Consider the following 140,166-nt stretch of genomic DNA (forward strand, 5'->3'; position numbering starts at 1 on the left):
CTCAGGTCTCCGTCTCTGGACCCTCAGGCCTCCGTCTCTGGACCCTCAGACCTCCGTCTCTGGACCCTCAGGCCCCCGTCTCTGGACCTCAGGCCTCAGTCTCTGGACCCTCAGGCCCCCGTCTCTGGACCTCAGGCCTCCGTCTCTGGACCCTCAGGCCTCAGTCTCTGGACCCTCAGGTCTCCGTCTCTGGACCCTCAGGCCTCCGTCTCTGGACCCTCAGACCTCCGTCTCTGGACCCTCAGGCCCCCGTCTCTGGACCTCAGGCCTCAGTCTCTGGACCCTCAGGCCCCCGTCTCTGGACCTCAGGCCTCAGTCTCTGGACCCTCAGGCCTCCGTCTCTGGACCCTCAGGTCTCCGTCTCTGGACCCTCAGGTTTCCGTCTCTGGACCCTCAGGCCTCAGTCTCTGGACCCTCAGGCCCCCGTCTCTGGACCCTCAGGCCCCCGTCTCTGGACCCTCAGGCCCCCGTCTCTGGACCTCAGGCCTCAGTCTCTGGACCCTCAGGCCCCCGTCTCTGGACCTCAGGCCTCAGTCTCTGGACCTTCAGGCCTCCGTCTCTGGACCCTCAGGCCTCAGTCTCTGGACCCTCAGGCCCCCGTCTCTGGACCCTCAGGCCCCGTCTCTGGACCCTCAGGCCCCCGTCTCTGGACCCTCAGGCCCCCGTCTCTGGACCTCAGGCCTCAGTCTCTGGACCCTCAGGCCTCCGTCTCTGGACCCTCAGGCCTCCGTCTCTGGACCCTCAGGTTTCCGTCTCTGGACCCTCAGGCCTCAGTCTCTGGACCCTCAGGCCCCCGTCTCTGGACCCTCAGGCCCCCGTCTCTGGACCTCAGGCCTCAGTCTCTGGACCCTCAGGCCTCAGTCTCTGGACCCTCAGGTCTCCGTCTCTAGACCCTCAGGCCTCAGTCTCTGGACCCTCAGGCCTCCGTCTCTGGACCGTCAGGCCTCCGTCTCTGGACCCTCAGGCCTCAGTCTCTGGACCCTCAGGCCTCAGTCTCTGGACCTCCAGGTCTCCGTCTCTGGACCCTCAGGCCTCCGTCTCTGGACCCTCAGGCCTCAGTCTCTGGACCCTCAGGTCTCCGTCTCTGGACCCTCAGGTTTCCGTCTCTGGACCCTCAGGCCTCCGTCTCTGGACCCTCAGGCCTCCGTCTCTGGACCCTCAGGCCTCAGTCTCTGGACCTCCAGGTCTCCGTCTCTGGACCCTCAGGCCTCAGTCTCTGGACCCTCAGGCCTCCGTCTCTGGACCCTCAGGCCCCCGTCTCTGGACCCTCAGGCCTCCGTCTCTGGACCCTCAGGCCTCCGTCTCTGGACCTCCAGGTCTCCGTCTCTGGACCTCCAGGTCTCCGTCTCTGGACCTCCAGGCCCCCGTCTCTGGACCCTCAGGCCTCAGTCTCTGGACCTCCAGGCATTATATTGTTGCATTTCCAGAAGTTTACGAGAGTTTTTTATTGTGTTGCACTAGTTATAAACTATATTAGATATGAAGTTATTTCCATCAATATATGTAAATATATTTGTGAGTCATTTTGGTAAGACTACATCTGCCAGCAGCATAAATGCAATGTAATTAGGCAGTCAGTTGTCTATTCATCACTACACTCATTATCATTTGGGTATGAGAGTCTTAATGTGAAGTTTTAATCTGCTAAATAACAGGGATCTCTTACAAACAGCTGTACACTCACTATCGTTTAACACTGTAATGAATAATTAAACTATTATGCAATCAAATTTTTGCAACTTTGATGTATTTTCACATCTGTCCACTGTAATAATAAATAGCTTCATTAACCATCATTAACAAATTAATCTTTGATTCATTGACATGATAGTGCATTAGGTATCATGAACTAACAATGAACATTTATTTTTTAAAGCATTTATTAATCTACCTCCGAGTCCGTGAACTGCTGTTTGTTTGTGAGTCGAAGAACTGTAATTTAATGAAGAACTGTTAACATGCAAAGAAGAAATTATCTAAATGATTTTATTAAATTTATTTAACAAATAAAACTTAAAATTTCACAGCATGCTTCAACTAAATAATTTTGTTTGGAAATCGCAGACAAAAACCCCCAAAAAGATCCAGGTTAATGTTAATTTCTACATATACAGGTTACACATTAATTAATTAATTTAAAAAATAAGCAAACTAATGAATTATTATTTTTTTTTATTTAATATTAAAGTGCAATTTAGCCATTTTCTATGAATGAACATTAACATTGAACAACAGGATATTAATAAATTATAATTAAGGTGGATTAATAAAGGCTATAGAAACTGCTAATGCATTTACTAATGTTAACAAATTGAATCATGATGTAATGGGGTATCTTCACCCATTTCACTGCCTTTGTATAACATTTCACTGCAATGCACATCAAGTACTATGCCAGACTTTATCACTGTAAAATAAAAAATGTAGTAAATAAAGTTGAAACACTGGCACATTCTCTCAGTTATTGTGGGAAGGAGACTTACAAAGTGCTGCAGATCAGTCTGTGTGATGCAAGTGGCTGTCGGGCTGCTAATGTGTGGTTCTCAGGGAGTGGCAGTGAATCATCAGACGTGTGTGTGTGTGTGTTTGTTGCATATGTTAGCTCTGGCTTCTCTGCCTACTCCAGCCAGTTATGACAGAGTAAAGAGAAAGAAGTGACACGGCCCACACCACACCACACCCGCCCCGTCTGGAGCCGAACACACTTCTGTCATTTTGTTTTGGAGGACCATTTTAACCCTCCATCTTACTCTTAAAACAACAGGTTGTTTTTGATACTATACTTCTGTATGTAAATTAGCATTTCTGCTCTTATTAACACTCCTTTACTGGCTAATGATTAATGTTCACCAATGGTCAAATACAAAATACAGACTGTTTAATTAAAAGCAACAGTTACAAAAAATAACTATAGCACTAAAATTACTTAAAATTAAATCTGAATAAAATCTAAATAGAGATATTTTTAAAACTAGTAAATATATATATTTTTACATTTTGTTACTTTGTATTTTACTATTTATTTTAAAAATAAAAGCTAATTTAACATGTTATAAATGCTGCAACAATTAAAAACTTGAAGATAAGAATCTGAAATAACTTCCAAAAGTTCCAAAATTAATTAAAATTAAAATAACAAATTAAAGCTAAATATAAACTTTAAAAATGAAAACTATCTGAAAATATTAATCTAAGCTGTTACTAGTATATGTATGTGTGTGTATATATATATATATATATATATATATATATATATATATATATATATATAAAGCTAGCTCAAAGTATGAATGAATATTATAACAATTAAAATAAGTTTATTTGGAAAATTACTAAAAGAAAAAAAAGCTACATAGAATAGTAAAAAAAAAAAATCACTAAAACCAAACTAAAATAAATACATTAAATTAAAATTTAAATTAAATTTATGCATTTAGCAGACGCTTTTATCCAAAGTGACTTACAGTGCATTCAGGCTAACAATTTTTACCTATCATGTGTTCCCGGGGAATCGAACCCCCAACATTGCACTTGATATAGCAATGATCTACCAACTGAGCTACAGGAACACTATATTCACTAATACATATGAATAAATACATGATATTCAATGACACTGCTACATTTTGATATGTAGCATACTTTACACTATAAAATGTTGCAATCAGTTTAATGCACTGAAATAAACTGAATCACATTCAGCTTAAAACAGAAATATTCTTACATATATAAACATGGTCTCTCATTGTGAGATTAGATTGTTTTAGAATTATGATATTTTAACAAAGCACCCTAGAAAATCCCGACAGATGCCTACTCACCTGAGCATCAAGAGCCGGGGAAGATCAGTGACGTCTCATATTGATCACACTGGCTCCTGTACTCTGAATACTGAAGAAACAGATCTGTGGTTCAAACATTTCAGCTGTTTCTCATGAACACCGGTGAAATCATGACACATGCCTTCTGTGTCAACTGCTGTCACAATAAATCTAATGCCATACACGAAAAACACCAGTTTCGGCTAAACTAAAGAGGGACTGTGTGTGTGTGTGTGTGTATATATATAATAAAAAATACAAAACATTATACAAAAATGTTAAAATGAAAAATAAAAATACATGCAGATATAAATATAAAAAATAAAAACACATAAAAACATGTAAAAAATTATGAAAATAAAATAAAATAGATAAAATATGAAACTGTTAAAATTGGTAATAATTCAGGTTAAAATGAGGACAACTTCTGTCCTTTTTTTTTGTCTCAATGTATATGTTTCAGTGTGAAATAAACCACATTACCGAAGTTAAACCGTTTGTGTAAGACATCAAACATATGGACTATACCAGTAAACAGAAATCATATTGTCATTTCTGCCACTGGAACAACCCTAAAATGTGTTAAAACAGTCTCTGTTGGCTTATTGCTTTAATCAGTAGGCATTTGTGAAATGTTTCTACTTTCAGCCTGTGTCGCCTGCAGACAAGATGCATCATTAACTCTGGAGTGTACACACACACACACACACACACACACACGGCATGCTGTTCAGCGGTTATGTGATCGGCATCACTCCAGAGACTCTTCTCTATGCCCTGAGATAATTAACAAATTGTTGCACAGAAAACTCAAGAGCTACAATAGAGAAACCGAGAGACCATGACATTTCTGTAATATAAATCCTCATTAGTGGTTCTCTGGAAAAGTGTGAGGATTCTGGTGAAATACATTTTTAGTAGCCTACTTGCACATGTGTGACAGTCCATTAAAACGCTCATTAAACTGACTGAAAGGCTCTGTTCAAACACCTAGTGGACAGCCTTGGCATCCTGATGTAACCTAATAAGTGATTACACTCTACATAGGGCATGTGCATTTATGTAGATGCATTGCCATTCACCTTATCACTAGCAACACCAAGGGCATGGGATCGATCTCCAGGGAATGCATGTACTGATAAAATGTATAGGCTGAATGCAATGTAAGCACTTTGGTTTTGATTTATAAATGACAGTCTATGGTAAATGACTGAATACTACAGATGCGGTCCATAGACATCAAGTTAAAATAACCCAGATATAACTTTAACACCCTCCTGGACTAAGGGCCAAGATGATAATGTGGTCCGTAAGACAGAGAAGGACATGGAAAGAGACTTTTGTGGTATAAATAATAGTTACTACTTACTGAAATGACAGCAGTTGGCACCAGTGACTGCCTTCATCAGCACTGTACCCTGAAACACCATTCTGCGAATGATTAAATCGAGTAGAAAACAAACTGCACTGGAAACTGCACTGGAGAGCTGTTCATGGCTGATAAACAAATAAATAGAAACTAATTAAAAATGCAATAAAACATCAAATCAGAGAAATCATCACACATCCTCTGGCTCAAGCAAACTTTACAAGGTTACTCAAGCCTTCTGGTTACTGGATGGTTTAATCAAAACTGCTCCCTCCAGTGGCAAAAAGCGTCAACAAAAAAAACATTCAAGTCCTCCTCGTGAGCTGCTGGACTGCACAAATAATCTACATTTCCGAAACAAAAATAGCAGATTCATCAAGGCAACATAAAATTATCCAGAAAAAGAGCTAGAGATTTGAGAGACAGAGAAAAAGAGCTGGAAAAGAGAAAAACAAATAAATTAAATACAAGAAACAGCACTGAAATCCAAGTTCTGGTGTTAATAATACACTTAAAATGTAAAGGTAATATTTAACGTTAAAGTAAAAAATATTCAATTAATTGCATCCAATAAAAAAGTTTGTTTACATAATGTGCGATTGTAGCTTTGTTTTTAGTTTTTTAATAATTACTTCTTGTGGTTTAAACTGCAAAAATATAACTTAATTATCATTATATTTCTGATATTATCTATCAAACTAATTTGATATCGTTCGCTTTTTAATATAAACTGCTAGCGTAGCACGTTATCCATTAGCTTGTAATTCCCGCCTACTGTCTCTTTTCTTTCTCTCGCTCCATTTTTCAGTTCATCAGACACCTGTGGTAAGTGGGATTCAACAATCGGTGAGTATTGGCTTCCTCTCCTGTTATTGTCACGTGCACTGCTGGCTACATGTTTGGTTTAGCTTTTTCTGTCATTGGTGAGGGATTCACATGTGATGAAAGCAGGGAAACAGTTAGTTAGGCTGACAGAAGATTTCAAATCTATAGACACGCATCCAAACTTTAATTGAGAATGTGAGGGCCTTAGAAATACACACATATGTTTAACAGACAATTGGAGTTTTTGGGGTAGACCTGACCTGTTGAAAAGAGACAGTCTTCATCATTCCTGTGGTGGTGCCGCACTTCTCTTTAGAAATATGGCACATTAGTCTAGAGTTAGTACTTGAAGCTAAACAATGCATTAGTGTGAAAAAAGAAAATTTTAGAAAATTTAACTAATCTCCAGCTTCCATAGCTCAAGCAGGCATGTTCATGAAAAGACGTTCAAGCGTACAAAAGCACTTTTTGTAAATGATATGATCAGAGATCATAACTTAGTTGTGCTGTTTGACAGAAACCTGGCTATAATCAGATTATTACATTATTATAAATGAGTCTACCCCCCAAGATTACTATTATACACATGAGCCGAGTCCAAAAGGGGGAGGTTTTGCTTCAATTTAAAGCAATATTTTAAGTATTTCTCAGAGCTCTGGTTTCAATTGTAATTTGTTTGAAGTAATGGTGCTTTAGATAACATTATCCAGAGAAACAAGCGTTACTGATAACGGAAACCGTACAGACTTTATCAAAGAATATGCTGATTTTCTTTCTTAGTGCTGGTTGCAGATAAAATCTTAATTGCTGGTGATTTTAATATCCATGTTGATAATGAAAAAGATGTATTGGAATCAGCATTTATAGACATTCTAAACTCCATTAGGGTTAGACAACACGTGTCAGGGCCTCTAAATTGTAGTAATCATACTTTAGATTTAATACTATCACATGGAATTGATGTTGAAGGCATTGAAATTCTGCAGCAGAGCGATGATATCTCATATCTAGTCTTGTGAATACTCCATAGTTAAAGATGCAAATTCAACTCCTTGCTACAAATATGGTAGAATCATCACTCCTACAACAAAAATACTGCTTTGTAAATAATCTCCCTTACTCGTCTTGTTTGTATAGTGCTACTGGATCTTGGTGCTGCATTCAACATTCTTTTGAATAGACTAGAAAATTATCTTCGCATTAGTGGAATTGCATTGTCATGGTTTAAATCATACTTATCTGACCATCATCAATTTGTAGCAGTGAATTATAAGGTAATCATATCTATCACAAGAGCAGTATGGAGAACCACAAGGCTCAGTACTAGGACCGTTGCTTTTCACACTTGAATTGCTACTCTTGGGAGATATCATCAGGAAACAGCTTTCACTGTTATGCTTATGATACTCGGCTCATGTGACACTGAAGACTGGAGTAATGATGCTTTGGATCACAGGAATAAATTAGATTTGAATGTATATTAAAATGTATATTTTTTTATTTTACAATCATAATAATATTTCACAATATTACTTTACCCCTGTATTTTTTATCAAATAAATGCAGCCTTGATGAGCAGAAGAAACTCCTGTACAAAACATTACAAATCGTTCTGATTCCAAATTTTTCAATGGTAGTGTAATTAAGAAAAATTTACATGCATATGTTTATTCATATTCATGTATGATTTAAATATATATATATATAAATATATATTTTATACTTTTATTTTGGATGCAATTGATCCCGTTTAATCGATTTGACCCCCCTCCCCCTCCAAAAAAAAAAAAAAAAAAACTTTGTGTGTGTATATAATGCATCATTTATATATATATATATATATATATATATATATATATATATATATATATATATATATATTCTTTTTTCATCGTTACAACAAATTAATCTTTAACTTAAGTAGCTTAACTCCATACAAAACGGGTCAAAAATTTATTGTATTTATTAAACAATTGAAACACAAATGAAACATGAATACATTGGGTAATAAAACCGGGTATAGCAAAAACAATAAATAGGCAAACACAGCCATTCCAAACAAAGGCTTTGGAATGCATATATGCTTTATGAATAAAATAAAACCAATATACGGTATAAAACTAGTGTTCTCAAACATTTTTGGTCCATGAAAGCAGTAGTTGTGAAACATTACACAGGAAATATGCTAATAATTGCATGCAGTCCAAAAGCCAGCAAGAGCTAATTTCCCATCTCCTTTTCTCATGTGGTTCGGAAAAAATATGCATGCCAAACAAATAGATAAATAAATCAAGGACCCTTCAGGCTCAATCACACTAGAGGGCAGAGTAAAAAGGAAGTTGATATGTGTTCGAGGTGCGCACTTCTGCCCTTAGGCTGGTTTGGGGTTAGAGTATTAACAGTATGCTCGTAAATCCAGGACAGTGGGACTGTTTATCACAGTGAGCATGTAGAGACAGTTTTCCCAGGCGTGTGCTTCCATGGTGACAGTGTGATGCATCACATGCTCTCAGGCGCGTGTGGAGCCAATTTGCACATAAGATATGCAGATGATTGCTGCACGAGACAGACAGGAATCTGCACGTCTTTAAACGTACCTTTAGTTACCGGCTATTCACCCCAAGGATGACCTTGAACTCCTTGTGGGATTCTGAGAAAACATCTTTACCGGCAGAAATCAAAATCCAGTTTCAACAGGTTGAGGGCGTATCGTGAGGGTAAGCCATAGTGGGATAGTTTACAAAAGGGATGGACAATTTTTGGACCAAAAAAGCTGGAAGTTCAAAGGTTGATGCCAAGGTGAATGTTCATAGTACTGTCAAATGGAAAACAAAAGAAAGTACATTGTCATTTTGTCTGAGGTGCACAACTATATGGGTGATGTCATTCTTCCACTTAAGATGAAACCAATCAGATTCCACAACATTCTGGCTCATTAGAATAATAGATTCCCGCCTGAAATTATTTGGTTGTTTATCAATATATGATGATAAGAGAAAAAAATGGGCATTGCAAGTAAACAATGGAATTCATTCATGAAACACAATTGAAATGAATCACTGGTAAATCTGTTCTCACATTCAATGTGATCCAGCAATTGAAATACAAACACCTGCAATTATTTAGTAGGCCTAATCATTTATCAATACACGATAAATGCTAATTAAAAAAGCATAAAGGGGCAGTGCAAGTAAACTCTGGGATTCATTCATGAAATGGAAGCAAAATGAATCACTGGTAAAACTGTACAGAAATAGTTATTACACATTCCATATGATGGAACAACTGAAGTAAGATTGCATGGAATTATTTGGTAATCATTTATCAATATTTGATTAATTAAAAGCATAAAAAGGGGGCATTGAAGTAAACACTGGGATTGATTCATGAAACACGATGAGAATGAATCGTTTGTGTAGAGTAAATGGTCATTTCACTTTAATTTGATTTAACCACTGATTAAAACGATTCTGATCTGGATTCATGAATGATGCCCATTAGGAATGACGAGTAAACAATCATTTTTCTAAACTTCAAAATATTAATGGATCATTTATATTATCCAATTTATGATGATATTACAAAGTATAAATGTGTGCATTCAAACTATGATTTTACTTCCACTTTGTGTGCTCAATATTTTACAAATTTACATAGTTTTTTCTTTTTCTTTTAGATCTTTCACTAAAACACTTTTTCCCCCCTTGGGTCACCAAATCACGCAGAACTCATTATTTTGATCACTTTTAGCTCAGCTCTGTTTAGTTGCATTTAGTAATTTACACAGGGCTGTCACTCAAAATTATGAAATTCACACATTTTTATGCACGAGCCACCTCTAAATGAGTTTGCCATAACATAAAGGACATTCAAAGTGCCTCATCATCACAGGACCAGAGACGATGTTCCTGGTTGTCCATCACTGAAATGATCTGGAGTGCATCTAAAACACTAGATCTACAAGTACACAAGCCATGACAAAAATAACAGACGTAACATTTAACAGACAGGACACGGCAAACAGACAATGAGAGAAGAATTTGGAACAAGAAATAACTACTATGATTACGAAACACATTTTTAGATCCTAATTATACTAACTGCAGAAGTTGTCAAAAAAACAAAACAAAAAAAAACAATCTGACTTTGTCCTAATTAATCTTATATCTAATTGCAAACGTGATTGCAGTTGCTGCAGTGGTGTGTCTCCAGCTCACAGTAATTCTGTTAATGTAAGCAATCTATCAGAGCCTCGGTCACTAATTTATGTTTTAGGATTGCTCTATAAAGGCATTCATTTTATTAGTGTTAAGTGTTAAACAATACAAGGCATTAATGGAAAGAAACTGATGGCGAAAGAGGCTTATGGTATTAAATTAGTTACGACTGCTTATTTTTAAAGGTTTGAAAAAGGTCTCATTCATGAAGCACATGCAGAATTAAATTGTGTGCAAACCATTCATGAAAACCATTCATTGTTGAATATAATTGCACAGGACAATTTATGCAAGAATGGTTTACAGACGTGAGTGGAAATATTCAATTAAATGCAAACAGTTCTTTGAATGCATGACACAGAAATTAGTTCTTGCCAAAAACTTCCAGGGACACATAGATACACTGACAAAGACGAACAAAACCAATAAAGCTAAAATGACCTGCTCATGGAACGGCAAAGTGAGTTTGTATCAGTTAATATCAGAATTTTTCTGAGAAAACGCATCTAAAAATTACAGGTCTGAAAATTCTGATACACTTTAGAAAGCGTCATGATGTGACAAATGGTGCCAACATACCAATTTATAAAGCTGCAATGCTGGAAGAACAAAAACACTGTGAAAATCTGAAAGGTTAGGCACTGAAAAACAAGCAGAATGGACTTGAAAATGAGCTGGCGATGTCAAACCCTGATTGGTTAGAGTTCTTCATAGTTTCCGCCCTCACTGTTTCCTGGTCCGTCTCCACCCGTCAGGAAGGCCTCAAGAGCATCCACGGTTCCTGCTTTCTTGGTCCTTGATGATTTCTTCTTCTTCTTTTCTTTCTCGTCTCCTGTTCCCACCTCATCTTTTTCCTTTTTCTTGTGTTTGTTTCGTTTCTTGCTGCTTCTCTCATCCTCCTAGAACAAAAAATTTAATTACATGTAAAGACAGTTTGTGCACAAGCAACAAAATCTGATGGCATAAAAAAAGGGAAGAATATTACAACTCTGACATTTTTTTCTTTTTCTGTTTATTATCTGTAAATTGCTTTGAAACAAGTTGTATATAAGCACTACACAAGTAAACAAGATCCGACTAAATGTGCCACAAATGTCAATAAACAAACTGGACACTATCAGATGACAAGATTGCTGGTAGATTTTGGAAGTGACACACATTACTGATGCTGCAAACATTACAATATGTGCAGGTTTAATTGCCTTGGATGATATATCAGTCACAATCAATCACTAATATGGTTAGGTTTTAGGTTAGTTTTAATATGGTTAGTTTTTTTCTGTATCTTACCTCTTTGCTTTTCTTTTTCTTCTTTTTCTTGTCCTTTGTGGAGTGTCTGCTTTCATTATCTGCAAGATAAAACACACATGGAAATGCGTCACATTCAGAAAGCAATGAAGTTGCAGTGCTCTGTGACAGCATAACCTGTGTTAGTCTCACCCAGACCAAAAAATGCACCAATGTTTTCAAAGATCCACTAAAAGTTATCTTTTTTTCATTTGAACAGTTCATTAAATTGACACTTAAATTAACCATCAAAAAGTAGGACAGATTTAAATGACTGATTAAATAATGTAATCTTGACTTATCTTGTAATAATGTATATATATCTCCATTCCCCTTTGGCTAAAGAAAGATAAGGGCGTGAATCCTCTTCAGTATTGCTTTGATCAGCAAGTCATTTACTGAATGTTACCTTCCTGGTCTTCACTGCTGTCTTTACTATTATGTGTCATCTCTTCAAATCCTAGGCCGAACAGGTCAATGTTGCTGTTGAGGGTCTTAAATGAGGGGGCAACAGGTTTGGGGGGCTCTGGGAGTCCAGCTAGCACAAACCCATCATCTGACCGGTCAGATAAGTCATCTCGTGCAGAAAAAGTGCCCTGCGGAAAACAGACAAAGCAGAGAAGATGAGAGACTGAATGGCATTTATCTGGTGGCAAAGTAACCATTTATTATCTAGGCGCATTAGATGATTTTTATTTCTCTGAGAACAACATTTGTGATAGATTTAAGTGTATTTCAGTCAAGGATATTATCATTAAGTAAATTAAAAGCTAAAACTAAAACTTTTTTTTTTTTTATTTAAACTAAAACTTTCACTAAGATTAAAATGAAATCTAATTCGACATATTAAAAAAAATAGCGTGGAAGTCGCTGATTGGTTAAACTTAAGCTACTTATTATCAAAAGCCTAAAACTGTTTTTCTACCTTCTTGATATTAGGTACGTCAAGCTCTTCGCTCTCAAATTCAGGGTCGTCCATGACAAGTGAAATGATCTGATGAGCAACTGGAGACTCTTGGTCTGAATCGGAGTTGGCCTCGACAGCGCCTCCTGTCTTCAGGCCTTGTTGCTGCACTGCAGGTCCTGCGGGGGTCTTCAGGCTTTGGGGTCTCTCTGCTGGCTTTGGCTTGGTTTGCAGCTGTTTGACAGAGTTCACTGTAGATCTAGAGTTGAAAGTCAGATTCCACAGAAAATATGAGGTGCTTTCTAAGCAAATAACATCCTGACTCCAAATAATTATTCATCAGAGAGCTAGCCCTCTGTCCATCTATACATACATCTATCCATCTGTCTGTCTCTCCATCAGTCCTTCTATCCATCCAGCCATGTATCCATCTATCAATCACTTTCCGTGATTTATCTGTAGATTTATCCATCTTTCTATCTATCTATCTATCTATCTATCTATCTATCTATCTATCTATCCTTCAATCCGCCTCTACATTTTTCAGTCTGTCTATCCATCCATCCTTCCCTCCATCCCTCATTCCCTCCATCCATCCATCATTCAATCTATCTCTCATTTGTCAGTCTATCCATCCATACACTCATCCCTCCCTCTATCTATCCTTCAATCAATCTCTCCATTTGTCAGTTTATCCATCCATCCATCCATCCATCCATCCCTGCCTCTATCTATCCTTCAATCCATCCCTCCATTTGTCAGTCTATCCATCCATCCATCTGTCAGTCTATCCATCCATCCATTCATCCCTCCATCCCTCCATGCTTCAATCCATCTCTCCATTTGTCAGTCTATCCATCCATCCATCCATCCATCCCTCTATCCTTCAATCCATCTCTCCATTTGTCAGTCTATCCATCCATCCATCCCTCTATCTATCCTTCAATCCATCTCTCCATTTGTCAGTCTATCCATCCATCCCTCTATCTATCCTTCAATCCATCTCTCCATTTGTCAGTCTATCCATCCATCCCTCTATCCTTCAATCCATCTCTCCATTTGTCAGTCTATCCATCCATCCATCCCTCTATCTATCCTTCAATCCATCTCTCCATTTGTCAGTCTATCCATCCATCCCTCTATCTATCCTTCAATCCAGCTCTCCATTTGTCAGTCTATCCATCCATCCCTCTATCTATCCTTCAATCCATCTCTCCATTTGTCAGTCTATCCATCCATCCATCCATCCCTCCATCCCTCCATGCTTCAATCCATCCATCCATTTGTCAGTCTATCCATCCATCCATCCATCCCTTTATCCTTCAATCCATCTCTCCATTTGTCAGTCTATCCATCCATCCCTCTATCTATCCTTCAATCCATCTCTCCATTTGTCAGTCTATCCATCCATCCATCCATCCCTCCATCCCTCCATGCTTCAATCCATCCATCCATTTGTCAGTCTATCCATCCATCCATCCATCCCTTTATCCTTCAATCCATCTCTCCATTTGTCAGTCTATCCATCCATCCCTCTATCTATCCTTCAATCCATCTCTCCATTTGTCAGTCTATCCATCCATCCATCCATCCCTCCATCCCTCCATGCTTCAATCCATCCATCCATTTGTCAGTCTATCCATCCATCCATCCATCCCTTTATCCTTCAATCCATCTCTCCATTTGTCAGTCTATCCATCCATCCATCCCTCTATCCTTCAATCCATCCATCCATCCGTCCCTCTATCCATCCATCCATCCCTCTATCCCTCAATCCATGGAAATCACTTCTGCCAAGTAGCATTAATTGAAAACAATAATATCATTAAGAAATGAAAACAGGTTTTGCCTTCATTAAGAGTGATTTAATTAAAGTAAATCAGACAAGTCTCTCTGCTGATGGAATCATTTCTATTTCGAAAGCTCATCAACAGTGAGGGAAATTAATTAAAAACACACAACAGATCTTCAGGAAGTTCTGGTCAGGTCTCAGCACGTCTGCATCTCACTGAAGTCTATCTGTTAAATGTATGACGCATTTGACACATCTGCAGGCGGTTCTTACCCCTTTGAGTTTGACCCCGAGCCGATGCCTTTGTGCTGGGCAGCTGAGGGCAGAGATGAATCTTCCTCCTCATCATCACTCGTGAGTGTGACGCCTATGCTCGGCACCGCCGCTTTAACAGCAGGATGGGACGGCACTCTGTCATCCGGATCTAAATCATCCTGGAAGCCGGAGACCAGAGGATTTCCCCGTCCCTCTCCATCACTGAGGAAAACACAGGAGAGCTCTCAGGAGTTAAACCTGTGACCAAAATTAAACTCACTTTCTTAATAAATCCCCCTGCTCTTTTTGTGATCAATGCATCAGTCCTTATTTTAAATAAAGATGTTTGTTGCCATAAATGTTTGCCTCTTTTTCACTGTTCATCAAAATTCACTACTTTCTTCATCTCTTATACAGTATTGTTCAAAATAATAGCAGTACAATGTGACTAACCAGAATAATCAAGGTTTTTAGTATATTTTTTATTGCTACGTGGCAAACAAGTTACCAGTAGGTTCAGTAGATTCTCAGAAAACAAACAAGACCCAGCATTCATGATATGCACGCTCTTAAGGCTGTGCAATTGGGCAATTAGTTGAAAGGGGTGTGTTCAAAAAAATAGCAGTGTCTACCTTTGACTGTACAAACTCAAAACTATTTTGTACAAACATTTTTTTTTTTCTGGGATTTAGCAATCCTGTGAATCACTAAACTAATATTTAGTTGTATGACCACAGTTTTTTAAAACTGCTTGACATCTGTGTGGCATGGAGTCAACCAACTTGTGGCACCTCTCAGCTGTTATTCCACTCCATGATTCTTTAACAACATTCCACAATTCATTCACATTTCTTGGTTTTGCTTCAGAAACAGCATTTTTGATATCACCCCACAAGTTCTCAATTGGATTAAGGTCTGGAGATTGGGCTGGCCACTCCATAACATTAATTTTGTTGGTTTGGAACCAAGACTTTGCCCGTTTACTAGTGTGTTTTGGGTCATTGTCTTGTTGAAACAACCATTTCAAGGGCATGTCCTCTTCAGCATAGGGCAACATGACCTCTTCAAGTATTTTAACATATGCAAACTGATCCATGATCCCTGGTATGCGATAAATAGGCCCAACACCATAGTAGGAGAAACATGCCCATATCATGATGCTTGCACCTCCATGCTTCACTGTCTTCACTGTGTACTGTGGCTCGAATTCTGAGTTTGGGGGTCGTCTCACAAACTGCCTGTGGCCCTTGGACCCAAAAAGAACAATTTTACTCTCATCAGTCCACAAAATGTTCCTCCATTTCTCTTTAGGCCAGTTGATGTGTTCTTTGGCAAATTGTAACCTCTTCTGCACATGCCTTTTTTTTAACAGAGGGACTTTGCGGGGGATTCTTGAAAATAGATTAGCTTCACACAGACGTCTTCTAACTGTCACAGTACTTACAGGTAACTCCAGACTGTCTTTGATCATCCTGGAGGTGATCATTGGCTGAAGCCTTTGCCATTCTGGTTATTCTTCTATCCATTTTGATGGTTGTCTTCCGTTTTCTTCCATGTCTCTCTGGTTTTGCTCTCCATTTTAAGGCATTGGAGATCATTTTAGCTGAACAGCCTATCATTTTTTGCACCTCTTTATAGGTTTTCCCCTCTCTAATCAACTTTTTAATCAAAGTACGCTGTTCTTCTGAACAATGTCTTGAACGACCCATTTTCCTCAGCTTTCAAATGCATGTTCAACAAGTGTTGGCTTCATCCTTAAATAGGGGCCACCTGATTCACACCTGTTTCTTCACAAAATTGATGACCTCAGTGATTGAATGCCACACAGCTATTTTTTTGAACACACCCCTTTCAACTAATTCAACTAATTGCCCAATTGCACAGCCTTAAGAGCGTGCATATCATGAATGCTGGGTCTCGTTTGTTTTCTGAGAATCTACTGAACCTACTGGTAACTTGTTTGCCACGTAGCAATAAAAAAATATACGAAAAACCTTGATTATTCTGGTTAGTCACATTGTACTGCTATTATTTTGAACAATACTGTAAACAACAGAACCATAATCAACTCATTCTGAGACAGAAAAATCCTATTGATCTGAGCAAATGAAAAAATCCTATTTGTAATCCTGTCCAGTATGTTTATGAGCTGCTGAGATGACTACAGTAATACTCTATGCTATGTTTTTTGCTTTTAGAAACAAACTATCCGTTATCACAGCTTACCTATCACTGTCCAGGATGGGAGCTGATGCTGGAGGTTTTTTCTTTGATTTAACGGCTGCTGTTCCACCATCTTCCAGAAAGGTCCGGTCCAGGCCCACCTCCGGCACAAAGTCATCCACACACTGCACATTTCCAGAGGACTTTGGGTCTTCAGAACCTGCAGTTTCTAAAGAAGATAAAAGACCTTAAAGGTTTTAAAAACTAATGCATGTAATAAGCTAAATGATTTTCTAGCTACATGGCAACAGGTCAGGTGTGCATTTTAACCAAACACAAGTTGAGTGAAATCCTATTAATGTATTGTGTAGTAATGGTAAGAGGCACAAATCTGTGCAAATATTTGACCATTATAGTATTTTCCTGTTATTATATTAAACTTTTATTATTAATTATTAAAATATGGTTACTATATATATATATATATATATATATATATATATATATATATATATATATATATATATATATATATATATATATATATATATATATATATATATATATATATATATATATTAACATTCAGCAATACAACATTCAGAAGAAGTAATTTCAATAATACTACAAACTCAAAAGTTAAATATCCAGTATTTGTGCTAAAATTTCACCAAAACACATAAAATGCAGTATGGAAATTAATATATGAATATACTCCTCATGCTAAAATCCAAATAAAACGAAAAAGAAACTGATAAAACATACCATCTGTGATGCTGATTAAATTATTAATGGAAACTGGATCCAGCATTCCCCAGAACAAGGGAGCTTTTGTGAAACCACACAAAATTAAGCAAGCAAAATATATGCATATAATATATATATATATATATATATATATATATATGTGTGTGTTGACAGGAAGTGCATTAGTGTCCTTCTGCTTGGCCCCATCCCCCAGGATCTGCAATGCAGCAGTAAATGCACTGGTGCAGAGCTGTGCATGTGTTTGTCAGTCCACCGGTCTCTGTAATGACTGTGCAGTGGCAGCTCCAGTGTTGCCTGATAATGTCTCAGTGGTATTCAGTATATAAGGCAATGAATGTAGTCTGGAAGACAGCCCCTCTTTACTACAGTTCATATAGTCACATTAGCAAACCCACACACACACGTCAGGTTTACTATCCCTTTTGGGACTCTCCACAGATGTAATGGCTCTTCTACTGTACAAACTGTATATTATATCCCTTTACACTAAACCTTCCCCTCACAGAAAACATTCAGCATTTTCACGGTCTCAAAAAAAGCCTCCTTCTGTATGATTTATAAGCTTGTTTCCTCATGGGGATTTAAGTCCCAACGGGGACACGAGTCCCCATGAGTCAGTGTGTGTTCAGATTTAAGTCGCAACCGGGATAGAAAAACATGTACAAACGCACAACACACACACACAGATCTAAAAACACACTAGAGCAAGTGTCTAAGTTAAATGTTTTATAGCATAATTTTTATTTAGCTAAAAAGCTCCAGAATTAAGCAAACTCTACTGACGTTGTTTTGACTTCTGTTCCAGGGTTGTCATTGTTAATTAAAACTAAAACCATAAAGTATATTTATTTATTGAAATAAAATTAATAAAAAACATAAGCTTATTTTTTTTTTAATCAAGCATTATTTCTCATTTTCATGTACTAATTAAAAAGTAATAAAAACTTTTTATACCATAATAAAAAAAGCCAGACACAATTACTTATTACTTTAAATAAAATTAAAATGAAAAAAAGAAAATATAAAAATAAAAACCTGTCAAAAAAAATTTATACGAATAAATTCTTAAATTTAAAAAAAGTTTATGATTAAAACGAACAAATATTTGCCAGTGGATTCAGGAAAGAAAAAAAAAAAAACACCTTAATTCAAAGGGAAAACAAGTTTTCATATCCCACTGGCTGATATTTGTTCTTGTTTAAAGCATAAACTAGAGTAAACTAGAAAACAAGACTATATATCTTAAATTTGCTTTTCAAGTAAATGCATCTTGATTTAAAGACCTGAATATGTGGAGGGAATATTGAATTAAGGCTTTTAAGATCTGCAGAAAACCTGTATATAAAAAAAGAAAAACTCCAATAATATATCAATGATCTCTATAATAACACTGTTCTATACTGACCAGGTTTGTCCGGTGATGGCTCTGCAGTGGATGATCTGAACAGGCGTGAGATGAAGCCTCGTTTCTGGGCAGGAGGAGGTGCGGGTTGGGCAGGTGTGGGCACCGGTGCTGTGGGCGAAGGCTCCAGTGTTTGTGATGGCGTCTGGGGTACATGGGTGGCTGTGGTCTGGGCGGGAGGGTGTGGTATAGATGGAGGTGGTGGAGGGGCAGATTGGGTCTGGAGCGGGACAGGGACCTGTGGGGTACTGGGGCTGGAGTTACTGGGAGAGGCAGCACCGGGCAGCACCACAGGGGACTGGGAGCCCGAGGATGGGCTCTGGCCATTAGAGGGAGCCGGAGAGCCATAAGCTTTGCGTGACTCCATCATCTCAAGAAATCTGGAAAGACAGTCAACTTGTGAAATTCTGAAAATGATGGTCAGATGAAATTCCTGTTTAAGTGGGCAGCTCTTGGCCAGAGTAGAAAATTAAATCTACTTGACTGTAATGTCAGAGTCCCAGTGGCAATATAGTGCAACTTAATCCTGAGCCTGTATGATGTTCTATAGCAAGGCTTAGCAAAACATTTTCAGCCAAAACGCTTACATGTAAAATATTTACTTGAGGTACCCCCTTAATATTTCAATAATTTACCAACACATTAATATGAATCACTAGTATTATATATTAAATACACAATATTAAATATGTTTATTATATATATTAGGTTATATATTTGATTCGATTTTCATGCCATATATCTCGATATCGATACAATACGATATGACTACGCGTTCTTTCTGAATCTAAAATAGTTTGGGAGTTTGGGAAAACACTGCTTTACTGCATCTGAAATATATTGTGTGCATACTGGTATGTGTACATGAGGTTCACACTCACATGTCATAGTTCTGGTCCTCAGTCTCCTGCTGGACACTGAGCTCTTCTAACGTGGCATCGATGTCAAGCTGATTTGTCTCCAGTTGCCGTAACAGAGTCTCCCTCTGCACACACAAACACACGGTCAACTCAAGGGACATCAACACTGACCTCATTTTTACTCAAGTAGATACCTGCTTTATTATTTCTAAATTAGGATGAGGGCTAGAAACAAATGGGTAGAGAAATATGCAAAACTTCAAGCCTGCAGCTCAACTTTTTCTGAAATACACAGACTTACCAATAACCCGGTATGCACATAAGTGATGTGCATGTACGACCTAAATAAAAAAAATGCGCTGGGTAAATAAGTTCAGAACACTAATTTGTGCACGGACATGTTGGCAGCTGTTAATGCACTAATTACGATTAAAAATATCATGGTATTTGCAAATGTTATTTATTCCTATTATTATTTATTATTAGTAGTATTATTTTATAACGGGCTGAAGGTCCAAACTTCAGTTTCAGTGTAGCTTCAAAGGGCTCAACACGATCCATGCCGAGGAATAAGGATCTTATCTAGCAAAACCAATCTTTAATTAAAAAATTGTAAAACAACAAATCGCAGAAAGTTTTGAAGTTGGAGGAGAAAATTAGATGATTACATAATGCGTGAATTTGCAGAAGAGCATCACAGAGCTAGTGCAAGACAAGCATTTGTGGTTAAAAAGTATTTAAATGTTTATTTATTTTTTTTAGAAAATTAATGATTGGATTTGCTAGATAAGATCCTTCTTCCTCGGGTGGGATCAGGTCCTTTTGAAGCTGCACTGAACCTGCAATTTGGACCTTCAACCCATTGAGCACCACTGAAGTCCATTATATGGAGAAAAATCCTGGATGTTTTCCTCAAAAACCGCCATCTCTTTTGTGACTGAAGACAGAAAGACATGGACAACTTGGATGACATGGTGGGAGATTAAATGATCAGGACACTTTTATTCTGGGAGTGAACTACACCTTTAACCAACAGAACTGATACTCGGGGTTAGAAGTTTGTTTAAAGTCATGCAAGTTAGAAGTGGCCTTTAAACTTTGACTGAAAAAGATAGCAAAGAGAGGAAAACAGATCTGGGCACAGCACTGAAATTTTCATGAGTTTGACATGCTGTGCTCGACGGACTGATTCTGAGCAGAGGGATTTGCGGGGTTGTTCTACTTACAACACTATTCAAAGATAATAAAGACTTGTTACTAACAGAAGATCTAAACAGTGTCCAACAGACAAAAGATTCATAAATGGACTTGTTAAATAACCCAAACAGAACCCCTTGCATAACATGCTGATATGGTATTGGATACTTTTAAGATCTATAGAGGTTGCATCTGTATTTATGATCTTGTGTGGGTGGTTAATTGAACTAGACTAGGTAAGTTAATTTCTCTAATAGGATCAATAAAATACATTAAACTGAAACCAGTCCTCTAACCTACTGACTGTGGAGTAACCTCAAGAAGAGCCTGAGACGCTGACACATAAGACTCAGCCGTCGCCATTGATGCCTAGGTTAATTTCAACCTACCTTATTAATTAATGCCATCCAGCCAGTCGCAAGAGACGCATGACGAGAATACATCTAAAGTAAAGACTTTAACTCTACTGCTAAAATAGGGGTGCTCAAATCTGCTCCACAGTTGCCTACTGAGTGCTCTCAAGAAGGTCTTACTGTAGGTTTCCCTCAACTTCTGACCCATTCATTTCCATTTTTCTAACATTTGTGATTAACATCAGTGTTGTTATTGGTAACAAAATCTAAATGTAATACTAAACCTATTTAAATAATTTAAATATTATTAAAATATCAAATAATTAAAATAATTTTGAAATATTAGATGTAAAACTTAATATTATTTTTAAATTCTAATTTAAAAATAAAAACCAAATAGAAATATACAAAAACCTAAAAAACAAATGACAAAATTACTAAAACATTATATTAAAATTGTTAAATTAAAATGAAAACCGAGAATATGAATATAAAAGCTTATTTAAAATATTAATAAATACTATAATAATATACAAACAATGCTAAAAAACACTTGTTTAATTTCCTTTAAATTAATAATCTCATTGATATCAATTACAAGCTACTGGAATATTTTAGAGCAATGCATATCTTAAAAAAAAAAAAAAAATAGTATTTTTGATGGAGTTTTCCATGATAGACTTTAAAGATTTCATTAATTTCTGTGATTTTTCCAGGTCAGGAAAATCACAATTTGATCTGATTTGATCGTCTGGTATTTCTAGGTTTTCAATGACCGTGGGAACTACTGTGAGTTCAGAAATCCTAATTATGACATGTGAATTCAAGAGATTTTGCTCAGAATAAAAAATAAATAAAAATGCATGCATTAGGAAATTTCGTATTTCTCTCTTTTTTACTTCCTAACAAAGAGAGAAGCATTTCAGTACTAGTGCAAAAAAATTAAATAAATAAAGTGATAAAACAAATTACACAATAAAAAAAAATGCCGCTTTTAGCCCCAAACCGTGCATGCATACAAATATATAAGTTTACAAAGGCAATCTTAAGAATACTTGGGTGACACTCGTACTATTCTTTCATAATGCTTTGAAAAAAAAAGTGAATTTCAATGCACTGTAAACTACAGTAGATGTTTTACAGCAAGACGACGGATGAAAATCAAATCCCCATGTAAGATATGTGAAGATTCCACTTGAAATTATGCTAAAACTAGATAAACATCCATCTCTGACTTTGAGAGTTTCCTCTGACCTGCAGCTGCAGGAACGGGATGTTGAAGAAGCGATGGAGGTATTTGAGACCAAAGCCGTTTTTCATGGAGGACTCAGCATAGTGGATGTAGGAGGAGCCTGGAGGTCTACAATGAAAAAGGATTATGGGATTAGGGAAAAGTTGACTGATAAATGACATATACACTTATTTTATATTTTAAAATTTTTTTGTGTAGGTAATTCATAGAAGACAGATCTTTCCAGTTTTTATTGAAAAGCTTGTTACTTCCGTTGCTTGACTCATTAGCATAAACTGCTGAATATTTTTCACATTGGCAAAAATAATTCATTTTTCAAGGTCAGATAATCTAGAAGTGTGCAATTTTAGTTTGTTCAAATGCTTTCTCGTTTGTAGACTGGCTTACTGAACACACACACAAAAAAACCTGATAATTTTTTAACCATCTGACACAAAAACTACCTGTTTGAAACTCAAAGGTCTTCACAACTACTCATCAAAATGAGTTTAACTTGAAGAAACTGTGACAGAAATATTGTTACCGTTTTATCCTTTACTTGATTACTGCTGGCTATGATAATTAAACAGCCAACATTAAATTAATATATTGTTAAGGTTTTATGATTTAAATTTTTTAGACAGGCTTTTGATTTGTAAAATTTAATTAAACCAATAAAAGAAAAAACTAATCTAAATTCTAAAACAAAATTTGGAGAGAGATAATTTTTTTGTATTCCATCTGGCCCTAAAAATTCATAAAAAATAAAATGCTATTCATTTGTATGCATTTCATGATTTCAGTTAATTAGACATGATTTTTGATTACTAGCATTTTATTTAACAATTAACACAGAACCCAGAATTTATATATATATATATGTGTGTGTGTGTGTGTGTGTGTGTGTGTGTGTGTATGTGTGTGTGTGTGTGTATGACTGGGAAAGAAAATCCCGGAATTTGGGAAAAATATTACAAATATTTCACATGGCCCTACTACAAACATTGAGCTGGACTAAAAGGGGCCCGTAAGCCCCTGGTTTTGAGGGATAATCTTGAACTGTCCACCTGTTAAGACTGTTGATGAAGTCTCTGATGTCGTCGGGTAAGATGACCCGGTGCTCGCCCATGTCCCGCTGGTTACCCAGGACACACACTGGGATGTGTGTCGGCACTTTCGGCAATTCCCTAAGGATGTAGTTGAACGTCCTGTAGCAAAGACAGAGTCTGTGATTCATATGAAACCTACTTTGACATGATTTCCTTGTGTAATGCACAATGGCATACATTTTCTTTTACATATGATGATATGTTTATATATTATAAACATATCTATATCTAAAAATATGAGTTTTAATAGCAGTTTGGGATATTTTTGAACGGTTTTATCGAATCATTTTAATTTTTGGCCAGCACTTCTAGACTTGTGTGACCATCCACATATACATTGGCAAGACACATAATAGAAATGCCAGTATCATAAGAGCAAGCAGCATTCAAAAGCAAAGCACTAAATACGTCGTCTTGTTTGTTCATCTATACTTTATCTCGTAAAAGATTTTGACCAGAAAAAAAGAAGACTGAGTAAGCCAAGATCACAGCCAGACAACATTCATTTAGTGAGCTGAGCACCATTTTTCATGCATGTATCTTTGAGGTAGCTGAATTTTATTGAAAAATTGATCCTATATTGTTCCATTCTTAATTCAGTTTCCACATATCTACGCTCAAATCTGCCCAGAAGCAGGTTAAATGTAACAAACAGAATTCAAATGTGGCTTTATAAGTGGAAATGCCCAATTTTCTTATCAGAGCAACTTTCAGCATTGGCCAACATTTTAATAAAAGACCAAGTTTGCCACTTTAGTCATGAGGCAATACCTCACCTCAAACCTACACTTTGATTTGAAAGAAAACAGCACATCCTTGTGGCACGGCTGACATACAAGAGCGTAAGCTGCCTACGTTCAGCTCATATTCTGGCTCTACGGTGATGTGGAGATACAACAGAGGAGGCAAATTGTTGAATAAAATCGTTATTTTTGTACAAACAGTATTCTCGTCGCTTCATAACATTGCTGTTGAACCACTGATGGCACATGGACTACTCTGACGACGTCTCTCATACTTTTCTGGGTTGCAGGTTTTGGTTTCATTACTTTCTTTGTTCCTCGACTCTACTGAGAAAGAGACGTTCAAAGACCTGCTGCAACCCAACGCCTATTTCTGGCACCTGATCCTGACCACTGATCAGAAAGAGCGATGATGGGGTGCAAATGGAGTGATGGAGGGACAGGAGAAGGAGAGGGAGAATGAATGAGGGGTTTAAAGAGAGTGAATGTGGGGAAAAATGGAAGGCAGATTCCTTACCACTGTTTGGTGATGTCGAACATCATGATCACGCCGTTACAGTTCTTATAAACATCCAGGAACTCTGCGTCGAGAGCCACCTCGGCTTCAGACTGCTCAGACAGCAAAACAACGCCAAGATTGAAAAAATTATATCTGGTTTCCAGCAGAATGAGCAACATTAAAGTCAGCTTGCAAGTAGTTGACAGATAACATAGTGAGACATCTGAAAATGCCAAATGATTTTAATTCAGCCAAAATAAAACTTTGAAGTACTAATTGCATGGTAACTGTCAAGTAGACTTACACTTCAGATCAAAAGTTTGTGGTTTGTAAGTTTTCCTTTTTCAAAGAACACTTTTATTCAGAAAAAAAGAATTAAACTGATCAAAAGTTTTCAAATGAATGCTGTTCTTTTGAACTTTCTATTCATCAAAGACTGCAGATTTTTTTTTTTTTTTGCATGCTTTCAACAAAAATATGAAACTGTTTTCAACATTAATGATTTTTAAGTGGCAAATTAGCATATTCAAATGATTTCTATAGAATCATGTGACACTGAAGACTGGAGTAATGATGCTGAAAATTAAAAAAAAAGCTATCACAGGAATAAACCACATTTTAAAATACATATTTACATAGAAAACAGATACTTTAATTTGTAACAACATTTCACAGTATTACTGTCTTTATTACATTTCTTGATTAAATAAATGTAGCTTTGGTGAGCAGAAGAGCCTTTCAAAAACACTTGGCAAACCCAAACTTTTCAACAGTAGTGTAACTACCTACAAATATTCCTTGTTTATCAAATACCTCCTGAGGTTCATTTTCCAATTTCAGATTCTCTCCGCGTCTTTTCCCTTTCCCTGCAGTAGTTGGAGAAACACGGATATTACAATTAGTGTGGCAGTACTTCAGTAACTGTGAGTCTGAGATACGAGTAGAGTAATAATCATAAGCTTACCCATTCAGTACCCAAACTAATATTTCACTGTCATCATAAATAAGCTGCACTGGATTTGTTTACACTTTAGCGAGACCAACTGGAACCCTGAGTATCTTAAACAACTAGTTCGTCAAAGCAATCCAAAAATAAAATAATAATCCTATTAGTACCATTACCATTATAAAAAAATTGCATTTAAGGTACAGATTTTATCAGTTCACTACTGTTATGTCCTACTGGTTTGACACATAACTTAAACAGCACAAACATTATATTTTAAAGAAAACAAATTAAGCTATACTGTACATAAACTTGAGGTCTGATGCACATGAATTCACATGGGATCATCATTTTTATTTTTTGATGATAATGGTGGAAAAAAAAACTTTAATAATGCATGTCATAAAAAAATATTGCTACCATGGTAAATTTTTGCCGGTAATAACTACTTATTCACAAAGAGTGTAAAAAGAAAACTGTTTAAGAGCAGTATTGTCATTCAAACAAGCTGAAAAATCAACAGAATTTCCAATTCATGCATCATTTATGAACTTTTAAAAGGGGGCTGTTTGAAATGTTTACATTGTAGAAGATCATTCTGACGACAATTTCAGAAGGGAATAAAAAATGCATTATAAATTAAACATATCACCCACCCCCTATTAAAATAAATGCACTGTGGGAAAGATGTTGCCATCAGATTCACACTAGGGTCTAATAATAGCACAGGCTACTGAATATAGACGTCTATTCTGAGCACGGTTTTATAGTAAAAGAAGAGAAGTGACACACACACACACACACACAGAGAGAGAGGCTGTTTAATGTTTTTTACTACTAGATTACTAGTTCTCACCTACACCTTCTGGAAGAGGAAGCTTTTGCCCTTTGAGTATATGCAGACCACAAAAAAGAAGTCAATTATGACATTGCACTGTTACCTTTAAACATAGCTGAAAACATACTTTCGGACAAAACATAATTCAGATCTTTCAACTGATTCTTTGCAAATGCTAAATTTGTTTAGGATCACATATTGCATAGCTGCACTAACTATAGCACTAGTATGTGTTGTGTTAAGACTCACCTTTATCTACCACATCCCAGACTTCAACTTTCACTACATCGTCTGTTGCTGCGGTGCACAAATAAAAGCAAGAACAAAATACAGTTAGAAAAAGAGTCAACAGGTTTTGATACTTTACAAAAGATTACCTAGTTAGTACAGTATATTTCTCATTTCTGATAAGGTGGTCTATTTATATAATTGAATTTATGTTACCGGAAAGTTCTTTGAATATAAACCACTTCCCTTCATAAAAGACAACTTAACCAGTGGAGAAGCGAAAGTGAGTCGCAGGTCTGTTCTGAAAGGGTTGCAGACAGCAGAGTGATTTATTAGACAGAAAACGAATACCAAATTTGGCCCAGATGTGTTTGGCTGGTAAATCACATGTCAGTTATTATCTATGCTTTTACAAAATTATACATTTTCTAATTCTGATTTTAAATTCTGAGCCAAAACCGAAAGATTCAGGATGCACTTGGCAAAAAAACTATAAAATAACCCTACTTTAAAATTGTGTTTATATATATATATAAACTGGTATACATATTATTGCATCATTTGTTTTCTTACTGATTTTTTTTTTTTCATTTAGATGACTGAATTAAAATATATATATATTTTTTAATAATCAATTATATTTACTGAATGATCAACAAGTTGTACAAATATATATAAACTGCCATGAGTGCATTTTAAGTCAAAATTATTTTTGAATGTTAATGACAGATTTATCAAAACATAAAGACAACTGGTTAAGTAAAAATATAATGTGAAATAATGCATATAATTAGCAAAATGCTTCTCTCTAGAGTTAAGTAGTACTACAGAGGAAAAGAGCAGTTAATATGCTGCTTGAACTGATGAGGATTCATCAATCTGTTGCATCAAATTAAAGAATGTCAAAACACTGCATTTCATGATAATTCAACGATTTTGATATCTGAGACTTTGTTGCATATTAAAAGTAACAAAGCAAAAAGTTGTGCTACAACGTTTAGTGAAGTTCATGCATCAAGAGAAAATAGAATTTACACTGACTAAAAGACTGATCTTGAGATTTAAGAACTCATTAGTATTGACAAAAATCAATATTGTTAATCAGCACTAGTTTCTACACAGCTGACATATTTACTTGTTGGAGTTTATCCAGGTAGTGAGCATGAAATAGCCACTGACAAAGTCCATACCTGAGTTACACATCACTGTTTTTCAGCCATTGATTTCGACCTCCAAAATATTTTGTGCCAAAACTGGAAACTGCTATTTCAACCGCTGAATTTTCAGTGCATGACTAGCCTAAACCATGAAGGATGACGTTATATAGTGCACGAGGCACTCATTAGCTAAGTTTCCATCGTGCCGTTTTTAATCCCTTAATTCACAAAAAAGTTTTTATGCTTGTTTGAGGTGGTTTTAGACACATTTGCGGAGTAAATTTCTCCATGTGCATCAAAAAAGTAATTTACTTCGCGCTATGGGACGGCAAAACCTTATTTACCAGTGGACCCATCTTGTTGCACACGTCTGAAATGTTACGGTCATTCTTAATTGCCTAAGTAATTTCTGGCATCAAAGTATTTCTACAGCAGGCATCCATCACTGAAAGTAATGACCACATTTATTTCGTTTCGTCTGCTCGCTCTGAGTCGCAAGTAATTTATTATATTTGAAAATAATTATATTCAGTGGCTTCTGCTTCTGATATTTAGCAACAGTTTATCAGGAAGCGATGATTTTGTTCTCATTGACGGTGCTTATTTGCATGTCTTCTGCGATATTCCAAAATTATTTAATTCAAATTTGCAACTCACTTTTGTAGTTCCAGTGAATGCTGGTGACCTGGATCTCCTGTGTAGGGATGTACTCTTCCAGAAACTTCTTCCCTTGAAGTCGGTGCCAAAGTGCACTTTTACCCGTGTTTCTGTCCCCACGGATGACTATTTTCACTGAGAGAATCAAGCAGACACAAGAACATTAATATGACCCAAGCAACACATAAACAATCTCAAGTTTCAAAGCATAAAAAAAGCACACTGATTGGAAATGGAAAGATCTAAACCAAGACAAAAAGTTTCAACCAAGTTTGTATTTATAAAGTTGCACTGATACAGCACAGTGTATACCACAATGCACTTTTCACGGTTGAAATGCTTGGCATCTTGGGATATCTGCATGTCAAAAAAAAGACACCTCTACCAAGGAGAAGCAACCGGAAAAATAGGCCAGTAGGTGGGTGATCATGTATCATTCATGCATTCTTTAACAACACAGTGCCGCAAAAACAGTAAGTATTCAAAGCCAGGTCCATGAAGAAACACAGAGTGGCTCACTGCTGCAGCGTCGCATGTCAAACACAACTTCTACACAACTCCATCACACCAGTGACAGGCAAAGAAAGAAGGATTCAGTTACTGTACTGTTATATGTTTAAGACACAGAGTGAGATCTTGGTCTTATGACACTTGTTATGATGTCTCACATTTCCAAGGGACAAATCTTTAACTTTGTGTTTCCTAACAGTTTTATGAGGGAAAAATAAAGAGAAGTTTTTGCATTAAGAAAACAAAGCTAATAAAGTTTTTGAACTGACAATATTTGTATGTTTCAAATACACATTACTGTAATGCAAAATAGGCACATAAATAATAAATAAATAAAATAAAAGTCCCCATTACTAAAATGCATTGCATGGCATTTGAACTTTTCTTTTTTTAAAGGTGATTCTCATTGGATTTTCACATTTTGTAATGCTTTTTTTTTTTTTAAGCATTAATTGCAAGCAGTATAAAAGTACTAATCTACGACGATATTTATACATACTTTTTAAATGGTGTACTTTGATTATTTATATATAGTATATAATGCATTAGATGTTAATGAGTTTTTAACGTGTTACATTATGTGGGTAAATAAACAGAAAATAACATTGTTGTTTTTTTGCGTTGACATTATTTTCATGACATTTAATTTTGCATTTTCAAATCAAATTCACATTACTGTAATGTAAAAAAAGAAAGTAAAAACATAAATCCAATTACTAAAATGCACAGAATGAGATTTGACCTTTGATTCTCAACAGTTATTGTCATTTAGATTTGCACTTTTATTTATTTAAGTCAGCATAAATTGAAACACACACAAACTAGTCTACAACTAGTATACATACTTTTTAAATTATATATATTTTATTATATTTAATTGTGCATTATATGCATTATACTTTTTGGCATGCATTAGATGTGTTTCACTATGAAAATATCAACAATTAAAAATAATAATCCCTGAAAAATCCCTTTTTTTATATATATATATATAAAATGGGCTTTTAAGATTTTTATATATATATATGTATTTTTTATATATATATATATATATATATATATATATATATATATATATATATATATAAATTCACTTTTTTATATTAAATATTTTTGAATTTATTGAATTTTTTTTTTTTATGATTTGTGAATGAAACATGACCAAGACAAGTTCTTAACAGAGTTCAGGAGGAGTTTTGTTTCTAACACAAGCGGAATAAATGAAACAAAGCGTTTCACAAATTTGAATTTGATTTTAAATAGTCAACACAGTTTAACGTTGCAAAACAAGTACAGCCGAGTTCTATTCAACACAGTATAATACAGCAGACAAACCACAAAGAAAAACTCACTCGGCAAGCCCAACACAAAACAATGGACGTCTTCAACACAATCGAAAACTATTTGTGAGAGGCTCTACTCAAAGAAAATCAGATTAAGCACAAAGCTCTTACTGTTATATTGTACGCCCTTGGCGAAACGCCTCTGTAGACTCTGGTTCATGGACTGCAGGCCTGCTGGGATATTTCTATCCCTGAGCTGCCCTGCTTCAGAGCCCACCAGCTTCTTCAGAGCGGTGAACATCTCGATGAAAGCCTCTTCAGCAGTCCAACAACACTAAAACCTGGTCTTCCAGAGAAACTCTCAAAGATTGAAGACTTCTGAGATTATTAACCCAACATTGCTGACAGGTGTGATGTGGTCTGAAGGTCAGGAGTGGAGTCCGTCTTCAATATATATTGATGCAGATAACAGATGTTTACTTTCTAGTTCAACAGATTACAATCCTAAAATGTGCCATTTTAGCTACTGTAACCGTTGCGATGATATCTGTCCATCTACTGGCATCACCTGTGAGGAAAAACAACATGGGCACACAGAAACAGCCATCAGTTTTACAAAAATAAGATCAATTCAGTCTTCATTTACTCCCTCTCGTGTCATTTCCAGTTTCTTTCTTTCATGGAGCACAAGTTAGTTCACACTGTCCTTTTCCACATAAAACACCATAAAAGTGTCCGGATTCATATTCGCCAAGTTTTCCAAAGCAATACAAGAAGTCCGTGTGAGAAATGGACCGAAATTGTCATATGAAAAGTTACTTGCATGGAAAAGAGCAGCATGAACATTTAAAATATCAATTTTTTAGTTCCAAGATAGAAAGATTGTGAAATTTTAAAGTAAAATAATTTTCATTAGGGATGCACGATAATATCGGCACAATAGATATGAATATTTCTGCCGATGAGCCAAACCGATATTCTCCAAGTGAAATAATTGACCTGTTTTTTCAGATGTGAATGTCTGTCTACATTTGTAAAATAATAAATTTATGGTAGAATCAGTACAGAAGAGATACATGGATTTCTCTTCAGTAAAATTAAAGTTTAAATATATCAGTATATATTTGTATATATATCGATATCGGTATCGACATCGGCCAAAATTATTTTGAAAATATCGGCATATCGAATATCGGCCAAAATCCAATATCGTGCATCCCTAATTTTCATATTTGAAAACTACTTCGAACCTAATTAACCGACTTTCTGAATTAGAGACAGCATTCGTCAGAAGACACTACACTATATAATAATATTTTAGGTAAATATTTTTGATAATGGATAACATTTTGGTTTAATTTTTACTTTTTAAAGTGTTTTTAGTAACTTGTCCATGTAAACCTTCTACAAATACAAATTCTCTCATTAATTACTCTCATGTCGTTCCAAATCCATGAGATCTTACATCTTGGGAACACAAATTACGATATTTTTGATGAAATCCGAGAGCTTTCTGACCCTCGGCTCTCGGATTTAATCAAAAATATCGTAATTTGTGTTACGAAGAAGAGTGAAGGAATTTTGTACAGCATGAGGGTAAATAAATGATGACAGAATTTAAAATTTTGGCTTTTTTATCAATTCAAGGTTTACATGTGTGTGTTTATATGACAATTTACTTATTAAAAACACTGTAAAAGGTAAAATTAAACCATAAATAAATTTTTATCAGTTATCAGAAACCTAAAATATTATAATATACTGTATTTATTTCTGGTGAATGCTGTTTTTAAGTCAGTTAGTCAGGTTTCGGGTTTGTTCTCTCAAATATAAAAAAAATAATTTACATTCTTTCAAATCTCCGTACTCAAAAAGATATATTTTAAATGTTTAATTTTTGGCTGAACAACACCTTTAATTTTACCACATTACACAAGTATAGAATAAGTATAAAACACATTAATGTTTTATTATGGTTACCATATTTATTCTAACATTACAATAATTTCCAAAATAATAATGATTGTTATTTATGTTTATTAAGATGGTCTGTTATTACTGGTCTAAATCTCCTTCGCAAATTTGGCAGCAGAACTAACTCTGAATTGTGTGTTTTTTTTAAGTGTCATATTTTAATCTTGCGTTAAGGTTAATTTTAAAATTAACCCAAGCAACAAAGTACTACAAGTAAAAATAGATTTAAAATGCAGAAACTATGTAGTATGGCATCACATTTGACAATTACATCATATAACCTCGAAAACATCATCACAACCTCAGATCAAGACCGATATAGCAGCAGACTCGTAGATTTGATTAGTTAACGTTACTTAAACATCATAAAAACATTAAATCGCAGTGTATTCTAACCATAATCACAAGACGAACCAGCTGTTAAATGTTGTTTAGCAGCTCCAGATACATTCACTGAGACATTACACCTAAAAGCTGCTGAACCTCTGACGGGGAAGTGTGAAAACTGTCCCAGAGAAGGCGCTCATTGATAGCCGTGTTTATTTTAGTGAGGTGAATTATTTGCGCTCGTCTGTTTGAGGGCCATCAGCTGCGCGGCTAAAGCGACGTGTCAATTAACGGTAACCAAAACATCGATGTTTCATTGAAACTCAGCTCTGTTTTATTCTAACTACCGCATTACCTGGTTGACAGTCTTCGCCCGCGATATTTCAGTCGCATTCTGCTGACTGCTGAGTTTCACTGTATCCCGTTTTCCGCGCTGAAGGGAAACATTTCCTTAGCATCCCTCTCTCGTCTCATCCCTCGTAGTCCGTCAGCTGTGGAATGCCGTGAGGAGCACTGTGAGGTGGACGAGCGTCGCTTGTGTTGCAGCGCCTCTAGCGGTAGGATGATGAATAGCGGCGCTGTTGCGCTCAACGCCTTTTGGCGGTGTTATGATGAAACAGCAGGCCTCTCAGAAAAGATATAATCAGATATAATAATTGCTTTTAATAGTGTTCATCGTCTGTTTGATTACGTCTTTAATTGATTTTTCTGTACATTTATGTCATGTGCACATACAAAAACACTACTACTTAATATTTAAGATTTTAGTTGCTTTGCAATGATGTGTATCGTAAGAAGCGCAATACAAATAAACTTGAATTTATTGTAATATAATATAAAATCAATCATATCATATAATAACATAATATAATAAAATGTAATATAATTATATATACAGTAATAATAAAATATATATGTATATATTTAAACAAAATAATTGAAAACATGCTTTTCCATATGCATATAAGAATATAATAATATTCTATGATATATTATACAGTAATATGTGTGTGTGTGTGTGTCACACACACATCCATCCATACATACAGTATATAGCACATATAGCACTGTTTGGTTATTTATATATATCTTACAATATTATTCTATAACATTTAGAAAATATTGTATTATTATTCTAAATTCCTCGCTATTATTGAGATTAGTACACTACAATAGATCCGTATAATAATAGACAATATGTATATTATACATTTGTATGAATATTATGTACTATATTTACAATATGCACTAAACTAAATAACAATAATAAAAAAATATATATATTAATAGTTTATATTTAAATGAACATTATGACATTATGCACCAAATAATCATTCATCCTGCATTTTAAGAGGTTATCATGAATACAACCTCAGAGATCCCAAACCCCAGTGCACGCTCACATTATGACGTAATCCCGTGAAAGAGCACGCGCTCTTCTCAACAATGTCGACCACCAAAACAGAGCAGACGCTCCGCGCGCCTCCGTCCATCAGAGCTCGAGCGGAACCGAGCAAATGAAAGCGAAATCTCATCGCGGTGCGGTAAGTCTGACGCGCACATTAGTGCGTCTGTCTCATAATGCACTCTTTGATTCTTATTTTATTGCATGTATGTTTATTGTCAGGCTCACCATATGCCTTTAATGCATGTAAAAGAGGCGTGGCGGTACAGAAAGGACGCAACAACCATCTGACAGATGTTGTATTTGCTTAGCAACAGAGGAAAAGATGAGATGTGCAATTGTCAGCTGATTGCATTATGTATATCGACGGCTTCATGGTCGATATCTGACAAAAGTGCTTTGAGATACGCATGAAAGGTTCCAGTGTGTGTGTTTCATGTTAATGTTTACACCGCTGTACACTAGACTATTATACATCATTTGTGTGGATGTCTGTATGCAAACACGCACATACAAGCAAAACTGAAAGAGAAACAAAGAGATGAGGTTTCGTATTATGTGGCCTGCTGTTTAGGAGTCTGTCAATCATTAAAGCTTTTAAATGTTTGTCTAATTACTTTAGAGCCTTTTTATTTCACCCTGTCAGAGTATAACAATCTTATCAAATGCAATAAATGTTATTAATGTACAAATAATAATGCTATTTATTGTTAATAATGTGCTTACAAACAGCAAGACAGCTCTAAATATGTTTCTAAAATCATAACAGACACATGTGTTAGTTGTAATGATACATTTCGCATTTCAGTGCTTATTTAAATAGTTAGGTAAATGATTATGTTCAACATTGAACAAAATAAATAAAATAATCAGATCATCAGGACCCTTATGTGAAACTGAGGGGTTTGTATCACCCTGAAAGGGTGTATTTCATGATAATGTAATTGCAATTTTAAAAATTTCACAATTCTGAGTTTATATCTCGCAAAAAATAAAATAAAATAAATAATTAAAAATATCTACAAATTTAAAAAAGAAGAAATATATACCCAGAATAAACCCGCAATTTTGAGAAAAAATAAAATCTGAATTTTGAAATATGAATTCGCAATTTTGTGAAAAAATAAAAAATTTTAATCTTGTGGGATATAAACTAAGAATACGAGAAATAAACTTGTAATTCTAAGAAAAAGTTAGAACTATAAGAGTAAACTCTGATAAAGTTAGAATTTTTAGCTATAAAAACTCTGATTTTAGAGTTATAAACTCATTACTGAAAAATAAATTTAGATAAAAAGTAGAATTTTTTTTTTAAATTTTTTTTTTTACTTTTTAATATATATATATATATATATATATATATATATATATTCCATAGCTGAAATAGAAAAAAAGCTGAGATGTAAACTCACAAATGTGAGGGAAAAGTCAGATCATGAGATAAAATGTCACAATTGCTTTTTTTGTTATATAAAAAAAAAGAAATGAGGAAAAAAAGATTTGAATTTATATCACACAATTTTTACTTTTTATTTGATTGCAAGAAACATTGTAACATTGTAAGATAAAAAGTTACAATTACCTTTATTATAATTATGGCAGAAACAGGCTTCCATAGCAGTTTAGCATGATTATAGAAATATGTTTGCCCAGAGAATACCTTGATTGATCAATCATATTAAAGAATTCCAGAGAGCTGTGTAACAATCTTTATTTTTAATGGAAAGTCCCTGTTGTTGTCTATATTTAATAATAGTCTTCTCCCACTGTGGTTTCTCTTCTGTTTAGATCAGGAAAGTTTAGAGGAGGACATGGCTGCTCAAGAACCCTCCCCCCCGTCCTCCATAGAGAACAACAAGCCCGGGTTCCCAAAGAAGATTCTGGCCATCAAACTTGAAGACAAACATTTATGCAACTGCTGTCAGAACATTTTGAGGAGACCGTTCCAAGCGCAGTGCGGCCATCGCTTTTGTTCTTACTGCTTCAACCGGACTGTTGGGTAACTCAGTCTGATGATCGCAAACAGATGCAGTTATTTGGCCGCTAAAATTCAGTTCTGATGCAGTGACTTAAAAACATTTACTGGGACGATGGACACATATGGCTATAGCAGAATGATGACAATTTTATTGTTCAAATGATTTCCTGTTCTTTTATTCGTATATTCACTAAGGCTGCATTTATTTGATCAGAAATACAGTAAAAACTTTGATACTGTGAAATATTATTTCAATTCAAAATAACTTTTTTATTTGGATTAGTGCTGTCAAACGATTAATCATGTTAAATGGCATCCAAAATAAATGTTTTTGTTTGCATAATATATGTGTGTTCTCTGTGAATGTTTATTATGTATATATAAATACACACACATACGGTATATATTACGGTGAAAATATTTGTCTATGTCTATATTTATATTCATATTATTTATATGATAAATAAATATATTTAATATAAACAAGATATTTTTCTGAAATAAATACATGCATGTGAGTATATTTATATATACATAATAAATATACACAGACACACACACACATATATTGTGCAAACAAAAACTTTATTTACGATTAATCATTTGACTGCCACTTTTGATCAATTTAATCCATAATTTCTGAAAATGATCCATCATTTTTTATTTATTTTGTATTTAATGTTTTTTCTTTAGTTTTACTTTGGAATTATAAGTGATTATGCATTTTAAAAAATACAGTTCCACATCACAACAGATATTTAAGCATTGATTAGCTTGTATTGATGCCAAAAATGCTGATGTCAAAATAGCAAATGTGTGTTTCATTGCCATTTTAGATCAGGACCACAGAAATGTAATGCCTGTATCAAGGAGGACATCTTCGAAGAGCCCACGTCCATCCTCAAACCAGGCTGCGTACGTGCAAATGCTTTGCTAGATGTCAATCCAGATTTGTGAGCATTTTTAAAATGATTTAAAGCCAAACTTTTATCGCAGAGCATGCACATTCTCTGTGTTTTCTTGCAGGCGTTTCCCGACAATGCTGCCAGAAGAGAAGTTGAAAATCTTCCAGCTGTTTGCTTCAACGAAGGCTGCTCCTGGAAAGGCAGTATTAAAGATTATGAGGTTGTGTTCATTAACATTAGCTTTATTGATATACAGGAGCAGATGTATTTAGACACTACATATGCAATAACATCCAGTATAAATGGACAGTTTCTCATTTGGTAACTTGTGTCACATCTCTGTTTTTCTAGTTGAGCCATGAAGGGAAGTGTGAGTTCATGATTCTGCCGTGTCCCTTGTGCAAAGAGCTCATTAGACTGAACGAACAGGAGCGTCATAATGAACGCGAGTGTCCTGAGAGAACGCTCAACTGCAAGTACTGTAAAGAACCATTTCATTTCAAAAACATCAAGGTAAGCGAGCGGTCTGACAAAAGATGCATTCATTTGAAGGAGGAAAAAGGCAATTCATGTTACAAAATAATGTTTTCACAGGCCCATGATGAGATCTGTCCCAAATATCCTATGATTTGTGAAGGATGTGCGAAGAAGAAAATCCCCAGGGAAAAGGTGTGGTAATCAAAAACATGTCACACCCAGTATGAAAATGACTGTGTTATTCAGTAACACTCAGTTAAAGAAAACAGAACAAGTGATATACTGTATGTACGGATGGTAGATAGTTATATAGTATTATATTAGTTATTTCTTTGCTCTCCTCTTTTTAGTATGTTGACCACATCAAGTTCTGCAGCAAGTTCAGGACTCCATGCAGATATCATGTGGTTGGCTGCGACATTTCAGTAAGTTTTCATTTCTAGAATCCTATTATTTAACACATTGTTGTACAAAAAAAGAAGGAAAAAACATCCCTAGGTTACGTATGTAACCCTAGTCCCTCGAGGGAACGAGACGCTGTGTCAGGCGCTTTTGGGGAACGCCTTTGGCAAGAACAACTCTGAATATCGTGTGCAATCAGTCCAATGGAAGAGCGTGACGTCACGGACGGGGTGATGCAGCGACCAGGAAGCTATAAAGGCACCTGCCACACAGCTGACTTCAGCTTCGAGTAGGGAAGCAAGCGCAGGCAGGGGTGCCGGGAGTATAGCTCTGCGACGCAGCGTCTCGTTCCCTCGAGGAACTAGGGTTACATACCTAACCTAGGGACGTTCCTCTTCGGGAACTCGAGCTGCGTCGAGCGCTTTTGGGGAACGATGTGCCAATGCTGCCAGACTACCAAACCCCTGCCTAGTGTGTATCCGAAGAGCACAGCTAAGGCGAGAGGACAGAAAAGCCAGGAGCGGCTTGCATATCAAGATTGTAAAATATGGCGAATGTAAAGGGCGTGGACCACACCGCAGCGTAGCAGATGTCCAAGAGGGACACACCTGCTAGAATAGCCTTAGAGGCAGCCATACTCCGTGTAGAGTGAGCCTTGGCTCCCAAAGAAAGGGTAAGACCAGAGGACTCATAGGACTCGTTGATAGCCTCGACTATCCAACGAACCCTTTTTAGGAGGACCGTAGCAAACAAGCAATTGGTCAGGTTTTCTCCACAGCAGCTCTGTGGACGTATGCGTCCAGTCCTCGAACTGGACACATACCATTCAGCTTCACCTGGTCTGGCTGAGGACAGAAGGCCTGCAGTACTATGGGTTGTGGCTCAACAGAGGGAACTTTAGGAATGTAACCCGCTGAAGGGTATAAAAATGCTTGGCCATACCAGGGGCAAAGTCTAAGTAGGTGGGGGCCACCGAGGGGGCCTGCCAGTAATATTCATGAATCGGCTCAAATTGAGCTTTACAAAGAGCCTCTAATACCACAACCAAGTCCCGGGGGGGGGGGGGGACACGGGACCGTACTGGAGGCCTCAGCCTCAGCGCGCCGTGGAGGAAACGTGTAACTAGGGGGTGTCTACCCACTGACTGACCGTTGAAAGGGACGTGGTAAGCAGCCATGGCCACCACGTACAGCTTTAAGGTGGAGTGAGTTAACCCCGCAGAGAGCCTAGCTTGGAGAAACTCCAGAACGGTACCAACTGTGCAGTTAACAGGGTCAAGCTGGCGGTCTCTGCACCATGAGGAGAAGGGTTTCAACCTCAGGGCGTACAGTTTCCTCGTAGAGGGAGCTCTGGATTGGAGTTTGGGGGTCTCAACAACCTCGGTTGGGAGACCGGAAGCTATGAGCTGTGCCCCCTCAGGGGCTACACAGACAACTTCTACAACTCCGGGCGAGGGTGAATATTTTGCCTGAGAGAGCAGATCTGTCCTGATCGGAATCACCCATGGAGAGCCGTCGAGGAGAGAGATCAGATCTGCGAGCCATACTGGGCCCGGCCAGGACGGGGCTACTAATAGAAGATGGACCTCGTCCCGGCGTACTCTCGCCAGAACTCCCGGGAGCAGAGCGATGGGGGAAAAGCGTACAGACGAAGCCTCGGCCAGGTCTGTACCATAGCGTCCAGTCCCAGAGGAGCTGGATGAACTAGAGAGAAACAGAGGGGACATTGCGATATCTCTTGAGTCGCAAAGATGTCCAAAAAACTCTCCATATCTACTTCACCACCTTGGGTCTCGGCCCCTGTCTCGACAGTATGTCTGCTCCCACAGTCAATCTCCCAGGAATATACACTGCTCCGAACAAGAGGAGTTTGTCCTGGGACCACAGAAGGATCTGGTGTGCCAGCTTGTACAAGGGGCACGAATGCCGATCTCTCTGGTGACTGATATAAGAGATCGCCAATGTGTTGTCGGTGCGCACCAACACATGGTGACCTCTCAGGTCTGGGAGGAAATATTTAAATGCTCGATGCACAGCTAGCATCTTTAGACAACTGGTATGCCATGTCAGATGGCGACCGCTCCACAGACCGCAGGCAGGGTGGCCACTCATGACCGCACCCCAACCGGTGAGGGACGCGTCTGTCGCTAGCGTTACTAAGCGACCAAGAGCCTCCAACACCGGGCCCTGTTTCAAGAACCAAGGTTTCTTCCATATGTCTAAGGCACGAAGGCATCGCCGCGTGACCTGAATAGTTCGGAAAAGATTTCCCCTCGGGGAAAACCCCTTGGTCTTGAGCCACCACTGTAGGGGCCTCATGTGCAGGAGGCCAAAAGGTATCACGTTGGACGCAGCTGCCATGAGCCCTAACAGTCTCTGAAACTGCTTGACAGTGAGTGACTGGCCTTCTTTGACTCTCTTGACTGATGTGAGGATCGACTCGATCCGAGCAGGAGACATACGTGCCTGCATCGTGGTTGAATCCCATAATGCGCCTAGATAGGTGGTTCTCTGAACTGGAGAAAGTACACTCTTCTTGGCATTCAGTCTCAAACCCAGCTCCCCCATATTGGGCGAGAATGACACCTTGATGTCGAACCGCCATCTGCTCTGATTGAGCTAGAATCAACCAATCGTCGATATAATTTAGAATGCGGATGCCCTGCATACAGAGGGATACCAGAGCCGCATCTACACATTTTGTGAACGTGCGGGGTGAGAGTGCAAGGCCGAAGGGAAGTACTCGATATTGGTAGACTTTGCCCCCAAAAGCGAACCTCAGAGACGTCCTGTGTTGTGGAAGGATGGATATTTGGAAGTATGCGTCTTTGAGATCTATTGCGACAAACCAGTCCTCGGATCTGATTTGAGCTACATCCTGTTTGACAGTGAGCATTTTGAACTTCAGTGACATAACTGAGAGGTTTAGATGACGTAAGTCTAAGATCGGACGCAACCCCCCCCCCCCCCATCCTTCTTTGGAACTATGAAATACCGGCTGTAAAACCCGGATTCCCTGTCCAGAGGAGGGACCACCTCGATGGCCGCCTTCCTTAATAGAGTATTCACTTCTTGTTCCATCACCAGAGCCTGCTGGGGGCTGACTACTGTCGGTGTAACCCCATTGAATGTCGGCGGTGGATGGCTGAACTGAATGCGATAGCCTCTTTCTACCGTGTGCAGGACCCATTGAGATACATTTGGCAGTATGTTTCACGCTGCTAACTGATGTACTAAGGGATCAGTCCCTCGAGACTGACCTCTGGTGTAAGAGGCCTCTGAAGGGGTGGCGAGCGTCTCAGCTCTGCTACGCTCACGGGCGGAAATAACTGAGAGCAGTGCTCGCTGGAAGCGGCTGCACCCTGAAACTCTGGCAGGGTTGGCAGACCCACCTCCCGAGGGCACTGAGGTGAGTAGGGCACCGTATAATGAGGTGGACACCGCTCTACCCCAGTAGGGGCCGCCCTCTGTAGTCGTGACTGAAATGCGTCATGACTTCTTGGCCGTGGACCTCCCAGCCTGACCTCAGATGGGGATTAGGCTGAGAAGTCGCCGGCCCAGAGCGTTGCTCTGTTTGTACATGGAGGGGCTGCTCCCGCCCAGCAGTCCCTCCAGTACATCTAACTTCACTAACTTCTACACTAACTAACATCTAACTTCATGTTCAATAACTGTCATTATATTCCTCAGAATTTAATGCAATCAAACAATCAGACAAGTAAACGCGGTCTGGATTGTGATACAATTCACATTGAAGTGATATATTGAACTTCTTGAAGTTAGATAACGGTCATTAGATTCCTCAGAATCTAATGAAATTCAGCAATCAGACAAGTAAACACGGTCTAGATTGAGATAAAGTACACATTGAAGAGCTGACTTCTCAAAGTCATTATATTTCTTAGAATTTTTAAACAATCAAACAATCAGACTAGTAAACACGGTCTGGATTGTGATACAATAAACATTGAAGTGATATATTAACTTCTCAGTTATTAAATTTCTTAGAATTTAATGAAATCAAAACAATCAGACAAGTAAACACGGTCTAGATTGTGACAAAGTACACATTGAAGTGATAGAACTAACTCCTCCTTTTTTAAATGGAGTTTAAACAACCAGACAAGCGGTCGGGTAAGGAAAATTCACATCAAAACTGAAAATGATGTAATACACGCGTTGCCTCGACAGCGCGCAAATAATTAGTCACACAAACAATATTAATCCCCTCGGAGACTTAAATAGCTGCTCGTATAATGTTAGGCATAACACTGTTTATTGTATATGCTTATGCAACTTTATGTTTGTGCAACTAAAAGCTCGCCGACGCCCTCCGTATCAATCTCCTCGGAGAAAGAAAGGCGGAGCGTCAAGCCCGATGCTCGGGGGGAAGAACCAGGCGGCAAGGAACTCGACCAGAAGTTGAAGTCGGGTGGGGGCTGCCATCTTTTAGCAGAACTTCACTTGCATTAGCATTCCCATTGACTCCCATTCATTTTGGCGTCACTTTGACAGCGAATAACTTTATATCTGAGGCGTTTAAAGACTCCGTTTGTCCATTATTTATTTCTAAAGATACACAACAACGTATAAAGGGCCCCATTACCTTCTATGTTACATTATGGCCCCGTTTAAACAGTTTTTGTAAAAATAGGCTAACGATTGCGTCATAACCACAAGACTCTCCGTCGCATTACCGTACAGACAGGAGGAGAAGCTCGCAGGCAATTAACTTAATATGGCGTACTGGCGTTACATTTTAAAATACTATACAAAATAATTAATCAGAATCACTCCTACTCACTCACGGAAAAAAACTCCTCGCTCAAGCTCGCCGTCTCTGCAAGATTAACGATGGCAGTTTGCACGCACAGCCACTTAGAAGATTTACATCTGTCAGACAGGTTGCTGACGTCGCCAAGCTTCGTTTGAGTCTGCGCGTCAGAAACAGAAGTGCTAAAAAACGCTAAAAATGGGCTTCACTTGTCTCAATTGAGTTCCAATGGGGTCGCTGTGTCCATTTCTTTTACTGTCTATGGGAAGAACCGAAGCTCGGGCTTCCGAACCCCGGAAACCGGGCAGATCTGATGGGTAAGGTAGGAGAAAAGGACGTGCCCGTCTCCATTCACTCCAACAGATCGATCTGCGAACCCAACGAATGCTGGCGCCGTTCCGCCTCGGCAAAAACGGGACCGGTATCGCGAGGAACGCTGGCGAAGGATCCCTCCTCGAAGAGAGCCCTCCGGGATCGAAAAATAATAATAAAAAACAACAACAAAATTACAGAAATGTTCAGAAAACAGACTAGTATTTCTTAAAAGAAATAAAACTATTAAGATTCTTAATTGAAAAAAAAAGTAAAAAATTATCCAATAACAAATTAAACTTTTAAAAAATAACTTAAATGACCACAAACTGAAATAAAATTTTTCAAGTACTAAAATAGTTAAAACTGAATTAAATCGAATTTAAAACTTACTAAAAATGTTTAAAAATATTAATACAATATTATAGAAATTACAAAAGCACATCACAAAATTACAAAAAACGTAAAAATATGTTTTATTTAATCAAAATTTATCAAATATAACTTTCATACAGATACAAATGTTTGAAAAGTTGAAACAAAATCAATTAGAAATTAATTGAAATATATAAAAAAAATGACAAGCACATTTATCAAAAATTAAACTACAATTAAATCGAAAACTTTAAAACTTAGTTAATTTAAAATATTAATAATTGTAACACTAAAGGAGATCTCAAATGTATCAAATATCACTATTAGAAAAAAAAAAACAAAGTGAACTGATTTCCTAACTAATAATGCAGTGTCATGATGCAAACCACATGACTGACAAATCATTCACGTTGAAGTTTAATCAAATTGTTTTCCCTTTGAGGTGGAGAAGGAGAAGATCCACGATCACGAGCGTGTCTGTGCTCACGAACATCTCAACCTGCTGTTGCACTACATCATGAGCATGAAGGTCTGTCTGGAGGGTCTGCAGCCCCAAAGCCTGGAGCTGGCCGGTCACAAAGCACAAGAGCTTCACCAGGCGCTCCGAGACCTAGAGACCAGAGTCAGTCAGCTGAACGGACCGCCCGTGCAGGGGGTCCCCTCCTCTTCATCCTCATCCTCGTCCTCCTCTGCGCCTCCGACCACGCTGCCCACCTCCTTCACCCCTCTGCCCAGCTCGGTGGGCGCAGCGCTGGAGCTCCAGCTGCACAGCGAGAAGACCAAGGTGGCAGATCTGGGCCGTCGCTGCCAGGAGCTGGAGGTGAAGGCGGGGACGTTTGAAGACGTGGTCTGCGTGCTAAACCGAGAAGTGGAGCGCTTCGCAACCACCATGGAGGCCAGCAACCGCCAACACAGACTCGATCAGGACAAAATCGAGGCTCTTAGTAACAAGGTGTGCTGTCTGTTTTAACCCTGTTAAGCCTGACGTATAAAATAACAGTCAGAGATGGAACAGTTTATTATAGATTTAGGTTGAATATGTGATTTTTTTGTTGAGACAAAAGGCTTTTATGGCTCTTATAGTATGATATACTGAGAATATGGAGAAATAAACACCTCAGTTTTATTCCAATGCAATTTGGTGCAGATGCTGATATTTATATGGCCAAAAAGAATCATTTAATTCTGATAGCTTGTAATGTAAATAAATGAGATCTATAGCAGATTCTTACAAAAAAATACATGTAAATATCAGTTGTGCCTATGTAACTTCCGCAATTTGTTTTAGATGATATTTAAATGCTTAGTTTTATGATCAAAGCTCTATAGTTTCAAAACATATAATGCAATGTATATATATATATATATATATATATATATATATATATATATATATATATATATATATATTTATACACACACACACACACACACACTGTATACATAGTGTTATTACTGTGAATAAATTAGGACTGAATATATTAATATTAATATACATTTTTTATAATAATAATACATAACATAGAAGCCTTTTTAAATCATATATTCAAATAGAAATGTATTTTTAAATAAATTGGAATTTAAATATATTCCAACGTTACTTTTCTTTTTGCAGCATATATAAAAATACAATGTATGAATGCACATATATATAAATGAAACTAGGATAATGCATAATAATAAAAACAATAATTATCATAAAATAGAAGCTTTTAAAATTTTAAAATATATTTTTTTTATATATATATATATATATTTGTGTTTAATAGGACTTATTAAGGTGAGGCACAGGGGTGGATGTTTGTACAATTAAACTAAAAACTTGCTAAAATATATAAACTATCAATGAGACGACAGAATAGATTTTGTACAAGTATTTCAGAAAATGTATGATGCAGATAATTTAGAGGCCTTAGAAATGTATGTATCGAATATGACACAGTAAGCATTACAGGGTTAATATCGTCAGTATAAACCTTTAGTTATGTGATTGCATCTTTTTTTTTGCCATGTGAGAATGATTTATGCTCCATATCGAATATTTCTCCATCATGTCTCCTGTAGGTGCGTCAGCTGGAGCGGCAGGTGGGTGTTAAAGACCTGACTGTGGCTGAAATGGAGGGCAGATTGCGGGAGATGTCTGCCACCACGTTTGACGGCGTCTTCATCTGGCGGATAGCAGATTTCTCTAAGAAGAGACAAGATGCCATTGCTGGACGGGCACCTGCCATGTTTTCACCCGGTAAAAAACCCACAATAATCAGAACAGACACAATGATCATTGTGTTGATTTGCAAATTATAAGTTTTGACTAACACGCTCCTCATTTTGTTCAGCATTTTACACAAGCAAGTACGGCTACAGGATGTGCCTGCGGATTTACCTGAACGGCGACGGGACGGGACGGGGAACGCATCTCTCGCTGTTTTTTGTGGTCATGAGAGGGTTGAGTGATGCGCTGCTCAAATGGCCCTTCAACCAGAAGGTGCATCACCATTTTTAATGTTTGTTTTCATGTGTTAAAGCAGCAGTGAGGAGTCTTGATGTTTTAAATGAACACATTACACTATTACACTACTCCTGATACAAAATAAATTATATTGTTACTTTTCATCAAAAGTCATTTAAATTCAAATAGGGCAACTTTAAGTGATAATTTATAATTGTGAATAAATTATGATTGAATATTTTAATGTTGCATAATTTTTTTATATTTCTTACAGGATGCATATATAATAATAATAATAATAATAATAATAATAATACATAACTTAGAAACCTCTTTTTTTAATTTAGGATATAATTTATAATATGTTAATAATGCATTTTTTTATTTTAGTTATAACACACACACACAAAAAGTTTATATATATATATATATATATATATATATATATATATATATATATATATATATATATATATATATATATATAATAAATGTGTGTGTGTGTGTGTGTGTGTGTGTGTGTATATATATATATATATATATATATATATATATATATATATCTCAACACACACGTTCTTTTTTTTTAAATTAAAATAAAATAAAATAATTTATATTTTATATATATATATATATATATATATATATAACTGTAGTATATGTATCTATATATGCAAATATATAAAACAAACACTTCTAAAATTACAAATAGGGAAATTGTAAGTTTTTAAGTGAATATAGAATTAATTGAATAATAATTGAACCACAGCAGGAGATTTATTCCATACAGTATGTTTCAATAATAATAAATAATAAATGAACTAATACATTTCATGTATTAAAATTATATATTTGATATCTATTTTAATATTAAGAACAGTATTAACGTTCTGTGGTGTAACCAAGGCCATGCAGGTGGGGAAACGAAATGATCCAGCCTAACCTAGGCCATCCCAAAATGCATGGATTGTTATGTGTTTGTGAGCTGAAGTTAGTTACCTTCCTCCAGGTCACACTGATGCTGCTGGACCAGAGTAACAGAGAGCACATCATCGATGCTTTCCGTCCTGATGTCACTTCCTCCTCGTTCCAGAGGCCTGTAAGTGAGATGAACATCGCCAGCGGCTGCCCGCTCTTCTGTCCACTGTCCAAGCTGGAGGGCAAGAACTCATACATACGTGACGACACCATCTTCATCAAAGTCATCGTGGACCTCACTGGCCTTTAAAGTTTTTTACTTTCTTATACGCTGCCTCTGATGGAGAATCTTCTTCACCACAGCAGGAGATTTATTCCATGACGTCTGTTTTGACACGTTTCCCTGCATGTGTTCAGCCGTCACAAAAGCTGCACTGATGCACAGTTCCCGAAAGGCTCAGTAGAGCTCTATAATAGGAAAAAGAGTCGTGATACACTGGGATTGAACGTGAAGTCCGGTCCAGTTGCATAGTGTAGATCATAATGCAAAATAGATCATACAGAAATTAGATGTTTTTTTTTATTTGACTCGCTCTCAGAACATGATAGATCACAGATTTGGAGAAATGTAGCATTGCATCATTGCTCACCAGAGGATGCTCTGCAGTGAATGGGTGCCGTCAGAATGTGAGTCAACCAGCTGATGAAAACATCACAGTAATCCACACCAATCCAGTCCATCAGTTAATGCTAGTAAAGTGAAAAGCTTGACATTTGTGGAAAACAAACCTATTAAGGTGTTTTTAATTTCAAAGAAGTCCTCTATCCATAATAATGTGGTCTGGTCTGAATCAGGAGAGAAATATGCACAGATCAAGCAGCCAAAACTGTTTTATGCAAATATGTGGGTGGATTTTGATGTGAGAGGACAACAGGAGATGGACTTTTCCACTAATGGAAGCATGATTATGAATTATGGACTATTTGTATTATCTTTTTCAAAGTCGGAAGCAACAGTTTAAAGTTAAAAATGTCTTAATGATGGATTTGTTTCTTACAAACACACAGCTTTTGGCTTCTCAAGACATTAACTGATGGACTGGAGTGGTTTGGATTATTGTGATGTCTTTATCAGCTGTTTGCACTCTCATTCTGACGGCACCCATTCACTGCAGAGCATCCACTGGTGAGCAAGTGATGCAATGCTACATTTCTCCAAATTTGATCAAATTAATAAATTAACTCATCTACATCTTGGATGGTCTGAGGGGGAGTACATTTTCAGCAATTTAAAATTTTAGTTTGAACTATTCCTTTTAGCGCTTCAGCACAACATAGACTTTTTTGTGTTTACCGTACTAATTACTGTAGGTGAAAAACGGATTTAATCACAGTCAAATGCATTAATATTATCACTAGCAGAATGCATCCTCTAATTATACAATTTGTTTAATAAACAAACACGCTGATTAGCATTTTTATAAATTGCAATTTGCATGTCGATTACCACGAAATGTGGCCAGCACACTTTATTTAGGAAGCATCCATGCTAAGACGATAACTTGTGCTCCTGTAGAGCTAAACTGTTTTTTAAGGGGTCAAGGGGGTTTTAATTGTCATACAGTAAGTATAGTGAGGGTCAAGATCGTGGATTTCCTTTATTCGGTGTTTGGATACATCTGTGGAAGATAGTTTGAAGTTTAAAGGTAAAAATCGTATAAATCTTACCGTAGGTGTCTGTGAAATAAACGGTCCCGTGCACATGAATATTCAAGTTATTATGTTGCATTTTGTACATTTATAAGAAACAATGACTAGTCTTTTGTAAATAGGAATATTTCTACAGTTTACATGGTACATCTGAGCTTGAGTTTGTAGTGCTTGCTTGATTTTATTTCTTTTTCGATTCTTCTCACTGCCAAAAGAGGCAGTTTGTGTGTTTTCTAGGCTAAACTGAGATGTTTACACAGGACCAAGCATTTGAAAACTTTTATATACAATTGTCTTTTATATTTGGCATTGGGGGTGTCACTAATAACCCGAATCCACTGATTTTAAACCAGTTATGACAACTATTGAAACTTCTCTGTGCATGGGGAGCCTCAATCTGCAAATGCACATGATATTTATTATCACACACAGTTTACTCATCCAGTGAGTGACGACACCACTGCTGACATACTTTAGAGACAAATAAAATAAATATTGAACACAATGACTATTATTTTATATGATACACTGCTTTTATTCTTAAAAAGTAGAAGCAGATATTGATATTCTCGTACTCTATATATGCAATGTATCTTTATATATAACCATAAACTCTCAAAGCGAGGGATCTTTATACAGTAAATGTATATACAGTTTACATCTATTTTATTATATTTAATGCATATTATATAGCTGTACATGTGCAGTCATGGTGGTTTAAAAACTAGTTTTCACTTCTTCTTAGTAAATTGTCAGAAATACTGATTAATTTGTACATGCGATGCCTTGCGATAAACTAAACCTGATCGCTTGATTTGAGAAATAGTTCATCACAAAGATGAGGATCTATAAACTGCAATACTAATGAAGCTCAATTTTAGGGCATTTCTTAAAAGGGATGAAATAGATGATGCCATACATTGAAAAGATATGCTATACTGTGTTTCTGTGACATTATTCGTGCCAAATATGCATAGTGAAGTGTTGTTAGAGTTATTAGATCATGATCTGTCCTTTAATGAAAACAGATTGAATGTATGTCAAACTCAAAAATGTGCATTTTTTTATTTATTTTTTAACTGAGATTTGTTCGAGGTGAAATTTCCAGCTAAATTTGTCAAGTAATATCACACTGCAAATGATATACCCGCAGATTTGTAAAATCTATAACAATGGGCTGCTGATTTAAAATATTTGATTACTTTTAATAAACAATTTAATTTACTGAATTATTATTCTGACTAACAGCATTTACTAAATGTACTGTATGTACAAAAACGAAGCTACTATAATTAATGCCACACTTTCATTTAAAGTTGATTTTGACGGCTCACAATTTTTTTATTATTATTCAGAAGATGTTTTTCCTGTACCTCTATCTTTTATAAGTTTATCCAGGTATGTTTCTATGTAAGATGCAAAAATTGTCATAAAACATAAAAAAATGACATTTCACAAACCTTGATCATGGCTACTGTTTATATTTTACAGTCTCAAACTTCATGGTCCTCTTAGTCTGCTTTTTAGTCCTTTAGTCAATATCCTCATTGACAACTTAGTTTTAGCAATTAATAATTATGTATTTGCGTTATGTTATATGTGTTTGTATATATATATATATATATATATATATATATATATATATATATATATATATATATATATATATATGTTTTAACCATTAATATTATTATTCTATTATTTTATATTATTATTTATGATTAAAAGTGTTGTCTGTAAAATATATATATTTTTTATTTTATAAATGTTAAAAAACTAATTTCTCTGTGATAATTATATATACATATATTTTTTTCTGGATAGGTAAAGAGAACTTGAAAACACATTAAAAACTCCCATATTACATTTTTATTTCCTGTTTTTTTTTTTTTTTTTTTGAAGATACATTTTAGACACATTCCAGGTGAAGAGATAAAGTTAAATCAACACTTTTTTCTAGGGATTACAGATGCTGAGGACTCTATGGGGGAAAAGAAAACATTATAAAAATAAATAATTATAAAACAATAATTAATAACACATCAATAAGCAAACTGGCTTGACATACAAACTCTTTAGGAAATAAGCAAACTGACAAAATTTACACACTTATCTGCACCTTTCTGTTTACTGCATGTCAGACCTGAGAGTGGTAATGATTCAGTTGAGGAAATGACATCACTGGTCTCGAAGACACTTCCTTTTCTGAAAAAAACTGTACAAGATCATTGAATATTTCCTGAAAAAGTAGGTTTGTTGTAGGATGGTCTTGAACCGTGACTGGTGTCACATTCAAATATCACATTTCACATGCATGTTTTTACCAAGTGTCAGTAAAACCCTCCACCAATCACGACTGTTTCTAGCAGATCAAAGGTCTACAGAAACAGTATTCGCTGGCGATCACTGGTCTGATAAAGTTGATATGAAAGGCAGAGTTCGAATGGTGAGAAATGTTCCACTCAGGAGTTTTAATCGTGTCTGTCTGCGACGAGAGACAGGCTGTTGATGAGAGATGTGTGGGACTTTGGAGAAAATAGAAAGAGGGACATTTAAAGTCTATGTTCTTGTCCGTCTGCCTTCCAAGTTTCTGAAATTGACTGGCCGGATCTTCATCTCCGCGAATGGAATCGAATGCTCATGGCCTTTCCAGTGGAACCAGTTGATCCCCTGTGAATTAAAATTGTCTAATTTAATTTCAATATCTTACAAAACATTTCAGTGTTGTATATCAAAGGGTATAAAGTACTTAATTATTGTAGTTGAATATTATTTTGGGAAATTTGTACTTTTATCTACTCAAGCATTATTGAACCTGAGGACTTTTAACCTGATGACTATAAGTCGCACCTGAGTATAAGTCGCATCAGTCCAAAAATACGTCATGATGAGGAAAAAAACATATATATGTCGCACTGGACTATAAGTCACATTTATTTAGAACCAAGAACCAAGAGAAAACATTACCGTCTCCAGCCGCCAGAGGGCGCTCTATGTTTATTAGGGGGAGACTACAGGAGAACTGAGCAGCATAGAGCGCCCTCTGGCAACTCTAGATGGTAATGTTTTCTCTTAGTTCATGTCAAATTAATTTTGATAAATAGGTCGCACCTGACTATAAGTCGCAGGACCAGCCAAACTATGAAGAAAAGTGTGACTTATAGTCCGGAAAATACGGTATTATTATAATAGTTTTTATAAATATTTTGAATTAGATTTTATTTTTTATTTTATTTATTTTTATACTTTTAATTTCAATTTAGTTAAAATTCGTAATTTTTTTACGTGCTTTTTTTCGGTTTCATTTATTTTTATTTCAGTTTCAGTTTTAGTTCAATTCGATTTTTATTTTTTATTTTACTAAATTCAATTAAACTAAAATTAGAAACTGAAACAAGTTAAGTCATTCATCTAATATTTATTTTATCTTATTTCAGCTTTATTTCAAATAAAAATGATACGTTTTAGTTTTAGATAGATTTAGATTGTTCTAAACTAACAATTGAAAACAAAAATTTCAAAAGCATTGATCAATCTTAGTTAATGTTTATTTACATTTTCTAATACATTATTCAAATCAAAAGTTGTATCTGTTCGTATTATTTAATGGCGCCAACATGAACTAACAATTAAATTTTATGCTTAATTAAAAAATAATAAATTGTATGCTTATAAAAAAAATAAAAAATAAAATAAACCAGGTAAAATGTGCTACGCATTGTTAGTTAATGCATTAACTGACATGAACTAATGGGTCCTTATTGTTAAGTATGTATATTTTTGTCAATTTTACTGATAAAAGTCAGGTCAATTTTTATGTAAACAAAACAGCCAGTAAAAATAATTTTGATTTAACATTGAATTGGCCAAAATATTGGAGAACGGCTTACTTTGCTGTGACTGCTGTCTCCATATTTCCCCATCAGGTTCACTCGATGGCAGTTTTTATACCAGAACGCTCCCTTTTAGGACAGGGCACAGTTGGTGACCGCAATGTCATTGTCATTGTCATAGGTGGAGAAGGGTCTGTTCTGGTGATATGACAATGAATCACCTAAAGAGAGAAATATTACAAAACCTTTGCCATCATTGGGCATGAGATATATGAACAAAGTTTAAAACGAGGCATTGTTTGCATGTATTCTAAGGGTGAAATGATCTTATGATCATCATATTTGCATGAGATACTGTTCTTTACTGGCATTAATTGTTCTATGAAGACATGTACAAAAGGTTTTTATAGTGAAAAAAAAACAATCTTTAGATTATTAAAGTGTTCTTCACACTAAGAAAAATGCTTTTTTTTTAGAACTGTTGACTGAAAAGTTCTTTTTGAAACCAAAACCAAAAATGATTCTTCTATGACATCACCTCTTTTTGGAACCTTTATTTATAAGACTGTAATATTGGATAACGGTGTATACCGAAGGCATAATGTATATGGAGTTCACCTGCGGTGCCACTGTATGCACCAATCTGGATCTTGTAGCGGGAACGAGGATCTGCGATGTAAAATGTATCGTAGACTGCAAACACACTCTCCTGTCCGTCACGCAGGTCCACGCGCAGCTCGTACTGACCTGCTGAGGTGATTCTGTGAAGATTTGAAAGTCCTGAAAGACAAAGACGCACCGTCTGTGTCAGTAAAGCCAGACTGAGTAGATTTGAGTGCTGTAATGGCCTGTTGAAATCGAGTCGCACCGAGCCAGAACTCATCGCTCGTGTCACCGAATCCTGCAGAGTAGTTCCTGTAGTTCCTGTAGAAATCCAGCTTTCCGCTCTGACGCCGAACGAACACCTGTGGAGACAAACACATTTGTTTACGGGAGAAATGAGTCCATGCAATCTCTGAAAACTGAACCTATGACCTTGGCTTTTTTCTTTTCTTATAGAACTCTGCAATAAAAAGCCCAGTTACCTTTTTAACTGTATTTTTTTTTATTATTATTTGTGGCAAAGCCAAGCTTCCAAACTTGCTACAAATGTTTCCACTGAAATACGATACAACTTAATCATGGATAGCAGCTATTCTTATATTTAAATAAAATTCAGAAACACATTTAAAACTAACTATATTACTGCTAACTATAAGTTAGAGTTTGTTTCGAATCATCCTTAAAGTCAACACTATTCCATTCAGTTTATTCAATCTATTTTCTAACATTCAGTCATACATAGAAGTTAGTCTCAACTGAGATTAATGTTGCAATGCAAACATGTTTAGTAGTGTGTGAGCGTCACCATCCAGCCACCGCCATCGGTGCTCATGTCACAGTAAACTCGGACGGGCTGCTTCTCGTCTCCGCTGATGTAAATGGTGTACGGACCGGAGGAAGTCTCTCCGTTCAGCAGAGCTTCTGAGCAGTCCTTGGTGTTCCTGAAGCGCATGCCAGCTGCACACAATATGAGGAACAAAACAAGGTCTGATTCAACAATCAGACAGTGAATAACACACACAGATCACACAAGCAGGGAGTGCATTCTCCCTCACAGCCAAAAAGTGGATCTGTCTTTAAAGACCTTAATGCATAAATCAAATAAAAATAATCAAACAAATAAATCTGACTGCACAATAAAACGCAGGGTTATTATTGCTAGATAAAACCGTATTTTCTTTCATTATTTGAAATAAAGTAAAGAGTAACTTAACAAAAAAAGAAAACTTGTTATATTTTAACTAATTGTCAACTTAACTTTTATTGGTTTTATTTAGTTTAAGAACTAAAAATCAAAACTACATAAATGAAAGTTGAAAAATATATTATGTAGATAAATAAAGAAATAAAATGATATATATATGTATATGTATGTGCTATTGTCTTGATTTAGATTTTATTGTTATATTTTAGGTTTTCATTTAAATTTTTTAAGGTTTTATAATTTTGTGATGTTTTTAATACATTTTTATCAGTTTTTATTTTTAAATATGTACAAATAGTTTTTGTTTACTTTTAGTTTTTATAAATTTTAAATACATTTTTATCTTTTTCTTTTTTTTAAATATGTATAAATAATTCTTATTTACTCCTAATTTTTATTTTTAGTTTATTTCGTTTTAGTTATTTTAATAATTCAGCTTAAACTGAGCAAAAATTAGAAACGCTTCCTTGGAAACTTTTTTATTTTTATTTTTTTTATTTTTTTTTTTATGGAATTGTCAGTTTTGATTTCATGGTGACTTTAAGCGTGATTGGAAGCCGTGTTTGGGAAAGTTACTTTTAAAAGTAATGCATTACAATATTGTGTTACTTCCTAAAAAGTAACTAATTATGTTAATAACTTTTTTATTGAAAGTAATGCATTAGGTTACATTTGCCTTACTTTTCAAATGTGAGCTGGGTTTGCTTGTTTGCTTTTAATATAAAAAGTTATATTTTTGGCAAATGTACTGTACAAGCCCTTCACATCAAAAGCCTCAGGCTGAAGGAAATGTAAATCCATGTCTGTCCAGTAGAACACAGAAGAAGAAAGTTCAACGCTCTTCAGAATTGAAAAAGTAATGTGTTATTTTACTAGTTACTTGAAAAACAACTTGCATACTTGTAATGCGTTACCCCCCAACACTGATTGGAAGTTTGATGAAGAGTAATATAGCTGTAGTTGTGTTAGTGAACAGACTGACCTGTGCTGAAGACGGAGCTGATCTGTGTGCTCCTCTTGTCCTCAGAGACGGCCTGCAGTCGAACTGTGTGTTCAGTGCTGCTCCTCAGATCAGACAGAGCGTGTGAGGTCACAGACGGATCCAGATTCAGCTCCTGTGTGAACATACAGTACGTCAATTCTGATCTCAACATCAGTAAAAAAATAAATAAATCCATTTATTAAATAAATTTTTGTTATGCATCATATATTATTATCTATAAATAAAGTGAAGTGAAACCATATTATTATTATTCTGATTATTATTACTTTTTGTTTATTACTACTGTTTTTTATTATTATTATTATTACTGTTGTTGTGGTCTAATCGTATCCAAAAATCATAATTCTAGAATTTGCAAAATTAACAAAACTCTTTAGATGTTCAAATTGTGTCTACAATTAATTACTTCAATAAAATACAACATTAATTTGTTATGGTGTTAATTTTTTACATGAATAAATTAATAAATGAATACATTTTGTTATAGTATTTTTATGCATGAAATAATATGCATTATAAACTTTATTATGATTTAATATATTTATACAATATTCTCCAAATGCTCAATCTGCCTTGAGCCATATAAATCACTAATGCATATAGGTTATATTAGATATATATGATGACTAATCTATTTAAAAACTATACTGTATACAATTAATGCAGATTTAAATCGTATATTTCAACCTCAAAAACATCTTTTGTGTTCCACAGAAGAACGAAAGTTTGTAAACAACACAAGGTGATCTTTGTTGAACGATCCCTTTTATATGGCCTATATAATTACACTAAAAGCTTACAATTCTTAAAATGAAATAAAAAATGAGTATGTGAGAGATGTCTGACCCTGACATCCCCGTCAGATGGTTCAAAGGTCAGGATGTATGCGGTGATGGCAGCCCGCGGCGGCGTCCAGCTGAGAACGGCGCTGTCTGTCTGAATATTACTGGCAACCAGATCACGTGGAGCGTCCACATCTACATTACACCAGACAAACCAGATTACACTCACGTTGATTCAGACAACCAGATTAAAAAATGCATTCATTGTTTAGATTTGATCATTGAAGTTTTATAAATTCAGCATTAGTCGTGTCAATGACAGTCCATTATTTTAGGAGTCAGGAGAAGAAACTTAAAAAGAATCCTAAACTCAGGTTCTCTCACTGATGCATTATGGGAGAATATATTTTTAATTATTATTATTAATTTTTTTAACAGCAGTTTATTATTATTATGCAGGTAGTTACATTTGGAAAAATATATTTTTTCCCCTTTTTATTTATTTATTTTTTTAATTGATTATCAGATGCAGGGGATACCATATTTGAAATACTTTTGAAATTGTATTAAAATAAATAATAATAATAATAAGCATTATTTTTATTATAATTATATATTATAATTACATATTTTAATATAATAACAATAATAACAATAATAACAATAATAATAATAATAATAATAATAATAATATTAATAATAATAATAATAATTATTATTAATATCATTATTATTACTATTACAATTTTTATAAGTAACTTTTGGCACATTAAATGTTTCTTTTTCAACAGGACACATGAGAAACTAACAGTAATTAGCTTTAATAAAATACAAAAAAATGTAAAGCTGTGTAAATTCTGATTTTAATAATGCACATTTGTTGTTGTTGTTATTATTATTATTATTATTATTATTACTATTGATACATTATTTTTATTTTTTTCTCAGTTAGGGCACATATGATAGAATAATAGGACATTTAACACCGCTTTTAATGTTTTGTCTTATTTAAGAATGAAAAGCTTTTATTATTTCTAATATTACTGCTAATTATTTTTATTTTGAAAATATTATTTTTTGATGATAAATTAAATGGTTTTAATTTTCAATAAGGACATATGAAATAATAGGACAAAATAATAATTAAATAATTATAAAAATGAATAGAATGAATAGAATATAATGAGTGTAATGAAATAGAAAATGATTTAATAATAATAATATAATTAAAATGAAGTGGACGTTAAACAACACACAAAATAAATATATTTCTATTAATGTTAATAAATTTAAATATTAAGTCAAATTCAAAAAAATGTAAATGCTTTACAGAATTTCACAATTATTTTAAATCAAATTCCTCCGTTTCCCACATGAACTGCTCAATGGAGAAGTGCTGCTGTATTGGAGCAGGTCTACAGGGGGCGCCAGAGCACTAGTCATGCTGGAGCTCACACACCTGTGCTGAAGTCTGTGGTCGCTGGAGCACTTTTCTCCCTGTTTCTGATGGCATACACATTAACAGTGTAATGAGTTGCTGGAGCCAGTGAACTCATCTCAAACTCCACCGTGTTCCCAGAAACCTGCTCTGATATCTGTGGCACTGTGCAGAAAACACATGAAACAGAAATTATTCTATAAAACTAAAAAAAAAAAAAAAAGAGAAATGAAAATACAATAACTTAATAACAGATGTGGGTTAATTTCGGTGTCCTGCAGTGTGACACGTCATATTTTTGTTCTACTGGAGCAGGGCGTGCAGCAGCAGAGACGATGCAGACAAGTCAAGCATGAATAAAGAAACCCAAAACGGAGCACAACAGAGAGTTCAGGAGTTTCCTCACCAGTGTCTGCGCTGTATGTGATCACATATCCATCCACGGTCGCCACGGCAGGTTGCCACAGCAACAGTGCCTTTGTGTCAGTGACATTGACAGCAATCAGGCCACGTGCTGCATCCAGGGCTGGAGGTCAATAAATCAATACATTAAATAATAAAAACATTACTGTTTACATTACTGATACATATTGTGTTATCTGAATATATATATATATATATATATATATATATATATATATATATATATATATATATATATATATTATAAATTATATTAATGCTTATTTATAAATGTCATATAAAATAAGTTCAATGTATATTTATACATTAATATAGTAATTGTTTAATTTATATTATACATTTTAAATATTTTAATGGTTTATATATATATATATATATATATATATATATATATATATATATATATATATATATATATATATGATTTGTTATTTTATAAATTTTTTATATGTAAAAAACAAACCAAACAAAATAAATATTACACATGAAAAAACTATTAATTTACATCATCAAATGTTACATTATTACATTATTAAACTTAAACTTGTATAAATGTGTTTTATATATTTATATAATGTAAAATAACAGTTTTTATTTTATTTCATATGTAATATTTATTTTTGCTTGTTTGTTTAAATTTATACAATAATATAACATTTATATAATTTATATAATTTGAGATATTTTCATGTCTTTACATTTGAATGTACATAATTACTGTTCTTTTAAATTAAACAATATTATATTATGTTATTTGTTAAAATACAGACGCATACAAAATAAAATAAAATTTTTATTGTTTTAGTTTGTTACATACAAAACAAACAAACAAACATTCCACATAAAATTTAAATAAATAAAACTAAAACTTAATAAATTACTTTATTTTGTAATACTATATATAAAAATGAATATAATTTATTCAATAATATATTTATATACATTTTCACATCTTTACATTTTAATATACATGAATTACTGATATTCCATATTATTAAAAATTAAATTAAATTAAATTAAATTAAATTAAATTAAATATATTATATTATGGTTGAATTATTAATTTTTTTTAGATCATGTACACATAGTTTGAGCAAAAATCTTCAAAATCACCACTAATCAGTGAAGTGACTTAACCGACCTGTAGTGAAAGTGTTGGACACTGGTTCGCTCTCCTCCAGACCTTTCACTGCAACAACTGACACCTGATACATCTCTCCAGGAATCAGATTCATCAGGGAAACCTGAGACCGTGACCCGTCCGCCGTCAACATCACAGGAGCACCTGATAAAACCCAGAAGAGAAGCCAGACTAGATGCATGAACTTCATCAGAGTGTCTCAAAAGTTGATCAATGCCTTGTAATCAACTGAGTTTTTATAGTCTTCATCTTCAACTGTGTGGTTTGCAGATGTATCTAATACATGTTTTCAATCATTTTCAGCTCCGGCACTCGCCTCCTTGGATGGAGATGTAAGTGATTCTGTAGGAGTCCGGTTGGGATCGAGGTCGAGTCCAGGAAACTACAGCCGTTGTGTCCGTGATGTCGGAGAAACCAAGGTCCTGTAGAGCTCCAAGGCCTGCCAGACAGCAATGCACATACACATTTATTAATAGCAAGAGAAAATGTTGAAGAAATTGGGAAAATTATCCACCCGGTGTCCTTATGTCCATTAAGTTATGAAGTTAATTCAAACAGCCACTGGAAAATGGACAAAGAGAAGGCCACTGAACTGCAGGAGAAACAGGTCTTTCCCTGGTGGAATGAAAAAAGTCCTAAAAGATAGATTCATTAGTTATAATAGTGCAAGAAACCATTTTAAACATGATCAATCATGCCTAAATCATTCCAATTACATTCCATAAATTTAACCTGGATCGAGACGATGACAAAAAGAAGGCATGTTATTTTGATCATGAACAGACGTTAGTTCTTAGTGCATGCAGACAAATTAACATCACGTTCCCAACAACGATGAGACGTGATGGTTTAGTAGAGAAATGAACATCGGGAGACTTTCCTCTGGATGCATGTACACACATTATGTTCCTTCATAAGAGCATGCAAGGTTAAAGTCAACGTCAACTGAAAACCAACCGTCCGTTTTGTCAAAACTTCTGATTAGTGTCTTTTCACCCAATAGATAAAGTCAAGCAGCAAGCAGTCTTGTTCTTGTTGATATCCAGTTTAAATGCATTGCATGCAAACAGTATTTGCTGCAGACTTTAACCTCGGATTGAAATATATCATGACAGATACATTTCAAATCACAATGCATCAAGATCGGTGCCTGTTTAGGATGAAGAGTGTTATTCAGATCCTCCTTCCATCACATTGCAGCCAAGAAAGCCCCTTGAATCCAGGAATGAACATGTTTGACAAATACAGTACCTGTTCTGGCAACAGCAGTAATGGGTTGGGAGCGATGTTCCAGCATGACACCGTAAAGCTCAATTTCATACTCAGTTCCCCCAAAAAGCTGCGTCAAAACTTTGGTTCTTTCATCGCCCGGAACAACAAACTCTCGAGGGTGGGAGAGCTTGCTTGAATCTCTAACTTTGAGAACGAATCGATCAAAGACATTGTCTTCTGCCGTCCAGGCCAGCCGGAAACTCTCAGGGGTGACGTCCGACACGAAAAGCTGCTGGATCTCTGGCTCTGCCTCTGATTGACAAGGAGAAATGTGGCTTTTTTCTTGTTTTAACTGTCTTTCCTTCTTTATAGTGATTTCATGCAAGACTGTGTTTCCCTCTGAGCTGCTCGTGAAAAACCTTCCTAGGAAAGTTCAAAGAACGTTTGTTTAAACCTATCTGCTCTTAAATAATGTTATTTACACATTGCTTGTGAAATGTTATAATGAAATGTTTAAGGCTGAAATACACTTCACGAGTTTTGACCTGATTCTCCATTGATTTTCAGTTTGGACGCTAGTTAACGAAAGGTCAGAGCTACTCTGCAGATTTAAGCTGAATTATTTTATAGAAAACTGTGTAGTGTGTGATGGTCACAGACTCAAATTAATGACGAATTAATGAAATAAATGAGCTTTTCGACGACATTAATTTATTGAGATGCACCTGTATGTAAACAATAATATACTATTTATATCATTTTAAACATTTTAATTTAATAGAATGTTTGTTTAAAGCTATCTGAAACATTCTTTTCAAACACTACAGCTTGCTACTTGTTCAAAGAATATTGAAAAATCAAAGAATATTCAAAAGTAACATTCCCATAATGTTTGCAAAATTACAAAAGTAACATTGCCTTAACGTTTGCTCTAAACACAAATAACCAAAAAAAAAAAAAAAAAAAAAAAAAAGGGAACATTAGCACAACATTCTTAGAACATATTTTTGTTATATACAGTGCACAGCCAGCCATTCAGTGGAAAACACAATTCAAATATGGCATCAAACATGTGTATGCACATATTTTTAAGGAAATGGGACCAGTGGAGCATGAACAAGCAGCACCAGAAACAAAATGCTTCATTGACGGAGGAGACCTGGCAAATAAAGAAAGGACAGTGAGGAGGAGGTAGTCGAGTTGTGTAGAAGTTTCCCAAAGCTTATATCAAACAGCAGCTCATCATCTAGAATTTGGACTGTAACATCTAAAAGAACGTGTAAACACACATGTTCTTGCGTTGCATCTGCACAATTATTATTATTTTTTATTCATGGCTACTATTCTATTTTGTGACTTTTAGATCAGTCTAAACTAGTTGCAGTCACTATTTTGGGAAAATCACACATTACATATTTAAAAATAATTTAATAATAATAATAAAAAAATAAAATATTATATATATAGGTAGGTTGAGCAGCAATACTGCATAATGTATTAATTCTTCAGATTATTTTGCCATACTCTACAGGGAGATTTTTTTTTATTATTATTGTTTTTTGTGCACCTACAATATATCAACATATCAGAGAGAAACTACACTCTTGAACATACAATCCCTGAAAAAAATTGCCATTCATTTATTAGATATGAAAAACATTTTACTACTCAACAAAAAGTTTAAACTACCAAGCTTGGGCAGTGAAACTTTGATATGATGGAGTGACGTGCAGTTGAAAAGCAGAGAGATGTACCTGTAACAGCCACTGTGGTGACTGGATGAGACTGTAACCCATCCCCTGACACCCCGGTCACACTGACTTCATAGCCAATGCCAGTGATCATGCCCAAAACATCCAGTACGGTCTGGTTCCCCGGCACTATGAACTCTTGCGGCTCCAGCAGCTGACCAGAGTCCAACATCTTTACCTGAAAATAGCTGAAGCCCTCGGAGGAATCTGCCACCCAGGACACCCGAAATCCGTATGGGGTAATATCCGAAACCGTGAGGTTTTCCACTTTAGGTAATGATGCTGGGTCACGTGGTACAGCATTCATTTGGGTCCCGTGGTTAAAGTGTTATAGGAAGGGACAATACAGGGTGAGGATGTATAACTGATGTATAACTGATTCTGCAGTGATTGCAAGGTCAAAATAGCTTGTAATCTGTCAAAGGATGCTTATCGATTTTTATTGTATGAGCTTTCTATTCTTGGCTTCCCCATGCAAAATAATAGAGTATTCAATGGGTGCAATAGAACTGCATGCATACGCAATAGTAAAAAACTGAAATCATTAGTCTGTGTTAATGTCATTAGACAACATGAGTTCAGGCTGATGCAAAAATGAGTTTTCAACCTCAAATACCACTTTATTTTTCTTAAGCAAGCCAAGTTGCAAACTGAAACTGCACCTGAACACAAGCTATTTGTATCACAGACCACTGAATATAACGCAAAACTGCAAGAAAGAAAAAAGTGCTTTACACCAAGACCAACATGAGAAATTGTCACAAACCAGTAAGAAAGAAAAATACATATAAATATTTTGATATCAGTATTTAATGTGACAAATTGTAAAAAGAATTTGCAAAAAAGTATAATTTTATGTATACTGTATACATGTGTGTGCGTGTATAATATATATATATATATATGTATACAAACACACATACACAAATTGTGAAAAACTGATGTTTTACCTGGTGTAAAATGGCCTTCAGAATCATTTAATTAGAGTCTTGTAAATTATTACATGCATGCAAGGGTGCAAAATAAATAATAAATAAATAAATACTACACAATAAAAAGCCACAGGCAGTTTCAGTAATTTGCTTGAAACATCCTCCACCTGGATGCAAAATTGTTAGTTCTGTCAATGTTCTGATTTGTTGTGATAGAGGCATGGAAAGCTTGCACAGTACCTGTTCTGGTATTGAAGGAAACTGCTGGAGTTTGACAGCCACGAGACAGACCATAAAACACTGTGTCATAGACCGCAGAGTCCATAAGACCTGTGACGGTAACGTTCTTCTCTGCACCTGACAGCCTGAGCTCTACAACATCATACAGCTGCTCACGGTCAGTGACACGAGCAGCAAAGCCATCCAAGTGGCCTGACAGTGTGCTCCAGTACAGCGTCAAGCCATCCGGCCGTGTTTCAGACCCCACAACGGGGCCCAGTTTAGGCTTAGGCTCTGGATGAATGAAAGAAAGTACTAGGTTTTGTTACATAATTTAATGCCAGCTGAAACAAATGAACACTGGAGGTTTAATACAGTAATAATATTCTGGGTTGATTGCTTTAACGTCTGGGAAAGCATCTGTGGTTTGCAGTCAGTTGCATCAGAAAATAATTTAAAATCAGGACTCAGGTTTGTAAAAAAAAAAAAAAAAGAAAAGAAAAAAAAGAAGCATTTACATAATACTTTAAAATAAAACAAATTATACATTTAATTATATATCAAGATGTTTAATTCTAATAATACACATACACAGATATATATATATATATATATATATATATATATATATATATATATATATATATATATATATATATATATAAAAATATATATATATATACACATAAAGGCCATATTGGAGTAATAATTAAAAAACAAATTTTTATTATTAGTTTATATTTATAATTGTGGAGTATGGACTTAAACTATTAAAAAGATATTATTTTTTACTAGCTGAAATAAAATAAAATATAAATATTAGATGAAAAAGAAAGTACTAAAGTACTAAAATAAACTAAAAAAGAAAGAAAAATAAAAGTTATAATATTTAAGCTTTTTAATTATTAATCTTAAATACATCTGTATGTACACATATATATTAAACAAGTAAAAATGATAAAAAGCATAAGAAAAAAAGAAAGAAAACAATCTGAAATTAAAACGAAAACTGAAAATATAGGCTACAAATAAAATCTAATACTATCCAAGAGACTAACAGATAGCAAGTTAATTTTGTGCAAACACATGGTAAGGAAGCAAATCTGAGCAGTTGTGTTTCCAGTAGTCAAAAGCATGCGCTGCTGTACCTGTGGTTACTACAGTGGTCAGGGCAGCTGTGTTTGAGCCACCGGAGGCGGCGTACAGCTTGATCTGATATTGTGTGTCTCCTCTGAGGCCGGTCAGCACTGTGGAGTGAACACCCGCGGGCAAGGTGCGCCACGTCGCCTGCGTGGGCAAAGCAGACTCTCTCACCTCGACTATAAAATGATCAAACGCCTTCTCTCCTGTCCGCCAGGAGAGCGACACTGTGTCTGAGCTAATGTTTGAAACAACTAGCCCAGACAGGGGGGAGAAAGTCAGCCATGACGATTCGTTTAGTGCCTCTTTCTCTTTTGTTTAGAGATCTGTCAATGCTTACTTGATGCCTAACTGACAAAACAGCCTTGGTTTAAGGAATAGCTCACCCAAAAATAATTTACTCACCTAACCCAGCTAACAGGGAACATTCTCAGAGAACACTCTCTAACTTAAGCTAATGTTCTGGTAAGGTTCACTCAAAGTTATGAACAAAAGCTTTTTCAGTAATATAAAAAAAACGTATGTTCAACGTTACCTGGTGAAACTTTGCTTGCTGAAACTGGAAAAAAAAATTCTGTGCACTATATGTCCCCACCTAACAAAAATATGTTGTAAGGACGTTTTGCTAACATTCCAATTAAGCTTTGAAAATGTTATTTCGGAAGGTTCTCTGAACATTCAAAAAGTTCCGTCTTTTAAAGTTTTAAAAATGTTTCTTGGTTATGCGAAAGTTCCATTTACTCATTTTGCCTTATGGGAACGTTACTTTAGAATGTTCTCAGAAAAAAGTAACATTTAAAAATGTTAGACAAACATCCAACTACAACATTTGTAAAAAATAAATGTAAAATGTTTGTGCTAACATTTTAAAAACAATATTAAACATTGAATGAGCATTCTATTAACATTATTTCTGAATGTTATCTGACATTTTTTTATGTTTTAAAAATGTTTTTCTTGGAATTGGAAACATCAACGAAAAATTCCATTTGATCATTTTTCAAACATAATGGGAGCATTTCTGTAGAATGTTCTCTGAACGTTTAAAAAACGTTAGATGAATATTCAACTAATATATATATATAAAGATTTATAAATAATGTTTTAATGCTAACATTTTGAGAACATTATTGAAGACTAGACACTTTCAGTGAATGTTCTATTAACATTACTGACAAAAGAGTACAACATACTTCATATATTCCATGTCCCTTGCTAACAAAAAGTAAACATAGGCAAATGTTCCCATTGAGTTAAGAAAATGTTATTTCAGAATGTTCTCTAAATGTTCAAAATGTCCCTTTTAATAATGTTTTAAAAACAGTTTTCTTGGTAATGCAAATGTTAAGGGAACATTCTTTTTTTTTTTTATAATTTTGCGAAGATTATGGGAACATCTGAATGTTTCTGCAAAAAGTTCTGAAACAAGAAGTGGCATTAAAAAAACTGGTTAGATAATTGTTCGACTTAAATACAAAAAAACAAAACAAAACAAAAAAAAGTTAATGATTTACAATTAATGCTTTTGTGCTAAGATTTTGAAAGTTGCTTTAGTTCTCAGAATGATCGCTGTTAGCTGGGTCTTTCTTTGAGTAATAGGCTTAATTTAGCCTCTTATGTGCTTGCAAACAGTTTTAAATTTAGGTCTGATGCAACTCATCTTGAGGCACCAGATTTCAATATGCAAAGCAGAGGGTTTTCAGTTATTTACTTCTTTTTTTTTCTTTTTACTTCTACAATTTTGCATGTTCCTCACAAAAAGCTACAATATGACTTCAGAAGACATATATTGCTTGAGTTACATGGACCCATTTTAGAGAGTATAACTTTTAACATATAAAGAAGAAGAAGAAAAACAACATTTAAGCTTGGCATGACATGAGTAAATGTGATCTTTTTAGTTGAACTACTCCTTTAAGGCCTGATTTATGATTTCAAGTTTAAACAAACGGGGGAAAGAAGCAAGGAAACGAGAGAATTGCAGTTACCTGTGGAGGCGACAGCACTGACGGAGTCTGTTCTCCTTCCCTTCACGACTCCAGTGAGGTAAGCTATATAGTCAGTAGTCGGCCGTAGCCCGGTGATTTCATATGACTGTGTGCTTCCTGACAGATTATATTCAACTGGCTCCCGCCGCCAGCTAGAGTCTATAATCTCCAGAATAAACCTCTCAATATCTCCTCTCGTGCCATTCCATGAAATGGAGAAGCTCTCTGATGTAATATTAGAAACATACACATTGCCAACCACTGGAGCGCTATCTAAAGGGAGAAACGATTATTGGAATAGCGCAGTTGCACTGTACAATATGCATAATTTGTTTAACTGAGAAACGTCTGACAGATTAATTCTAGGAAAGATTTGCTTTTCTTTTGTAAGAATTGCTATGAATACTGACGAATATTATGGTTTAAGTTTTAAAATGCACCTCAAGTGTGTGTGCTGGATTTGGCCTGTTTTCCACAGCCCACAGCTGGAGCATGCACAATGCATGTTTATTTTTGCAGGCATGCATGCATAATGTGCTTTTTCATGTAAATTAGGTTTCATGATGATAATGTTTGTAATAAATATAATAAAAAATAAATAAGGCAATTAATTGTAATTAGTTTAATATTAAAGAAATTCTCTGGCTGCAAACAGACCTCACTATGAAAACAAAAAAAGCAGAACAAATTTTAAAAAGGATAGGAAAACACAAATTTAATAAAGGCTATTTTGTTGTTTTTGTTCATTGTAGTGTCAAAAAAGTCTGACTAGAATATTGTGTTAGTGCATAAGAAGCAATCCACACAAAAGATGCATCAAGGTGCCTAGGTTTTATTATTGCCATTCAAACAATACCATAAAGTTATGCTCTTTGCTGAGTGCAGTATGATGCTTGGTGATGCCCAGACAGCAGTGTCTGAATATTTAAGTACATTTTAAAATAATTATTACATTTAATTATTATAACTAATTGTAAGTTATTATTTGATCTATTATTAAAAATATTAATTTATTGATTTTTTTTTTAAATATTGTTCGCTAAATTATATCGTTACTTTTATTACACCAAACATTGATAATTACAACAATTTATAATGTTTTAATATAAAAAATAGCTATCAACAGAGAATTAAAAGCCAATTAATATGTTTTTGTTTTGTTTTTTACATTTTCTAATTACTTCTACTTCTAATAAAAAAAACAGCTAATAATAGCTGAATATTTTTAAATAAGGTTTTTACATTAAAAAAATCTTCCATTAATCTTCCATTAAAACAATTTTTTTTTTTGTTGACTGAATTAAATGAAATTATTTAAAATATATACAGCATCAGAGTACCAAGAACAAGCAAATGTGAGGCTTAATTGTTGAAATGTGAACTTTTATAAAATATATTTAGTAAAAGGTTTGACTGACAAAACAAATTTTGGAACCGCTGACATAGAAAGTCCTCAAAAAAAATAAAAAAATAAAAATAGATAAATATTGACCTTACTTATTCAGTGCACATTGCTTCTATATCAATTCAAAAAGTGTGTGAAATTATGCAAGTAGGGTATGAGATAAAGTGAATGAAATTAAGAGGATGAAATATGTTGCAATCACTGCAGCTCATCAAAACTCACCACAATGTGGTAAATGTGTGAAATGGGTACTAGTGGCATGCATGTGGGCAGATGGATAAAATGGATGATAGTGTAATGGACGACACTGTTGAACACAAAGCTTTGATTTCAGTGGAAGGAATTGAATGGAAACACAGAATTTTCTGTGCCCCAGCACAATCAATTGTGAGGCAAGACCGACACAGTGGCTGGAACAGTAGAGGTAACAATCAGTTTACCTTAAAATAATTAACAATCAACTAATTATAATGGACAGCATTAAGTGTTTTCTCATCATTCTCAATGGCCCCATGCAACAAAGACGTTTAGGTTTCACGAAAAAATAAAATGAAATGTTAAAGCAGAAACAGCCCTTGGGAAAAAGAAGTGTGCTGAATTGTGTTTCAAAACTTCAAAGCATATATATATATATATATATGCTTTGAAGTTTTGAAACATATATATATGCTGGGTTATTTTAATCCAATTTTGGGTCAAATTAGGACTAACCCAACTTTTGGGTTAAAAATATAATGTACAAATTTAACGCAACCGTTGGGTCAGTCCATATTTGACCCAAAGTTGGGTTGAAACAACCCAGCATTTTTTAGAGTGTATATGTGTGTGTGTGTGTGTGTGTGTGTGTTTGTATGAAGTATTAAATTAATGAAATATACATAGAATATGTGTAAGAGTATATTTAATATGTAAAACAATACAAAATATATTGTTAATACTGATGTATTAAATATATATTCTGAAATATTAATATATCACATGAAATATTAATAATAAATGTACACTTCAGTGTGTCAAATGTTAAAAAAGCACTCTTAAGTTCAACTAATTGAATATATTTTCATTTAATTGTAAATGCAATTAGGGCTCCGAAAACATTAAATCTTAAGAATATTATTTCCATAATAAGCACTGTTTTTAAAGGTCTGCTAAAGTACACTTCTTTTTCAGCAAGGACATCCAGGTAAGCATGGGTACCTGTAGCTGTTTGAGTGTAGATCGACCCCAGGGTCGAGCCTTGATGCACTCCGTATAACGTAATTATATAGGATGTGTCAGGACTGAGCCCAGACATCCACAAACTATGTGCATCGCCAGATACTGAAAGGTTCTGTCTTTCTGGACCTGCTGAATTTTCCACTTCAATCACAAAACTCTCAAAGACAAAGCCATCCTCAATGGTCCAGGACACATTGAAGCTATCCCAAGATACATCAGACACACTCTGACTGCCAATCTGCGGTCTCTGCTCCTCTGACGGACAAAGAAATCAGATATTTTGAGAGTTATTGTCACTGAAATGAATTACATTTGCATAATAAAATGAGCTGAACTTGTAAGTGCCACTAGCTTAACATGTTGACAGATACAGAAGAAACAGTTAATAGATGTAATGAAATGATATGGATAAAGACATGAGGCACAGAGAGATTGTGTTCATTGAAGTTGAGAAACAATGGTCAGAGTGATCAAATAAAACATTAAAGTGGAGGTTTCTCATGAAACAATTCTGCTAGTTTTTATGGCATTAGAAGTACTGAGATTACATCTTGCGTAATAGTTAAAATTTTATGTGAATATGAGCTTGATCTGAGAAGCAAATTTTGAATGATATTTGATGTTTAAGTACAGTACAGTTCGGTAAGGTTTAACCAATGTTTTTGAGTCTTTCTTTGATAGCTATATATATATATATATATATATATATATATATATATATATATATATATATATATATATATATATATATAGTCACTGGCCACTTTATTAGGTATACCTTGCTAGTGCTGGGATGGAGTTAGGGTTAGGGTTAGAGTTAGGGTTAGGGTTAGGGTAATAAAGAGATGGACATGGTCAGCAACAATACTCAGGTAGGCCGTGGCATTTAAACGATGCTCAGTTGGTACTAAGCGGCCCAAATTGTGCCAAGACATATCCCACACAGCATTATAACATCACCAGCAGCCTGAAACATTGAGACAAGGCAGGATGGATCCATGCTTTCATGTTCTTTACACCAAACTCTGACCCTACTATCTGAATGTCGCAGCAGAAATCGAGACTCATCAGACCAAGCAATGTTTTTCCAATCTGTTTTTGTACAATTTTGGTGAGCCTGTAGTGCAGTGGTGGACAGTAACGGAGTAGCTTTACTTCATTACTGTACTTAAGTACATTTTTCAAGTATCTGTACTTTACTGGAGTAGTTTTATTTTGAGCAACTTTTACTTTTACTTCACTACATTCCAAAGAATAAAATCGTACTTTTTACTTCACTACATTTCATAAAACATATCGTTACTCCCTATAATATATCACGTGCTCCGACACGCAGAAGCGGTGTCTGATTCATCATGAACGAACTGAGTCTTTTCAAAATAAACTTTTAAATCGGATCGCGAATCGCACCAAACGATTCGTTTACGAATTAGAATTATCCGGTTGCAGCTGTTCTGGAGTCGACCACTCACTAATTCAAATGAACCATTTAGTGCAAGTCTCCAGAAGTAAGAACCGGGAGATCTTGTGAGCGCGCGTGCGTCTGATGTTGCTAAAAGTAAGTTATGTCGAAATTTTGGATTAATTATTGTAACTGAAAATCATATTTAGGTCAAAACTGTCAGTTGTTTGGGAACTAAATCCGTTGTATAGAGTGATCTATTTGAGCCCACTGAAATGCTTGAGTGCAGACGATGCAGACACATCAATTTTAGGTAAAAAAACAACAACAACAACAAAAAACCCCATAAAATAACACAGATCAAATACAATAACTGATGCACGTTCAAATTCACCGCTGCCGTAATGTTAACAGTTTTATTAAAATGTCCTATGTTACGTCTGTTTTTATATTGTTTATCGACAGTAACGTTATACATATGTATATTGTTTGGATTAACTAGACGAGTAGACAGACATGAATGTTCATCGTACTGAAAATAAGTAAATATTGTTAGCTGATGCTAACTGTCTAGCTAGCTGTCTGTTAGTGCTAAGTTGATGTAATTTTTTTAATGTCCAAATATTTTTATTCAGCCACACACATATATCTATATATATATAGATTACATCTGGTTAGAAAAGAAATGATGTGATGTTCAGAACATGGTAACTACAGTAATTATCAGTGGGAAGAGATGCACCCCGTTTGGCTAGGGGTGTTTTTAAACCACAGACAAGATTTGAGAAGGAAAAAATAATTACGAAATTTGTTTTATTATTTTTTTCCTTAAAATGTTCTTCCTAACTTCAGGCCTTATTATCATGTCATATATACAGTACAGACCAAAAGTTTGGACACACCTTCTCATTCAAAGAGTTTTCTTTATTTTCATGACTATGAAAATAGTAGATTCACACTGAAGGCATCAAAACTATGAATTAACACATGTGGAATTATATACATAACAAAAAAGTGTGAAGCTGAAAATATGTCACATTGCAGGTTCTTCAAAGTAGCACCTTCTGCTTTGATTACTGCTTTGCACACTCTTGGCATTCTCTTGATGAGCTTCAAGAGGTAGTCTCCTGAAATGGTCTTCCAATAGTCTTGAAGGAGTTCCCCGAGAGATGCTTAGCACTTGTTGGCCCTTTTGCCTTCTGTCTGCGGTCCAGCTCACCCCTAAACCATCTGGATTGGGTTCAGGTCCGGTGACTGTGGAGGCCAGTTCATCTGGCGCAGCACCCCATCACTCTCCTTCTTGGTCAAATAGCCCTTGATGCCTTCAGTGTGACTCTACAATCTTCATAGTCATGAAAATAAAGGAAACTCTTTGAATGAGAAGGTGTGTCCAAACTTTTGGTCTGTACTGTAACTTTGATGTTCTGTAAAACAACTAACTTTAAAATACTTTTTTCTTACTGGTCAAAATCAGATGGTCATCTCTGTTTTCTCTCAGGTACATCACAGTGTAAGCTTCACAGTGAACATTACTCTAATCAGCGTAGTCCATATCAACAACAAAAATATCTCCATATAGTGGTTATTTTGGAAAAAAATCCAAGGTATTTTGAGCAGTAGGGTTATAAAAAAAAATGTGCTAATATAAAATTAAATTAAGTAGCCTATATAAAATTGCAAACATCTATCTTGCAGTACTTTTTTACATAAAAAATTTAGTACTTTTGTACTTTCACTTGAGTAAAATTGAAAAAGGAGTACTTTTACTGGAGTAATATTTTACCATATGTATCTGTACTTTTACTCAAGTACTTGATTTGTGTACTTCGTCCACCACTGCTGTAGTGTTAGCCTCAGTTTCCTGTTCTGTTCTTAGCTGAAAGGAGCTGCACCTGGTGTGGTCTTCTGCTGCTGTCCCTCATCTGTTTCAGGGTTCGAAGCGTGCGTTCAGAGAAGTTATTCTTCATCCCTTGATTGTAACGACTGGTTATTTGAGTTAATGTTGCCTTTCTATTATCTCAAACCAGTCTGCCCATGCTCCTCTGACCTCTGACATCAACAAGGAATTTTCATCCAACTGCCCAAGTAAACCCTAGAGATGGCCGTGTGTGAAAATCCCAGTAGATCAGCAGTTTTTGAAAGACCAGCCCATCTGGCACCAACAACCATTCCACTTATTCAGTCACTCTTCACCCTTTCTTCCCCATTGCCCACTCAGTTTGAACTACAGAAATTTGTCTTCTCCACGTCTAAATGCCTAAATGCAATGAGTTGCTGTCATGTGATTGGCTGATTAGCAATTTGTATTACCAAACAATTGAACAGGTGTAACTAATAAACTGTCCGGTGAGTGCATATATTCATATAAATCTGAACTGTAGTGTGTAAACTAAATACTCAACATGCACAAAATTATGCTTACATGCAACAGCTGACAAGCTAGACTTAACAAAAGCATTTTAATTACACTGGACTGCTTTCATTATAGTCATGGAAGTCTACATAAACCAAAGCCCACAGCCATTGTTCAAGCAAACTAGGTGTGGTTTCTTGGTGTTGACCCAAAAATCTTTTAAACTAACCAAATAAACCAAACTCTGACGTCAAAAGGTCTTGGATTTGCATTAAACACTGTAGTGTAAAAACACAATTTTCCCACAAACCGTATTGCGCCTGCAGAATTGCTCTCAAGATGATGGGCTAAGGCCTGGTTCACACGGGACGATTTTAAAATTGTCGGCCGATTTTCCAAACCTGAGAGACCCCACACACGGCGATAAAAAATCACGGGTCTAACAGTTTTGGTCGTTCAGTGTGTGGTGTGCAGCCACACGGCAATATCAACACATCACACACGAACCGATTTGACTCCCGAGAATTCCCAGGTCAGACGGCAAATCTCGCAAAATCCCTCGAGATCAAACGTGACTTCAGAGTAAACAATCATGGCGGACGAAGAGGACGCAGTGGCCGTAGTTTGTGCTTTGTTTTTAACGAAAAAAAAACATAAGGAAAACAAGAAAAGGCGATGGTCAAAGAGGTGGAGACAACGCGAGCATGGACTAACGTTATACTTGCTACATCATGATATGGAGGAAAGTTGTTGTTTTATCTCATAGAAATGTTGTTACGTACTACACAGATTAATCGTTGAAATAAACGTTCATATATTCGTTTCCATGTACTCTGGTGGACTGCAGTTGTGGATGTAGTTATGCCAATCGACTTTATTTGTATTTGTTATATTATATACACCGGCTGTTTTGATTTCGTTTCCCGGTACTTACTTACTCACCGCCTCGTCACCTCGCTTTCTGATTGGCTACACGCCACAGTCCACAGGCTGCGTGATTGTTTGTCCTCGGGGGACACCACACACGAGAAGAAATCGGGCCAAATAAATCCAACATGTTGGATATCCCCGATTTGAGATCGGAGCGGTCCCGACGTTCTTCCGAGCAGAGGAGAGCGGTCTTAACACACCACACACGGCAGGAATATTTGATCAGATTTTTTTACGATAATCGGAGCATCCTAAGATTGTTGGAAGGGGTGAATCGGGGCTAAAATCGGCCTAATTATCCTGTCGTGTGAACCAGCCTTAACTTTTACATTTTAAGAATTACTTTAAATGAATGAACAAATGAATGATATTTTGTAGTAATATGAATGTTGTAGTTATGGTGGATGACAGATGACTGAGGTTTCTGAATCTCATGTCAATGTACCTGTCTTGATGTGAACATTGACAGGTTTGGATTTCTCGCCCTCCTTCATCCCATACAATGTAATCTCATAAAGCGTTTCAGGGTTCAGTCCATCTGCATGGACCTGCCTGGCTTCTCCAGACACTTCAATGACTTTGTCTTTGGACTTATTTGATGTTGAGTTTAACTCAACGATGAAGCTATCGAAGGCTCTTTCAGGAGCCGACCAAAACAGCATCAAACTATTCCTGCTCACATCAGTGACATTTAGGTCACCCAGGGACCCTTGATTTGGGCCCTCGAATTCATACCCTGAGGCTTCAGTTTTAAAATCCTCTGTTAAAAGAGTGGAGGTAGAGACTGATGGCTGAACCTCCTTATGGAGGCTTGGTAGCGTTGTTGAAACACTTTTGAAGGTCATTGCAACAACATCAGGAGAGGTAGACTTTGGTGCTATAGAGGAAAGTACATTCAGTTGGTTTAAGGTCAGAAATTAAAGATAAAACAGAATTTGAGATGCTTTACCTGTAAAAACAAGAAGTAAAATAATGCACAATTAGAATACGAATATATACATTTTAATCTACTATTAATCTCCTGCTTTGCACAGTAAATACCTGCAAATTAATTTCTATTAAATTATTGAAATTAAGTGCATTTTATAATCCTTTCTAAATATTATGATTGTTAATAATATTTTGACTTAAATACCTCGAGAGCCTAATTGACAAAACATCAACTGCAGGATTGTATTTCATCATGTCTGTCAGGATTATTACTAAAACTATATATATATATATATATATATATATATATATATATATATAAAATAGGTAAAAATTGATAGCCTGAATGCACTGTAAGTTGTGTAATAAACTAATAAAAATGACAAACACATTCAACAGAATTTCTAACTTTAACAAAAATGGTACATTCAACAGTAAAAAAACTCGAAATATAAAATAAAACCCAGGCTTATAGTATCTAACAGATATTAAAATAACACTGGCATATGTCATATTGCCCATCAAAATCCAAAAAAAAAAAAATCAAATAAAAATAAATAAATAAAAAAAGCCAATTTCAGGACCTCAAATATTTTATGCATTGTGCATATTTTATGATTTTAAGGCATATACAAAATGCATAGAAATAGCACTGTGACATGAGTATTTACAGAAACAATGCTACAGATAATTTCGTAGTAAATTCACCCCTCAGTTTCTCAATGTAAACTGGGGTTTGAGTTACAATGCATGCAATAAAAGTCAATTCACATGCATATGATGTTACCATTCTTCTTGAATCATTTCAGTCTACATGCATGTATCTGAAAACATCTGACATTAATGACCATGAGCCATTAATTGCTGAAGTTTCCAAGTAGTCCACTAGTGGAAGTACAAGGGATGCTTCAGGCTGATGGATAATCCACGCAGACCTCAAGATGTTCTGAGGAAAGGACATGCATGAAGACGATTCCCAGAGATTTAACAAACCACAAACAGTATTCTGTTCTGATCGGCCTTGAAGGCATTTTCACCACACAGTTTAGTTTGTTATGAGGGTTAATAATTTCCACTGCAAAAACCTTTGTGGATTTCCTTGTCTGAGCCAATGAGTAGCCATATGCACAGTAGGGCTGGGTGATATACTGAATTATCACAACATTTGCAATAATAACAAAAAAAAAAAAGTAAAATAATAAATATTATAAAATCAAGCAAAATAAAAAATGTATCCTGTAAAAATATTGTCTTCTTTTCTGAGCCAATAAGTAGCCATATACAGAAAAGGGATGATGAATACTGAATATGCACAATATATTTTTCATGATTCTTCAGGTGAATTGAACAAAATGTACAGTATATTATAAAAATTAAATAAAAACCATAAAATATCTCAGTAGCAAAAACAGCAATAGAGTCGAATTCATGGAAGTTGCTGCATTACATGTATTTATGTCATTTTTATGTGTTAATGTATTTGTTTAAATATACATATACATACATACATACATACATACATATATATATATATATATATATATATATATATATATATATATATATATATATATATATATATATATATATATATATATATATATAAATAAATAAATATTATTTCAATATAAATTATTTCAAATTAAATTACTGAATAATATATATATATATATATATATATATATATATATATATATATATATATATATATATATATTTTTTTTTTTTTTAAATAAAATTTCTTGAAATTGTTTTTTTTTATAATCTTGCATTAAATGACCGTTAAAAAAGATTACTTGAAAAATGATTGTTAAAACGACGGTTCCTCTAACTGAAAAAATCCAGATAAATACTGAATAGCGTAAAGAAGTCAGATATATCTATAATTATAATCACCCAGCCCAAATACACATCCATACACTTTTGTGATATCATGCATGTTTGTGCTCTACCATATGACATATGGGAGCAGTTGCACATCTCATGTCATGCAAAATGTGTGTCATTTCTTACTTTAACCTATGAAATAAAAATGTTTTTAAAAAATTGAAGTTGCAATGGCATTAAATCAAACAGATGATTTGAAACCCAAAAACAATTTCTACCTGTAACTGCAACTGCTTCAAGTACTGTAAATCTTTGGTTATTGGATATTCCATAAAGCCTTACTTGGTTCTTTGTGGAAGCCTTTAGGCCACGGATTCTAGTGTCATTCACCTGCCCGTGTAGATGAACCTCCTCCTTCCACTTCCCTGAGGAATCTTTAAGTTCTACAGTGTAACTATCATAGCCACTGTGTTTATGTGACTCCCATGCAAGATCAAATCCTTCGGATGTGGCATTAGACACGGTCAAGGTGCCAGTGGGATCCTCGTATCCGCTCCCAGAGAACGGGATTTCTGAGTTTTCGAGAGACACAAAGCTAATGACATTGTCGTCAGTAACTTTGTCTGAACTGAGCTCAGGAAATGTGTTCGCTAGATAAAAGGTGAAAGATGCTACAAGAAAAAGACAAAAACACAGGACACTTGGGAACAACAGATGACACGGCATGATGTCCCTTGCTTGGCTTATCAGCAAAATTCCTCACACTGTTTCTTTACCAGGTGCAACACAATACGTTTCCTAAAAGTGTAAATCCACACCATTAATTGGAACATATCTGATGTTTAATATGCAATTTTGTCAATTTTGACCAATGAGATTGCATTGTGGGCGAGGCTTTCCAGAAACTTTTTTTGTTGGTTTTATGGTGTTGCAGCTGGTTTGGACACAGTGTCATAAATTAAGACCAGAAACATATTTTACTGAAGTACACAAAGGCAGACGTAAATACTTGGCCAATGCACTACAAGTACTGTATGCAGATCTGCAGAATCTACTAATAGTTCACCCAAAAGATGTAGATGAGTATTTGTTCATCAGAAGAGATTTGGAGAAATGTAGCATTGCATCACTTGCTCACCAATGGATCCTCTGCAGTGAATGGGTGCCGTCAGAATGAGAGTCCAAACAGCTGACAAAAACATCATAATAATCCGCAAGTAACCCAAACCATTTGGGATAAATCAATGCTAGAGGACTCATTTTTTTGTTAGAAACAATGGTTTGAAGTTATAAATGTCTTAACGATGCATCTGTTTATTATAAACATGTTGCTTACGCGTCACAATACATGATGGACTGGATTGGTGTGGATTGGGATGTTTTTATCAGCTGTTTGGACTCTCATTCTGACGGCACCCATTCACTGCTGAGGATCCATTAGTGAGCAAGAGATGTAATGCTTAGGCTCATCTACGTTTGGGATGGGAGTACATTTTCATTTAACATGCACTGTTGCAGTGTACTGGCAAAGATAATAAAGTTTCCTTGTGTTTTATAATTCTATCCACCTTATTTTTCAATGCTATAAGCATTTGTCCAGTGAATGGACTGTTTTCTGCACAGCTAAAGTAACTGGAAGTAGCTGAAACCCTGAAAGCCTTGCACTCTTACATTAAAAATAAGATGGAAAAACATGCAGACTTAAGACAATTTGCTCACCAATTAGAGAAAACTGACGAATTATTATTATTATTTTTTTTGCAATGTGCAATTCATTCAAGCATTACAGTGCAATATGAACTGCATTCTGACACATTTACGAATATAATGCCATATAAATCAAACGCAGCTAGAAGGGTTTGTATTCACGTTCTTGCATAGAGTATGTTTCAGATCCAAAACTGATTATTTTGAATAAATATTTGGGAAAAATGCATATAAAAGTTAGTCATGATCATTTTCACGACACAGTCTTTGTTGTTCACACCTGAAAACAGAACAATGACATTATCATGTAAGACTACACCAAACAAAATCCACTGTTTCAACAGGAATCGCTCACCTGTGGATGCGGTGACGGTGACAGGAGCACTTCTCCTCCGTCCGCGTTCTGCCACGAGGGTGATGGTGTAGTGCACGCCAGGGCTCAAGCTGCTCAGGGTGTAGCCGGTCGTGGTAGCAGGCAGCTCGACTTCTTCCCGTCGGCCGTCGGCAGAGACAAACGCTAGCTTGTAGGTGGAGATCTTGGCCCTGGGCCTCTTCCAGACCAATTCCAGGGTGGTTTCGGTGGAGTCTCGCACTTCCAAGTCTCGTGGACGATCCAGATCTGTGTGGGTGGAGGTTCAAAATGACAGAACTAAAGACACATTCATGCCAGGAAAAAGACTGAAGAGATACAGACTAATCTGTTATCATCCATTCACTTTCATGTTGTTCCAAACCTATGTGTCTTTTTTAGGAGGATTTAGGGTCGTTTTTGTGGTGCTTCATATAATGAATGTGAGTCAGAAAACACCATAAAAGAAGTTGGCCTGGATGATGTTTTCATGGTACTTTTGGTCACTGCGTTCACTTCAAAAAAGAGCAGCATGAACATGAGAAATTGAAGAAAGTCTCATTGGTTTAGAAAGACCTAGAAAGAAATGAAGACATAATTCAAATATCTGGGTAAATTCTCTTTAAAATCTCTTTAAATGGTTTAAAATAGTTATGTTCATGTTAATGTCTTAATCGCTTCTTCTGATACCTGCTGCATGATTACGTGTATATTTCTGAGTTGCAGAAATGATAGATGTGTGAAACAATATATAGTGAGAGGGCCATACAACTCAAAATAATAAACCACAAAGTTGACAAAACAATGCACTCCACTGTGCTGAGCAAGCGTTCTCTGCTGTCTTCATGTGCTATCGGAAACTTCCTATTTCCCATTTATGAAGTCATGATTATGAGCTCGTTGCATTTTTTACTGTTAAAAATAACAGTGGACAGTGGTTTGTGAATGCTGATGCTTAGCCTAAATAATTTGATCGGGAGCCAGTGAGCAACAGACTTTCATAATAATAAAAACTGCGTTAATGCGCAATATTAATTATCAGCATTAATCAATCAATGCATTAACGAGTTAATAATGCGTTAACTTGCCCAGCCCCCTATATATATTTATAGCAGTGTCTTCACCAAGGATGCATTTACTGATCAAAAATATAGTCAATAATTGTGAAATTTTATTACTATTTGAATATACTGTAAAATATAATTTGGTCAGAATGGTCAGAAATCATTCTAATATTCTGATTTGCTGCTCAAGAAACATTTCTGATATTATGATGAAAACCGTTGTATTTATAGAAAATTCAAAAGAACAACATTTCTTTGAAATCTTTTGTAATATTATAAATACATTTCCTGTCATCTTTGATCAATTTAATGCATCCTTGCTAAATAAAATTCTTAATTTATGCAAAACAAACAAAACAAACAAAACAAAGACCATAGTAATCCCAAGCTTTTGCGCGCTGATGTCTGTAGCTGATATAAAGCGAGCTGGTCTCACCGGTCAGTGTGTTTGTGGTCGCTGGCTCACTCTCTCTTTCGTTCTGAACGGCTGTGACTCCAATACCGTACTCCGTTCCAGGCTTCAGGCCTACGGCACACCAAATCCATTAATCCAGCAGATGAAACACTATACTGATGCATTTTCAAGCAGAGAATGAGGGGAACATTTCTGTATTATGACATCTCTACGTGAATACATTTACTCCTTTATCATGTTTACACTAATGGACCTATAATGCATATCTACATGGATTTCTGACGACAACAAAAATGTGCAATTATCCTTTTATAGGGACATACTACAGTAGTCACATATTGTCTTGTGGTGATACTTTCATATCATGCATTTTCAGTCTAAATTAAATCACAACCAACACAGTGCTAAAAATGATTTTCTTATTTAGTATTTGTGTCTTGTTTTCCATTACATATATCGGAAAAGTATTAAGATTCATTTATTTGAAAAGGAAAATTAGTTAAGATATTAAGTCTGAAAATATTGATCACAATTTGATTGATTGATCGCAAAAGTGCTTAAAACAAGATAAACAATATATATATATATATATATATATATATATATATATATATATATATATATATATATATATATACAATGTGAATATATTTTTAAAAAGCAAATATATTTTGCCCTCCATATATCAGTCCAAGAATCACATTTGAAAAAGAACTTGTTTACATAAAATACATGTGAACATAAAAATAAATACAAATCAGAAAGGATCATACTGTACTTTACTATGTTGAAAAATACAGTATTACAATATATATAAAAATGTATATTATTTTATGTTGTATTAAATATAAAACTAAATTAAGATTGTTATATTTCTTGCCCCTGAAATACATTTCGAAATATATTTTCGTGTATAAAGGTTGAAACCTAAATATGTTTTCAATTACAAAAATATTTTTGTCCAGAAAAAAATTCTGTATTTGATGAAGTAAGCGATGTGATCTCCCCCCCCACCCTTTGAATTAAGATTATTTTCTGGTCTGACTGACAGATTTTTTTTTTTTTTTTTTTTCGAGAATAAAGTCACAATTTTATTTATTACAAAACAAGACATGATGTCTCAAGTCATTTAGCTTCAAGTAAATGTACCTTAATTTAAGAATGTTTAGGTATTTGTACTGGAAAACAAAACAAAAATACTGAGGAAGAAATAATTTTTTGAAGTGCGACTAGCAAATAACGTGCAATTCTTAAAAAAATGTCTCATTACAGGAGCATCACTTTACCTGTAATTGTAGCCCATGTTGTGTCTCCTGCTCTTTTAGGGAACATGTCTTCACCATGAGCACCTCCTTTGATCGGACCGTACTTGATACGGTATCCGTCGATGGATGAACGGCTGTTTTTCCATTCCAGTGTGATGCTGTTGTCAGTCTGATTAACAGCTCTGAGGTCAGTGGGGGCATCCAGACCTGGGACACACAGAAAACCATCACACCTCATTAAAACACTGCTTTGAGTTCATCTTTGTGAGAAGCCTGTAGAGCGTTCGTACCCGTGGTGAAGCTCTCAAAGATGGGCTCGCTGCTCACGTCTCCCCTCTTTGAACTGAGAGACACTCTGTATTCAGTGTCTGGTTCCAGGTCTTCCAGGCTGTACTGTGTGTCTGTGGCCAGGAGGTCGACATCTCGATGGACTAATGGGTCAGTGCTCGGCCCGTACGACACCCTGAACCCGTCCACCTGAGCCACAGGCCTGGACCAGGAGACCACTGCAGACCGGTCTGTCACATCGCCAACATCAATCTGCCCTGGAGAATCGATTCCTGAAGCAAGAGGACGGATACATGATTATGCTTGTGATCACAGTCAGTTCAAATAATGTTGTCTTTGTTGGTTTCATTTGGGTCCCGTAGTTGCAGTGTTATAGAAGGGGACAACACGGGGTGAGGTCCAAGGTAAAATAGCTTGTTATTTGTCAAATGATGCTTATCAATTTGTCAGTATTAAGCTATGATTGTATGAGCTTTCTATTCTTGGTTTCTCCATGTAAAATAATAGAGCACTTGCAATACGAGTGCATGCATAAGCAATGACACAAACCTGCAAGGAATCAATCTTATCATCCATCTGTGTTGATGCAATGGCTGATGCAAAAATGAGTTACTGCTTTCTTTTCCTTAAGCAAGCCAAGTTAAGTTGCAAACTGAAACTGCACCTGAGCACAATCCGTCTGTAATACTGTATATCTATTGCATGTGAAAGTGTCTGAAACTAAAATATGATCATTGAAAATAATGTAAAAACCCACAAGAGAAAAAGAGCTTTTAAAGGACAAACTCTCATGAACTGATAAGACGATATAAATATATATATATCACAAATAAATCAGTTTAAACATCTGGAATATATGCTTGAGTGTATATATATATATATATATATATATATATATATATATATATATATATATATATATATATATATATATATATATATATATATATACACACACACACACATACACACATCATTCTAAAGCCCTATTCGGATGGTAATTGTTTCTCAGGGGGATGAAGTGATTTTCACCATTTACAGGGAATACTCTGTGATTTAATTGCCGTCCAAATCCAGGATGTCAGTGTTTTTCTTTCACCAACCCCGTAAAAATCCCTAGCCAAATTACCAACAGTTTTTTGACAAACACCGAGGTCGTGTTGTAATTTAATTGCCGCCCGAATCCTCATCTCTTAGTTTACAAGAAGTAAACTCAGTTCAAGCCAATTCAAAATTCAGTGCTTAACCCCTTTTTGAGCACAAGTAGGTAACAACTTATGTTACATAACTTTGTACTTCAGTGTAATTTGCATACATATTTATTTCTGAAATGCTGGAAAGTATTTAAAAGAACAAGACTTCATGACTGCTCACAGCGACTGGGAGCAGAAAGAGAAGAAAAGCACTTAAACATTAGAAATGGGTTTTATTATGGCAGCAGCAGGTATGCAATACAGTTTTAAAAAGTGTTTTATAAATGGATATACAAGCTACATAACTATATTGGGTATAATGCATCTTTTTAAACAGGAGATTTAAATAATCAAATAATAAATAGGATTATATTTTACAAAATATGTTTGGAATAATAAGAATACATTTTACATAGGTATTTTTAAATGCAGTTTACACAATAAGAATACATTTTGTAAATATAATTAATTTTATGTACACCAGACAATTTTGTGAGTAATCCATGAGTTTAATCACTGAGGTGATATGTAAATTAATTTTTACAGACGTCCACATGAGAAACAATTACCATCCGAATCGGGCTTAATATTGAGAATTGCTCTTCAAGACAAATTTCTTATTATCAATGATGTAAATGTTTCTTGCTGCTTAATATTTTTGTGGAAACTGTGATACACTATCATTCAAAAGTTTAGGTAATACTTTTATTCAGCAAAGATGCATTAAACTGATCAAAAGTGAGACTAAAGATTTCTGTTTCAAATAAATGCTGCTCTTTTGAACTTTTTTGTTCCCCGGAGAATCCTGAACAACACATGCATCATGGTTTCTACATAAATATGAAGCAGCACAGTTTTCAACACTGACAATAATACAAACCATTATTAATAATTAAGCACCTATAATAATCCTTAGAAAGCCCTGATATTACGATTGTTTGGGCGTTTTATGCAGATGACTAACTTTAGGCATATAGTAGTTCATTTAGAAAACTCCTACGTACACTAGAACGACAGAAAGAAGAAAGCCATGTGTTGTGAATGTGCAAATGATAGAGTTTGATATTTAGTGTCAAGGGTTTATTTAAATTAATAACTCTCAGTCTGAGCAAAAATCACAGCGATGCTTGACTTGGCAAACACCACTTCTGAACTTGATTAGGTCTTTTAAAGTCAGTCAATGTCTACAAAATTCTTTCATGCAGTAAATAAGATTTAATGCACCAGGAAGCACACACTTGTGAGGGAGGTTTCCAAATCTAGAAATCTGAGCACATTTACAGGCAGTAAAATAGGGAAAAAACATCACTACGGTCAGAAATCAAGGGCCTTTTGAAACTAAAAATGCCTTATTGGTTGTTATCATGGATGTCATTGGTGCAAAGGCTATAAATGTCAAGCCAGACACAGGGATCGTCTAAATTTCTCACGGTTAAGCACTGAATTGGGATGTTAAAGCCCTGTTGGCCAGCCCACGGTGGATACTGTATTTCATAAGGTTAATGATGGCCCCTATTCTTCTTTACTGCTGAGCTGGTTTCACCGTCAACCTCCGACACTTTAGAGCCGTTTAGCAGATGTAGATTAATCCATCAACATTTACAGAGACATTTAAATGATCTCATGACACAGACAATTAGCAAGAGGGAAGGTTAACTTTAGAGAAGGTGCATTACTTGTTACTACAGTGGAGCTGGTTTCGGGTCCTCTGGTGTTGTTCTTAATGACGGACAAAGTGACTTCATATTCCTGGCCGGGGACGAGTCCCGGCTGCTCAAAGTTGGTCTGGGAAGGTGTCAGATTGTTCACAATCTTCCCGTTTTCTTCTTTCTGTTATTAGGGAGACAGGAAAAGACATGCATTTAACTTGATTTAGCCTTAGTTATTTTTGTTAAACCTGAAATATATTTAGGAGAATATACTGTATAGATCAGTGGTTTGCAACCAGAGGTCCTCGGAAACTTAAGATGATTTAAAATAAGACAAAACAACTATAAATCTAGATATTTCTTGTTTTAATTCAAACTGGATATAAGAGGTAGTCTAATTTTAAAAACATGATTTTTAGACATTAAAAGGCATACAAACTGATAAAAATGTATAACTCCATGGGCATTTTTAAATTGAGTATACATATTTGTAATTATGCCAATTTCTAAAATATTCATATATCAATATATCTAAAATATTATCAAACTGTTATTTTCAAAAAAGTTGAGAACCACTGAGATGAACTCAAAGCTAACTAATAGACACTTTATAAGTTAATTAAACTGACCTAAAGGAATCATCATACAGTATACAAATAAATAAATAAACTTGATTGAAATAAAAATAAGTAAAATAAATAAATAATAATATTGATGAAAAATCTTAATTTGGTCAAAAAAAAAAAAAAAAAAAAAAAAAAAGAAATACCTTGGGTACACTTATAATGAATGCGCTTTTTTAATGCCAAGTTATGAAATCTTTTATTGAGAAGAAATTGTGTGTAAAAAAAAAAATGTATATTTACATTTTTTTTTGGAGTCAAATAGGTTGGAAACCATTGATCTAGATGAACTCAAAGCTAATATTCATGTACTAAAAGTCACAAAATCCCAGTAACAGTTTCTCAGTGTCTATATTTATATCCCAATTTACTAAGAGTCATGATATGACAGGGAAAATGTGTCATGCATTTAAATGTTATTAGTTTCCTAAATGCTGGTGGCATGAAACAACAGCAGCATTAATAGTGAGCAATAAGTTCAAACATGTGGGATTTCTGGAGGACCATTAAAGTGAGTCTTAATGGAGACTTTATGGTTCAAGGATGGTTCTTTTTTAATGGCTCCTTAAATGAGTGTATGAGCTCGTGGCCGCCTGCAGCTCTGACTCAAATGGAGAAAATGCCCCCTCAAATCATTATGAACAGTGATGAAATTATCCATTGCTCTGTTTTAAATATGAGAGAGAAACTATGAAATAAAAGCATTTTCTGAGATACTGAATTTGGGATTTTCCTTAGTTGTCAGTTGTTAACATCAAAATGAAAAGAAAGAAAATTTTGAAATATATCAGTCTGTGTGTAATGAATGAATATAATATACAAGTTTCACTTTTTGAATGGAATTAGTGAAATAAATCAACTTTTTGATGATATTCTAATTATATGACCATCACCTGTATAGTACATTATGTATATAATATAGTGTATTTTCTCACCCAATTTCTTTGGTTTGATGCAACCTGAGGGCTAAATGAATGAATTAAAATCTTATTTTTGGAAGATTTAAAGATCTTTAAGTTAGATTTGCGTTCTAAAAAATTAACAAAATAGTATTTTGTGGCTTTTAGTGATATGCAACAGTATCTACAGATACATCTGGATTCTCTAATTTCTTGCCTAGATTACTGCCTTCAACATCGTCTCCCATGAAACTGACCTTTTTACGAAAGATGAGCTCCCAGGCGTCAAATGGAAAGTCCAGCTGGTCCCACAAAACCTCCACAGACGTATCACTGATGGATTTAAACTTCAGGCCCTCGGGCTGCGGTAGATCTGAAGGAAAAGAGCACTGGTTTCTTAGTAGTATATCATGATATTCATTCAAGTTTATTAGCACTATTCAGTAGCTGAATATTCAAACTCTACTTGAGCAAATGTGTAGTGGCTCGGTGGATTAGTTCTAATGCTGTTTGGACAGTTTTGCATATGGAAGTAGCTCATGCAAGATTGTTCTAAACTTATCCTATAATATGCAAACTTTAAATAAAAGAAAAAGCTAAATTACAGATGAGAGCAAGGTGTGTTTAGGAAACCTGTTTGGTGATGTTAATGGTACAGAAAATACAAACTACAATCAATACTATCATGATGTGTAATGTATGATCTAAAAATGTATAATTACATAGTAATAACATAGTAATAACATAGTAATAACAATATAAGAAAACTATTTTGATATTATATTGATGGGAACTGGTTGGGAAATGTCATTATATATATATATATATATATATATATATATATATATATATATATATATATATATATATATATATAATTACAAAATTAATACAAAATTATGAATTTAATAAAAAATAAAAATGGCTAATTCCTCAATTTACATTTTTTTTCTCTTTTAATTTTAGAGTGAATTATGACTGGACCATTTTCTTATCATGATTCATACGAGTTTCCCTTAAATACATGAGAAACATGAAAGATCTAACACAAACAAAATATGAGATACATTTTTTTCTTAATTTTTTATTTATTTTATGCAATTTTGCCTCTCAGGTGAATGTATTTTGTTTTAGGCATTTAGTTTAGTTTAGTTTTTTATTGAAAAAACACATTAAGAATTAAATTTTTGTAACGCAAATAACAGTATTATTGGCTAGAGAACGGCACAACTGCAAAAGACCACATCTCCCGTGTTAGACAAAAAAATAAGTTCTACATATGTATATAAATATACGCTTCACAGTTTTTTATAGTGGTTGCATTTGTGTACTGTTTATCAGGGCGTGTGAACATACATGTGGACACTCTGGCGCTGACAGGAATGCTCTTCTTGTTGTTGAGAATGGCATAAACGCTGATGAAATACTCGATTCCCGGCTCCAGCTCAGAGACGGTAGCAGACGTACGATCTCCAGGCACATGGAAGTCCAACTGCGGGCCGCCTGGTGACATTGGGACGTGTGTTACCAAATACTCTGTTACCAGCATCTCGTTCTTCCAGGAGAGGTTGACCTTCTCTGTGGTCACATCTGTAATGGTCAGGTCCTCCGGTGGTGAGACTGGGAAAAATATTTAGGGTCATTTAAAAATCTCAGATGTTGAGAGAGTGAATGATATTTTGTGCCGAATAGTAGGAAAATCATTCCTCCAGTCTTCAGTGTCACATGATCTTCAGAAATCATTCTAATATGATGATTTGCTGCTCAAGAAACATGTATTATTATTATCAGTGTTGAAAACAGTTGTGCTGCTTCATGTTTTTGTGAAAACCATGACAAATTGTTTTTGATTTTTAGGATACTTTGATGAATAGAAAGTTCAAAAGAACCCTATTTGTTTGAAATATAAATCTTTTGTGACATCACTGTCACTTTTGCTGAATAAAAGTATTAATTTCATTACATTTCAAGCTTTTTGAGTGGTAGTGTATATCATCAGTAAGTTATTTTTGAGTCTTATATATGTCCTGCATTTATGGTGCTTATCTTTCTCTTTTGATGTTCAACAACACTGAGTTGTAAAGAAAAGTATGCAAACATTCTGCATAACAGATTTGCAGTTAACTTATTGTTAACTAAATCAATAAAAATAATGTTACCTGAAATAAAATAAATAATAACAGAAAATCCAAAACAAAAAAAACTTTATTTCAATCAACATCTATTTTACTTCACAACAATTAAAAAAAAGTGAAAAAAACTGAGAAAATAACACTATTACTTAAAAAATGATAAAAATGATAAAGTCATGCCAGAATTAAAAAACAAAAAACAAACAAACAAACAAAAAAAAAACAATACAATTACTTAAACTTTAACTAAAATGAAAGAAGATCGGAAGGATACAAAAGAGGAGCGACGGCAGTGAAGGACGAGAGAGGACCAGGTCTGGGTTTTATTTTGTGTTTGGTTTTTGTTTGTGCGCGGCAGTCGCCCGTGAGGGGCTGTCGTGCTGTTTTGTGTTTATTTTATCATTAAAGTTTTGATTTAAATGTCCGCCGGTTCCCTCCTCCTTCTTCCTGTGATTATGAAGTTTGTATATTGTTACAAGTATATAAATGATAGTTTATATAGTTTTGTATATAGAATCTAATTGACTCTGCTTTTGACACTTACCTTCTGAGCAATCCTTTCCAATGTAGCCTTCATCGCATACACAGCGGCCGTCCAAACATTGCCCCGCACCATTGCAATCATTCGGACAGCTTCGTTCTCCACAGACATCACCAGCGAATCCCTCATCACACACACATTTCCCATTGAAACAGCGCCCATGGTTATTGCAGTTTCCAGGACAGGTGGGAACGGAGCAATCCAGGCCCTCAAAACCCTCCTGGCATGTGCACTGTCCCTCCACGCATCGTCCACGGCTGAGGCAGTCGTTTGGACACTTCCTTTGACCGCAGTCCTCTCCGGTGAAGCCTTCGTCGCAAACGCATTGCCCTGTGATGCAACGTCCACGGTTCAGGCAGTTGCTCGGGCAGCTCAATTCACTGCAGTCTTCGCCAGCAAAGTTCGCAAAGCAAATGCATTTCCCATCCACACAGTGGCCTTGGCCATAGCAGTCTGACGTGCAAGTTTTGACGCTGCAGTCCTCGCCACCAAATCCCTCTTCACAAACACACTGGCCGTTAATGCAGCGCCCTCGTTTGTTACAATCATTGGGGCAGCTAAACTCTGAACAATCATGACCTTTGAATCCGACGTCACATTCGCAACGACCATCAATGCAGCGCCCTCTACCATTGCAGCTATCCGGGCAGGAGAGCTTCCCGCAGTCCTCTCCGAAATAACCTGTTTCACAAATGCACACGCCGTTGAAACATCGCCCTCTTTGGTTGCAGTCATTTGGACAGGTCAACCTTGAACAATCCTCGCCGGAGTAGCCGGCGTCGCACACACAGCGGCCGTCAATACAAAAACCTCGTCCCGAGCAGTCGTGTGAACAAGCGAGTGCCCCGCAGTCCTCTCCGGTGTAGCCTTTATCACAATAACAAGTCCCGTTGTCACATCGTCCACGGTCGTAGCAGTCATGTGGACAGATTAGCTCAGAGCAATCGAATCCAGTCCAGGGTTCGGCACAAACACACTCGCTTTTAATGCAGCGGCCGCGTCCTAAACAGTTGTTGAGACAATCCATCTCCGTGCAATCGTCCCCAGAGAAGCCTTCATTGCAAACACATGCTCCATTGATGCAACGTCCGTTCTCACCGCAGTCAACCAGACAGGTCTCCTCGCTACAGTCCTCACCTGCGAAGCCAGCGAAACACTCACACTTTCCGTTAATGCAGCGGCCCTGGTCATTGCAATCTCTGGGACAGTCAGGAATGGTGCAGTTGGGGCCCTTCCATCCGGGCTCACATATACAGCCGCAGGCCTCCGTGCTGTAGCTTCCACGGCCGCTGCAGTAGGGCTTCGTTCCTACATCACCTACAAAATCAGGACATGTAAGAAGTTTAACATGCCCTTTCCTGTAAAGGTGCAATTTAAAATAATTGAAAAATCACAGTTACAAAGCTAGATTAATTGCATTTGCCAATGAAGAGGGATGAAAACATTATTAGACTTTAAAAGGGTCATGACCTCCGAGCTGTACAAGGTGTTACACGATTACATAATGTAAAGTCACATTAATATTAGACATACAGTTAACGAGTTTATGAACTTCTTATTTTTATTCATCGTTTAAATAAATTATATTTCAGATTTCTCTGAATATTTCTGAAACACTTTTATTTATGATTTATTAATTATGTCTCTAAATTTGAATGAATGAATAAGTAAATAAATAACACACAATAAATAACTGTTTCTCTAAGGATGGAAGGACGAAAAATTAAATACATAAATATCTTTATGGTTTAAAGTAATTCTGTCTTTGAGGTTAAACTAATAATTATAATAAAAAAAAACATTCTCTTTATGATTTTAATTCTGTCTCTGATGTTACACAAACAAACAAATAATTTGATTTATGATTTGAATTAATTATGACTCTGAGGATAAACAGTTTCTTTATGATTTAAATTCTGTTAGTTTAAATAAAACAAACAAATAAATAAGCGTGACCAGTATTATGTCAATAGTAGGCCTACTGAAGGCTCATGAGCTGCAATCATTTTATTTTGAGCGAGTCATTTGCCCAAAATGAGGGTGGGGAATCAAAAGGTTAATGACTGAAGAGTGTAATTTCTTCTCCATTATCATTACCAAACTATATTAAATATATTCCCATCTTTTACACTGGTAAGCCCGTCCTTAAATTTACACCACTGGTTGGGCTATATTGTAATCACAATGCTCAAAAAGAACAGCATTTTGCACTTTGTGAAGGAATCAACATATGAATATCTTGTATATATATCTTTGTTTATGCATATTAAACCTGAATAGGAGAAAGTATTTGATGATTATCCGTAATACTGTGAACTTCACCCCTCAATAATATAATTTCGGAGTGTCTGGATATGTGTCTGAACGTGTACCTGTGGCCTGAATGCTGCAGCAGGTGGTTTCTTTGGCGCATTGCTCTCTGAGTGTCAACACCTCGCCCTCCAACATCTCCAGCCGATTCAGGAGCTCCTTCAGGTGCGGCAGTCCCTCCGTACAGCCACACGCCTGCTTGGGGACGTTGATGCGATGGGTAAAGACGATCTGATTACCGCCATCTAACGTGTGGTCTGTTTCTTCTGAGCCAGATGGAGCATCCTTCTGCTCAAGATCCGAACCGACAGAAGAGTCCAGATCCACTGAGCACAGAGAGCTACCGGGAACTTTGATGTTGTAGACATGGTTAAAAACGACCGGTTGAGAAGAGCTTGGAAGGGTTACGTTGTGAATGCCGGGAATCGTCAGAGCTTCCCGTCGGTGTCGGATCATCTTCTTTACCAGGCCGGCATGATTTAGAGTCATCAGGGTTGCCAAAACCAAACAGCTGAATGTCAGGCCTCCTGAACCCATGTTTCTGCACTAATGGATGCTTGTCTTGGCAAGAAGGCCTGCCTGGTGTGTCTGGAAAAAGTGCTGTCGTCTCTGAAAAGGCAAACACAAACTTGAATATAATATACATATATAAGGGAAACCCTTTCAAAGCACCATAATTTCAGAAACAATTTTGTTTATTATAAATATTCTGGATTCATTTAACTTTGGATGTATATATGATCATGACATCCATGGATGCATTTTCATCAGTTTTTTTAACAAACTGATTATGCATTATGCAAGGGGTAAAGTGATCTATCCATCAAAAATATTGATATTCAATGCATGCACTGAATATAAACCAGATTAAAGTCGGCACCAGTTATTGAACTAAATTTATTACCACTATATCTCATAGGACTATGAGGACCATCGCAAATCTCTATCATTATCTGTATTGTTCAATAATAAAGTTATTCAATTCTTTACAAGACTCTCTGCCAGATTCCTAAAAATACGTTTTTGTCTTTGAGCATATATTAATAAAATCTGCCTTTCCCATCTGCACACTTGAGCTGGGATGTCTTCATCTCTGGACATGGAGCTGTGTAATTTGTGGATGGTGGCCAGAGTCTCTGTCTCCTCCACAGCGTGGGAACGCTCATCTGAAGCTCGTTCTGGATGTCCATGCAGCCTCCACATGTCTCAGATGTCTGAGCGTGTGCGATGCTGAAGAGGAAAACTCGACCGCGATTCAAAAGAGATTTCACCTGCTCGACCACGGCCACAAGGACTTCCTGTCTCTGCTGTGTGCATGAGCGGCACTTCCAAACACCGGAGGAAACTGATCGCAAAAGCCATTTATTTTCACCCAGCCGTCAATTATAACCTTTATGCCACATATTAGGGCTTGAAAAACATGAACTGCATTGTGCAGAATTAGTGACAGTCACAGGTTGTCTTTGTGACAAGCTTATAAATGACCTTCCCAGGTTTTTTTTTTTTTTTTTTTATGTGCATAATTTGAGCAGCCTATAATGAGATGCTTTGAGTTAAGGGACTATAATTATGTTAATAAGAGTAACCAGACAAGACCTGCTCATTTCAATGATGGATACACTTTCCTGTTGCTAAAATATTGAATATTCACAAGAACAGAATAGAATAGAATAGAATAGAATAGAATAGAATAGAACAGGAATGTGGTATAAGTGACATGATTTGGAATAGCACACATTCCTCCTGTCAGATATCAGTGAAATACTGCAGGTGTTTGACTGGAGTTAATAAGTTTGATTCATTTCTGAGAATCGGATCAAATAGTCTGTTTCAAAGAATTTAAAACACTGATTTGTTTGTGCCATCTCTCAAAACTATTAAAGTATTTTTAATAGATATCAAAATAATTAAATGAATTAATAATAAATATTATTATTTATACACACTACCATTTTTTTTTTTTTTTGGGTAACACTCAAAGCCCTTGTGTACATAATGCATTAAACAAATTCTAATGCATTAATTATGCCTTGCAATGCACTTTACAATGGATTTAAAATACATCTGCAATAAAATACACAACAACAAACTTTCAAACATAAAACATTTTAACTTTGGGTAAAAATATTTATGAAAACATACAATGCATTGCAACCTATATCCCTAATACCTTTATAAAGCATTACACAAAACGGATTACAGTGTTACCAATTCTTTTTTTTTTTTTACCAGTGTTTTTGAAAGAAATCAGAGTAATCTTCAGTAATATTTAGAAATATTACTACAATTTAAAATAAGTGAATTCTATTTGATTATATTGCAAAGTGCAATTTATTAATGTGTTGCAAAGCTGAATTTTCAGCAGTCTTCGGTGTCACATGATCCTTCAGAGATTATTTTAATAGGCTGATTTACTGCTCAAGAAACATTGATTATTATTATCATTGTCGAAAACTTTTGTGCTGCTTGATATGTTTGTGGAAATCGTGATACATTTTCTTTTCAGGATTCTTTGATGAACAGAAAGTTCAAAAGAACAGTATTGATTTGAACTGGAAAACTTTGTAACATAATTTAAGTCTTTACTGAATGAACTTGCTGACGAATAAATTGCCTACTAAATAAAATATTACAATCTATTCATTTCTTTAAAAATAAACAAATAAAAAACTTGCAGACTGCAAACTTCTGAATGAAAGATACTAAAAATTCTTCTAGAATAACCCATTATCCAATAATTTATTTAGATATTAATTAGCTGTATCACCCTGTAATGGCCAAAGGTTCATATTAAAGGACAAATCCCTATTTTATAGGTGTCCACGTAAACGCTTCTTGTAAAAGACATATGATTTGAAAACTGCTGGTTGGATGGTTATTTAAACCCTGCAATGATTATGTCTAATCGTTAAGTGAGTCAGACTAGGAATTCAGCCCAATGGTACGGAAGTTCTAAGCGGCCATGCATTATAATTTATTTTCCTTTTGTTTTCTCATTATAACGACTTAATTTTCTTGTTATCTCGACATAACGAAAATCGTTTTCTCGTTATAACGACTTATTTTTCTTGTTATCTCGACATAACGAAAATCGTTTTCTCGTTATAACGACTTATTTTTCTCGTTATTTCGTCATAACGAAGTTCGTTTTCTCGTTATAACGACTTATGTTTCTCGTTATCTCGACATAACGAAGTTCGTTTTCTCATTATAACGACTTGTTTTTCTCGTTATCTCGACATAACGAAGTTCGTTTTCTCATTATAACGACTTGTTTTTCTCGTTATCTGGACATAATGAAAGTTTGTTTTCTTGTTATAAGGACATGACAGTTTTACTGTTGCTATAGTAATGAACTCAACTTTGACAGGCATCTGATGGACCATGCAGGCGCTCTTACTGTAGCCTATATTTCAGCAAATTTAGCTTCGTCTAAATAATAACGTCTACAATACTGTACATAAATAAAGGCTGATCAATCACTGTTGATTTTTCCAGAGACAGTACAATGAACGTTTTGTTTTTGTAATTAACATCTTTAAATTGCAACACCGTGAAATTAGAGCTGCTTGGATTAAACTCACTTTTCATTTTCCCTTTATTTGAAATAAAATTATATATAATTTGTAATTTGTAGTAGTCATTATATGCTGTAGCAGATATCATGTGTGTTACAAGCTTCTGTTTGAAAAGAGCGTCCATGTGTTTATGTAGTGTGTGTGTGAGTGTGTGTGTGTGTGTGTGTAGAAAAAAACGATTACAACATTATAGGACAAAACTGAATTAAATTAGCCTATGGATTTTACATATACATCACATTTCTCATCAATATGGTTAACAATAAAGATTAGTAATAAGGAAAAGAAGCACATCAGCCTACACCGTTAAATCCCGTCCTACTGTAGATAAACAGAATACAGTGATGTCAACCTTGGTTTTAATAAGCAGTTATTTTATGACACAGAACGCGTTGGTGAAACTCATGCATCTAGCAGGAACTTAATACACAAAATATTCATATTGATTCAAGCATTTAACATTTATGAATTAATTAAATGTCAGTAATGAAGACTGCACAAATTATAGCGATCACGAGGAAGGTCTGCGTACAGTAAAGTGGATAGTGTACAACACCCCATCAGTTATATTCAGGTCTATATTGCCATCTGCTGGCGCAGTTTTGTAACTTCTTAGAGAAAATTAAGTCGTTATAACGAGAAAACGAACTTCGTTATGTTGAGAAAACGAACTCCGTTATGTTGAGAAAACGAACTCCGTTATGTTGAGAAAACGAGAAAATTAAGTCGTTATAACGAGAAAACAAGAAGAAAAAATATTAAAATGCATGGCCGCTTAGAACTTCCGTACAATGGTCTATTTTTTTAACTTTTATTCCTTGAAATACATTGCACATTGCACTGCACTCACAGGTTTTTTTCAATTCCTTCAAACCCTAACAAGGGTCGACCCTGTCACCCTACAGCCCTTAAATATCAGTTTAAAATGACGCCTGAGACTAAGGCAAAGCATCTACACCTCAACAGATAAGTTCATGTGATCGTATTTTCAGCATGTACACAATAGGTTCAGGAACAACACTCTTAAAAATAAAGGTGCTTCACGATGCCATAGTGAGGTACAATGACAGAACATTTTTCTGTCTAAATGGTTCCATAAAGAACCTTTAACATCTGAAGAACCTTTCTGTTCAACAAAAGGTGCGAGACGTGAATTTAAATTTAATTTATTTACAATTCAGGTATATGATGTAACACTTATCCGTGTGTGAAGACATTGCATAGCACAAAACATGTTCCGAAGTGAGGTAAACATCAACTGATTTCCCTTGCTCAGGGAGTAGGGAGCAATGAACACTGTGTAGGGATCATGTCAATGGGAACACAGTTCATGCACTGAGGTCCCTTCTAACAAGCTGGTTATCTGAATCAGTTGTGTTAACAAAGAGGGGTATGCTAAAAATGCAGAGCTGGGGGACTTGAGGACTGCAGTTGAGAACCTCTGTTCTATGGCATCTCTGTGGATAACCTTTTAAGCACCTTTCTTTTTAAGAGTAAAAGGTATGAATTCAGTGCAGATCTATTACAGTTCCTCCCATGTTCTTTTAAAACACCAGGATGTGAACATATAAACCTGAGATCGAACTTCACAGGCTTTCCTCCTACATCTGGAGAAAGTTTCTGGAGAATACCTTCTGTGGCTAATGCTAATCTGGCTACAATTCACAACACATTTGCCTTGTTATTTGTGAACACCGCAAAACGAAAACCCGTTAAGCTGTCGATGATCTGCAATACCATGAATGAAGTCAAATTCAGTGTCATAATTTTGAGATAATATATCATAATTATTACTTACTATCTCAATGTTGACTTAGATCATTATGACTTTTATCTCATAATTTATTCATAATCATATTTAGACTTTTCAATTATGAGTTTCTATCACATTATTTAGACGTGTCATTATTTAGACTTTTATCTCATAATATGTCTCATAATAATTGACTGTCACAATTTTTAGACTTTTGAACTTATAATTATGACTTATCTGAAAATAGTGATTTTATATATTGTGGTTATATCACGTCACATCAAAATACATGTTATTCTCCTGATTTGAAAAAAGATTTTGATTAGTTTTCCCTGTACTGGCAACAGAAAGGAATCTTTCCCACCTGGAAGCAGGAACTAGGAATGTTGGCCTCTGTTTTTGACCATCTGTTTTGCTCGGTCCACAGCAAAGACTCTGTGCATGTGTGTGTCATATACATTCAGACTAGAAGAGCTCTAGCCATCAAATGTTTAACGTTCAGCAGATTCCACTGCTTCTAACAAATATCAAATTAAATGGCATACAAAATCTATACCTTAAAGATAAACTATCCACTGCAGGCCAATGGCAGGAAGTATCAATTTACACTCCAGATGAAGTATAGAGCAGACGGTATGCTGTATATGTGAACACTAACATGTTTAGTCCACTGCCAGTGGGCGATTACAATACTTTGACTGATGTCTACAACGAGAAATAGATTTTGTATTTTTCTGAGTAATAAAAACTTTCTCTAGATGGATGGATGGATTATTCTAAGCCATAAACAACAACCAAAATTAATAATTACTTGTAGTCACTAATTAAATGTACAGGCAAAATATTAAAGTTTATACATATATAACTATATACATTGTATATATAATAGTGAATTTGCATTGATCCATGGGAGTGAGAGGTTAGAGCTGTTCTGTATGGGCCACCAAGTGTAACAAATTTCATGAACTGAATGAATTATGTGAAATGAAATGCATGACAAAATACAGTTACACTTTATTGCATTTTGCACTCAGAAAAGCTGTTTGAAGCCATAACCCCAAAGGGCAAACGCATTTCATCAATGAAAAAGCACTTCATTCTAAACCAATAATTTAAAACCAATAATACTAATAATTATATAGCTTGATAAAGAACTGAAACTGTGATATTGTTGCAAGCTCTGTAATATCTGAATAATTCTGGATGGAAAGATACTTTATTGTCCTGTGAATCGATGTTTTCCTCCTTCAGGCAACCTCCAGACATCTCCGGTTTCACTGACCTGCTGAATACTTCCAGAGTGTTTTCAGTGATGAGGATACCATCAGAAAACAGCCCTTATGTCACATTTGACAGTGAAACGGATACACCAGACATGGATTCTCACATCTTCAGTGGCTGCTTACCAAAGTGAAAGAGTGATTCTCATAATAATAATAATAAAATTTAAAAAAAGAGCCTGGAAGTGATCCATCAGCAGAAGGCCATCTCCACTACTGGTTCATATGCAACTCAGACCTGTATGTCTAGACTCGCTGAGATTTATGGGAAGTAGGCGCTTGTATCAAAGCTTACTCATGGGAACACAGACTCTAGGACACGGCGTATAACTGGTTTGCAGTGCAGCTGTTCTGTCCGCATCTCTGTTGACATCCATTTCATTCAGCACCTGAACACCTGAATGTACAGTACTTGACTTGACTAGAATGAAAAGCTGCACATGAACATGCTTTAGATTTCGTTAGTTTTCATGCTAGCATCAAACAGAGAGACTTGACGACATCTTAAATGTTCAGAACAGTTTGCTTCTCACATTGTTTGAGCAGTGTGCAGCACATGTACTGTGGAAAGTGTCCAAAAATTTCTGCATGTATGACAGGGTTATTCAAATCTTGACCTGGAGGGCCAGAGCACTGCAGAGTTTAGCTCCAACCCTGATCAAACACACCTGAGTCTGTTAATCAAAGTCTTTGGGATCATTAGAAAATCACAGGTAGGTGGGTTTGATCATGGCAAGATTCGAATAACCCTAATGTATCATATAGTGTAAAATGTGCAATATATGCCCAGAATACTGTATGGCTAAATGCAATGGTTAACTGATGTTTTTCTTGACTCAATACTTGATCAAACTGTTAACACATTCAGTATGAATTCTGAACATCCTGTAGTATTGATCTTTAAGATTCAGTTTTCTTACAGAATGTCAATTTTCTGCCATGAACCAGTGTTATTTTAGCATCACTGAAATATTGTTTTATTCATATTTAGAATTATTTGTATTTTTATATTTTCCATTTTCATTTTAAAGTTCATTTTAGTTTTGTTAATTTCAGTTTTAGTTTGTTATTTTAGTACATTAAGTTAAACTAAATGAAAAAGAGAAATGTTGCCTTGACAACTAGTGAAAAATTCAGTAAACATTTTAAGTAACAAAATCTATGTAAATTTTATGTTTTCATTTTTTTAATTAATTATAAAAATACTGCCATTAGCATATCACAGTTTTGTTATTGTTAACTAAAACTATTAAAAAACATGTTCAGTAATTGAAATAAAATATAAACAATAGATGAAAAATTTATGCAATTTTATATTATTTATTTGAAATAATTAAAAGAGCAGTTTCATGTCTATCCTTGTACTGTTCAACTTGTCGAGGTTTATATGAGATTTAAAAAGTAGTAATGATAAATGCAATACTTTTTAAAACAAGTAATTAGTGCCGTAATATAATTACACTGTGGAAAATGTAATTAGTAGCTAATAATTAGTTAACTTTTTAGAGTAACTTACCCAGCACTGCATATAGTTCTATGAATTATAAATGTAAATGAAAATATTAGTAAATGCTATAAAATGTAACACTGCATGACACATTCATTCTCATTTTATAAAACTTCTGACTACTCTTTATTTTTCACACTCTGACAGTCTATTCATATGCAATCTGGAATAAATGTATTGTTTGCTATCACATCAATGGCAGATTGGTCAACAAAAAAACAAAAAAAAACTTCACTCATACAATGTTCTTTTTCTCGTTTTTAAGTGAAGCCCTGAGGCCAGTCTCACTCCAGCTGTCCTGACAGACCCAAACTCCTTCCACTTTCTCTTTGTCTCCATTCCCATAATTCCTTCCACAGCATCACAGGAGGAACCACACATACTGTAGCAGAGGCATCATAAACCCCTGTTTGCTGCTGACCTCTGACAATGTATGCCCTTTCATTTCAGCTGGATGGAGAAGGGGGCTTGACTCTTTCCTCAGGTCTTAAACCTCAAACGTCCCACTGTGCTCACCTGATGCACTTCCATAAAGCTGCAGATAAAACCATCAGGGTGAAAAAAGACCATCTGGTTTTTAGCACGAGATTTAGGACATCCAGATCAATTACAATAATTCATACGTAATAGATTCTGCATTGTCATGATTTCTAAACCACAAAAAGGCCACATTTGCTTTTAATAGTGCAGCAGAAGTCAAAACACCATGTGCTGTCATTTATGTGTCATCAACAAATTCTGTACTTTCCACTTGCCAAAAATACTGCAAATCTTCCTCATATAAAAGCATGTTTTATTAATAAGAAAGGCTTCTTTCCAAAATCAGGCAACTACTTTTTAAAACCCTATGATTTAATGATTCGAAACACTGTAAAAATCATCAATGCAAACTAAAGTAAGAGTCTTTGGTCTATAATATTGATTTCTCCAGTGAGTAAGTCATCTCGGCTGAATCAGGAGAGAAATATGCACAGATCAAGCATCGTTTACAAGCCAACAGTTGGTGGATTTATTTGTGATGGACAACAGAGAATGAATTTTTAAAAATGTTTATTTTTAGCATTATTATGGTTTATGGACTCATATTTTAGCCAGAAGTGTAGTTTAAATCCTAAAATGTCTCAATGTTGGATTTGTTTCTAACAAGCATGCAGATTTTGGCTTTGCAAGAAGTTAACTGATGGACTTGAGAGGTGTGGATTACTTGTGGATTACAGTATTGGGATGTTTTTATCAGCTGTTTGGACGCTGTTCGGCGGCACCCATTCACTGCAGAGGATCAATTGCTAAATAAAGGGATGGAATGCTAAACTTCTCCAAACTTCTTTAAAATGGTAATAATGATTTGCTAAGGCAAGAGCCACACAGCATTAAATAGTAATGTTCTGTTAATGCACCTAAAGCTCAGAAACCACAACGCCTGGAGTTTTTCCTTTAATACAAACACACACAGAGCTGCTGCTTTCCACATCTCATGCTCTTCTTTCCACAGGACGATGTCATTTTCAGGATGTTCACTCATGTCATAGACATGCACAGACTGAGAGATGGATACGTGCCTTTTGCCAGGTGATATCAAAGTAAGACAAGCCCACTTGCTTCAGCCTTTCACCAGTCAGTCTGTGAGTACCTCACGTGAACTTATATGTATGACAATGCCTTGATTATCTCATATATAACATGAAACAATGTCCACAACCTATTCAATCGCTGTACATGCACAATACACTTATACAACACATATTCATTGGTGAAATATTCTAAACAGGAACAGCAATGTATATTCAGATCTTAATATGAACTCAGAAAACTCTCATTACATTTCCCAACCAAGAAACCAGCTTAAGCATGCTTTCTACAGTCGTCTCATTTAAATTTCTTCAAAGAGATTTTAAGAGAAACATTGGAGACGATAAAGTTGATACCTAAAATAACTGAGAATCTCTAAGAAACTGAATTGTTCTCTTTAATATCTCAATTGTTTCTCCATGACAGCAATGAAATTGCATAGAGAGTAAAATGAGTCTCCAGAGTAAAATAACCCATTAATCTTTAGTATTAGAAGACAATTGGCATGAAATCAAAGTCTGCAATTAAACGTACGTATAGTATGTTTAACTCAGTATGAACTCTCTATGATAACAGACTCTTTAGCATCTATTTTACAAGGATTTTTAGGAGAAACATCTGAGACAAAGTCGGAATAACAAACAATAGTCCAAACATTTCAAATGAACCTCTCAGAAAATCAGTGTTGCTTTGGGTTCCACCACATATTATAAGAACATAATGCTTACATATCTTTAATGTCTAAACTGATTCTTATGAGAGCAAATTGTAAATCAAGAACCCATTCATCTCACATCCATCTCCTACAGTTTCAGAAGAGATCTTAATGTCTCAAACTGTGCTCAGACTCACCAAGAAATGGAAAGACTGCATCTGAATATGAACTTCATGTAAATAGTGACATTTTTAGGAGACAAAGTTGATATCAAAACAAAGCAGCTCCACCTCCTGAGCTATAAAAGAGAAACATCTGAGCAATAGAATTTCTTCTATGGGTTACCAGCAAATGCAAAGTCTCCCCAAAAAGCACTGCATCCATATGAAGAAGAAACAAGTGAAAGTACAAGTGGATAAAGATACCTGAAGTGATGAATGGAGCTTCCAGCACAACCCTGCAGCCGAGCAAATCAAACGACAGCAACGAGGAGAGGATGTCCAGCGTTTCAGACCTCCAGCTTCCGTCTGTCTCCGTCTCTCCACGTGATGGAAGATCTGAGAGCGTCTGTGATCTTTTCCACATGCGCGTCTGCCAAAGTGTGTGAGAAGGAGAGAGAGGATGAAAGCACTACATCTCTTTAATATGAGAGACTTCAGTCAGAGCGCTGTGAATTACAAGGACTACCCTTAAATAGCCTTTCCATGAACTCATACACGTTCTCTCTCTCTCTCTCTCTCTCTCTCTCTCTCTCTCTCTCTCTCTCTTCTCCTCCTGTTCATCCCTCCTACTGCTTTGAGGTGTTGAGATGCCCACACTTTCAGCATATATTACCCATACTCTCTTCTCCCTGGAGTGAGAACAAGAGTTCAAGAGAGTTCCTTCAGAGACATCAAAGCAAATAGAATATTTAATAATCCTACAATTTTAATCCAAGTGTGCTATGAAGATATGCACAGAAATATAAAGAGGTTTTAAGAAAAAAAAAAAAAAAAAAAGAAAATTAAATAAGAAATGAGTTCTATTTTTTCTTTTTTTTTTTACATAAAATGATATTTTTATTCTTTATGGATGGAGTACATTGATCAATAGTGGCAGTAAAGGCATCTATAATGTCACTAAAGGTTTTTATTTTTCGAATTAATTCTGTTCTTTTGAACTTCCTATTCATTCCTCATAGAAAAGGTCAAAAACATTTCCACAAAAACATGAAGCAGCACAACTGTTTTCAACAATGATAACAAGAAGAAATTTAGAGAAGAAAGAAATAAGAAATTAAATTTTTAAAGCAACAAATCAGCATATTAGAACGATTTCTGAAGGATCATGTGACACTGAAGACTGGAATAATGATAATGAAAATTCAGCATTGCACCACAGGAATAAATTCTATTTGAAAATATATTGAAATAGAAAAATGTATTTTAAATGGTAAAAAATATTTCATAATATTACAGGGTTTTTTGTTTGTTTGTTTTTGTTTTTTGTCAAATAAATGCAGCCTAGGTGTATTTTTCAACATTTCTTTCTCATTGAAAATTTTGTTCACTCAGAAATATACCTTGCAGAAATAAAATTGTTTGCCAATAAAAATACGAAAATCTCTTTTAAAATGTAATATTTTATTCAGTATTGATGCTATAAATTGTTCAAAAGTGACAGTAAAAACATGAATAATATCACAAAAGATTTCTATTTAAAATAAATGCTGTTCTTTTGAACTTTATTCATCAAAGAATCCTGAAAAATAAAATATATCACAGTTTCCACAAGAGATATGCAGCAGAACTTTTTTTTTTTCAACATAATTTTAAGAAATATTTATTGGACAGCAAATCAGGATATTATTATGATTTCTGAAAAATCATGTGACACTGAAGACTGGAGTAATGATGCTGAAAATTCAGCTTTTACTACTGAAGTAGTTCTCTCTTTTTTGGGGCAGGTCCCAAATCCTGCTGAAAAATGAAATCAGCATCTGTCTTTAGAATCATTTATACTATCATTAAAATGAGCCGAGAATTTAAGAAATAGTTGTAACCCATCTCAGAGGAAGACAAGAATCAATAGTTCAATAAACTTTTTTTTCTGCTGATAAAGGGGTTAATACAAGCTTTCTTCACATTACAAATGGTTGGTAAAAGCAAAAATGCTTCAAAATGCATCATATTTTGTGACATTCAAGCAACACTGTATTATATATGTCATCTGCATCCCAAAATGAGTAAGAAACAAGTTTTGGATTTCATTAAGCAAATATGATGCAGGCCGGTGCATTTTATCAATGCATGTTTCTGGTTTTACTTACATTAATGACTTTTCAAACTTTGGTACCATAAACTGATGAACGTCAAATTACCTGAATGATCGCCTTTTTGGGCTGTAGCTGTCAAGTTGTTTAAACTAACTACATTTCATGCAACATAAATTGCTTTAAATAAAAGTACGAATGGGATATTTGTGGAAAATGTCAACACAGGGTGAGTGGGATTGGTTCAGCTTGTTATCATTGTTTGACAATTATGTCACTGTCTCACCAAATAAAACCAAAATCACCCACAACTGCCACATATTAATATTATTAATTAATATTAATATCAGAATTAAGATTTCTCTCACATTAACATCTCATACATTTTTAGTCAATCCATGAACACCAACAATTTCCTAACCTTTCATAGCTGGAGCTCTTGAACATCTGGAAGTGATGTCATTGTTTCTAAATTGTTTGCAATGCGACCGTCACGGGAAAACCAATCCAATGTGCTATGTCAACAAAATGTGTCTTAATAAAGCACATTTCAGTGCATTCTTTTCTAAAATGTTTCAACAAACGTAATAACTTGCTCCTGTTTCATTAGGAAAATACATCACGTATCACAGAAATCATAACACAAAAACTTTGCCAGGAGATATGCCTTGTTAGGAGCAGTCTAAATATTTATCAGAGTGAGAACAGCACAGCAATGTATGTTCAGTAAGCATCTGTTGGGCCCATGTGGACACAAATGCACACGGTTTCTATTAATCGAGCTCCGGATGAATGCAGCGGGTCATTGATGGGTTAGATGAGAGATTGGAAATTAAGCGCAATAGAATGTTCTTCACTTATGTAGCCTGTGGCCTGACGGCAGAAAGCAGCATGGTCAGATCATATCACAAAACACATGTGGCACGCAAGGAGAAGCGTTTTTAATGTAACTGTAACAGGAGAATATGAAACAAGTTTCTTCTGCTCACCAAGGCTGTATTTTCAGCATCATTCTCCAGTCTTCAGTGTCACATGATTCTTCAAAAATCATTCTCATATGCTGATTTGCTGCTCAAGAAACATTTCTGATTATAATCAACGTTGTGGAAACCTTGATGCTAATTTTTTAGGATTCTTTGATGAATAGACAGCATTTATTTGAAATGAAAATATTTTGGAACATTATAAGTCACTTTTGATCAATTTAAGGCATTTTTCAGGGATTCTGTAGGTCTTTACCATTCAACAATGAACGGCCTTTAAAAGCTATTAAATCAAAGAAACTGTGGGAAATATTTAATTTTGAATTAATTAAATTATATTTATCTATTTTTACAATTTAATTGTCTTAACTGTCACTTTTTTATATTAATTTAATATGTCCTTGCTAAAAAAATAAAAATCTATATAAATAAAATAAATAATACAAATCTTATCGGCCGCAAACTTATCTATCCATCCTTTGTTTAAAAGGCACTAAAACTATTGGCAAGATTTTAAAAAGACATTGCATTACTGTAATGATAAAAACTTCCTATTCATCGGGAAGAAGGAGGCGGGAACCGGCGCACAATCAAAAATCATTTTAATATTCGAAAATAAACAAAACAGCGCACCAGCCCCTCACGCCGACTGACGCGCACAAATAAAAGCCAAAACATAAAATAATGTCCCGGGCCTGGTCCTCTCTCGTCCTTCACGGTCGTCACTCCAGTTTTATATCCTTCCATCTCCTACGTGGGACTCGATACTAGCGGTGGGGCTCAGGTGCAGCTCATCTCCAATCACTACACCTGGCCTCACTCCTCGTTCCCACGCCTCTCGGCCCCGCCCCACTCGCTGCAATTACCCACAACAACAGCCTAAAAAGAAAACTAAACATCTATTCAGCTGTTTGCTAAAAGTCATTTTCCAAGGAAACTTCAGCCGAAAAGGAAAGGTTTAGTAAATAATCACATTTGGATGAAAAAAAAGGTAATGCATTGAAAGGACTGATGCATGATTCATTTACAATAACACATGAAATATGTATTAAGAAAGATAATAGTGTTGATTGCGACTTCAAGTTATTCCTTTTCAAACTCAACATAACCACTCTAGTGAAGTTTACCCTAGAATATACATAGGCTACTACTGTAGATTCACAATTTTAAAGATTCATTTGGTATCATTTGGTTTAACACATTTAAACAAGGTTTTAGAAGTGGCAGAGATATGTCTTTCAACAGTGTAACTGAAAAGTTTATGATGGAGGATGATGTAAATGTCACCACATACTTGTAAGTCTGCAGGTGCAAAAATGTGATTCAAGAACCAAGAATCCAGTCTGAAATAGCTTTCACACTGCAATAATTTTGCCATTAAAAGCACATAAAATGTGTCCTAAGTGGCATGTGGAGAGCCACTGAAGACTGCTAAGGCTTTAACAAACGTCACTCCTCAAACATACTGTGCAGCAGATCCGCTTCCCTCAACATAAACAGGAAAAAATATGGGATTTCAGTCACAGGGCGGTGTGATTCAATCAGCAGTTCGTTGGTGCCAGCGTGCAGAAAGCCCTGGGCCTGGCAGAGACGGATCCGAACATACCCTCTGATGCTCGCTGGCCTGAGAGGGACGTCTGAGGCAGTGAAACAAGCTTAAAAACTCCCACATCCACAAATGTCGTCTGTTTAATTGAGAAAGTTTTTAAAACCACCAAGTGTGTCTGATTGTCATTAGCAGATGGTTTCAACCCAACTGGAAAGAAAAATCAGCCATTAGATCTACGTCACATATAGAGCAAAATTTGTTAGTGTAAACCGTTCGTAAAAATATTAATGTGTAAATTGTTGCATTCGATGCGTTTACGATTTATGCAGAAATAAGTTCTTCTTGTTTCTCATAAACTCACGAACGGCAAAGTCTCTTGATGATCAGACTTTCTTAAAAGAAAAAGACCTAGTAATCTCACACCATTACAGATTCAGAAAATATCTCAGTGATGTCTCAAACCTAGATTTATCAAGATACAAAGTCTGCAGTCAAAACCAGAGATCTCAATGTTAACTAAATTTCTCATCAGAAAGTAATTATTCTGACCTGTTTCTTATTCATTTTGATTAATCTATACTCTTATCTTGCATCAACTATTGACTCGTTTGCTTCATTTTCTTTTTTTTTTTTTTTTTTTTTTTTTTTTTGGTATTTAATGGAATTTTTATTGAGACAATGTTGACTTTTCAATATGAAAACATTAAGTCTTCTGCGACTATGAAGAGTAGCATAACATAATGCAACCCAACACAACATGACATTAAAAAAATTATATCATTATTATTGTTTCTCACAGGCACCACACTGGAAAGATAATTCATCCTTGGAGATCTCTTTAACATCTTGATTTTTTTTTTTCTTAAAAAAAACGTAAAATGCCTCAAACTATGCTCAGAAATCTCAATATAAGCTCATGCATTCATCATGAAATATTTCCAATAGCAAATGATCTGAGCTGTTACTGCTGACTTGTTTGTCTATTTTTTATGCATTTAAATTAATTTTAGGAGATACATCTGAGAAAAAGCAGATTCTTCAATAAAACATACTGTTAATAAGAGCTTTTTTCCCCTCTCAATCTCTCAATGTCTCAAACGGCGCTCAGATCTGCCAAGAATCCAAGTCTGAGATCCCAATATGAACAAGCATTCCCCATCAAATTTTTCCACGAGTAAATTTTTCGAGCCGTTTATTCCAGCTACTGACTCTTTTGTGTTTATTTTGATGTATCCAAAGGTATTTTAGGAGAAACATCTGAGATTCTTCAACAAAACATGCTGTAATGAGAAAAATCATTATTTATGATCATTATTTGTAAGACCATGGTTAATTTTTGTAAGGGTTCTATTGTAGTCTGTGTTACTTGCAGCGTGTTTCTATATTTTGAGTAATTGCAGTCTGTTGTCAAACAGATGTTTTCTTCTTTTTTTCTATTTGCATGTGCATGTGTTGACATACTGTACAGTAACAGTATAAAGTTATTATGCGAAGGTGGGGCTTTTCATTAACATTTACATTAGGTGGTGCATGCATATGTCACTTAGTTTTTTAAAGAAATGTAACTTCTTTGGGTTTATTTTGTAAGGAAAAGGATGGATTGGACACAAAGCCAGCAAAAGAGTGAAACACAAAAGTTAGGGGAATGAAGTTGCGTGGCATACACAACCACTGAGACATAGGACTGAGAGGAATTACTGGAAACGTCCAGTGTCGCATTCCCAAATAAATATAAATTCCTTACCTATACAGAAGAGTATAGAGGAGAGTGAAAACTCAAAATACACTCATACGGCACAAAAACACATAAGACATTCCCATGCAGAAAAAAGACAAAGACAGGAATATATAGGGAATGGGAACAAGTATCAGGTGCAGCAGGCTGATGGAGCGCGCATGCTTTGAGTAAGTGCAGATCACTCCAACATTGGTGGATGACAATGACAGGACCAAAACAACCACCATGTGCAAATGATAGCGACAGCACACAGGTGAACGGCAGAAAGGAGTCGGAGAAGGTACCGGTCACAACACATTTAATGATGCTTGCAGGGAAACCTATTGTGGAATGTCAGAGTCAAACTTTTTACCTTTAGTTTGGCTGCAGATCTGAGTCTTTATTTGGATGCTTGACATTCAATGGAAATGAACAGCTAGTTCTCAGACATCTCCTCCAAAGACAGCTATGAAGCTTCTTGAAGGTATGAGGGTCATAATGTATAACCGACAATGTCAAACCACTGAAATATCCTGAAAGTCCCCTGACGAGCTGCATGCAGTATTATTATTGTCACTGCTTTGTTTCCAATTCTCCTTTTCGTCATACAAGGATATAATACTCAGCCATCTGAAGCATCTAGTTTACGGGCTCCAGTAAGAGTGCTATTCATTCTGTGTCATTCCCACATGACAGCGGGTTTAGAGATTTGTCCGTCATGCAACCCTAAATGGAACTAGCAGTCGACTAAAGCGGATGCTGGTCCTACCAAATGCAAGCAGCCAACAATCCACATTATCACTTTAGTATACAGACCCATTCTTACCATGAACAAGTTGCTTATTAGCATGCCTATAATTAACAAATTGACTTTTTATGAGTACTTATCCAAATTTGAACTGATGAAGAAACAAACTGATCTACATCTTTGATGGCCTGAGGGTGAGTACATTTTCAACAAATGTTTATTTTGAAAACTGGTTTTTAATCATGAATTTAGATTTTTTTTATTACATTTTAGTTTTAGTCGATTTTAACTGTATAATATCCTAAAAATGTGATTTTGTTTGTATTGTGGAATATGTGTCATTTCGGAATTAGTTTTCATTCCTTATAACAACACAAAGCACAAAGCAACACAAACTGTTCCAGAGGATATACTGTGTGTGTGTGTGTATATATATATATATATATATATATATATATATATATATATATATATATATATATATATATATATATATATATATATAAAAGACATTTAAAATGTGACCTGTCCAGTTTTTTTTTTTTTTTACTTGTCCATCAAATGACAGTTTTATGAGTAATTCACTTGGGAGGATAAATAAATTATACTACATTGATTAAAAACATTTAATATTTTCCACAAATTTATCTCCAAAAAAGGCTTTAGGCTTACTGTCAATATGTTAATTGAATGCAGACCTGTACAGTATATAACCAAACGTATATGAAACCGAAACACACCTCATATATAAATACTAAAGACATGTAGAAACAGTAGAAGTGAAACTCCATTTAATCTCTATCCATTTGATTATCAGATCAGTGAGCTCTGAAGCTTTACGTTCCTGTTTGATTCATCTCCCTGTATGACAGACAGCTCTGAAAAAAGCAACACATTTGTCTGGACCTGTGCTGTTTATCAGACAAAAGACATCGGTTTATATTTAGATTAGACTGTCATTTGCATACCTCTCCGCTGAGGAAAGTCTTGACAGAAAACAGTGCAACGATGTCAGCATAAATATTTATGAAAACAGAAAACATGCAAAGATATGAAACCCTCCTGCCTTGTTCCAAGAATTCTGTGTTTGATTGTTTTTCTGCTTCGTTAATAGGTAAACAGTCACAGTTACTTATATACTAGACATGAAATCAAAATTCACCCCATTTTCCTCATCTAATTTTGAACAAATCAATGGCTTTTAGTGCATTGCAACGCATTTCCTAAGTGTTTACTGACAAAAATCCACCATGAAGTCTCGGTCATAATTTGTTCTCAAGTCCCTCATTTAATGATTATTTATTTAGATAAACAGCACACTCTCCTCAATAAGACGAGCGATTAGAGGAATCATTCATGTCTGGAGCACAAACAGTGTAGGAGAGTTAAACAAAGTTTAATACTTAGTGTGAGTAATTTAAACAAACCCCTAACCAAGTATAAGCAATAGTAATCATGATTCGAACCAGCACTTTTCTTTGGAAGATCACTGAAGGCCTTTATTAACAAAAGAGATTTAAGGTGATTGTAAAACTAAAAGCCTGTTAACACTCACTGTCTACAGCTCCTTCACAATCTGAACAACATCTGAGTCACTTCTGTTCTGCTATTGTAAGTCAATATATTCACTTTCTACTGATGCATTTGTGCATTTACATTTGCAGGATTTCTATTATTAAACCGAAAAAAAAAAAATATATATATATATATATATATATATATATATTCTTGCAAAAAAAAAAAAAAAAAAGTTTTGTTTAATTAGTCCATAGCTGAAATAAATATTACCCTAGTAAAGATCCTTTAGTAAATATGCCTCATTAGCTTTCTAAATGAGACAGAATTAAAACCTTCAGGCAGGATGTTAAACTGCCCAAATAAAATACATTTTATTATCATATTCAGCATTAAACTGAATATGAATATGAAACCTGCAGCTCAGTTTAAGCAGCCGAATGAATCAAATTAACAGCTGTTTTGTAACACAAAATACTTGCTTAACCCGCCATTACATTTTACATCAACACAATAATGTAATTTGCCATTTGCAATTTGTATGTTTGAGCTACAGGAATGCCTTTCTCAAAAAACAAAAACAAAAAAAAACAATACAAATAAAAAAGAAACCACATCCAAGGGACCACAGCAGTGACCAATGACCTTCACTTTTAAACTGAGCTAAAGAGTTACACTGATGGGGTCAAACAAACAAACAAACAAAAAAATCTAGAAATTTGTGCATCAAATTTAATACAGTCACTGTTCGAAAAACTGTCACCTCAGGTCATGTCAAGTCATGTCACCTTTATATATAGCACTGTATAAACTGAGTGTGTCAAAGCAGCTTTACACTGTCAAACAGGAAAATAGTTAGTCAATAATGCAAGATGATGATCATCTCTTAAATAGCTATTTTTAACATGAAATGTAAACATTTTAACATTACATTTATGAACACAGAGGCATTACAATGACTGTATTTGACTTACTAGTGCTAATAAGTTTGGTGTGGAACGTCTCTAAAGCGCTACACCAAAACACGACTATATCACCGGTTGCATCATCACTTTCTAATGCACAAGTCTGTGGTGTATGGTACAGAATCAAATATGTTAATCATCAGTCATTTTTCTTTGCATGTGAGCAGACTATTCCAACTGTTAGATGAATTGCATCTCTTTGGCACATTATGTCTGTGATGGAAGTGAAAGACATCAGCATCCTGTTAGAAGCAAAACACGCCCACTCAAATAAAGCTAAGAGTTTGAGAAAATGATGAAAGGAACATGACACAGACTCTCTCAAACTTGTCCATGACCATAATACAGTAGTTTAAAGGCATTATATAACTGACTCTTCTTCAGCGACACTGATAGATATTTAATCCCAGATTGCATATTTGAAGCATCTGTTAAATGCAGGCGGGTTACAGAAAACATGTTAGAAACATCAGAAAGACCATGAGGAAGCTATCACAAGATATCGCTCTCACTCCATTTCCATCAACACAAGTGGACATAAATGATCCCAAACAGAAACAACAATAGATTAACAGGAAGACCGAAGCCATTTGGACGACCAGATAGAACACAAGAACCAGCTGGTGTCTCCTACTCCTACCAAACCAGACTCAAATGCATGATATCCTCTAAAAAATGCTTGCAAACTGTAAGTTTTAAGGTTTGTTGTTGCTATAAATTCCACCTCTAAGTGTGTGCCATATCTAGAGAACAGAATATCAGAGACTTGAAGGTGTAGGATTCTAGGAATCCACCCACAACAACCTACAATCATGTCAGGCACCATGCATATTTTCTTATGAAAATGTAAGCAAGCATCTCATTTTTCATACTTTTGCATGTAAAAGAAAAACCAAGTACGTTAAAAAACCGTTAATCTCTATAATCACTATAACCTTGAATTATAAAATCGAAATAATAAAATTTAACTATGATAAATAAATGTACGACATGACCCAAACATCTAAATCTCTTGCCTAGATCTGAGTCAATAATCTGTCTGCAGATCACGTTCAGAAAGGCTACTGTGAGATTTCAGCTGTAATGAAAGAAAGCGCCTAAACAGATGTTTAATGTGAATTCCTAAAGCGTTACGTGATGAGATATATCTGCATGCTCTGCATCACTGTTGTCATGCAAGTTACTTCACATTTTGTATATATACACAGCTAGAGCATGGTAATGGAAAAGTTTACAAACAGCACTTACTGATTTGTGTGTCCGGATGATCAGCAAACAAACAGATGCAAAGGAAATCCATCCATCCATTCTTCGAGTGACTGAAGCCTGAGTTTAACATGCACTTGTCCTCAGTGTGAATGGTTCAATGCAGCCTGATATTGCACGAGCCTGCAGTCAATGTTAATACAGAGTAATCAGCCAATCGAAAGAGGTCAGAGAGATGAATGAAAAGTTATAATTATTACAGTTACATTAAGAACTGACTATACACACAATACACTAATGACATCCCTCTACATCTTCACAGGATGAATTGTCACAAGGAATACAGAAAAGAGTAAGAAAGAATAGAATTAGTTGTTCTGTTAAAACAGACATCTCTGATATTCTGCTCTCTAATTATGGCTTGGGTCTAATATAAGTCTATGGGAATCTTCCATTTTATTTTCTGCCAGGTGAAACTTGTAAACATCCTTTAAATCTTCAGTTTTAACAATACATAATTTGACTTACAATTCATATTCTTAACACAAACAATTTCTATAAAAATCTAAGCACTTAGGGTTCTGTTCGAATCCAGTTCACTAGCAAAAGAGATGCACTGCTTTAACAAACACCACTAATTATAATCAGTTTAGACTGAATTTAACAGCATTTAACAGGGATTAGTCAAGCACATTTCCAGCACTTCCAAGCAATGCCACAAAAATAATGCATTTGATGCATAATTAACAATCAGAATGAAAGAAAACAGTTTTTCTAAAGTCTTACTGTCAAAAGTTATTGCAAAAACATCAGCATTCATGTCCACCTGTTAACTTTTTGTAGATGTTAACAATCCGAATAAGACACTTTTCTGTCTTGAATGCACTTTAAAAAGCCTGTTTGAACACATCGATTCATAGACATGGACTGAGCATCATACATTGTGGAAGAGAAGAGTCTCAAGGAAACGAATAATTAACTTGCTGATTTACAGCCAGACCAAGTCAGACAACTTAAACTGAAGCATGGCTCTGGATGAAAGACGTCTGCCACACCGTGGTGGAAATCTGTGCTGAGTCACCAGCTATTTGTTGTGTGGCGAACGGTCTTATGGGCAATGCTGTGACTTGGTTTGCACATGTTTAAAACGACATAAAGATCCAAGATTTGAGAAATTCAAAAGCTGAATGTTCTAATCCACGGTGTATTCTGCCACTTGTGCTGGACGGCTGACCATAGAGTGAGCGAGTCACAATGATTTACACAGATAAGCAACTCTAAACAGATGTTTGACTTTGTCCATCCAAAGCTGCTGATGAATTGTCACCGTGACAAAAAAACACAAATAGTTTTTCTTATGAAGGAATTTATTTAAAAATTTGATTGTCATAGTTACCTCTCCAGCATGAGGAGGTTGGAATCAGGTGCAAACCTTAATGATGTGCTTTGTTTGGATGATAAGACTATGCTGTTGCATTCAGAATAATTCACAAGTGGCTTTAAATAAATAAAAAAAGGCTGTCAAAAAGCTCACATATCATTCAGAAATCAGAAATGTAATAGCATCAATTTTTATGCACCATGTCCTGAGATACTTTGAAAGCCAGTGCCATTGTGTGCTAGAATAAATCCAGTTTAAATCACAGATTCAGGGCATGGCCATAGCTCATATTTATGTCCATATATTTATATACTCACCTTTTCATTTACATTATTCTATGCATTTCCTTTAACATCAACAATGCACGAGAAATAACACCCCATCTTCAATTCTGAATTAAATGAAAAAAAAGATGCATGCAGCAAAATAACACGACTAAAACACACCTTTCCATTGAATTATTATTGTGGACTGCACGCAAAAACAAACACAAACAGAAAAGCCAGACTAGTGTTGTCCAGTTCAGGAATACATGACTCTTAAGCCAGATGTTTTTAGTGAATCATAAACAGCGTGTAAACAGTGCAGTGTATTCTGATTCATGAGCAAATTACTCTTATGATCCAATTCTTTTTAGCAAGTCAAAATATATAGCACAAACACCAACAAATGACTCTTATGGACCGTAAAGATATGGGCAACCAGAAGTGGTCTGATTCATGTCCAAATGACTCTTATGAGTTTATTGACTCATTAAAAAAGACTCACTACCAGATCCACTGAAGTGTTGTTTCATTTAGTACTAGACAAATATGAAAATATTATGTACTTAATCCAAGAGTAAACATTTATTGTATATACACACACCATATAAACATATATATAAAACACATCACATTATATATCATATATACACACCTCATTTGATCCAATATAAGCATATACTGTATGCTTTCCTACACCATCCTCTACTATAAAAAGCAATCATAGGTTGCTGAAGTGAAGAAAATATTAAAATATATACTACATTTGCATTTGAGATTTACACAAGCTGAGGAAATGCCTTCTTGTTTCAGATAAGCAAACACTGTTGATTGTCAATAACTAATACATCAACTATTTCAAAACATGGATTTAATTTATTGTTACACTTACAGGTGGATGGCTAGTGAGTCCAGAGCTCCACATCTTCTGTGATGGTTTACATTCATGCATATCACTGTAGAGTGTCAAGTGAAGCTCATGATTTTTCCAATTTTAATGAAGATGGTTCTGTTGCAGGACAAATGAAAGCAGGCTTTAACTCTTATCACATAGTGTGACATCATAATGTGAATCATAATCCCTGTGCAAACTATGAACATTGGCGTACTTATCCATGCATTCTTGTGAAACTCAACTTGTTCAAGTAAGCCTTGGAAGTTTGAGGCCTGGAAGCAGACATCTTTTTTTGTTTTTGAACCAGTCACCTGATCTGTAAACGCCTATTGGCTCCTTTTTTGTCAGTATAAAGATCCTACTGACAAACTCCTACTCATGCATGCTGCACAAAGAATTATGGGAAATGGAGTTTTGTTGGTCATTAATTTTTTTTGCAAGCTTTCATCACTGTTCGTGTCAAAAGCACACACAATGCAAATTCAAAAGAGTAATTCTTGATGACCAATATCAGTTAGCTTTCACAAGTCTTTAGTTTAATTTGCAGCTACATTTGAATGGATGGCAATGGAGAAACAAACAGTGTTACCAACATAGTGTAGATTTCCCATGGGACATTTAGCTGGATTATGTTAATTAATTAATTCATTCATTCATTTTGATCATAAAACAGTAATATTATGGGAAATTATTACAATTATTACACCTGTTTTCTATTGTAATATATTGTAAAAATCTTATTTTTGACACACAACATCATTTTCAGCATCATTATTCCAGTCTTCAGTGTCAAATGAAGACTGGAATAACATTTCTTATTATTATCTGCAAAGAAATGAGTTGTGATATTCACATTTTTGTGCAAACCATGATACATTTTATTCATTATGTATTGATGAATTATTTGCATTGATTTAAAATAGTAATCTTTTGTAACATTTCAAAAGTTTTTACTGTCTATTTTGACCAATGCAATGCATGTATGCTAAAAAAGTATTAATTTATGAAAAAAATAAATTAAATTAAATAATAATAATAATAATCATACTGAACCCAAACGTTTGTCCTGAAGTGTATTAATATAAAAATGCACATATAAATATGAATATGAAAATATAAATGTTCATGATTTATAACAACTTGAACAACCTATATTATGTTGCTTTCGTATTTTACCATGGTAAACTGAGGCATTAGCAAAAACGCGGTATCTGCATTTATTAGCTGAAGAAAAGAAAGTTTTGCTGTTCCTCCCAAGTGGTTTAACGGCCTTTTTTTCTGTGTGGTTAGTGAAAGCTGTTTTTGTACATTCAGCTGAGGTTTTCAAACAGATCTCTTCCACCTCATCATCTGGCGTGCTGTTGTTGTTTCTGTTGCTGTTATTAAATCCACTGCTGGGACACACTGCGGTTTTACCGTAACGCTCTGTCCCTTTGGAAAGACTTCTTTTGCCTGGATAAATTCCCTTTATGTCGAGTTCTTTTCCCTGATTATCCAGGATTCCCTTCCATCATCCTTAAGAAATGTTCATCTCCACCTTGGCAGTTTCGCTTCAGCTGACACTGACATAATAATTGTTAATCCCAACAACATGGAAGCTTTTTCTGAGCATTCAGCTTTTGGCTGATACTGTAACTGCACCATTAAAAAGGAAAAATATTAGATTTTTGACAACCATGTCAATGGATATCCAGTGTGTGCATATATATATATATATATATATATATATATATATATATATATATATATATATATATATATATATATATATATATATATATATATATATATATATATACTGTACACACACATAACAACTGTTTTCATCGCTGATGAAATTTTTCTTGAGCAGCAAATCAGCATATTAAAATGATTTTTGAATATATATTTGTGTGTTTGTTTGTTCTTTAAGTTTGCAATTTCTATGTTGCTGGAAATAAATAAATAGATAAATCAATAAATGGCCATACTGAGATCTCTCCAGATACAGTATAATAATAATTAATAATAATAATTACAGACTTCCAAGGCAATTCCTTATTTAAAGGAATACTTCAGCCGTAAATGAAAAAATCGGTCATAATAATACTTCAAGAGTTTGGGGTGGGTAACATATATGTCTTATGCTAACAATAAACAAACAAAGAACAAACAAACAAACAAAAAAACAAACAGCCAATTTGTGAAATATTATTACAACTTAAAATAACCTTTTAAATGGAACATTTTCAGCATCATTCCTCCAGTCTTCAGTGTCACATGATCCTTCAGAAATCATTCTAATATGCTGATTTGCTGCACAATAAACATTTCAATGTTGAAAACAGTTGTGTTGCCTATAATCTTAAATACATTTAAATAAAAATGTATATCTAGTTTCTAAATATAGATAAATAAATTAAATCTTACTGACCAGAAATTGCACTGCACGAGATGACTAGTTAATTAAAAACAGGTTTGGAAATCTCCATTTAGATCTTGACTCATATTTCCTGTCTCCTCATGTTCATGATCATTGTGAGTTTCCTCCCTGGCATCTTAATTGGTTAATGAGTGATGTCAGACTTTCCTTCTTTAGTTTAGTTAACTTTTTTTGTTGTAACTTTCCATCCTTCAACTATATATTTCTTTAAATTAACATAAATGTCCTACTAATTCACCTCAACTAGCTCAGCATTTGCTAACATATGGAGGCCACAAGAGTTCCTGAGGCTTTCATTAAATGGCTTTTTCCGATTAAGGTTAAAAGACGGACATGATTTCAACAGTTCGATGTATTTTCTCAATAAACATTTAAAGTGTGACAGAGTTGCAGTTTAAATGTATGCACATAAATATAACAGGTTTACATTGCTATGAGAGAAAATTGAGAAAAATCCTGACAAAAAATTGGTCCTGAAAAATGCCGGCAGACGTTGTTTTGATTTTTCTTTTCAGTTATGATTTTGTTTTTGATTTTTGATTTTGATCTTGCTCTCCAGGCTTCAGACTCTCACTTTGGACCATCACTGTTCTCTTCTTCCTGCTTTCTTGGACTGATCATTGTTATTGATCCTCGCCTGTCCTGACTATGATGTGCTTCAGCTGCAGCCGCTCGCCTGGTTTTTCATCTTCGCTCGTCAGACTTCTGTACGTGTTATAACTTTCCTGCACTTCATTTGCTGATCGAACTGTCTTGGGATCCTCTCCAATGTCTTCTTAACCAAAGTGTGGCAGATCGTCACCAGTTTACCTTTTTGTAATACGTTTTTATTGGAGCAACTAACTGCATTTGGGTCCCTCATCACAGAGAATCCTGACACTTACAAAAGATTTCCATTTGAAATAAATACTGTTCCGCTCTGCGGCCAAAAATGTGGGTCAAGAAGCAATTGTGAACAAGTGGCTATTTAGTATTGTTAGGTTGTATATGCTTAGGGCTCTTGAAAGATAAATGGAGGCTATTACTTCTTCTTTAGACATCCCAGCATGGAGCTGGTAAGGGTTCAGATGTGTAAAGTACCTCAGGGAAAGGGATGACTGCTTCTTCTCAAAGTCTTCCATATGGAGTCTTCTGGTAATAACACGCTTGATATAAGCAAGCTTCGTAGCTATTATAGTTCTGCCCCAAAATGTCTAGAAATGGTATTTACTGAGGCTGTCCTAACAAACACAACACTGTCTCCTCATACTGACTCATATGTTGTTCATGGGAATACAGTACACAGTACAAACTGAATATTGTGTGCTTGTCGCTGGTATATATTTACCACTTTAAATCTATATGTTAAAAAAGATTATTGCATTCTACATGTCCAGCATTTGCAGATCGGCAGATCGATTCGATAGACAGAACAATAACAATAGATAGAGTGATAGACAGAATGACAGAGCAAAAGATGATAGATATATTACCCTGATCTTCAAATTCAAAAAGTTTTCAACTCCAGGCTCTTAATGCATTGTGTTTCTTTCTGAAGCATCAGTGAGCATTTGAACTTTTTGTAAAAGTCGCATAAGAGTCCCTCAGTTGTCCTCAGTGTGAATACACATATAGAGAGAGAGAATGAGAGAGAGAAAGAGTTGCAGATAGTCATGCATCTATCACATTTTGTTTAGAAAATGTATAAAGGTATAAGTGTTAGATTTTTTTATTCAGTATAGTTAGTTTAGCAAACCGTCTCAAATGACACAAATAGCATTTAGCATTGATTTTAAAGTTATTCTCAGACAACACACAATCATTTACATTCATTTGTGTCTGAGAATGAGTTTGCTTTTAGAGCTCCTAATGGAGATTGCTGGTGACACATCTTTATATTGAGTGATTAGCATTTCAGATTTATCAGCAACTAATGAATGACTTCAGCCTCAGTCCGTGCAGCGGGAGATTCATAACGGTCTGTGTTTAGTCTGCAGAGCGAAGCTCTCGTTGGTCCGTCTGATGACTAAAGCACGCCGCTGAGTGACGACGTCGTACTGGCAGTGAGGTGAAGTCATCCAGTCGATGGTCTGGAAAGAAACGCAGCTGATATGAAATCAGGGATTTCCTGGGAAAGACCAAAAGTCTGTTCGCTGTGGCGACCCCTGATAAAAGGGAGCAAGCTGGAGGAAGAGAGAGAGGTGCTTTATTCTCGCCACATGTCAATCACTACAGTGACTTAGAAACATCAGCAAATAAACACTTTAAATGCACTACAGAGGACGTCAGAAATGACTAAACATAGTCTGCACTCTGGATTTTTTTTTTTTTTTTTTGTTCATGTAAAATCATGTTCCATTTTAATTTTAAATGGGTTACAATCATATATACCAAATTATAGCAACCAGAACTATATGTTTGTATTTGCATATTTACATGCCATTTTTAAGACCAAGCCAATTTTTTTTTGGTCTTTGTTTAATTATTAATTACATACACACATACAAAAATACGTTTTAAATAAATGTTAAATATATGTTGTGTACATGCATATATATAATACTGTAAATATTTATGTTTAGTCTGTCTTTAGTCTGTTTGACAGATATCTTTTACTTCTAAAAAAAAATGCAAAGGAAAGCAAAATAGAAACAACAACAACAAACTGCACGAAAGCATTAGGGGAAAAGTTAATGACAAAAAGCTGCACTGCTGAAACCTTCAGACTAGCATATATTGTAGAAGGTTGTATGAAGGCCTGCATGAATCCATTGGGACATGGTAAGATTTGCTGGTTTGTGGAAAAATTATTGCATAAGTCAAGTAAGTGGTTGTCCTAAGAGTTGAGCTGGGCAGTCGGGCATAATATGAATAAACTGAAAGTAGAAGGTTCACAGGAAGGTTTCGGTGGTCCATCAACGACTATAAACTAGCACTAACCTCTTTTAACTGGTCTGGTCTAAACTGGTCTTTTCTGTGGATGTTTTCAGGGTTTCACTGAGCAGCTAATCAGGATCATTTACACAATGGTCTTGAAGGGACAGCAGTGCAGCTCTCATGATACTGTCAGGTCACCTTTTTCCATCTAGTACTCCATATATCTATCTGAAATTATTAGTGTACAACACCCAAATGTGTGAGTTCACACTTAAAGAAACTTCCTGCCAAAAGTAGACACAGATCTTCAGTGCATGCATGTTGTTTCCACAAATGGATGCTTTTATTCATCTATCTATCTAATTAAAAATGATAATAAAATTAAATTTATGTGTACAGTATACTTAAATTAATAATTATTCTAATATAATAGAGGAGCCCTAGGCAATAGAAATGCAGTAGAAATGGTTACAAATGGCATTAAAATTAGCAAACGCCATTTCTTAATATGCCATAAAAATAGATCTATGTCTTAGTCTCTACTTACAAGATACAAAAAAATAAAAAAAAGTTTTCAACAGTGCCAAGGCAAAAACAAATTGTAATTTATGTTGCGTTCGCTCATGTGATGGCACAGCAGCCCAATGCACCGCGGCACCCAGGAGGCAAAGGCTTTTATCTTCCATGACAAATGCCTGGTCTGCACACGGGTTCACAAAGACCTGACGTCTTTCCGAGCGCTGCAACATCCCTCACACTTCTCCCAGCTGAAATCATTATTGCCAGGTGTCTCACATTTGACAGAGGCTTGTAAAGCAGGCCCTGCAGGTAACAGTATCTCATGAACGACCAGCAGACAAGCATGCAGCTCCTTTAGAGATCAGTCCGTCTCTTAAACTACACAACCCGCCAGCGTGAGATCTTTTCCATTCACTTGTGTCTCAGAGCTACCATTCCATCATGCTCAACTGGACATGCGTGAATTATGGATCAGCATGGATTTGCTGTAGCTGACAAGCCATTTGAAGCATTGCAGCAAGAAATGCCTTTGACCGACACAATCATATTGATCTCCTGTCTTAATCCAGCCGTTTCCTGTTTAATTACATCCAGAGCTGTAAGAATGGACAGCAGTGAGACTGGAACACAAATTCAGAATTGTATCTTTAAAAGGAAAATGTCTAAATGAAATAGTCTGTTATTCTTCACACACAAATCGAAGCATCCTAGGTGTGTGTGACTTTCTTATTTCAGAATAATCCAATCAGAGTTATATTAAAAACGGTCCTTGCTCTTCCAAGTCTTTCAATGGGGGAAGTGGGTGTTTGTTATCAACAGCTCAGAAAACGTGAAATAAAGTGTGCGCGTCTATAATAAACGTCTCTCACATGGCTCCGGGGGGTGAATAAAACCCCCCTGTAGCGAGTCCATGCATTTTTGTAAGATAAATATCCAGATTTCAAATGTAATAAACACTTTTTTTCTCACTTCTGCTGAATTTTTTTTTTTCTATAAGCTACTTACAATTGTACTTTACAAAGGTGCTTTACAATTTAAACTTTACATTTTCATGAGATTCATCCAAATATATCCAAGCTAGGAAAGTGGAAAGAAGAAAGCAATCAAAATATTAAAATCTGCAAACTTTTCCATCTGTAGTGGTCTATGTCTCTATCACTGAAATAATAACAAATGCTCCAAGAAATCTATTCAAGAACATTATTTTCCAATAACCAGAAACTTAAAACTAGCACTCCATAAATAAACTCACTTATTCCACTAAAACTCACTTAAAATTGTACAGTCAACACTAAAGGGGAAACATCAGGTTAAGTTAATTTATGAACGTTTTATATTTCAGAATAAATGCATAATTCTTGGACTGCATTGTATAAACTGTATTATTCTTTTTTTTTTAAAGATGTAAATAAAATAAAGATTACATAAGACTATTTAAGCCATTTTACTTCAAAATTTCACATTCAATTCAATGTGTACTTGTTGTTTCTTTGTAATTATTTGTGAAATGTAGCAATTTTCTGGATGAAAGGGTTTTAAAGTCAATTGTTGTAATGCATTTGAGCTAAAGAAGTTTTGGATAATATTTTCGATTATCAATCAAATTGAAACAAACCACGAATGCAAAAAGTATTTGGATAGGCCTAAGTAATGTCTGAATGCATCTGCACTAAAACTGTTACTCTAAACAAGAACTTAATAGCTAGCTACTAAAACTTCAACAGTAATTAGATTACTGTACTTATTACTCTATTAAAACTACTGCATTACTCATTACTTATTACTAAATCCCATATAAACCTTGAAAAATACAGGGAAAGACATAAAACTGCTCTTTTAATTAATTCAAATATAATATAAAATTACACAAATCATTCTTCAACTGACCAAAGTATTCAAAGGGAGAAGGTTACATTACAAACATAGGATTTTAACATTAGATGTTACATCTTTATGTTAAATCCACTATTGTTTTATTGCTCTATAGTCTAGACAGTATTTAATGCAATTAGATCAGAAGTAACTGCAATTAAATTACAGTAATTTTAAAGGAAGTCCCTGTAGTTCATTACATTGAGTTCATTAACATTATCCACTACTGCATCACAAACACAACAAATGTTTTATCATTTTTAAACCAAACAATATTCTTTATTTTAAACATTTTGCTTGAATATTGTGTTTGCACTTGTCTTGATATTTGGTCTCTAATGAATGACATTCAGATATTTGAAATGCCCCTTACATAATTGATTCAGTCTTAAATGCAGTGTTACAGATGATGCCTTCAGATGCTGACGAAGACAAGCTGAAAGAGTGAAGAATTACTCAACATCTGGACTACACCACCCCCACCTGGTTACTGCAGGCACTATGTGAGTCTCTTAGCTGAGCTAAAACACACATGGTGTCAGCAACATGGGTTCGATTCTCTTTTTTTTTTTTTTTTACCAATATTCAGAACTTTGCATGATTCTTCGAGTCATTCTAAGAAATTAGTTAAATATATTAGTGATAATAATAATAATTATTATTATTATTATTATGATTATTTTCTAGAGAATTGCATTGAAATATCGTTGAGCTGACCTGTATAATATATAAATATATATAAATATATATTTTTTTTTAATTATAAAAAAGATTTAAAAAAATATTTAATTTAAATAAAATGTAATTATTAATTTAATTAGTATATATATTTGTTTTAATTTAATTTACTATAGAAAAGCGCAAGTTTTTCCAAACATAGAAAATATAGTTTGCAATAGGTTTTATGTTGTTTTTTTATGTTTTCACATTTTTATGTTATCAGGGGACATACTGTATGTATTTAAGAGACAAAATTAAGTTTTTAAGGAATTACCATACAATTGACAACAATTAACAACAAGCAATGTGTGTGTGTGTGTGTGTGTTCTCATTTTCATTTGGTTCAAGGTTATTGAAGTAGTAAAATAACTCAAATGAAACTGAAATTGAATAAAAAAAAATGATATAGATAGATAGATAGATAGATAGATAGATATCTCACTCTCTCTCTCTCTCTATATATATATATATAAATTAACAAATCTTTCTACCATATTATTAATTAATTCCCTTTCTTTAGTTCAATTTTGTCCCCAAATTATGAATTGCTAAAGAATTACGACTTAAAATTCACTAAAATTAAAGAGTGAATTAATACAACTTAAATAGCCACTATTTACTAAAACAAGGGAACATTTTCTAATTTTTAAAAAATTACACACGACTTTGCAGCTTACATATGAGAAACTTTGGGTTGAAACCCTCAGAGCCATTTGAGTGCTTTTCCCAGCTCTGAACATTGAAATGTGCAATATATGTAGACTGAGAGAAGCACAAACACGTCCATGTCCATCTGTAGTAAGAATATAAATGGAGGCTGCATACAGAAATAGTTCAGCCTCCTTGGGGTCTTTTTGCACGCATAAGGGAAAGTTGCTGATTAAATCTTTAAATCTGGTTTCATATTGAAGCATTCAGGCATTAATGTTCCTTAACGGGTTTAGTACAGCAGTGCTACTGCAATGCAACATATTTTTTAAATGCTTAGGAGTCACCATATAATTCAAATAGAATAAGAAGTGCACTGCATGAGTAACATTCCCGAGAGCTAGTTACGTTAACTGTGCATTATAAAATACAATCAGCACCTTAATGTCCCTCTAGCTCCTCCTACTTCCAAGATGGCAGCATGTCTCTCTGTCTGTGATTGATATTTGTTTGTTTATGGGAAAATAGCAAATTGATCATTTTATGAGCTTTTTTACAATATAACTATAATGTAGAGTCGGTATTTGTTATACTCGACGCTTGTTATACTCGACGGGGCTTCCTGTTTACAAGTGACAACATGTAACATCATTGGTCGCTGCAGAGAAAACAGATAACCCATATTGGACTTCTTCATTGCTGACCTGAACTGTTTTATTATTTTTCTGTGTCTTAAGTAATATTTTGTCTTTTACAACAGCGTTCCCAATGTCATGTAAATCAGATAAGGGCACGTGTGCATTTGACTGTTCACTAAATGTCACGTTGCCTATTTTTCTCTTCTGACACCGTTGTCTTGGCTTGTTTGTCTAGTCTCATTATGTTATATGACAATTTTACCACTGTTTCTTGTGTGCTCCATGATGACTCCTGGGACTTACAATCTTCGGTCCCAGGATCTTGTTCTTCTGTCTGTACCAAATGTTAGAACTGAGCTGGGGAAAAAGGCTTTTAACTTTTTGGTTGTTGAATCTGCTATTTTAGATGTCTTTTGTTATTGTGTATGCTGTGTTGTATGTATGGTTGTACTGCTGCCTATCTTGGCCAAGACACAGATTTTTAATCTCAACAAGCACTTTCCTGGTTAAATAAAGGTAAAAACAAAAAAGTGACCTTTGGTGCAAACTACAGTATGCTGCTTATAGGCAGCATTTCAAGGCATCCTAAACACAGGGTCCTGTATTCTTTCACAAATATTTGACCTGTCTGGGTCTGACATAATGCGTATTTCATGTAGTGCACATGTGGCGATGAGTACTGAATTAATTACCTTGATAAAAAAGTAATTAAGGCAAATATATATATTTGGTATATATATTAGGTATATCTAGGTATATCTGTCCATTACAACAAAAATAATTGTATAGTCTAGCAATATACATGTATGAATCAGGTTTGTGCAAAATTAAATAACTGGCTCTATTTACATTTTTGTTCATTTTAATTGAATTAGTCACACCCACAGGAAGTTGAACTGGAATTTAAATGGCAGTAACAGCAGGATGCAGAATTGAATTTCAGCACAGGTAATGCATACAAGGAAATTAAGTGTTCTTCCACCCTGAAGCAAATATTTATTAAATATGATGGAATATGTAAACTAAATGCAAATTTAGTTCACATTACAAACTAGGTCCATCCATCTATCATGTTTGGCAAACATTGCTGTTCTACACTGTAGAAAATGTGCTCCAGTTATACGCTTGTTCAATAATCTGGAATAATAATTTTTTTTATTCTTTTTATGTTTTTGAAAGAATTCTCTTCTGCTCACAAGATTGCATTTGTTTGATCAAATACAGTAATATTGCAATACTGTATACACACACACACACACACACACACACACACACACACACACACACACACACACACACACACACACACACACACACACATATATATATGTAAAAAAAAAAAAAAAAAACCTGGCTATGCATTCTATACAATTTCTATGCAATTTCTCAACAAAGAATAGCACTATATGTTATGTCCGAATCTCTGAATGTCTTTGATTTGATTGTTATAGTTCCATTAGCATATTATCCTTCTTGGACTGAGACCTTGGTTTGGATGCCACACACGTTTGGCTTCAGGAAATTTGTTTCCACCTGCTTGGCATATTTCTCATCTTTGCTGAAAAATTACTTAATAATGCATTTTGCTGCTTGTGTAAAATAATCATCTATAATGTTTTGTGCTTCCATAAAAAAAATGATTATGACATTCTATTCAGATCTCTAACACGCACGCATTTGTCAAATAAAAAAGCGAGAAAATGCAAGCCTGTACATATTTATCGCTGAATGTGTATTTTTCATGCATTTTCGTGCGTTTTCACCTTTCAAACTTATTGAATGACCCTCCATGAAGTGGCACTATATTAAAGTGTAAAAAAGAATAAGATATTGGAGCTTGAGATTAAATCACCCGTCAGTGAGAAAATAGTTTAAACAGCCTCCATTCTGCATGACCTGTAATGAAACTGCATCAAAGCTGAATTCATTTTAATCGCAGATACATTTACTCATGAACATTGCAAAAATCAAACTAAATTAAGCATGTGATGTGAGAAGCATTTGTGTTGTACTAATGTATAGTAGATTTCAGGCCTCCAGACAGGTCAAGCATCTCTTTGCAATGCTGATCTTAAAAGAATAGTTCACCCCAATATGAAAAATTGCTGAAAATGTACTCTCCCTCAGGCCATCCAAGATGTAGATGAGTTTGTTTTTTAATCAGAACAAAGTTAAAAACGTTTCAATTCTGGATTTATTTCTTAAAAACACACAGCTTTTGGCTTCTAAAGATGATAACTGATGGTTTGGAGTGGTGTGGATTACTTGTGGATTATTGTGATGTTTTTATCAGCTGTTTGGACTCTCATTCTGACGGCACCCATTCACTGCAGAGGATCCATTGGTGAGCAAGTGATGGAATGCTACATTTCTCCAAATCTGTTCTGATAAAAAAACAAACTCATCTACATCTTGGATGGTCTGAGTAAAATTTCAGCAGTTTTTCATTTTGGAAGGAATTATTTTTTATCTTAAAAATCTGTGTTGTACACCAGCATTCTCGTTTCTATAACATGTGAATATATCCTCTAGCGTATTCTACAACAGAAACAATCAGAGCGCCTTGTTATCACTAGTTTTAATTTAATTTCCAGAGTAGCTTATAGCCCGTTAGCATCTGCAGCGTGGTTGCCACTAATCCCGCTTGCATTGCTAACACTCTATTCACACACCATTTCTTTACTCACTGTTCCTTGCTTTAATGGCAGATGTGTGTCTACCTTTGAGTGCAGGTGAGGACACATTTGAGATGCATTCGGTGCAGAAGCAGATTCGTGACCTGGAGGTGAGGCAGGCCCAGCTAAGAGAGCGGAGAGCTCTCAGAAACCTCCCGGGCTAATGCTCACAAGTCAGGGGTAAGTATAGCTACAGAGCACGGCTAACAGTCCCATCACCTCTACTTCTTCTGTTTCTCTGCACAGGCCCAGTGCACCCAGGATGTGATTTTCCCATGATGCATTTGTAGTCCAAACGAGTCATTCATTGTAGTTCTTGAAAAGTGATTTCTGTTAAATAAAATATCTCCTTTGTAGCTTTGTAACTTTGCAGATCTTTTTTTTTAATGCTCAAACAGCAAAATTACAGACTAACTAAAGTTAAAAAAAGTATAATAGGACCCATTTAAACTAGGTGAGCGATTTTCCTAAAGAGAATGATGATTATTTTCCAGCAGGGGGCATCAGTCAGACAGGAGCCACTGACCAATACCTCAAATCCATTGGTGTGTCTGTTATAGTTCAATAACCTCAGGTCATAAGACATGCAACAAATCACATAAGACCAATGTAACTGGATGAGGCCTTAAATTGTTTGAAGTCATAATAAACACACATACCCCCACCCCCCCCCCCACCCCCCCACCCTGGCCTGTCGAGAAGGACTATATAGCAAATATAGCATATATTAGCTATAAATGAAATCTAGCATATTACAGATGATTCGTTATTTCGTTATTATTCGTTATACTCTGCTGCAGCTCTTAAAAACTCATTGCATATGCATATTCAAACTTGCTGGTGCACCAATCACACCAAACTCCACTGGATTTTCAGTCATGACTGAAAAAAAGATGCAAAAGTAGTGTGAACACAAATTTAAATTGCAAGCCCTTTAAATCTCTGAAATATATATATACAGTAGTTAGTTTATCAACTTTTGATTTGCACCAAAATATGAAGCAGCACAACTTATCAGCATATTATAATGAAGGGTCATGTTTATGGAAGCTTTTAAGCGCAGTTACCGCTTTATATTTATTTATTTTCAGAATCAGAATATATATATATAGTTACAATATTGTTAAGTGAAACAAACTCTCAAAACATGTTCCCACTGCCCACAATCCCGAGAGAGAGAGAGAGAGAGAGAGAGAGAGAGAGAGAGAAATCTAGCTTTCAAGTGACCAGAACTTATAAGTCAGATGTGGAAACTAAAACCCATTTCTCCATGCATGAGCATGTACTCACACACTGAGGGAAACTTTCCCTTCACAGGCGGCGAGAGAGACAAAGACCGAATACAATATGATATTTAGCAAATACTGTCCTACTGGCACGCACATCATCTTTACTGTTAGAATAAATGGACGTGGAGGGGTGATTGACTTACAGCTGGAATGCAGAGAGTGTGCGAGGAGATAGTCGTGATGCATTGAAACTTCCTCGGATTCAATCATCTCCATTCAGTTGCTTGAAAAGAAATACTGGCGTGTTGCATAGCCTGCACTGATGCACATGACCTCTCTGTTGCATGTTTATAGATGCATGATGTCAAGCAATCAACTCTGAATTAAATACAAAAAAAGGAACTAGAATCATGCAATTGCCTTCTTCCACAAACTCATTTATAAATGATAAACTTTTTACATTTGAAGATCAGGGTAAATTGAAATTTGTCTTCTGGGAAACATATACGTTTCTTTTGTAGCTTTTAAAAAGAAAAATATGATATTTAAACAAAATAAGAAAATGGACACCTCCTCATCCTTTACAAATGTTTTCAGCCCCTGGCTTTTAATGCATTGTGTTTCCTCCAGGAGCATCAGTGATAGTTTGAACCGTCTGTGATAGTTGCGTGTGAGTCACTGAGTTGTCATCAGTGTAAAAAAATCCTACAGTTATTGTTGGAAAATATTCCAATACGCAAAAGTTGCTGGAAAACCAAACAATCTGCAGGACCTGGAGGATTTTTTTCTGAAGAACAACGAGTAGTTTAACTGTTCAAGACAAACACACACACACACACACACACACACACACACACACACACACATATATATATATATATATATATATATATATATATATTCATTATCATAGGTATATTGTCATATCATAAGTTACCATAGGTAACAACACACAGTATTAAGAATCAAGCTTGAGTAAAGTTTTAAACAGGGTTTTTATAAATTCTGCGTTTTGTTTCCTATGTAAAATATCTTATTCAGCACAGTACTATATCAAACATAACATGCATTTTGTATGATCTCTCTTATTTTGGTAAATAAATAATTCAGATTATGTAGGGTGTATGTAAAATTGACCACAACTGCATGGTGTCCTGCTAAGATAGTATGTGTAACCCGCATTTGAAGAAGAGCAGGAGTGTTTCTTTGAAGAGACGACCTCATACCTGCAATGTGAGAGAAAATGAGGGAATTTCAATCCTCAGTGGCCTTCCTTCTGTGTTTGGTTTCTCTCAGCTGCTGTGTCAGTATATACTTGGCTTCCCTTGCCTTCTCTCCCCTTTTCTGCTCTCTCATCACGTCATCCTGATACTTTGCAGCTTAATTGAACCCCGGCAAATGACAAGAAGTCTGAATCGCTGAGAGCTTCGGCAGCCTGACTTGCTGTTTCATCCTTTTGAATAAAACATATTATTCCTATCACTGTCACAGTTCCAAACCTTAGTCTGTGACTGACCTGCATCCTTTAATCTCTCGCTTTCAGTCACTCTCTTTCTCTGCAGAAATTGTTAAACCAAAACTGAAAATTAGCTGAAAATGTGCTCAGGCCATTTAAGATGGACATGAGATAGTTTCTTTGTTAAAAATAAAATTGGAAAAAAAATGTGTCACTACAGCACTTGCTCACCAAAGGATCATCTGCTAAAAAGAATATTATTTTGTGAATTTGGTGTATAAAATTAGCTTGTAACGCTCCAAAGAGAAAGGAAAACTTGAAATTGCATCATATAACCCTTTTAAAATACCCCCGTGGGTGGGCCCTCAATCAGCTTGTGCCTATATGTAGCCTACTTGGATACCCAGACACTATGCCCCTCCCTCTGTTCTAATGAGTTCTGTTTTCTGTTGTTGTTCTGTCTTTTCATTTATTATTGAGATGTGGCCATACATCATGTTGATTAATCTCTGAAGAACGTTTTTCAAGTTGAAAGACGTGTGAGTGTAAAGGCTTTTCCCCATCTCACTTCAGGAGCGCAAAACTCAACCTGGATCATTTTCCCCTCGCATTCATGTGAGTGGTGAAGGCTTGTTTCTGCTTCTGTCCTCACGGATGGCCTCTTTCATTCTTTTCTTTTGATGCTGCACTCTCTCCCCCTCTCTCTTTCCTCTCTTTTTATGAGTTGTTAAAGTGTTTTTTTTTTCCTTCTGGGTGTAAATACTGTCTTTGTTGTGCAATTTCTCCTGCTGTTATTTTTTTCTTGTGACTTGTTCTCTGTGAAGTAGTTGTGCTAACATACTAGGAGCAAATTAAATTGTGACATGGAAACATTCTTAAGTATGTCATGCACTGTAAAAATTATTGTGATTTTAACAGTAAGAGACTGTAAAAATGCTACATTATGTTTGCTGTTCGCTGTGATGAGCTTTGGTTCATCACGCGACTTTCTCATCACCGCTAGTTTTCGGTGGTTATCAGTGCATTACAGTTCAAAACAGATATCAGCAGGGGCAGATCTACCCCAGTTGGCAGCAACGAATTAAAGGTTATGGCCAATTTGAAAATTTAGGAGCGTGAATCTTTCGTGATTCGTGATACTGCTATGAACTCCCGAACTGATTCAAATGATTTGCGATCCCCAAACTGACTCAAATGATTCGCGATCCCGCTTTGAACTCCCGAACTGACACAAATGATTTGCGATCCCGCTCCGAACTCCCGAACTGATTCAAATGATTTGCGATCCCCAAACTGACTCAAATGATTTGCGAACCCGCTTTGAACTCCCAAACTAAGTCAAATAATTTGCGAACCTGCTACGAACTCCCGAACTGATTCAAATGATTTGTGATCCCGCTCCGAACTCCCGAACTGATTCAAATGATTTGCGATCCCCATCCCCAAACTGACTCAAATGATTCGCGAACCCGTTTTGAACTCCCGAACTGATTCAAATGATTCGCGATCCCACTACGAACTCCCGAAATGACTCAAATGATTCGCGAACCTGCTCCGAACTCTCGAATTGATTCAAATGATCCGCGAAGCTGCTCAGAACTCCCGAACATATTTAAATGATTTGCGATCCCCAAACTGACTCAGATTATTCGCGAACCCGCTCCGATCTCGCAAACTGACTCAAATGATTCTCGATCCCCATAACTGACTCAAATGATTCGCGAACCCGCTCTGAACTCCCAAACTGACTCAAATGATTCTCGATCCCCATAACTGACTCAAATGATTCGCGATCCCGCTTCCTCCATTCTCCTATCCGCGCTCGTGACTGCTCGCACCTCATGTTTGCGGCTGAATGTTCATAGTTGATGGATGAATTAAATCCAGCGAAGACAAAAGAAAAAAAAAAAAAAAAAAAACAGACATAAAGTTGGCTTGACGTTGGACGAGTATCAAATTTAGGGACCGTCTCTAAAGTTACATGCAATATTTTTATACACTTTTCTAACGTCAGTAGCATTTGAGGAGAATGACTTATAGTCATAAAAACAACTGTAATTGTTCATGTAGGTGTCAGCTATAATGCACAATTGAATTAAATGTTCGATATTTGTTAAAATAATCTGTAAATCATATGTAAATTATGCTACTCTTTCACAAAAAGTTTTTTTTTCAGGTTCCCTTACGAAAATTACCCATGGTTTTAACAATAACACCACAAATCATTGTTCTTGTAGCCATGGTAACTGCAAATTAACCATGGTTTTGTTACTTCAAATAATAATTTACAAAGTATCAATATACTGTAATATTTTGTTTTTGTTGTTGTTGCTATAAAAACAAACCTAAGATATCAATAGCCTTTAAAATGACTTAAAATGCATTATATAAAAAAATAATGAGGCAATAATGATTGGTTAATATTAACACTGTTACAATACATAATGTAGGCAAACACAAAATAAACTATATACATGTTATTATAAATGCCTTGTAATTGCTGTTGTTACACTTACAGGACGATCAAATCCTTGTTTGGGCTACTGACCAAAAATTTAATTCATATTCACTTAATCTTTTATTTTTGGCCACCTTTTTGCTATAGATGACACAGCCTTTATAATTTCTTCAACAACAAAAAAACGTGCATATCACAACCCTTACAAAAATAAACCATGGTTTTATCATAGTAAAACTGCTTAATTTCCTTTTGCATGATTTCTGAATGCTTGAGACTATATACTAAATTAGAGCCATAATAAAGTTATAGCCACAGGTAAATGTCGAGAGCTACAATTGTGATTTGTAAATAATACAATTTATTCATTTAGTTTTTTATTTGATTAAAGTTCTTTTTTCACCCCTTATAGTAGGTGTTTTTTCATCATCAAATGTGCTGTTGAACGAATAGTTTAACGATTCAATGAGTCATTTATAAGGAAAGTCGACCTGCCACATTCCTAAATGATTCAGTTTTGTTTAATTAATTGATTGAGTAATTCACTCATAGGCCCTTTTTATTCCTGAATGGGTTAGCTGAACGAATCCCTTGTGAATGATTCAATGTCTCGTTTCTAAAGAAAGGTTCCTGAATGCTTTTGAAATAATCTTGTTCATGAACGAATCAATGTTTTTAAACAAATCTGTTATGAATGATTCAGTGATTTGGCCATTAAGACACTGTTGAAAATGGCTGAATGAACCATTGTTTTTGAGCAAAAAACCAGCTATTTGATGAATAATATCTGCCATGTAAAATATTTTTGTTATTGGTCAGTTGAGTTAACTGATAATAAATATAGATCTATAGGCCTACATAGACCTCAGTGACTGTTTATTTCTGCTGTATCACTCTAAAACAGACCCAACCAGGGAAACTCTAAATATCAGTATACTGACCATCAAATCTGTTCTGATTAGCTGTGACATTCTGTCATTGTGTCTTAGGTTTTACTCAATGTAAAGTCCTGACAGGAGAGAGTGAATGAAAAACACGAACACAGAAAGGTAAAGAATGATAGACTGTCAGAGATAAAACCGTACCTGATAAAGTGGACAGAGTGGAAGAGTTACTGATGACTTCATTCCCAGAGAGAAGAGAGAGAGAGGGCTAGCCAAGAGAGATTTATTGCTGCTCTCTACATCTCTTAATTTTACATGCTTTCTTTTCGGGATGGGAGTTTAGGTTTTACTGGGCTGCCATCAGTGATTTATGTCGCTATTCATCATAAAGAACAGTTCAAAATATGAGTGTGTGGAGCAAGATATCCTGGTTCACGTATCTCTGGGGGAACATTTTCAAAAGAGGCCTTCTTGTGTCCATTAAAGTTAATGAGACGACATCGTGACTCCAATCGACATACACAAGGCAGTGTAAACAGTCATTAGGATTCCCGAGATGAAGCTCTCTGTTCGTCCTTTCGTCTGAATAGGTAATAATTTGCACCATGCACATTACGAGCTGTTTTTATAAATGGAGAACCACTTGTCTTCCGGCAAATGAAGATCACCTTGGATTGAGTTAAAAAGAATTTAATTTAGAAATTTAGAAAATTTAAATAATAAAATAAAAATACGGTGATTATTTCCTCACCCTCAGGTCATTCCAGATGTATGCTGCTGTTGTTCAGTGCAACACAAAAAGAGAAAGTTTAAAGATTCTGAAGACTCTTCGCCCATTGTGTGGTTTTGTTTTATTTATTTTTATTTTTTTTTCACAAAAATCTCTGCTTTATTCTTTCCCCAGCTATATTACTTTTCTACTTTATTCACTCATCGCTTGAAAGTTTATAATGTACTTATTTACTATGGAAACCAGCTTTTGCTATGGAATAAAACAAGGTAATAATTACTTTTTAATCTCACAATTCAAACCTTTTTTCCCCTCACATCTTTGAAAGAAAACCAAAAAATTCTGATACAAGCTCAGAATTCTGACTTTCCCACTATTTTGAAATTAAATCTCACAATTTTTTGTTTATTTCTCAAAATTTCTCTGAATTCCGAGTTTTCATTCAACAGCCCTGTATTTATTTACTTTTTTAATTATTTTATATCTCTTCCAAACCATCAATACAGTTTAGCCATTAAATGTTGAAATATTACAGAACTCTATTTTCTTTAAGCTGTTGCCTTACATTTCAACAGAAATACAATATTTTAATGTAAATTTTTTTTATGTAAATTTATACTCATTATATTTTGTTCACAAAATTCAGCGATCAACATAAAAATATATTTTAAAGGTTTATTTAAAAGAAAGGTTTGTGTATATTTCAGTACATCTTCAGTGAACCAGGTGCAGTCAGAGCATAGAAATAAACAGCGCTTGCAATGGTCCAATTGATTTTGGGCAATCTGTTCTTTGAACTCCATGTCTTTTTCTTGTTCTTGTTGTCTCTGTTTTTGCTCTCTGTGTTTGCTCCTGCGTGTGTATGTTGAAATGTTGTATGACTGCAGTAGTTATGGGGGCTTATAGCTGCGGCCTGTTCACCTTGTCAGAACTTATCAACTCGTTTCTGCTTTGTTATTGCCAGAGGCATGAATTAATTCAACTACAAATCCAGCATGCTTTGTGCATTTTTCTTCTCTATACCCTACTTACCTCTCAGTCACTCATGCTCAAAATCCATGCCTCATTTTCCCCTCTCTCTTGATTTGTCATATCTTTCTTGTTCCTCTTCTATATTTCTGTCTCTGTGTGGCAGTGAGTACGCTACCTGAATTTCACACACATAAGCAGGTTTATTGGCATGCAGGGAGTGGTAGCTGTGATATTAAAGTAGACTCATGCCCTCTCAGTGGTCAATTTTTTGAAGCATTGAAAATACATTTTGGTCCAAAAATAGCAAAAACTACGACTTTATTCAGCATTGTTCATCTTCAGTTCTCTCTTCACAGCAGTTCAGTCAGTGTACTGTTTGAGTGCATGAATTACTCCGGGATATTGGTTTGTTTGAACTCAGAGAGAGCGTCAGCCACATTAAAAAAGTTAACAGCTTAAGTCATTTGTGGATTAATGCGTATTAGAGATGCGAACCGTTTAAAACGATTCAGCTCGTTTTGGTGAACTGGTTCAAAAAGATCAGGTTACATCGAATGATTCGTTCGCGAAACCGGATATCACAAACTGCTTTGTTTTAAACTCTCTCACAACAGACACAGGAGAGAAGACAATGCTGAATAAAGTCATAGTTTTTGCTATTTTTGAAACAAAATGTATTTACGATGCTTCAAAATATTCTAACTGACCCTCTGATGTCACATGGACTACTTTGAAGATGTTTTTCTTACCTTTCTGGACATGGACAGTATACCGTACACACAGCTTCAATGGAGGGACTGAGAGCTCTCGGACTAAATATAAAATATCTTAAACTGTGTTCCAAAGATAAATGGAGGTCTTACATGTTTGGAACAACATGAGGGTAAGTTATTAATGACATAATTTTGCTATTTGGGTAAACTATCCCTTTAACCTCATACCCTACATCAGGGGTGACAAACTGATTTTAGATCACAAATTAGATTGAACTACACATGACCTTAATAAAGGCAGTAAATAAAGTCTAATGCACTAACAAGACCAAAATATTAATAAAATAACAATACTGATTTAATTACCTGACTTGGATAAAACCGAAAGGTTTGTGTGTAATTTACAAATTTTACTTCTTAAAGCCCTTTAGATATACATGCAAAATATTAATCAAACAATATTCAATATAAAAGAAAAGACCATTTTGATTTTGGCTGTGTAACTTAAGTAACTTTTATAAGTACTTTACTGAATGTAACTAACTAATTCCCCTTCTAGGTCCCCCTGACTGAATACCACATGCTAAGTATGGGCTTTCCCCACTTTGTTTGGGTTTTTTAAGTAGACGGTCCATTGGTTTTGGAAAATAGTTGTTTGAGGACATCTGTATTCATAGCTTAATTTTGGGAAATGTCACTTCTTGTGTTAGCCGGATGGGTTTAGGAGTAGGCTGCCTCCCCAGGTCTCAGGGTATTTTTAAGTGGGTGGTCCCTATGCATATTAAGTTTGGGCTGAGTAGACTGTTCCTCCTTCTAAGGACTTTTAAGTGGACAGCCCCAGCTCAGAGTGTAGCTGTCTGTGGAAAGTTGTGTTCCAGCTTAAACATACTTTGCTCTGGAATATAGCGGTCTGAGGGCAGCTGTGTTCTGGCCTGGCTTCTATGACTGGGTTGGGTTCCTTCTAGCATAAGCCCTCTCAAGTAGGCACAGAGTCCTTGCCTTGGAAGATAGCTATCCGAGGATAGGCGTGTTTCAGCTCAGTGCTGTACATTTTTTTTTCTTCATCCTTGTTACTCCTCCTAATGCTCTGGTCCAAAATGAACGACCTAAAAAAAATTGCTTATCAATGTCTTGTTATTATTGCCAAATGTTGTACTCAATGTTTCAATTACATGCACTTCAGTTGTTGAGTTAAAAACATTATTTTTTAAATTATTTTAGCAATTTTCACTCAAAAACTGAGGAGTATAAGCTCAGATCAGTGAGGCCGATGATCAATCAGTTCCAAAAGCAAACACAAAACCTGTGCTAAGTGAAAGAAAAGGAGGTGCAATATAGTCTTTATGCATTGCAACAATCCATTGTCCTCTAGTTTAAGTGGTGTAAGTAGTTCTTGGTCAAAATAAGATGCAATGTGAACATTAACAGTCAAAAGTCTGGTTATAAGAGACAAATCTAAAGGTAAATTCATTTGAAACAGGTTGTCAATAACTCTTCCTGCTCACTGTCAATCAGCTGCACTCGTTGATTCAATATCCGTGCTGTCATGCCCGATGCCCTGCTGTCATAAAAATCTCATGAGTGTCTGTTTGCTTGTTCCAGATCTAGCACTAGTCATTTCAAATAGGTTCAAAGCCATCTCATCTGTAGTGTGAGTGTCACAAAGAGAAACTCAGCGGGCATGTTAAATGTGCTCTTCAATATGCATTCAAAAGGAAAGACAGACAGTCTGACACCAGTTCAACATAAAGTCCAGAGGAAAGGACCAAAATACAGCAGTGGATTTGTTGGATGATTTAGCAGGCCCGAGGCAAGTTTCAGCTACAACTTCTTCTGTTTCCTGCTGTGGAAGGAGAAACATTGCCCTGAGCTTCCCTGGAAATCACACAGAGAACCATAAACAATGCCGAACAGCTGGGTAAAAGCTACTGTCCCTGAACACACTTGATTGATCCAACAGTTCCACGAATCAAAGAGACCAAATAGGGCCAAACTAAGAGACAAGTTAGTCACCGCAACTTCACAGACAATCAAGCATTCTTTTTGAACAGAGAAAATGTTGCCTCAACATGCTTGTGTGTTGTATTGCATCATCATTTTGAAAAAAAAAATAGTCCAAATTTACTCAAATGATTCGCGAACCCGGTACGAACTCCCGAACTGACTCAAATGATTCGCGAACCCGCTACGAACTCCCGAACTGAGTCAAATGATTCGCGAACCCGTTCCGATTCCTCGAACTGATTCAAATGATCCGCGAAACTGCTCCGAACTCCCGAACTGATTCAAATGATTTGCGATCCCCAAACTGACTCAAATGATTCGCGATCCCGCTCCGAACTCCCAAACTGACTCAAATGATTCGCGATCCCCAAATTGACTCAAATGATTCACGATCCCGCTACAAAACTGAACTGGAAGAAGCTCTGAAAAGCGGCAGCGCAGGCAAAGGATTAAAACCTCTATTAAAACAGATGTCCAAATGAACTTACAGGTATGCTAAAATCAGGTTCTGGGCGCACGGAGAGGTGGCAGTACGCTCAAGAGCTATATTTGGAAGTGGCAGTACTGAGTACTGGTGCGTACCGGCCCACTTAAAGCACTGGTCTGACCTACTAATAGGGCTTGGGCGCCGCGTTGCATTCTAGGACGTGCCGGTCCTGCTGGCAGCCTCACGAATGTAAACATACATGAAGTCGAACGAGAAGAAGCAGAGTTAGGAGAAAGAGAAAAAATGGTAAAATCGTGAAAAGGTTGTGGGATTTATAGGGATACGCTAAATAGGGATGCCGGGGACCGGTATGTGGACAAAATCGGCACTATTAACGGTTTGGATCCATATGAAATTCCCAACAAATAGTGGAGTACCGACAGAGACTTGCTGCAGCATTTTTCATAATAGATATCTTCAGCTACCTTGTTTGTTTTGTGAGCGCCTACACTTCAGAATAGTTCCGAAGTGTCATTGAAGTGTACAGTTCACAAATGGATGGGTATTTTCCCGTAAAATATCCCGTTAGCTCTTCAATCGGACCTGTCAAGTCTCTGTGTTGTTGTCCTGTTGCTACTCCTTGTCCTTCCAGCGAAACAGCTGTTTTCAAAGCATCGTTTTGCTTACTTGAAAGCAACCTTAGCGTGATGTTGAGCTTTTTAAGATAGCGTGGTTGTTGTGAGAGCACGATTTCACGCCAATCTGTTACTAAAGTCACGTTAAACCTAGCTTCACAAATCACTTAACGTTAGTTAATGCAGCAGTTTTGTAGTTCGTATTTTTTATGTCAGCAGAGGGATAGCAGCAAAAAGATGAATGTTGAAATTTCCCGTGTTTTGGATGAGTAACCCAAGAAATTTACCTTATTTTCAATGTTGACTTAAGCTATATAAATGAATATTCAGATGTTATGGTCTCCGTCGCTCCTCCAAGCAGGAAAGCAGTGTAAAGTTAATCCATTCTCATTTTATTTTCCCCAGGGCGATTATGTGTTGCGCTATTACACCGCACAATACAGCAACGGTTTACCATGGTTGAAATAGATTTTTAATTAATCAAATTAACACACACGGATGTGAGGGAGTATGTCTAAACACTGCGCAGTAACCCGAGTAGCAGGAAAGGAGGCTGTCAACGTGGTGGTCACGCCAATGACGTCACGACGCACAAGCCCTATTTAATAAACATTTGTTTCTAACCATGTACGCTGTTGTAAAAATAACAAGTACGATTTTCTTTCTTTTCAATGTTTTTGCATGCAAATGAACTTCAATTAAACTTCACTGATATAAGGTTGTAAAAGGTTCATCCAGTCTTTCAAAAGTGAAAAAAACTTCAGTCTGTAAAATAACAAGTAAATCTCTGGAATGGCAGGATCATTTAAACAGACAGTATATACAAATGTTGAAATGTCATAGCAGGACACAAAACTTAATGATGAGTAGAATTGAATGCATGAATGCACCCAGGCACACACAGTGACTTCAATACTTGATACACAATACACGGTAATAGTAAAAATCTATTTTTGCACACACAAAAAATAGAGGCATAAAAAAAAAGTTACTAAACACATAAAGCTACCAAAAACAACATCAACAAAAGCAACAAAACTGTGTAAAAAATATATTATAATAAAAATGTCTAATAAAAAATAAATAAAATGCACTGTAAAGTTAAGTACAGATAAAGTTTGGATACAAAATACTTGAAATCAGTTCAAGTTTTTAATTCGGCATGTGCTTTATAAAGTATTGTATTAACTTATATTATAAAGAAATGCAATTTTTAATTTGCAGTAAAATTGTACAGCCCTATCAGTTTTCTGTTATTGTTGTTATTACCTTTCAGAGTTATTCAGTAAGATTTGTTTTTTAAATTATTGTATTGCATTTATGTTTTTATCACATTTCTACACATCACCATTACAGAAATACATGAATGTGGCTGTAGGGTTTAATATTCTCATTTTAATTTTAATGAGACCGAGTGAAGCGTACAGACAATATCATTATTTCAAGCTTCATGTTAGTAACACTGATTAGCTCTCTATTTTTGATGATGTTTTGTCTATTGGCCCTATTAAAGAAGTACTACCTTCTAGGGTTTTTTGTATTTTAAATGAATCCTCAAATCCTTGAATGTGTTTTATAATGAATAATCAGCTGTTATATTTTCTCATATGATACACCAATAGTCATATGTTTGAACTTTGAAGCTTCATGGAAAAAGCATCACCAAATCGTTGTTTAATCATTGTGTTAGTTAAAAATCCAGGTGGATGACAGTGTTTGTGTGCACATCATAATTTTGTTGATGTTTTGTTTTCTACATTTGTCATTTATTAGGTTTAAGCAAAAACAGCAACTGATTCTTGAAAAGTGCAGACTAAGCTCAATGTCAGCATTCTTATTATAACTGTACATCCTTGGACAAAACGGCTCATTTTTATAGCTAAACACATTCACAGAGGATGCTGC

The 140,166-nt window shown here is 35.4% G+C and overlaps 2 protein-coding genes and 1 pseudogene across 5 annotated transcripts; 1 reads left to right on the plus strand and 2 right to left on the minus strand.

Moving 5' to 3' along the window:
• Positions 1 to 8,011: 8,011 nt before the first annotated feature.
• LOC113073644 (rab-like protein 6) lies at positions 8,012 to 33,226 on the minus strand. Of its 3 annotated transcripts, XM_026246467.1 has the most exons (17): positions 33,071 to 33,225; positions 30,586 to 30,982; positions 28,622 to 28,756; positions 26,829 to 26,876; positions 25,609 to 25,664; positions 24,814 to 24,905; positions 23,512 to 23,652; positions 22,468 to 22,573; positions 19,685 to 19,788; positions 18,807 to 19,183; positions 16,697 to 16,862; positions 14,489 to 14,692; positions 12,445 to 12,682; positions 11,929 to 12,115; positions 11,523 to 11,581; positions 10,922 to 11,131; positions 8,744 to 8,830 (listed from the first exon to the last, which is right to left on the minus strand). In XM_026246467.1, the coding sequence occupies exons 2-16, from the start codon at positions 30,713 to 30,715 to the stop codon at positions 10,931 to 10,933; spliced, it is 2,244 nt and encodes a 747-aa protein (XP_026102252.1). In that variant the 5' UTR covers positions 30,716 to 30,982; positions 33,071 to 33,225; the 3' UTR covers positions 8,744 to 8,830; positions 10,922 to 10,930. The 3 variants fall into 3 exon arrangements, with proteins under 3 accessions (XP_026102259.1, XP_026102265.1, XP_026102252.1); XM_026246474.1 differs by having other exon boundaries at positions 8,012 to 11,131; positions 32,785 to 33,226; XM_026246480.1 differs by having other exon boundaries at positions 8,012 to 11,131; positions 25,609 to 25,661; positions 33,071 to 33,224.
• Positions 33,227 to 34,078: 852 nt separating this feature from the next.
• LOC113073664 (TNF receptor-associated factor 2-like) lies at positions 34,079 to 47,831 on the plus strand. Of its 2 annotated transcripts, XM_026246497.1 has the most exons (11): positions 34,082 to 34,259; positions 35,909 to 36,119; positions 36,935 to 37,013; positions 37,125 to 37,223; positions 37,355 to 37,516; positions 37,598 to 37,672; positions 37,831 to 37,905; positions 43,785 to 44,294; positions 45,407 to 45,584; positions 45,679 to 45,827; positions 46,801 to 47,831. In XM_026246497.1, the coding sequence occupies exons 2-11, from the start codon at positions 35,932 to 35,934 to the stop codon at positions 47,017 to 47,019; spliced, it is 1,734 nt and encodes a 577-aa protein (XP_026102282.1). In that variant the 5' UTR covers positions 34,082 to 34,259; positions 35,909 to 35,931; the 3' UTR covers positions 47,020 to 47,831. The 2 variants fall into 2 exon arrangements, with proteins under 2 accessions (XP_026102276.1, XP_026102282.1); XM_026246491.1 differs by having other exon boundaries at positions 34,079 to 34,259; positions 37,355 to 37,672.
• Positions 47,832 to 50,316: 2,485 nt separating this feature from the next.
• Positions 50,317 to 101,494, minus strand: LOC113073683 (tenascin-like; annotated as a pseudogene).
• Between the last annotated feature and the right edge of the window lie 38,672 nt (positions 101,495 to 140,166).

Source organism: Carassius auratus, chromosome 5 (genome assembly GCF_003368295.1).
Source record: "Carassius auratus strain Wakin chromosome 5, ASM336829v1, whole genome shotgun sequence".
Taxonomy (NCBI): Eukaryota; Metazoa; Chordata; class Actinopteri; order Cypriniformes; family Cyprinidae; genus Carassius; species Carassius auratus.

Bases quoted from the DNA above. Each gene is read 5' to 3' on its own strand.
- LOC113073644 (XM_026246474.1), bottom strand. From the start codon at position 30,715: ATGTTCACCGCTCTGAAGAAGCTGGTGGGCTCTGAAGCAGGGCAGCTC. The intron at 12,116-12,444 runs GTAGAAAAACAG...TGTTTTCCGCAG, and splicing joins ACGTACCTAATATCAAGAAG to GGCACTTTTTCTGCACGAGA. The intron at 11,132-11,522 runs GTAAGATACAGA...TTTTTGTTCTAG, and splicing joins AGAAAAAGAAAAGCAAAGAG to GAGGATGAGAGAAGCAGCAA.
- LOC113073664 (XM_026246491.1), top strand. From the start codon at position 35,932: ATGGCTGCTCAAGAACCCTCCCCCCCGTCCTCCATAGAGAACAACAAG. The intron at 37,014-37,124 runs GTACGTGCAAAT...GTTTTCTTGCAG, and splicing joins CCATCCTCAAACCAGGCTGC to GCGTTTCCCGACAATGCTGC. The intron at 44,295-45,406 runs GTGTGCTGTCTG...TGTCTCCTGTAG, and splicing joins TCGAGGCTCTTAGTAACAAG to GTGCGTCAGCTGGAGCGGCA.